At 33.8% G+C, this 144,179-nt stretch overlaps 7 protein-coding genes across 16 annotated transcripts; 2 read left to right on the forward strand and 5 right to left on the reverse strand.

The window, feature by feature from the left end:
• Nucleotides 1-7,841: 7,841 nt before the first annotated feature.
• Nucleotides 7,842-15,940, reverse strand: LOC143910780 (soluble guanylate cyclase 89Da-like). The gene is given in 14 exon segments (XM_077429376.1): nucleotides 7,842-7,955; nucleotides 8,079-8,165; nucleotides 8,242-8,351; nucleotides 8,422-8,575; nucleotides 8,645-8,797; nucleotides 8,950-9,118; nucleotides 9,202-9,309; nucleotides 9,378-9,673; nucleotides 9,744-9,986; nucleotides 10,063-10,190; nucleotides 10,284-10,477; nucleotides 10,545-10,666; nucleotides 10,747-10,824; nucleotides 15,899-15,940. Coding segments are annotated over 14 exon segments (1,998 nt in total).
• Nucleotides 15,941-22,877: 6,937 nt separating this feature from the next.
• On the forward strand, nucleotides 22,878-63,348 carry LOC143911364 (E3 ubiquitin-protein ligase RNF19B-like). Of its 7 annotated transcripts, none has more exons than XM_077430233.1 (13): nucleotides 32,966-33,055; nucleotides 46,271-46,340; nucleotides 52,899-53,462; nucleotides 53,546-53,661; nucleotides 53,865-54,045; nucleotides 54,125-54,239; nucleotides 54,332-54,540; nucleotides 54,616-54,757; nucleotides 54,837-55,071; nucleotides 61,029-61,215; nucleotides 61,288-61,450; nucleotides 61,532-61,664; nucleotides 61,739-63,348. In XM_077430233.1, exons 3-13 carry the CDS (start codon nucleotides 53,273-53,275, stop codon nucleotides 62,696-62,698), a joined length of 2,631 nt encoding a protein of 876 aa, XP_077286359.1. In that variant the 5' UTR covers nucleotides 32,966-33,055; nucleotides 46,271-46,340; nucleotides 52,899-53,272; the 3' UTR covers nucleotides 62,699-63,348. The 7 variants fall into 7 exon arrangements, with proteins under 7 accessions (XP_077286353.1, XP_077286354.1, XP_077286359.1 ...); XM_077430232.1 differs by having other exon boundaries at nucleotides 32,967-33,024; nucleotides 46,191-46,340; XM_077430231.1 differs by having other exon boundaries at nucleotides 32,967-33,024; nucleotides 46,246-46,340.
• Nucleotides 57,283-58,992, reverse strand: LOC143910698 (uncharacterized). The gene is made up of 6 exons (XM_077429287.1): nucleotides 58,599-58,992; nucleotides 58,440-58,530; nucleotides 58,250-58,365; nucleotides 57,989-58,175; nucleotides 57,720-57,915; nucleotides 57,283-57,642 (listed from the first exon to the last, which is right to left on the reverse strand). The coding sequence occupies exons 1-6, from the start codon at nucleotides 58,959-58,961 to the stop codon at nucleotides 57,312-57,314; spliced, it is 1,284 nt and encodes a 427-aa protein (XP_077285413.1). The 5' UTR covers nucleotides 58,962-58,992; the 3' UTR covers nucleotides 57,283-57,311.
• Nucleotides 63,349-70,210: 6,862 nt separating the features above from the next.
• Nucleotides 70,211-76,823, forward strand: Tsp26A (Tetraspanin 26A). 4 transcript variants are annotated; one of them, XM_077430305.1, is made up of 9 exons: nucleotides 70,229-70,421; nucleotides 71,334-71,454; nucleotides 71,558-71,631; nucleotides 71,829-71,903; nucleotides 71,976-72,074; nucleotides 72,790-72,963; nucleotides 73,325-73,435; nucleotides 74,090-74,206; nucleotides 75,726-75,918. In XM_077430305.1, exons 1-9 carry the CDS (start codon nucleotides 70,326-70,328, stop codon nucleotides 75,792-75,794), a joined length of 936 nt encoding a protein of 311 aa, XP_077286431.1. In that variant the 5' UTR covers nucleotides 70,229-70,325; the 3' UTR covers nucleotides 75,795-75,918. The 4 variants fall into 4 exon arrangements, with proteins under 4 accessions (XP_077286432.1, XP_077286431.1, XP_077286433.1 ...); XM_077430306.1 differs by lacking the exon at nucleotides 73,325-73,435 and having other exon boundaries at nucleotides 70,211-70,421; nucleotides 75,726-76,823; XM_077430307.1 differs by lacking the exon at nucleotides 74,090-74,206.
• A 1,538-nt stretch (nucleotides 76,824-78,361) lies between these two features.
• Nucleotides 78,362-83,740, reverse strand: LOC143911421 (transmembrane protein 135-like). The gene is made up of 9 exons (XM_077430309.1): nucleotides 83,344-83,740; nucleotides 80,458-80,588; nucleotides 80,256-80,382; nucleotides 80,025-80,176; nucleotides 79,839-79,953; nucleotides 79,611-79,763; nucleotides 79,397-79,537; nucleotides 79,157-79,323; nucleotides 78,362-79,082 (listed from the first exon to the last, which is right to left on the reverse strand). The coding sequence occupies exons 1-9, from the start codon at nucleotides 83,500-83,502 to the stop codon at nucleotides 79,022-79,024; spliced, it is 1,206 nt and encodes a 401-aa protein (XP_077286435.1). The 5' UTR covers nucleotides 83,503-83,740; the 3' UTR covers nucleotides 78,362-79,021.
• A 2,770-nt stretch (nucleotides 83,741-86,510) lies between these two features.
• On the reverse strand, nucleotides 86,511-92,090 carry LOC143910188 (heat shock 70 kDa protein cognate 2-like). Its single transcript, XM_077428558.1, has 7 exons — nucleotides 91,823-92,090; nucleotides 88,760-88,999; nucleotides 87,943-88,685; nucleotides 87,691-87,859; nucleotides 87,508-87,609; nucleotides 87,195-87,422; nucleotides 86,511-87,101 (listed from the first exon to the last, which is right to left on the reverse strand). Exons 1-7 carry the CDS (start codon nucleotides 91,994-91,996, stop codon nucleotides 86,832-86,834), a joined length of 1,926 nt encoding a protein of 641 aa, XP_077284684.1. The 5' UTR covers nucleotides 91,997-92,090; the 3' UTR covers nucleotides 86,511-86,831.
• A 4,026-nt stretch (nucleotides 92,091-96,116) lies between these two features.
• LOC143911387 (putative 2-oxoadipate dehydrogenase complex component E1 homolog) lies at nucleotides 96,117-102,368 on the reverse strand. The gene is made up of 19 exons (XM_077430261.1): nucleotides 102,116-102,368; nucleotides 100,633-100,756; nucleotides 100,388-100,556; nucleotides 100,071-100,290; nucleotides 99,831-99,992; nucleotides 99,568-99,755; nucleotides 99,371-99,484; nucleotides 99,189-99,296; nucleotides 98,961-99,118; nucleotides 98,755-98,890; nucleotides 98,542-98,673; nucleotides 98,288-98,390; nucleotides 98,031-98,188; nucleotides 97,800-97,956; nucleotides 97,527-97,729; nucleotides 97,334-97,454; nucleotides 97,072-97,260; nucleotides 96,895-96,980; nucleotides 96,117-96,305 (listed from the first exon to the last, which is right to left on the reverse strand). The coding sequence occupies exons 1-19, from the start codon at nucleotides 102,231-102,233 to the stop codon at nucleotides 96,198-96,200; spliced, it is 2,754 nt and encodes a 917-aa protein (XP_077286387.1). The 5' UTR covers nucleotides 102,234-102,368; the 3' UTR covers nucleotides 96,117-96,197.
• Between the last annotated feature and the right edge of the window lie 41,811 nt (nucleotides 102,369-144,179).

Below are 144,179 nucleotides of genomic sequence, written 5' to 3' on the forward strand. Positions count from 1 at the left end.
TTACGGAGTAGCGTTCCGCAAAAACGCTTGGTGGCAGCGGAAATATTAATAACAACAAAATACACATCACCCACGAATACAACAGCGCGCAGAATACGGGAGGAAAAGCATGTTCCTGTTGTATCCTGCTCGCGCAAATTAAGTGAGTATATACGTATATAAGATCTTTCGATTTTCGATCTTTGCCTTCCGATATTTGTGTTTTCTGTAATTTAACATTCTGTCTCGTCACGTAGACCCATCGAAACCATACGTTACATCTATGGTCAGACATTGTAAACATCCATGGGCGCCCGCAGGGGGGGGGGCAAGGGGGGACACTTGCCCCCCCTGGATTGATTGAAAATAGTCAAATAATGTTACTTTTATTTGAAATCACTTCGTGTGACTTAAAGTAACGTTAACTCCTGTTTGTAAAAACCGGAAAACGGATGCTGTTGCTTGTTCATCTGCAGTAGCAACGCTATCACTAGAACCAGACCTTGACAAGCTTGAAAGTGGAGATACTAGGTTAACCTATGACATTCGACTCTATGTAAAATTTACTACGAATATTCCAATCGATCTTAAGCTTAAGTATCGTTTGCTAACTGATCCATACAAGCCTCACCCGTCATATGATTTTGAAGGCGACATGTCAGGAAGTAGAAAACGTCGTTTCAGGGAATCTTGGCTAACCCAGTATACTCCATGGTTATCATATTCATCTAGGTTAAAAGGTGCTTTTTGCATTTTATGTGTTTTATTTCCGCAACCAGTTCAAAGAGTAATTCAAGGTGCCTTCATTACTACTCCTTGTACAAAGTACAAAGATTTTAATGAATGTGCCAGAAACCATACCAGTTCAGCATGGCATCGTGGGTCTCAACAAGATGCTGAACACTTCGCGTCAACCATTAGAGATCCAAATAAGGATATTATTTGGATATCCTTATTTGGAATATAACATAAGAATCTTAACAATCTTATTTTGCGGAACAAATTATTGGGCAATTCGTGGGAAAGATAGCACCAAAGGAAATGTCGAACAACTTAATGCGTATCGAATTGAGGGAGGAGACAGTATTTAAAAAAAAACATTTTGATACAGCTGCTGGAAATGCACGTTACACATCACACCGAACGAATGGTAGCGATAACAGACGACTTAAGTTCTTGTTTTAAAGAATAAATTTTATTTTAAATTTATGTTGTAATATTTATTCCCCCCTTAGAAAATTTTCTGCGGGCGCCCATGCAAACATCGTATAAAATAGGTCAATAAACATCGTATACAATACGCAATAACATTTTTCATGTAGCAATACGAATTTTTATACAATAAACATCCACAGAGTATCTACAGAGAGAAACCTGGGATATAACACAATAGCTCAAGATGTCGCGAGAGAAATGGGGAGAGAAAGCCAATTTTGCGGAAACCGTTTCAATGAAAATCATAAAAATTGGCAAACTCTGATAAAAAACAATCGAACTGGTTATAAACTAAGGTCTGGCCAGCAGCAACCAGTGTGACTCGAACTCAAAACCACACTGACCATATCCAGACATGCTAACCACTAGTCCATGCTGCTGGTTATTTTATTTTACATAGATATATACTAAATAGACCCTAATGCGCCTTCCTAGACAATAATTACAAAAATTGTAGCATTTTTATTACATAAACCGCTGTATTTCGAGAGAAATTAAAAATTAATAAATTAATCTATAGAAACATCTATGGATTTAGACTTGTACATACATTTTTACATATTGTGCATAAATCGAATTCAGATATTTATGATATAGCGGGTAGGATGATTTTTGCGAATTTAATGGAGGGACCGTTTCAACAATGAAATCAGATAAATTGGCAAACTCTGATAAGAAACGATCGACTTGGAGTCACAAATATCCAAGTTTGACCAGCAGTATTAAAGATTAGCCCGGGATCGAACCCAGCCGTACTTCTGGCTGGCTTATATGCTATATATAAATATAATATAATGTAAGCTAATTTATAGGCACGCACGCGCACGTATTATTAATCGTAAAAAGTTGAGTGCGCGCATTACACGCTCACCGATCCAACCAGTTCGAAATGATGAATGAATGTGTGTGTGGTTTTGTGGATATGTGTATGTATCACGGATATATATATATATATATATATATATATATATATATATATATATATATATATATACATATATATATATATATATATATATATATATATATATATATATATATATATATATATATATATATATATATATATATATATATATATATATATATATATATATATATATATATATATATTAAACATAAGTATGTACGTACCTTATGTAACTTTGGCGTCGAGAGGGTGTTTATTTTCTCGACTTTCGCACGAACGAACGTTTTCAAGGGCGAAAGTGAGAAATGGTGGAAGGCGAAACCTAGCGATAACAATATAGCACCCACAGTTTCTGGTCACGTATTTACCATCTCAAGAGATCGGTGTTTATTGTTTAAGCACCGCGAAATTGGACATTGTCATTCATTAAATAGTTCAAACAGGCTTTGCTAGATAGACCTTGCATTATTTGAATTGACATTTCAACAGAACTCATTTTATTATCTAAACGATACGATAGAACTTTTCATTATATTATATATATATATATATATATATATATATATATATATATATATATATATATATATATATATATATATATATATATATATATATATATATATATATATATATATCTAATCTATAATTTGGAAAGAGACTTTGTATGTAAATATCCTTGGTCGTCGTCGTCGTCGTCTTCGTCGTCTTCGTCGTCTTCGTCCGTAGATCGGTGACGTCATCGAACACGTGATTCGATTTTTTTTTTTTTTCGATCCATGGGCGCCGATTTTTTTTTTCGTTTCAATGGATTCACCCCCGCGGGGGCGCAAGGCGAGTAGCTTCATGGGGCCCCGCCAGGGGCGCCACAAGGGGCGCAGCCCCGTGGGGCTCAAAAGGGGGCGCCACAAGGGGCGCAGCCCCGTGGGGCCCCGAAGGGGGCCCGGGGGGCCCAGCCTCATGGGGCGCAGCCCCATGGGGCTCAAAAGGGGGTGCCACAAGGGGCGCAGCCCCGTGAAGCCCCGAAGGGGGCGCGGGGGGCCCAGCCTCATGGGGCTCAAAAGGGGGCGCCACAAGGGGCGCAGCCCCGTGGGGCCCAGCCTCATGGGGCGCAGCCCCATGAGGTTCAAAAGGGGGCGCCACAAGGGGCGCAGCCCCGTGGGGCCCCGAAGGGGGCCCGGGGGGCCCAGCCTCATGGGGCGCAGCCCCATGGGGCTCAAAAGGGGGCGCCACAAGGGGCGCAGCCCCGTGGGGCCCCGAAGGGGGCCCGGGGGGCCCAGCCTCATGGGGCGCAGCCCCATGGGGCTCAAAAGGGGGTGCCACAAGGGGCGCAGCCCCGTGAAGCCCCGAAGGGGGCGCGGGGGGCCCAGCCTCATGGGGCGCAGCCCCATGGGGCTCAAAAGAGGGCGCCACAAGGGGCGCAGCCCCGTGGGGCCCCGAAGGGGGCCCGGGGGGCCCAGCCTCATGGGGCGCAGCCCCATGAGGCTCAAAAGGGGGCGCCACAAGGGGCGCAGCCCCGTGGGGTCCCGAAGGGGGCCCGGGGGGCCCAGCCTCATGGGGCGCAGCCCCATGGGGCTCAAAAGGGGGCGCCACAAGGGGCGCAGCCCCGTGGGGCCCCGAAGGGGGCCCGGGGGGCCCAGCCTCATGGGGCGCAGCCCCATGGGGCTCAAAAGGGGGTGCCACAAGGGGCGCAGCCCCGTGAAGCCCCGAAGGGGGCGCGGGGGGCCCAGCCTCATGGGGCGCAGCCCCATGGGGCTCAAAAGGGGGCGCCACAAGGGGCGCAGCCCCGTGGGGCCCCAGCCTCATGGGGCGCAGCCCCATGAGGCTCAAAAGGGGGCGCCACAAGGGGCGCAGCCCCGTGGGGCCCCGAAGGGGGCCCGGGGGGCCCAGCCTCATGGGGCGCAGCCCCATGGGGCTCAAAAGGGGGCGCCACAAGGGGCGCAGCCCCGTGGGGCCCCGAAGGGGGCCCGGGGGGCCCAGCCTCATGGGGCGCAGCCCCATGGGGCTCAAAAGGGGGCGCCACAAGGGGCGCAGCCCCGTGGGGCCCAGCCTCATGGGGCGCAGCCCCATGGGGCTCAAAAGGGGGCGCCACAAGGGGCGCAGCCCCGTGGGGCCCCGAAGGGGGCCCGGGGGGCCCAGCCTCATGGGGCGCAAGCCCTAATAGGCATTAACTAAGGGGGGCGAAGCCCTAGACGGCAATTAATCATGGGGGCGCGGAGGGGCGAAGCCCTAAAAGGCAACTGATCATGGGGGCGAAGCCTTAGACGGCATTTAATCATGGGGGCGCGGAGGGGCGAAGCCCTAAAAGGCATTAACTAAGGGGGGCGAAGCCCTAAACGGCAATTAATCTTGGGGGCGCGGGGGGCGAAGCCCTAAAAGGCAACTGATCATGGGGGCGAAGCCTTAGACGGCATTTAATCATGGGGGCGCGGAGGGGCGAAGCCCTAAAAGGCATTAACTAAGGGGGGCGAAGCCCTAAACGGCAATTAATCTTGGGGGCGCGGGGGGCGAAGCCCTAAAAGGCAACTGATCATGGGAGCGAAGCCTTAGACGGCATTTAATCATGGGGGCGCGGAGGGGCGAAGCCCTAAAAGGCATTAACTAAGGGGGGCGAAGCCCTAAACGGCAATTAATCTTGGGGGCGCGGGGGGCGAAGCCCTAAAAGGCATTAACTAAGGGGGGCGAAGCCCTAGACGGCATTTAATCATGGGGGTGCGGAGGGGCGAAGCCCTAAAAGGCATTAACTAAGGGGGGCGAAGCCCTAAACGGCAATTAATCTTGGGGGCGCGGGGGGCGAAGCCCTAAAAGGCAACTGATCATGGGGGCGAAGCCTTAGACGGCATTTAATCATGGGGGCGCGGAGGGGCGAAGCCCTAAAAGGCATTAACTAAGGGGGGCGAAGCCCTAAACGGCAATTAATCTTGGGGGCGCGGGGGGCGAAGCCCTAAAAGGCATTAACTAAGGGGGGCGAAGCCCTAGACGGCATTTAATCATGGGGGTGCGGAGGGGCGAAGCCCTAAAAGGCATTAACTAAGGGGGGCGAAGCCCTAAACGGCAATTGCTCATGGGGCGTGGAGGGGCGAAGCCCTAGAAGGCAAAGGCTCAGGGGGGCGCCGAGGGCGAAGCCCTAGAAGGCAAAAAAAAATTTTGATTTTTTTTTTTGATTTTTTAAAAAATTTTTTTTTAATTTTTTTTTTATTTTTTTTTTATTTTTTTTTTTAATTTTTTTTTTTGATTTTTTTTTTATTTTTTTTTTTAATTTTTAAATTTTTTTTTAATTTTTTTTTTTTTTTAATTAAATTAGCTTAGTCATGTTTAAGCGGTTTATATTATAAACACTGAGCGAAGCCGGGTAATACAGCTAGTCTAATCTATAATTTGGAAAGAGACTTTGTATGTATCCTTGGTCGTCGTCTTCTTCGTCGTCTTCTTCGTCGTCCGTAGATCGGTGACGTCATCGAACACGTGATTCGTTTTTTTTTTTTTCGATCCATGGGCGCCGATTTGTTTTTTTCGATTCAATGGATTCACCCCCGCGGGGGCGCAAGGCGAGTAGTTTCATGGGGCCCCGCCAGGGGCGCCACAAGGGGCGCAGCCCCGTGGGGCCCCGAAGGGGGCCCGGGGGGCCCAGCCTCATGGAGCGCAGCCCCATGGGGCTCAAAAGGGGGCGCCACGAGGGGCGCAGCCCCGTGGGGCCCCGGGGGGGCCCAGCCTCATGGGGCGCAGCCCTATGGGGCTCAAAAGGGGGCGCCACAAGGGGCGCAGCCCCGTGGGGCCCCGAAAGGGGCCCGGGGGGCCCAGCCTCATGGGGCGCAGCCCCATGGGGCTCAAAAGGGGGCGCCACGAGGGGCGCAGCCCCGTGGGGCCCCGGGGGGGCCCAGCCTCATGGGGCGCAGCCCCATGGGGCTCAAAAGGGGGCGCCACAAGGGGCGCAGCCCCGTGGGGCCCCGTGGGGCCCCGAAAGGGGCCCGGGGGGCCCAGCCTCATGGGGCGCAGCCCCATGGGGCTCAAAAGGGGGCGCCACAAGGGACGCAGCCCCGTGGGGCCCCGAAGGGGGCCCGGGGGGCCCAGCCTCATGGGGCGCAGCCCCATGGGGCTCAAAAGGGGGCGCCACGAGGGGCGCAGCCCCGTGGGGCCCCGGGGGGGCCCAGCCTCATGGGGCGCAGCCCCATGGGGCTCAAAAGGGGGCGCCACATGGGGCGCAGCCCCGTGGGGCCCCGAAGGGGGCCCGGGGGGCCCAGCCTCATGGGGCGCAGCCCCATGGGGCTCAAAAGGGGGTGCCACAAGGGGCGCAGCCCCGTGGGGCCCCGAATGGGGGCCCGGGGGGCCCAGCCTCATGGGGCGCAGCCCCATGGGGCTCAAAAGGGGGCGCCACAAGGGGCGCAGCCCCGTGGGGCCCCGAAGGGGGCCCGGGGGGCCCAGCCTCATGGGGCGCAAGCCCTAATAGGCATTAACTAAGGGGGGCGAAGCCCTAGACGGCAATTAATCATGGGGGCGCGGAGGGGCGAAGCCCTAAAAGGCAACTGATCATGGGGGCGAAGCCTTAGACGGCATTTAATCGTGGGGGCGCGGAGGGGCGAAGCCCTAAAAGGCATTAACTAAGGGGGGCGAAGCCCTAAACGGCAATTAATCTTGGGGGCGCGGGGGGCGAAGCCCTAAAAGGCATTAACTAGGGGGGGCGAAGCCCTAGACGGCATTTAATCATGGGGGTGCGGAGGGGCGAAGCCCTAAAAGGCATTAACTAAGGGGGGCGAAGCCCGAAACGGCAATTAATCTTGGGGGCGCGGGGGGCGAAGCCCTAAAAGGCATTAACTAAGGGGGGCGAAGCCCTAGACGGCTTTGAATCATGGGGGCGCGGAGGGGCGAAGCCCTAAAAGGCAACTGATCATGGGGGCGAAGCCCTAAACGGCAATTGCTCATGGGGCGTGGAGGGGCGAAGCCCTAGAAGGCAAAGGCTCAGGGGGGCGCCGAGGGCGAAGCCCTAGAAGGCAAAAAAAAAATTTGATTTTTTTTTTTTTGATTTTTTTTAATTTTTTTTTTGATTTTTTTTTTGATTTTTTTTTTTGATTTTTTTTTATTTTTTTTTTATTTTTTTTTAAATTTTTTTTTTAAATTTTTTTTTTTAATTTTTAAATTTTTTTTTTTTTTTTAATTAAATTAGCTTAGTCATGTTTAAGCGGTTTATATTATAAACACTGAGCGAAGCCGGGTAATACAGCTAGTATATATATATATATAATAATACGCAGGTAGGATCCAAGCTAATAAAATGCATTGAATAATATATGTATTGATTTATTTTAGAATAAAACAATATCTTTATACTACGGACACTAAGAAAACTTTCCATATTATACAATTTTATTTGTAGATTTTATTTTATTTTACATTTTTATTTTTCATGTAAACAAATTTTTCAATTGTATCTTTATTGGTCTTTATGAAATTTTTTGTTTCATCGACGATTATAACCACATATAATTCAAGTTACGAAAAACGTTAGGCGCAAATTCAAAGTCATAAATACATTTATTCAACAATCTTATTTTAATTGATATATATTTTTTATAATTAATTTCATTCTTGCCTGAAATTAATATGTACATATTTTGCTCAAATCAAAATAAATCCTTGCACTACTGCATAAATTCGGTTGTTTTTGTAAAAACCCCATTTTTTTCTCAGTTATATTTCCTCACATTATTCTAAACACAAATTAATATATTTAATACTTTTTTTAATTGATTAAAGAGACTTTCTGTATAGCTTTTATAATCGAGTCACCGTCGTTTTCAGGTTTGCCCTCATCATCGTTCGCCTCCAACCAAAATGTTTCCATTTCACCTTTTCCCTGGAAATAGTTTTTTATCACGTAATTTTTAAAACACACAACACAACACAAACTTATCGAAAAATTGTCAAAGGTACATATTATATATTGATATAATATTATATCAATTACATACAAATTTACCTTCACTGTTACCATTCCTCTGGGCTTAACTTTGTAACGAAACGATAATAGTTCCGCAGTAGTTTTAGAGATATGAATACGTCCTACCTGAAAACAGTAAATTTTTAACAAATAAAAATTTATAACACCATGATATTCAAAACACGACACAAACCACACCCACCATTCCGCTAGACTGCATCCGACTAGCTGTATTTATAGTGTCGCCGAAAAAACAATATCTCGGTACTTTCAAACCCACTACGCCCGCGACAGCTGGTCCACTATGAACGCCTGTAAAATTATACATTATTTCACATAGACTTCATTTATATGATATTTCCAAAAATCGGCAAGTTTTTACCTATTTTTACCCTAACATTCTGCGCGTGAGGAAGATGCAAAGCGTGTGCTCCATTCAACATGGCCAAAGCAGCATCTGCTATTTGTTCAGCATGATCCTCGCTTGTTTCTGGAGCACCGCTTACTACCATGTAAACCTGACCTACAGTCTCCACCTTCAGCAAAAATATGTACCTAAGATATATTATCTTGGCCAAATATTTATATTAATTAAAATACTATACCTTGTAAACTTTGTAATAATCCAACAATTGATCAAAACAAGAAAATACTGAATTCATAACTGTAACGGTTTCCATTACTTTCTCCCGAGTTTGAACACCTGATGATTTAAGTTCTTCCAAAGCGCAAAACATCACCGTCACAGAATCAAATGTCTGCAAAAAAACAGTTGATTCATTAAATAGCTTTTCGAACAGATTCATACCAAAAATACACATCCAAATAGTTTCTATATTGTAAAATTAAATTTGAATGCAACCTCTTTTACTGTACATTATAATAATAAACATGTATAAAAACACAAAACCTGACACGTAGTAAGTGGATTTTGACCACGCCTCAATCTATCTGCTACCGTGCGTGGAATCATGGAATACAATAACTCATCTCCACGACTTTTCCAGCGATCTAAAAGTTGCAGCGATCTTTCTAGCTCTCCAGAGCGCTGTTCTGCCCTTTCGCACATCAATTCCAATCTGTTTAAAAAAAATAAAGAAAAAAAATTATTCAAAAACCAATACGTACATATTTGTTGAAAATTTTTGATTTCTGCGTATACCTGGAGCAATGCTGCCAACCGGACAGAACCAATTCACGCGACAAACCATGCAGATTTAAATCGTTTAAAAATAGTCCCGTCGAAAGTAATTCATCAAGGCTGTTTATTCTATAAATTTTAATATTTTAATATTCTGATTTTTTTCTCATTAGTAAAAAAGGGTATTAAAAACTTACAGTGGACTGCAAAGAAACACCAATGCTGTTAAATCTTTCAAAAAAAACATTTGACCTTTCAACAGAATACTTCGCGCTCCTTGACTGCCTCGTCTATCCAACAGCTCGGTACCTAGCGTAAATACATATTTATACATATATGGTTTTAATCAAACTTAAACAAACACTTTATTATGAACCTTACAAGGCCGAGCCGGATTTTCATCTAAACTTTCAGATTTTGTGGTTTTAGTTTTAGACGGTACAGCACACCTCACCAATTCTAGCTCAAAAAGCACAGATTGCAAATAGCGAAGCTAAAACGAAGAAATGTTTAAAAAACAAACTAAAACATGTTTACAAATATTTGTACAGTATTTTTCTTACGGAATTGAAATCGAAGGGGGCTCCTTTTGGACGACGAACACGAAACAAATCAGTCACTGGCTGACCAAGAAACGCTTCCTTAGGACCGCCCCAAGCACCAATCACTTTTTCACCTGCAGATATCACTTTCATACTTTTATCTAACAATACACCAAATGGAAATAGCTGAAGTAAGACAGAAGCCGAAACTGATGGCAGTCCAGCATCTTTACTCTTAGCCGACTTCTCTTGTACTACACGCATCTACAATACACAAGTACACACAATTTTTTAACTTTTTATCAATATCCTTTAATATTTTAATAAATTGAAATCTCACATATTCTTTATTGTTAAAATTTAATCTATATGTATGTTTGAATTCGTCCGAAGGGAGCTTAATCTTTTGTATTTCCTTTATATCTAAGTCGATACTGTACAATTGTTGCGCTATTTCAATCAATTGCCCTAGAAATAATTATGACGCTATTCAGTTTCATTTCATTAAATAATAATACAAAGTATAATAAAATATTTATTTATACAATAAATATAAAATACCTTTGAAATAGTTGGAGAATCCTTGTCTGGTGCTGCGATATACAAGTTCGGCTCCATCGTCGTCTACAGCTCTCAAATACATAGAAGGACTCTTCATGCGAGGATATGTAAACCTCATTCGAAGATGTATATTATCCACAGATTGTAGAAAATCGCAAAAATAGCGACCGGTCGCCTTAATCATTTCATCGTATCTAAAGAAAAACTTTTATGCTAACATTTTCAAAAATATGAATATAGAAAAACCGCTATTGAAAATACCCTATATTGCTGAAGTAGCGAACAAAGCATTTTCCGAAAAAGTGCATGAAATCATCTGCTGTTTTACCAGAAATGCGAGCCAATGCCGCTGCCAAAGCCGGCATCAAAGTATCAGGATATTGCTATTAATGATCAGTCATACATATTATATATTTAATATCATCGAAAATATAAAGAATGTATTTATTTTATATTTAAGTACTTGATGTGTGTTGAAGACTGTGTGCCGACATCCCACTTCGTCTAAAGCTGACATCCACATATCTTCCCCGTATTCCAACTGAAATTAATTCTTAAGCTAGTATTAAGGACGTCGTTTATTAAATGCGACGCAATGAAGAAATTTTTCAGTATAAAATAATGTATAATGTATAAAAACAAGGCTTTGATAAGTGACATTTCAATTTAACGTGATAGTGATTGAAGACGACAGTAATAAGCATCTTCAACGGACTCCAATTACGCCATTACGGTGATCCATCGTCTTCCTCTGGCGTCGATGGTAACACTTAAATAGAACGAGCTTTCATAAAAATGTTTTTGTTGCTATTTTCATACTAGTGTTGTCCCCGTTGATATTTCAACGGGTGGTTTCGAAAACAAATTGATACATAATTTAAAATAAAGTTACAATACATTTAGTAATAATTAATCGGAATCGGAACTAAAACAGAAATCGGGAATTGGAACTGAAACAGGAATCGGTATCTGGAACTGAAAATGGAGTCCGTATCCGAAACAAAAAGAAATCCAGAATCCGGCGGACCCCGGTGCCCCGGAGGCTGCCGCAGTTGCACATAATTTTTGCAATTAAAAGATACCTATGTAGAATATTGTTTTGGAAAAATTGTAGCTATTTTATTTGTTAGTTTTATATGTTTTAGAAAAAAATCTTTTTTTTTATAAAAATTATAAAATTTTTGTACTTGAAACACATTTTTTTTATAATGATGGGGGAAAATTTTTTTGTGGAGCGTCCCGTTTTGAGACTTGTGAAATATGGTCACCCTAATTATATGACATGTGTGAACGTGTCTTATTAATAGAGGTAGGATAGTCACAGTGCTATCCATTGTTCGACAAACCTTTAACAATGAATTTACAACCTTTGAACAATACACGGCCCCCTCTGGCTCCGGTGACTACTTATTAATTATTATTTCTAAAAATATGACAAAAGGAATATACTTATATATTATACGTACATAAATACATCTATTATGAATATGGAAATGGGAAATAGTCGAGGCTAGTTTTTAATAAACAAGATCGATGTCACTTCATAATGTTTTATACAATACTAGCAGAACCCGGCATGCGTTTCAATGCCACAATAACGTATGCAATTCCCGTTCCCGTTCCCGTTTTTCGATGTGTTTCGATAAGTGAATGTTTCAGTTTCAAAACTTAATGATCAAATTAAATTACAGTAATGATGATTTATCGGAAAAACGCAGGCGGCGAACATATTTGAAATTATTCAATTGTTTGTTTATTTTACCCTAACAACGAAGGTGGTGACGCGAAAACATTTGAAATTATTGCGTTTGCAATGCCACTCATTCCCGTTTTTCCCGTTTCCGTTCCCGTTTTTGGAAGATTTTTTTTACAGAAACCATCGCGGACAGACACAATAATTCGTGTAAGTTTTATCTCAATCGATTGAATGGTATATGAACGCATACGTGACAGACAAACATTGATTTTTATATATACAAAAATGACTACATATACTATATGTACATATTTATATACTTTTATGAATGAAGAAATGAATTTAAATATTATATTTTTGGTTTTGGTGATGACATAAAATTTTATTTTGACTTTATTTTTTAAACACTACGGATATTTTTCTTCGGACTTGTTTGAATATTATTGTAATATCTTTTTGCAGCGCCAAAAAGACTGCGAGCGACAATTATTAAAGTCTGAATGACTTGAGGGGATATGAAGAAAATTGGGTTTTCAACGAGAGAGAGGAAATCCAAAGGGGATGGGTAAAAAGGAAGCGAGCGACCTTCGCAAATATATAAATTTCCATTAAGAAAATCCTTCTCTAGGTAGCAAGGATTCACTGAGACTCATTTACAAAGCACAGTTGAATCTACATGCATACGTATGTACATATACCGAATTAAAAAGAAGAAAGTCCCAAGTAAACTAACAAAACTTCACTTATTTCAGAAAAAAATCCAATATAATATTTCGAGCAAAAGGAAAAATAAAATTGTGTAAGCACATGGTGTGCCTGTTACACCATATATAAATGTATATACATATATATATATATATATATATATATATATATATATATATATATATATATATATATATACATATGTATATATATATATATATATATATATATATATATATATATATATATATATATATATATATATATATATATATATATATATATTAAACATAAGTATGTACGTACCTTATGTAACTTTGGCGTCGAGAGGGTGTTTATTTTCTCGACTTTCGCACGAACGAACGTTTTCAAGGGCGAAAGTGAGAAATGGTGGAAGGCGAAACCTAGCGATAACAATATAGCACCCACAGTTTCTGGTCACGTATTTACCATCTCAAGAGATCGGTGTTTATTGTTTAAGCACCGCGAAATTGGACATTGTCATCCATTAAATAGTTCAAACAGGCTTTGCTAGATAGACCTTGCATTATTTGAATTGACATTTCAACAGAACTCATTTTATTATCTAAACGATACGATAGAACTTTTCATTACGTTTCTACTGACTGTTGACATTTAATATACGGCGTACATGTTTAATTGAAAATTTGGTCATAAAAATCGTCAATGTCTATCGTGAAACAGTTGTGTGCGCTTAATTGGAAAACAAATTATCTAACGTGAACATCTAAAATGGCACCCTTGGGATATGAACTGTACATGTATAGGAAATAGCACGCGGAAATTGAAGACAAAGTTAGTTAAATGCTAAAATTAGTTTGAGGAAACTTTGTTACGATTTGGTCCATCTATATACAAATATATGTATGTATGTACGAGACATAGAACAGCGTGTCCTCAAAGTCTGAAATATAATATGATTTTTTTTAAATATACACAAAAAAATTACGCCTAATTTTTAATTCAATTTTTCTAGGTTCATTATTAAAATAACCAACATAACAATATTCTATTTTTCCAATATTTCCAATATTTTTATACTTTAGTTTAGTTATGTAATGTGCTATTTAATCATATTATAGCTTTCATTATTTTCCTTTTCATTTGTTTATTTTGTATTTACCTTTTTCATTTGTTTTATATTTGTAAATTTCAATTTCTTCTTATATTCTATTTTATAACCTTTTCCAAATATTTTAATACTATAGTTTAATTATGCAATGTTCTATATATTTTGTCATGCCTTTATTCTTTACTTTTTAATTTGTTTTCCTTATATTTATCTTTTTCATTTTTGTAAAAATCTATTATTGGACTCGGATGTTACATATATTATTTATTTACTATTTGTTTTTTTATACATATCTATGTACATCCTGTCTGTTGATTTTTCAATTAATAAAATAAAAAAATAAAATAAAATAAAAATAATCGGAAACAACCAATTTTTTCATGAAAATTTTATTTTTTTAATATAATTAGTTTAATATGTTAGTACAATATGTACATATGTATGTAGGTGTTTTAATATTGATATGAAAGAAACATACCGTTAATATTATATTATATTAAACATACTTTAAAATTTTCACTTATCGATGAAATATGGACTGTAGAAAAGTATTTAATCTTCCATTATTTTCATGTCAGTGAAATAGTTGAGGGAATAAACATGAGGAATGTTATTAAAATACGAAAACGAGACAAGCATGTTGACATTGAAAGAGTATATTGCGATGTCGTAATATTACGCTCTGGGGATTTCAGTCTTTTCACTTTAGGGTCGTAAATTCCCAAGCAACATAGGCACCTACACAGTTTCACTGCTTGTTTACATGTTTGCCTTAGATAATGATGGTAAGGGAGAAAATCGATAGGATACCAATGGAAATAAAATCAATTCGTACTGATGTACCTAATTCAATATATACGCGTTTATAGTATTTTTTTTAGAATTTTAAACCTTATAGTTTGAAGATGATTTATCTTACGAAACTGATACTGTTTTCTTTTACAACTTTGTGATGGGAATTAAACTTCAGTTTAAGAAATATTACTTCCCCGGTATAAAAACAAAGTTCGTGTGAAAGGTTTCGAAGAACGTGCTCATTTTTGTTAGATGAGAAAGTACTATTTTACGCGAAAGTGATCAAGTAAACTTTAAATTGTTTTTACATGAAATATACCCCAGAATTTGACCCGTAACATTAATCAAAACTTCTACTAACCGAAAATTCTGATTTAAATTATTTAATAAATAAATAAAGAATTCTAAGCGTTTACATACATATTTCTATCGATACTATCAAGATTTTAAAAATGTTCCATTAAATAAAGCAATACTTTCACGCGATATACACATACATATTTAAATATGCACAATATAGAATTTTACATATATGAATAATTTGTTCTGAATATCAAAGAGAATTTATTTTATTGAAATTCTTACAAAAGCTTTGTATTGAATGACAAAGAGGTTAAAAAAAACAGAATAAATTGAAAATTAAAAAAAATATCTTCCTTTGAATTTGTGCGGAGTAGATATAGACATACATATATACATATATATGTATGTATGTATATGCGTATATACGAGTTGGAAGGATAACAAAGTCTGGTCCCTAATAAAATATTTAATAAGATTAAATGAATTCTACTTTTGTATGTATGTACAATATATGTATGTTTATGTATTTTTATTTTCTTTAAAGCTCTTTATATACCCAAAGAAACTAATTAAATACATATAAGAAAGTACTATATCTATATTATAATATTTGAAATTGAACACAAAATAATATTGATATCATTAAATGAGCAATCATTGTATTTGAAATTGGCGTAAGTCCACTTTTCCTCTTTTCGAGACATAATGTTTTGCGTTTTACAATATTTAAAAATACTGGTGATTCTGGACAATTCGAATTAAAATAAGTGATAACAATTTATGAATTAAGTCATACAGAAATAGTGTTTTTGGAACTGAAAATTAGACTTTCGCCACTTTCAAGTATAACGGCTCAAATATTGAAGCGTCCAAACAAATATAATATTTGCAATTTAGCACGAAAGTAGACGAATAATGTTCGTGGCGATATTTACGAATATTAAATCTATTTATAAAAGGAACAAACACGTCATAAATAGACACTAGCTATATGAACAAAGGACAATTAAAAAATATCATTACCTGCACGAAGTGCTGAACGCTCTCTAGTAGCATTCCATACATGGTAATCTTTTATGATGATCAACTCCTTATTATACCTAAAAAGATATATTATATATACACACATATACATAAGTATATTTGCAAATGTTTAATTGATATTAAAAAGAATATATTCTGAACGAATGAGACACTTAATCATTTTTTTTGCTTTTAAAAAAATAATCTTAATACATTTATGCGATGGTACAGATGTCAACATACTATTTCACGTAGATATTGTTTTTTTTAATTTAATATAAAAGATTAATCTTTGAAATACCGATGATATATAAAATTTATAAAAAAGATTATAAAAAACATCTTACAAATTATTTAGTTCTGGGATGGGTCTTTAACATGCGGCCTACTGTCGAGGAGTACACAAGGCGAATGAACAAGTGTTGCCTTTAGGTGGTGGTGGACCTTGGACATGCTCCGAACGTTGATGGGTGGGTAAGTGGGTGGGGCAGGGTGGTAGAGATACGCTATTGCTGAACAAACTCCACTACCGAGTAAGCTATGATATTTCAGCTAAGCTATTTTTGAGAAAATTACCATGTAAAGTGCTTGGGAATATCGTACAAATCATTGAATATTATTTCAAATGCGTAATTGATAATACATACATATGTTATTTAAGAACTACACATAAAATACTAGCCTGTACATAAACTGCAATATATGTTTTATTAATATGTCATATACATACATATGTATACCCATCTAATATACAACATTATTTTAATATACCATGTTTTTGTTGTAATTTTAAATACGTACATACGTGTAATATTCACATACATATGTACATATGTATATGACCGGTCTCCATGACGAGCCGGAATGTTAAATTACCGAAAACGCAAATATCGGAAGGCTAAGATCGAACATCGAAAGATCTTAAGTCGAAAGATCAAAAAAAAAGGGTGCATGGTAAACGGTACATACTCAATTAATTTGCGCGAGCAGGATACAACAGGAACAAGAGGAACAGGCTTTTTCTCCCGTATTAATGTGCGCGCGCAGAATTTTCTTGGAACTCCAACTTTTTTTATTAATTTTCATTCTTTATTAATATTTCAATTTATGATGATTCTGTCATGTCTATGACCCGAAAGAATCTATATGATATAATAAAAGGATGCACCCAAAGTCTTTTTATTCAAAAATTAAAAGATTTAGAAGAAAAAAACTAGTAATTGTTACAAAGTGCCCTCCTGCGAAATTTGAGGAATTTCGAAATATTATCAACAATTTTAAGATGGCTTACAGTCGTCAACAGTTCGAATTTAAAAGTACAGAAAGCCATTTTCTGGTAAAAACGTAAAAAATATTTTTGGGCAGGTTTTCAGGCCAAATACCACTTTTTACGGCGGACACAAAAAATAATTTACTACTGTCAATTATTATTGTCCCACAAAGCAAGAGAGCAAAAAAAAAGATTGACAATAGTAATTGACAATAGTGAACCATTTTTTTGGGCAAAAACAACTTGTCCGACGATCTCTGTTCATGATTAGAGGTAGGACCGGAAGCGTGCTTTTACCAGGAAACAGGGCGTTTTGGGTCTATTTTCCAGGAAACAGGGCAAACTACAAAGCTAGAGAATATAAAAAAAGGTTCATCATAAAAATGAACTAAGCACGGCGAACGATGAACATTGAACTGCGCAAAGTTGGTCCACTCTTTACTCATGATTAACGAAATAAATTATCGATTTTGGAGTTATATTAGATATGTTTGTACATCATTCTGCCCACACAGGAAGTATTGAGTTTTGATAAACGGAGAGAAACACTCGTAGAGCGTATTATGGTCATTAAAACTTATTATTATCCATTAGATTAACTACTCGAAATATTGCTCGTATATATGTACATATGTATGTACACACATATAATATGTAGCTTAAATCATTTGTATTAAAAATGGTTTTATTTCACTTTTGTTCAAAATAGCTCGTAAAATATGGTCGACGCATTAAACTCGTGCAAGTCAAATTAATCCTCTTCGTTCCTCCACAATGTGCAGAATCAAATATTTAAAGTGACAGTTTCCGCGAGTATTCCAATTATTCTATGTCTAGGATATTGAGTTCGGAGTTAATTGTTTCGAACGTGGTGACGAAACTGTGATGGCCGCTCTCACAGGGTGGTAAATGAAGTTGTGGTGGTACAGATACTGGGGTGTAAATAACACACCCTTGATGAATTTTCTCGGTCGTGAATAACACCGCAGTCTTCAAATTACTAGCAATTAGCTACATTCACCCTAATTGTTTTAGAAAATAGTTTCAGAAATTAGTGATTCTTTGTAAATTTTCATATTGTTGCATTACTTTTTTTAAAAAAAATAACTAATGTGGTATAGATATTAAATTCTATAAATAATTAAAATTCGTGTACATATGTAAATATCATAATGTCTACAGTTCAGTTTAAATATTTATCTATAAAAATTTGGGATTATTTTAAATAAGCTATACTCTTCGTTGCATTTAATATTTTTCGCGTTATCAATGTACTTAAAAGCATTTATTTGGTTTAAAAATAGAAAAAAATTAAATTATAAGAGTTTTCATAAATATAATTAATGTTCGGTACTGAAATAAGGCGTAGTGATAATTCCGATACATTTTAAAATTCGTAATATTGCTGACTTTGCTTAAAAATAATAAACAAACAAAATTATACAATCTTGAAGCACAAAATGATGATTCAAGGTTTTGAAAGTTAATTACTGAAATTTTATTTTTAAGAAAATATGCTTGGATAAAATTTATTATGCGAATAAAATTTTTGCTAGTATATTGTCAAATACCAAAATTTTCGAAAACAAAAATCTCCACTTATTCAATTACACTGTTCGACACGAAAAATGTTTCAGAGACGAGATATGACTTTTCTTATAGATCTATGCCCAGTGAACACGAATCTGGTAATAAAAAGTGTCGATTGGCTCGAGATTCGGAGATATACACCCAGCGCAAAGCGAAGCTTATCAGTTGCATCACATGCAAATAACGATATATTAAAAGACTAGTAAAGGAATTTAAAATAACAGTTTTCGTATTACTTTCTACAACTCCTCTTCATCAATATGCGGCAAAAAAAAGCGATTTCGTCAATACATAACATTATGAGGGGAATCATTGTAAATTTGGAGTAAAAATTAACATTTTTTTTATACCTGGAGTAGATTTCATAAATCAAAAAATCGATAAAAACGGATTTTTTTTCTTTTTCAAGGTTTTCAACATATCAAGGGGACTTCAAATAATAGTAGGGAATACAAATAAAAATGTTTTTTTATTTTAATATTTAATGACCCCCTTTGTTTTTAATAAATAGTTTTATTCGTGTAAGTAGTGATTCATATTATTTTTTTAATAATTCATCACCAATTTCATTGTAGCATACATCATAAATAATGTATTTTAATTATTTTATGGTTTTTGGTTTTTTATCTCTAATTTTTTGCCTATTTTGCTTCACATATTTTCGATTATATTTAGATCCGAGCTGTTTCCTGGCCATTCAATGGAGTTTATACCTAAACTATCTTTATCTTGATCGATATTTAAAAAAAACCAAATGGTGATATACCAATGCATTAAAAATAATTATAATTAATTGTGAAAACAATTTGAATACTCTCAAATTTTGAACGATGCGCCGGTGCTGAATCATCGTGAAAGACAAGATCCTTAACCATTTCCGGTAAGCCTTCTAATGTAAGAATAACGCTTTTATCGATGATTTTTTTATACTCCTGTGAGTTGACTATCCCATCTAGTTTAATGATTGATCCATCACCATACCGTGTGATGGCCCCCAATACCATACCATGGCGAATGTCAAACAGTCAGCGCTTAGCACGATTCTTTGTAGCGTTCGCCTGATTTTCGTCGTACTAGCGCCATTCCATCTGATCCAATCAGGTTGAATTTGGATTCATCTGAAAAAGTAATCGTCTCCCAATCTTGAACTGTCCAATTTTTCTTCTCTTTGGCCCACCAAAGACAAGTATCCTTCATTTTCTTCGTGAGGAGGGTTTTTTTTGCACGCACCGTTAAAATAGACCAAGTTCATTTAGTTTATATTGAACTGTTCTAAGGCTTACTGAGTTTTCCAACTTCAATGAACTCTATTGAACTTCAATGAACCTAATTTCTGACGCAGTTTTGAAACTGTTTTGAAGTAAAATTCTCTTTAAAATCCGTTCGTCTCGAGAAGTCAGTTTTTTTGCCATTTTTCCTCTTTCGACAGGTGTTATGTCCATTGTTTTTTTATACTTCTTAAAAAATATAGTTATTGTAGGTAGAATGTGTCCCCGTTCGTCGATAAATTTCCGCAAAAGAATAATTTTTCTCCCAGAAAGTGACAATTTTTGATTTCCCGGCGATCGACAAAAATTCATATTTTACGCTCAACGCTCACAACACTAAAAAAAGACACGCACTACTTGAAAGTCTGGGGGAAACTGACTTTAAAAGTTTTTGGCAACAATACGTTGAGATATGCTGAAAACAACTGTAAAAGTATAAAAACAAAATTGCCAGAAAGTGAGACCCAATAGGGTGAAAAATGGGCCATTCCGGTAAAATTTGTGACTGATAAGCTTCGCTTTGCGCTGGGTGTATGTGTTTTTTAAATTGCGCGATTTTTCTATATCTTGGTGTTGTTCGGTCGATTTCTCAAAATCTGTTAATTCCTGTTCAAAATGAATATTGGAATCTACAGTCGGGTATTTTATCTTTCATTTGTAGTACTTTTCAGCTTTCAAATCTCTCTAAATAAAATTCCATATTTCGACTATTCTTGTGGATTAATAACAAAAATTCGTTTATTTTATCGAGGTAAGATAGTTATCAATAGAATTTTTGTTATTAATCCACAAGAATAGTCGAAATATGATTTTTCTAAGTGGAATTTTATTTAATTCTCATATAAAGATAATTTAATATATTATCCCTATTAATTCAATTCAGATTCGTGTAAATACGAGTAAATACTAGTACGAGCTTTTTGCTCGCAATTTTAGCGATTTAAAGTTCAGCACACTTCCAGTTAACCCTTTTAAACGAAAACAAAAAATAGTGTGGTCAGAACACTATTCTAATAAACATGTTTCAATAGAAAATACTCAATATAATATAGTATTAACAATGGGGAAAAATTCCAAGTGAAAATACGTAATTTTGATTTGAACTGGACGACTACTTAGAGAGATTTGAAAGTTGAAAAGTACTACAAATGAAAGATAAAATACCCGACTATAGATTCCAATATTCATTTTGAACAGAAAATTAACAAATTTTGAGAAATCGACCGAACAACACCAAGATATAGAAAAATCGCGCGATTTAAAAAACACATATACATATGTATATCCGAATCTCGAGCCAATCAACACTTTTTATTACCAGATTCGTGTTCACTGGGCATTGATCTATAAGAAAAGTCATATCCCGTCTCTGAAACATTTTAAAAGTCGTCATTTGTCGAACAGTGTTATTTGTATCTATACATCTATACATATTACAATACTTTACAAAATTATTTACGAGTTAATAAGTATATAAATCAGACAGTTTATTGAACAAAAACACGTAGCGATAAATTTAAAATATCCTCGATATTTTCGAGATTCTAATAAACGATTTCTCGAAAAACGAGAATCTCAAATTTTCATAATAAAATATTCTCTAGAAATGAGAATCTTGAAATTTCACAATAAAATATTCTCAAGGAACGAGAATCAAAATTTCTCGAGAATTCTCGAGAAATATCGAGACTAGATTTCTCGATGATAACCTCTAGTCACAACACGGTGAATTTAGCGTAAACCAAGCGCAGGGACGAGGTTAGCTCAGTTGACGCATTCGACTCGAAATACTTGTCCTTAAACCCTTGTAGCCTTTTCACCTTTCATTCTAACATTTACTTGTTTTTCTTTAGCAGCTTTTGTCTGACTAACTACATTAACTACATAAGCTACATACAGTGGCGTAGCATGAATTCCTGGTGCCCCCCGCAAAATATTTTCGTTCGATAAACGCCGAAACATTTTTGCTGACTTGTATTCTGACGCGTAGCTACGAATGCACGTGTATGCATTCATATTGTAAGTACTCGACAATACGACGTAAGCAATATTGCGCCGTATCGTCATGGCCCGTAATGTATAAGTAAGCCGATTTTGCCTTGCACTCGGCCAAAGTGCTGTAAACGTGACGTGACCGTGACGTGTAGGTAGATATGAATAGAAATGTAATAAAATGACATATTTGAAACGGAGTCGTACAGTGCTGAAGCCGTGCAGTGCTGTTAAGTATGAACAGACCTTTAAAGGTATATATTATGTAGGCATATGAAGTAGGTAGAAGCTAGGATCCTTAATTTTATAAACTAGAATTTACTTTCTTTTTTTCCAGTTTGTTTAGTTATAATTACTTCAATATTAGATGAAATTAAATAAATTAATTATTTCCAAAGAAGATTGAGAAAAATCTTAATTTTTTCAATCTCGTTTTTTAACCATGGATGTGAATCCACGAGACATTGAGATTCATGCATTTTTTTGTAGTTTAGTAACTGCGAGTAGTCGGTATTTCTGAACAATGAGAGGTCAATAAGCAGTTATCCAAAACCGGGATATTAAGCTGTCCCGAAAAGTCCTTTCGGGACGCCGGGATCAGAGGCGTGAAACCGGGACAATCTCGGAAAATGGGAAGTCTGTCAGCCCTAACCACTGGTAACAAATAACAATATGTATATGAATTCACCATTAATTGGGATTAATGTATAATTTGAACCCGAACGACCAACGACTATCACAGACCCAACGAGAGTGTTTTATTTACGAATTGAATTTGTGATTGTATTAGCATCGATTTGTCCGCGGCGAACATGGTCGCAGTCGAGTTTAGTTTTGTGCAACGGTCGGTAACGCAGATCCCTGTTTTGGCAGCTGTTCGTGTTCGCTTCTCGGCTGTCGGCTGTCGGCTGTCGGTTCTCGGTTGTCGGTTGTCGGTTGTCACCGGGCGGTCGTCGGGCAGCTGGCCGATCAGTTCGATTGAGGTCTTCTGTTTTCGTCGAACGTCCCTTCAGCGGAAGGGTGAGAACACGAAAACACACCCCGAAACTAACAAAGCCTCTCTTTAAACCCTCCCCCCTAATCCAGTCAGCCTCCTTTTCTCCTCAGATCCGCCCAGCTACACCCACGCATTCTGCACATTCTACACATCTGCATCTGCATCGCACCACACCACCACACCACTCACATCTCTACATACTGAACATATTGCACCCACTGTCACAATTCCCTAGTCCATATTCATTTGTTTTTCAATCCGAATGTCTTTGGTCCAAAAATAGAAATATTCTCTGTGTTTATTTTTTCATTTGTTTTGTTCCTGATGTTTTGAATGATTTATTTTGTTCGTATATTCTTTTATGATTTCCATTTATTTATCATGTATGGTGTTTTGTTTAAATGGGGAAAAATATACTAATCAATGTTTTATTTAAATCATGATACTACTTGAACATCAAATTCAAATACTTCTATTAAAAATCATAGGAGTATTTATTAATAAACATATTCAGGTACTTGTTTAGTAGTATGGCTTGAGCTTCACGCTTACATTTTAGAATTTCATTTAAAAACAAAAGAAAAAAGAGTGACATTTCATTGTCACAAAATTCTTTTTTTTTTTTTGTTACTTTTAGAAATTCATTTTGCAGCAAGTCTTTTTTAGCTTTGTCTGTCAAATAGTAATTTTGAATACGTTCCTTATAATAAAAAAAATGTTTTCAAACTCTACAGTTTCAAGACAAAAACATGTTTATCTAATCAATTCCTCTAATTCCATATATGTATGTATATATCAATTCTGAAGTGGTTATTTTATCAGTGTTACTTATAAATGAAATAATAACAATTTCCGTTAATTGTACACTGTCAATTAATCACATACAAAAAAAAATCTCAAAAGAAAATAAATTCAATCTAATCTAATAAGAATTTACTGAAATCCAAAAAATTAGTCTAAAATCTAATTAAAATATCTGTTAAATCAAAAATTTAACTGAAAGAAACTATTAAATGTATCAGTGATAACTATGTCATATGAGAATGACGTTTAATCATAAATGTAATTGTTATTTACATACATATGTCAATGTGAGTTAGATATGATATCACTAACACAATTGTTCTATGGTGATTCCCAGAATGAATCATGTATACAAATTGAATATAATTTTTTTTATAAATCCTATTGTCAGTATCAAACGTACATAATAGTTTAAATTATTTTTGATTTTCATCCAGTCATTATTGTACATGGACTGTGTACAAGTTTAAATAAAAATGTTTTATTGTGCTCGTCTTGAGGAAGATAATTTGAAATTCCAAAATAAGTTCCTGTTAAAGTTATGTACCTCATTGGACACATAGCTCGCAGCAGTTCTACCACATTTGTTCTAGTCTGGTCATTTTATTTTGTCGGGGATCTTCCTCGTCCTCCACGTCCCCGAATATTACCCACAATGACCATTTGTATGTAATATTGGGAGACTTGTATGTTATTCGTATTTGTACTGGTCTCGCCTAGAGGTTGTGATTTCTCGACTTTTTTTGTTTCTCGAGATTCAACAATCTCATTTTCTCGGAATATTTGAATCTCGAAAATTCGAGATTTTCTTTTTTGTTTCGAATCTCGAGAATTCTCGAGAATCCCGAAAGTATATATTTTTTTTAATATAGTGAATTAATTTTTTTAGCATATACAATCGACAACATCAAAAGGACACAAACACTACATATGTATATTTTATCAGGGGTTTATAACTTTATTAAAGACATGATGAAAGAAAGATATAGAGAGATACAATAGAACATTGAATAGAAAAGAAAGTAAAATTATATAAAAAAAATATCATAAAAGAAGGCACGAAAAGAAAATAAAATATACAGTAATTTAAAATAGTAAAAATAACAATATGTAACAAAGAATTTTATAAAATTCCCAGTTTCGCCACCCGGCTTTGCTCGTATTTTTGTGACCGGACAAATAATAAAAATACTGAACATCTACGCATATTAAAATACTGAATATACATTGATTAATATATAAGGAGCAAATACACGAATAAATAAATAATAAATCAAAAATCTTTGTTTTATGTGTGTTACAGTGGGGTCATATTGTCAGTGAAAATATATTTTCACTAGCGTTTTAGTGATATCATAACCGAATACTTTCCCACTAGTGACTAGTACCTACATGCACATATATGTATGTAACTTTAAAATGGTGCGATTTCGTTGTGACATGTGTATATGTACTTATATGATGACCGGATAATAACTTACCAGACAAATAATAAAAATACTGACCATCTATACATATTACAATACTTCACAAAATTATTTACGAGTTAACAAGTATACAAATCAGTCAGTTTATTGAACAAAAACATGTAGTGATAAATTTAAAATATTCTCGATATTTTCGAGATTCTAATAAACGATTTCTCGAGATACGAGAATCTCGAATTTTCACAATAAAATATTCTCGAGAAACGAGAATCAAAATTTCTCGAGATTTCTCGATCACAACCTCTAGTTTCGCCTTACTTGCTTTAAGAATTAGAGTATGCACACAAGACGGATGGATGACAGTTGGTTACCAACTTTCAACTCTTTTTAGGAACATTGTTTCTTCTTGCTGTTTTTGTTTTTGACGTTTTCCAGTGGTTCATTCTGATTTATATCCAAGTATTATATTATATTTAGGTAAGTTTTACTTACCTAAATTAACCTTTTAATACCATTAATCAGAAACAGAAGCTTTCAGTATTATAAATCCCTATGCATTAGTTTTATCATATTGTTTTTCATCATAATCCTATGACAATACTGTATGATTTTTTTTTATTACGCATTTATCTTTAAAGTGAACAATTTTTTTAACATAATTACAGATGTTTCAAATGTTATATGATTGACTGTTTGATCAGTTTAACCTTTATTTATTTTTGTTATAAAATAATATTAGTTCAATACATAACAGAAATAAATCTTGTGTGACAATTGAGTCAAGACTACTGAACGAAAAAATGCCGTATTGTTTTACTGTTAGAGTAATAATTTATCTTGAGGTCTGTAAACATCTCTAGAAATCAGTATGCACTAATACTTAATATAATTACGGTACCGAGATAAGGTTTTTTTGCAAAATAAACATTAAATTTACAAAGTAAACAAGAAAAATTTACGAATAATTTGTATTTGTTCACTCATTCGCATACCGGATCTTCAACGAATGATTTTTTCAATATTTTTTACTTGGACACATTTGGAATTCAAACTTTGAACAGAATCTTAGAATATAATAGATATACATTTTATTCGTTGATAGTAAATACGTATATTTTATAAGCAAACCACAAAATTATTACGCATACTAGACTTTCAAGTAATTAGCTGAAGGTTCTCAGATTGATTGCCAATAAATGAATTTCATTTTCTCAGAGGTAATGTTGCTATTTGTCAATCAATCGCATATAAAAATTACAGATTCTATCTGACCTACTTTATGAAACGAGTCCATATGAAATTTCCTCTCGCCTTTTGCATTTTGAAAGTCACCAAAAACAGCTGCATTTGATTCTTTCCTTTTTTACAATTTTAATAATTGAAATATCATACATGGATACGCACATATGTGTGTATTCTCATTTTAAAACATGTATGGAAAACAGATTGAAAGTCACGTACATACGCCACTTTAAGAAGAAGAATTTTATTGTCATAACGACAAAATCGAATGGACTCATACAGATAAAATCTGATTAAAACATAATACTCATTCCTCTCGATTGTTTGGTTCGTTGTGCTCGTATACTGTTAACTAAATACTATCGTCTCTATAATAAAAGACCTTTTTTCATTGGACCTATCTATTTTTGCCTTAAGCTGACGCACTGCGGTGAGTCTATATTGGCAATCCTTCCCGTTTGTAATTGGCGGTATGTATGTAGTTGATCAACCTATCGGCCTGCTCGTTTATTCATTTGAATGCATACGATATACTTTTGAATGCGAAACCTTGACCTTTTCCTGGAAACTCGTCATTCAAATTTTTAATCCCATTTAGAAAGTCCACGCATAGATGTCTAGAATACTATGAATATATTATTAAAAGAGAAGCTTTATTATACAGATTATTTTCGTTGTGTTTGTTTAATCATCTGTGTTGCGTTGATTCCTAATGAGCTGTTTTGATTTGGTAGGTTTATTTCATTTTTAAGAGTTCCTAAGTGTAGGAAAAAAATGAATCATTTTCTCATAAACTTGTGATTACATTAGCGCGATATTAAATTTTAACTGAACTTATGCGCCACAGAATTAATATTTGCTAAGCTTACGGGCAAATATTTGCACAGTATTTTTAATCATGATCCTCGCCTTTGCAATTTAACTCAAACATAAGAATACGCTGTTTGATTTTAACTTTGAATAGGACACGAAAATTTTGTAAGAAAATGAAATATATATTATATTTGGTCGAATTTTATTACGACATTGTTCTGACAGGGGGATTTTGTTGCGAGCCCTCTTTGAAGTATACTTTTAAATACACACTATTATTTTTTTATCTGTAAATCACATGTATATTTTGTGTTGTTTTGAAATTAGAATTAATAATTAAATTTTTTCTTGTTATCTTTTATATAATACTAGTATTGTACGTATGTTGAATCGAAACGACTAGCGTTATCTCAGACAGACACACAGAATAGCGATATTATAATTATGATGTAGTCTATTTTATAAAGGAATTTTCACTAGTACTTACATACAAAGACATAAATATACATACATATATGAGAATTATAGAGTGACAGTCATTGTGGACTATTAATTATCGGGTTGAGTAATTAGAAATTTATTATTTAATATACATATGTATACATATGGGTGACCGTAAAAAAGTCGTCAGTGAAAAAGTCGAAAATGTTCGTTTACCATGCATACATATGAAAAACGGTTAGTATATATATCAGTGGCGTGCGGTAAAACTCTCTCTCCCCCCGTCGTACATCCTCACTTAATTTGCGCGAGTAGGATACAACAGGAGTAACAGGCTTTACCTCCCGTATCCTGCGCGCGCACATTAAACAAGGCTGTATGACAAAAAGAGAGATAATTTCACCGCATGCCACTCATATATATTATTTATACGTAGTACCGTTTACCATGCACCCTTATTTTTTGATCTTCCGACTTAAGATCTTTCGATTTTCGATCTTTGCCTTCCGATATTTGTTTTTTTCGACTTTTTCACTTTCGGTGCCGTGAGGTAGACCCGTTACAGCCCAATTGTACATCTTGTTCGTTCATGAAAATACTAGTTTGTTTATACAAGAACCAATCTGACCAGTTATACGGTACAAAAAAAAACAAAATTACAAAAAACTATGGAGTTTGTTCATGCACAAACTAGTAAATATTAGGCAAAATTACAAATTAGTAAATATAAGTTTAAGTATTCTCTATCATTTGTCCCATCTCTATGTGTAGGTATGTATGCTCAACCTACATAGGTTGCAATATTTTTTTACACGGTTTATATTAGGTTTACTTCGATAATTTTAATATTAGTGGAAACGAAAATTATAGCAATGTTGTGACGTGGTTTCTATAGGATTTATTTTTGAATACTTGATCAAACTAGTATGTTCATGAACTAACTGGGGTGCACACTTGGATTGTAACATATTTATAATATATGTATTTAACATATGTATAATATATTTGCTATTGATTTAACGTGGAAAAATCCTAAAACTTCTTACATACATACATTCTCTTGAATATGATGGTGTGATGTACAGATATTGTATGTCCATTTTTGAATTTGAATCGAATTTTAAGTTTTTAGATACTGGAATATTTCCGGTTTTTCCTATCAAAGTATACATAAATTACTTTGAAAGGGAAGTTTTTCTTCCTTTTTTGTGCCACATCTGCTTAGCGATTACTGGCCATTATCCTGTTTATAATATTGTTTTATTGATTGCAAGACGGAACGTCTCCACTGAAGTTCCTCCTGTACCACCACCTTAAAATGTTTAACCGCAAAATGTGTCTTCTTCCCAGATCTCTGCTTGCCTTGGATGATCGACTAATCTTACGTTTAGAAAGGCCTCGTCAGGTGCTGATGATACTATATACATATGTATATATATATATTGCGTTTATTCGGTTGTCATTGTCGATGCGTAACACGAGTATTTCTTGTTGCAAATTCCGCGTGCGTGTCCTCGGTTTTGAGCCAGGCAGCGCATCGCACTTTCAATTATGCAAAATAGTACGCACAACTCTATGCACCGCTGCTGGTTTCACACGTTCGAATTTTTAATTTTACGTCAGAAAGTTGTCGTTGTCATCGTCGCTAGACTTTCGATTTCTGATTTAATTTAACATTACATTTTCGTATCAAATGCAGAATTGATTATTTTTATCATCTCGAACCATTTTTTCCCTTCCTAATCAACCCATAAGCAGCACGTCGACTTTACATTAAAGACGAGATAGTTACTGAAGTTTTTAAATATTTTACTTACATACATACATCATCCGTTCCATGTCTACATATATACATACATATGTCTGCATGTACAAGGCTGTACGTATAGCGTTTGGCATTCGGTGCATCATATGGAACAAAGACAACGTGATATTAAGTATCTGCTGTGCCTTTCATTGTAATTAATTAAGCGATCCAAGTCAAGTTGATAACAGTTGTGACGAGAGGGATCGAGCTAGTTTGTTGGTTTTTCTAATATATATATAAATATATATATTTATATATTTATTTTTTTATTATTTACCGCAATTATAATAATTGCCACATTCCATCTAAGTTTTACTACTCAAAATAGAAATGTATAACATAGACATAGTCAACTTGATATTTGTTCTCTCTTGCATTTGATTCGAGATTCATTGTAAAATCAGATCGTTCGCTATCCGTAGGTTTATACATATATAATTATTTGGTAATATCGTCTCAAAATGTGCAATAGACATAGTCGTGTGTTGATAGCGCCATTTTCTCGCCAGTAAAAGTAAAATCGTGATCGGTAAGTGGACTAATTTTCCGGTTTTATATTACGTGTCTGCTTTTTGCCGAATAAATAAGTTTTTTTTTAAATATTGTATATATTATATATATATGACAATTTGTTTCATCGCTAATTGGTACGTTTACTTTTTGCCGTTATTACGTACATACATGTACGTATGTGCCGTTACGAAATTTCAGTGTGGAATTAGCGCATTAATAAAGTACCCTTCTTTCTTTTGTGGACTGTAATTAGGTTTCAAATATAATGTTATAAATTATGTATTATGCTCTTCGAGGTCGGCTTTTTCACATTACACATAATGAAAATACATTATGGCTGCTTTATCCACAATAAGCCACGTAAATGGTTATTTCACAGTCTGTCATCATTTACTGTTGTTGATCCATTTTTCGTTCCAAACACTTCTTACGGACGTCTCATCCACCCCCAACCCATGAACCATGTATATATAACCATAATCTATGGCATTGCCCAACATTGGTTCATGGGTTGGGAGTGGATGAGACGTCCGTAAGAAGTGTTTGGAACGAAAAATGGATCAACAACAGTAAATGATGACAGACTGTGAAATAACCGGTTACACGACAAATGGTGCAAGTCCAAAAGGTTCAACGACAAAATGTACCCGAAAATTAGTGCACGCGGGTACATTTTGTCAGTACACTAATTTTTGGGTACATTTTGTCGTTGAACCTTTTGGACTTGAACCAATTGTCGCGTCCCCATAGATTATACTTAGAAACTATAGCCATATGTACAACGTCATAGAACGAACTCCATGAAGATAAAAACGTCACGTTGTACGTTTTTCTGACGTTTATGTGGCCTAAGCCGTTAGGTTATCACCTTCGTACGATCTAATAATATTATGAATTCGGTATGACATTGTTTTCTTTTATGTTTAGTATATACCAAATATTTTAACCAAAAAAAATAGGGAAAAATTTATAAAATTAACGAGGAAAATATAATATACTAATAGTAACATATAACCAGTTCCGCGATGAAACTGCTGCGTAATTTACGCAATGTGTCATCAATTTGAGCATTTTTGGAGCAGTAACGGTTGCACTTTATCTCGTACCAAAACTACATTCTTTCACTGACCCAGACTAGGCCAATTACTACTATCGCATCAATCTTGCCATTAAAAAAGCGGCACATTTGCAACGTATGCACACCTAGCGTTAGCAAACACACTCGATCCGTAATGAAGATCGAGATTTATTTTCATCTAGAAGGAACAAAGATGTCTTAAAACTTAAAAAGACTTAAAAACTTCTTATGGCCAACCGTGTATGCTCTAATCGCAAATCGCAATACTCCACAAATGTTTTTATAACAAACCAATCATATAATTAAAAGTCTTACCTGAAATTGCGAGGGAGAGAAAGGATGCCGATTTGCGAGTTGCAACATGTAGCTATATTCTCAAAATCTAATAGGATTAAATAACCATTAAATCAGTGGGCGCATGCCCACATTTTGAATGTATTGGGGGGGGGGGGCAATTATCACATCATTAATTTCGTTTACTCCTTATAATGTTTATAACTCATTTATCATGCTCTCTGTTGTGCGAACATTATTTGATCAACGAATTTATGAAAAAAGGTCCTCTTGAAACCCATTTCAAGCAGAAACATCGCACTTGTGTGAACTATACTCTGAATTTAATAGATAAATTTGAAAAAGATCAACAACAAAAGCGAAATTCTCTTTACGTTATGATATTTTTCTTATAGCTAAATCTGGAAAAATCATACTATAGGGGAGGATTTACTTAAACCAGTTACATATTCCAGCAACATATCTCAGTGGTTAGTGAATAATAATTTCAACTGACGGGTCATGGATCCGATGCTGCTGGCCAGACCTTGGATATATGTGACTCCAGGTCTTGTTGAAAGGGTTCCAAACAAATTGGCAACCTATCCTTATTTGTCGCCATGCAACCTATCCTCATTTGAATTCGTCGTATATATACTTTGTTGATATTAAAAATATGCTTAGAATGTCATTTTTGCAAATTCGTAGTATAGAGAATTTGTTGATTGTAACAGATTGTCCATAGTGTCATTATAAATCGCTCACGGACCTTTTACTGAACGACCTTACGCGCACGGCATTTCACTCGCGCGACAAATCGCTCACGGACATTACACTCACAGATAAATCACTCACGGAAACTGCACTCACAGATAAACCCCGTTGGAAGCATTGAAGTGAAGCGTGGCACAAAAAAGGTTGGCAAACACGGATTTAAATCTCGCCAGCAGCAATATACGTACTCATAATCATCGAGAAAATCGAATAAATGTTTCGATTGTATCGATTTTTAACTGAAACCTTTATATATAATGTATAAATTTATGATCGATAATGAATACACAAACAAAGTAATTCTAAACTTTCGTAAAAAAAACGAAACTGTTAGAAATACGTATATTATGGGTAAATTGCGACAATCGTTGTCACAAAAATCGCGAATGCGAAATATCTGGCACTCGAGGTCTCGTTAATACAATATTTCGCAATTTTACAATTACAATTATTACAATTACTACAATTATTACAGTTAGTACAATTTTCGATTGATCGAGTTTTTGGGTACTAGATGTTCTGTGATCGAGATTTTAGTGACGCACGCGAGATATCTTTTTGGGGAATAATCACCGAACCGTATATTACTATATGTGTGTAAAATTACAACAGTCATTTTTGACAGGTTTTGTGTGCCAACATTAGGTAACTAGACATATCAAAGAATACTTTGGCAAATAATGTTGATGGAAATATAATACTGCATGGTAAAAAGCAACAATACGAGCGGCATATCTATCTACTGGAGTGGGTGGCGAAACGAAAACAAATAGCTGTTCAGTGTTGTGGGACGCTTCGTGCAGGAAAGTCCATCGTTTCGTTCGTCTTGTTAAACTTGTTCGTATTTCTACACATTATTATAACTACGGTACTTATATATATATATATTACTCTTGTCGTGGATTTAATTTATTCGCTAAAAAGTTATTACAAATATTCATCATCCGAGTGATTCGTTTGAATTTATTCACATTTTACGTCCGCTTTTGAGTGCTGAGTGTTTCCTAGCATTGTTATGTACTTGAGTTTTTATAATATGTATCGAAGCATTATAAACAGTGCTCATGCGATGTAAAGTGAGGCAGCTAACCGACAAGTATGGATTATGCTATATTAAATAGTCAAGTTAATACGCTAATTGATTATGTATTTTTAGACTGGAAAACATTCGTTGATATATTAAGTACATACATTTTTCAGCTGTTTTATAATACTCTTAGGCTTTCTGCCCTTTTGTGAGATTAGTATACGGACAAATCGGTGCTTGAGATATGTCTGAAAGTTAAAATTTCCATTTTCCTCTGTTTGAATTATGCAAGATTCGATTGCAAGGCGGCAAGTCGTGTCGGGTACGTAATGATGGAAATTTAATTCAAGAGGTAATCTCGCTTATTCGCTTATTTATTCACGATCCGTTCATTCGTTCTCTTGTCGAAGAATAAGATTTCCAACCACGTGAGTGAAATGACACGGTCTTTCGCATACGAATGTGATGGTTTTTTTTTTTGCCACGTTTTAATTTGCGTTTATCTATCCGATCGTTATAGAGTACCGTTTAGATATCATTTCCCTGATATGTGTGTAATTTATTTATTTATTTATACGGTCAAAAAAAATGTCCATTTCACACAAAGAAAGGAAAAAAATACAATACAATACAAATAAAGTTAGAAATAAAGTTTTTGAAAAATATAAAGAGATACAAAAAAAAATAAACTACAACATTTAAAAAAATGTTTGTATAAATCGCGTTTTACCTTATATCTACTGACATTAAATAAATCATACATATACAGCTCATTACCCAGTCTGCAATCTTGACATGGCTGAGTTCGATAAATAATTGGTGGTAAACCTGGGCATATCAAGAATATGGTTACATCTAATTGATCTGCCCGGTACATGTAATCTGATTAAGCTCATCAATTCAGAGCAGTCGATGATGCCATTAAGAATAAAAACATAAAATATCATTAATTATTCTTCTATCACACAATTTTGATAAATACATTTCTTTATAAATGATATTGCTGCTAACATGATTGTTATATGTATATTTAAAAATAATTATTGAAAATCTGACAAATTTTATAAACTTTTTTTGGACAGACTATTAAATTAGTATACATATTTTAGTGAATAAGGAAACTAAATCGTAGAATTTTATTCTAATTGATTTCTTTCTATAGTAGTATATAACATTTTTACTGTATTTATATTTTTAAAGTGGGTAGATTTTCTTATAAACCCAATGGTTTGATGGCATTTTTGTAATATAATTTATATGAAAATTGGATATTAATTTTTCATCAAAAATAACTCCCAGATCTTTGATTTGCGATGATGTCGGCAAGGTTTCATTACTTATATTATATTATAATTATAAATAATTTTACAATTTGACAATAATGTTATATGTATGTACTTATTCTCTTTATTTTACTTTACAAATATAAAGAATTATTTATAAATTATATTTAAAAAAAACTTGATGCATTTCTAAGTTTATACAATTAACTGTTTTATACAAGTATTGGCTTTTTAAATATAAAAAAAATCGAGATTGGAAGAGATGATGGTGTTCTATTATTGGATACTTTATATACATACATACATAGGTATACAGGTATTCCTCGACTTACGACGGAGATACGTTCCTGAACCTCGGTCGTAAGTCGAATCCGTCATAAGTCGAGGAATATATTTATATTTTTTTTTCGGTGATTTTACTTACTTTTATTAATACAGTAATGCAAATGAATTCATATTTAAATTTAAAAAAAAAATAAACATCTACATCATCCGTACTTATTAATTATAAATTATACATCCTCATCACTTATCACATAAGTACAATCCATTTCTTCATATTCAGTTTGAGATACAGCCGTATGAGTATTTTTGAAAAATGTGTCTTATTTTGTTTGAACAGTATCCGGCTTTTTTTCTCTATATATTTCTTGGTAGCATGCGAGATTTTCTTAAATCCTGCGGTTCACATTTGAAAATATTTCACTGTCTGGGTCCATCATTTCAAACTTTTGTATTCCTTGATTTAATTAAATTAAAAGCAGCAGCCATTTCTTTCAATACAAATTTTTTCAGCGGTTCCGCAGATGTGATTGATTTATTTTCATCAATATCCTCTTCTGCAACCATTTGAGTTTCAAGATCTAATAATTCTGCATTGTTTAGATCTTCTGAATCATCTTCAAGAAGTTGGTTGATGTCTTCGTTATCTACGTCAAATTGTAGACGTTCACTAAATTGTACGATTAGGTTAGTAATATCCTCGACATTTTTTTCTTTTTCGTATATGGAAAGAGAATGGGTTCAAATCGAGTGGTGAGTTTTTTCCATATTCCGTACATACATGCTGAAGTAACTTCTTAAGCCGTTAAAGGGTCCATCCCTTATCTATATTTCTTATAGCAAGGATATTATAATTTTTCCAAAATTCTTGAAAAGTTTTTCCTTCTTCTATTGCTTCAATGCCTTGCGCAAATGTAATTTTTAAATAATGAGCTTTAAAAGACGCAATGGAATTCGCTTTTCAATCTTGTCATCGATCCAAATCACTAGTAATTTTTCCATTTGTTGAATGGGTCCTAGTCTTTTTTTATTTATTATTTTAGATTTAATTGACAAGGACCCTTTAAAGGCTTTACGATTTTTTTCTTTGTCTTTTAAAATAGTGGAGACCTTTGAATGTGACAATTTCAAATTATTCACCATGTCCATCACTTTTTTACCACTATCATATTGTTTTATCACTTAAAGTTTCATTTCTAAGTCTATCCACCTTTCTATTTTTTTTAACAAGAGTTACTTTATCAGTCATTATCCCGTTTCTTTATCACACATTATAAATGTTCTTATAAATAAAAATTTGAGCACTAATCAACACGAAATTGAAAAAATAAACGTCCTAAAACAATAACGAACAGTTATGTAACAAACGGTAACGACCGTATGAGTTTGCGTATATTGTTTGATATATATATATATATATATATATATATATATATATATATATATATATATATATATATATATATATATATATATATATATATATATATATATATATATATATATATATAAGCAGGCGCGGCTCGTGCATAGGAACTGCGGCGCTGCAGCACCCCCAGAAAAAATACAAAAAAAATCACATTTGTATACATTTACAACTTGAGTATGTCAAATGGGTCTACGTGACGAGCCAGAATGTTAAATTACAGAAAACACAAATATCGGAAGACAAAGATCGAAAATCGAAAGATCTTAAGTCGAAAGATAAAAAAAGGGTGCATGGTAAACGGTACATACTCACGTATATACTCACTTAATTTGCGCAAGCAGGATACAACAGGAACAAGAGGAACAGGCTTTTTCTCCCGTATTCTGCGCGCGCACATTAAGATCTTTCGATTTTCGATCTTTGCCTTCCGATATTTGCGTTTTCTGTAATTTAATATTCTGGCTCGTCACGGAGACCGATGTCAAATATATCTAAATACAAGTTGTAAATGCGATTTTTTTGTATTTTTTCTGGGGGTGCTGCAGCGCCGCAGTTCCTATGCACGAGCCGCGCCTGCTTCTACCCATACGTGAATTTAAAAAAAATGAACGGTCAATAAAATTCATCTCATGTACATATTTTATAATATTGAATATTTTAAAGAAATCTAGAATTAATTTAATATAAAAAATTCGTCCTTGGCTTTTGTTATGAGCTCTTTAATGAAGTTTTGAAAAACGACACATGTCAACGACTTGACTAAAAAAAGTTATTATCGCTGTCCTTAACCAATTCGTTGAAAATAAAACCAATAACAATTTATTGAAATCATTCAAACATTGCATCTTCGTATCCGATATTAATATCATGTATGTATGTATATTCAGAGGACATTCATATTGAGTACTTTCAAATATACAATTTTTTTTTTAAATTCAAAATATATTTTTCATCACAACCTGGTTTAAGATATTACCATATATTAAAAAATGTATTTACCGTGGTGCCATTATGACCAAATTTGTTCATATGTAATTTATATAAATTTATAACATTATTATTATAAATTTAAAATTATATTCAAATAATGGTGACAAATGAGGATCTGTTGCCAATTTTTTTGGAACCGTTTCAATAATTAAAACATAAATTAGCAAATTCTAATGAAAACGATCGACCTCGAGTCACATATATCCAAAGTTTGGCCAGCAACACCGGGCCAGGGATCGAACCTATCGATTGATAGCATTTTACGTTTATGCGCTTTTATTTGTTAAATACAAATAATAAAAAGTACAATATTGCAGTGTTAAAATTAAAGTAAGTAGGTAAAAAAATGTCAAATGTTCAGTGTGCTTTTTATTATATGAGAAAAGTTAGTTTATCTGAACTCTTTGCATAGTTCAAACTCTCATATGTGAGAATTAAAAATAAAAGTTTCATTTCTGAACGTGTAAATTTGACGATTTCGCAAAGGCTTCGTGTCCCGTTTGCTTTTCTTATCATCGCCTTATGTTTCGAAATTGACATTGGCCGATTTGCACGTCGATGCAAATGTGCATAATTACATATCAAATATGCACATGCGTCACTTGTGCGTGTAAATGCTCGGTATCTCTTAGGTTGGATTTGTGAAGGCTTATTAGTTATTATATTTGTCTTTTTTCTTTTGTTAATCTCGAATCGTAAAACGGAGTTGTCCCAAATGCTTTCGGATTAATTCAGTTTAAAAATAAAATGGAAATGACGTATTCGTATGGTGTGTAGCGACGTTATTTTTTTACGGAAACGGAATAATCGCACAAATTAATGCTTAAGTATAAATATATGATACAAAACAACCTCGTTTATGATTCCAAGCTTCTAATTTGATATTGCAGATAGCAATTTTCTCATTTGTAAATACACAGTTGTTTATTTAATATGATCGTTCTTCAAACGTTCGTTTTAATTGAAACGTTTTACTTAATATGTATGTACATTCATATGTTTGTGGAAAGTAAGAATTAATCAAAAATAATGACGTTTTTATTTTATTATTACGGAATGTTACGTCGGAAAATTAGTGCGAAAATACTAAACAAAAGAAAATTCAGTTATTTTTAGTGTCGCAGAATGCCGAGCAAATATTCATGTTGAATTACACAATCGATATAGTGGCTGGTTACTGGCAAATCATGGGACAAACGGATTCTGTGGAAATATCATTTCACCGGTTCCCATGGATACGAGATTTCTTCGAAACACGTTTAATATTTGCGCAATTCCACGAACTTGTGTCGCAAAACGAAATGGCGACATTTCTCATTTGTATTTCTCATCTGAAAATAATATTTACCCATATAAAATGAATATTATACACAAGAGCAAAATTATCTCATTTTTATTTGTGTATTTTTTAATATGAACCGACGAAAATTAATTAGACTTTTCGTCTGATCCTCTTTAGAAACTGAATCCATCAGAAAATTAATCCAGTACCATTATATTAATCATATTTTATTTTATTTTATTATATAATGCGCCTTCTTGGCCAATTACAAACAATGCAGCATTTTTATTACATAAGTCGCTGAATTACGAGACACTAAAAAACACGAAATTAACGAGACATCTATGAATTTTAACTTTTTTACATAATTTTTTTTGTACATTAATCTTCAGTGGTGACATAGTAGGTAGGAAGGTTTTTAGCCAATTTAACCAAGGAACCATTTCAACAATGAAATCAGAAAAATTACAACTGAAAATACATTATAAGTTGGTACCAATTTAGATAGAAAGGTTAGGTTTTCGTGAAAATGTCACTCGACTAGTAAATTGAGTTGGAAAGTCACATTTTTTTGTTTTGAACATATTCTTAGAGCTATAGTAATACGGTACTCATTTCCTTTATTCGTAATACCTATCAAGTATTAACGCATACTTGAAATCTAAAGCATTCGTAAAAACATCAGAGCTTTCAAAACTCAATTCAATTGCAACCTGCTCGCACGCACGCAATAGGATTATACGAAACTCGATCATAGGACTCAAGTCCAGACATTATGTATGTAAGTACGTGTGTTGCAAATAAATCATCCTCTCCTTTATCACCCACCCCTCTACCGATTATAATTTTGAAATTTATAGACATACTGATAGATTTTTAAGTGTCATATTGAAAACTTGTTTTTGTGACCTTATCACGTCGGAGAAGTTCCTTGAATTGTATCTTAGCGTCTAATCGAAATGTTGACCCCCAAGTGTGTATAACGAATAAACACGAATGTGTTTCTTTGTTTGTTGTCGTCGAAAATTAGCTACGAGATTATAACTAAAGAAGCCCACTCAACTGATGTGCGATACTTTCGCATGATTTGTCATGACAGTTGTTCCCGAATTGTGTTTTAATAGTTCGAGTGTATGTACATAAAATCGATATTACGAACCTGTGAATGTCGAGGTGTTCAGCCGTGGTGTGTCTGCCACTCGGGGAGAAAGTTACTATACCGGTTGGCGAGTCTTCGAAATCGATTACCCATAACGTTTTCATAGAGCACCAGTCGTTGACAGAGTTTTTATTACAATTTAATTGCATGTGATGATTAATCTTGTAGTTTTGTGCATAGTTGTAATATTGCATATTTCATTTGAAGAGTGCAGAAGAAGAGCTGAAAAGCTTTGTCATACTCGAAACCCATTGGTCAGAACATCTTAGTTGACCTATAGGAATCTCGTATTTTTCATCCTACTGCAAACAGTTGTGAAATGAACTACTATATATTAACGGGTGTCACGACAAATCGCTCACGAGCCTTTCACTCAACGACTTTACGCGTACGGCATTTCACTCACGCGACAAATCACTCAAGGACATTGCGCTCACGGATAAGTCGCTCGCGGGACAAATCACTCACGCGACATAACGCTTGCGTACAAAAACATATTCGTACGTACAAAAACATATTCGTACGTACAAAAACATATTCGTACGTACAAAAACGTTATTTTTTTATACAAGAATTATGCCAAAACTTAATTAAACGTATCGTGACGAACTAACACACTATCCTATCACAGATAAATAAATAAAATATATACCAACTAGTATATTCTCAATTTATTCACAAAGTACAGAGTTTTATAAGATTTTTTTTTAATTATTCGTATGCAGTATTTTGACCCAGTGTCGCATATGGATATGCATACACGTGCGACCTCCCAAACATATGCATTCTGCACCCGAATTCGGTTTGGAGAACACCCATTGTTTTCAAGCCAGGGACACGATATCCCATACCATTCAGTGTGTTTTCTCATGCAACATCATCAAAACATTTGGCATGTTTAGTTTGTACCGTCGCGATCTTCTCAAAACTCACTCCTTGTAGTGTCTTCGGTGATATTTTATTGTATCGACATACAATAAAAACATCTTAAAAATGTAGGTTTGAACGTGATCGATAACGGTAATTCCCATATTTGAAGAAATGTGGGAGAAACTTGTCGAAATAATAAGGTCGCACGAATTAGCAATGACGTCCTTCCCAGCTGGAAACCACAAGCACGTGCATTCCGTACGATTCAGTGCGTTTGCGCCTTTAGTGTTAATTTATAAAACTAAACGTTTAGTATAACTTAAAGCTTAGTAAACAATCTGCTTTCGAACTCAAACATTTACTCATTATAGTTGGCTTACCAATTTTACGTATGTGTGTTTACCGACATTGAAATGTTTGTTTTGCTTGCGTTTATAGGACTCATAACATCTTATCTAATGTCATGTTTGAGATGCAAGGTTGCATTTGCAATTTGCAAATGCCCTTTTTTCCCTGAGATTAATTGCACACACGCTCATCAATTATTGCAAGTTTTTCTTATTTTTCGTTCTCATTATTATTAACGAGCATTGCTAGAAATTTCTCATCCATCTCAAACTAATGTAAATCGTGTATGTACTACACGCTTACGATTGATTTGTTGGATAAAAAAATACGAAATTATACAGATTAAGCGTTTGATTGGCCGTTCGAGGTTTTCCCCTCGTCCCGGACGACCATTTGCATTTTCCTGTCTGCATCTGACGAATGACGCATTTTCCATTGTTAGCGAATAAAATTCGCTCGATTGACGTCATTGGATGTCATTTTTTTTTATTGTCTACCGTGCGATTTTTCCCGACTTTTCCATTCATCTTCGTTTGTTTGTTTCTTGCGGTCGAGTGAAATCTCTCATGTATGTATGTATGTATGTATTATATTATACACATGTGACGATACATACATAATTCAAAATGCCTATTGTGTTTTTTATGCTAGTTAGATAAAAATCGCTTCTGAATTGGCACGTGCTCGAGGGATTTTCAAAAGGCGTTTGCTTGGGTCACTTCAGATTTTTCTCTCGTAAAAGATGAGCTTTTCATCCTTTTATAACGTAATGAAACAGATCGGTTTTCGTGATGGATGCTCTATTCATACGGGAGTTTTCATCGGTATTTTATATAACGGTTTCATTTTTTTCGCATTGAATTCCGCTTTCAATGCATGTAACGCAAACCTTTCAGTCATATTAATATTTTGTATTGCTGTAAATATTTCACAAATAAGTTTTTATTTCCACTAACGCAAAACCATTTTTTGATCGGGTAGGATTTGATTAAACTCGAACCTCAAAGATCACAGACATACATACATATGTTGAGGGAACCTAATCAATAGGTGAATAAATTAATAATTGAGCTTTAATGTCTTATTTTTCTATTTTTTTTAACGGTGTCATTACGGGGTTGCCCGCAAGGCGACAACTATGGTCAACTTTTTACGTATTTACTGTGTATAAATTTAAAATTTTATTATAAATTTTAAATCAAATTCAAATAATGAAAACAATTGAAGGTAGGAACAGTTTCAACAATGAAATCCAGAGAGATGTAATAAGAATAGAGGGGCCCTTACGAATAAATAATTATTGTCAATTTTACGCGGTACGTCTCTATAAATACGCTACATCGCACGGCATACAATCGGATCAATTTAAATTGTATCCCATGTTGTTTATTGTGTGTTTTTGAATGTATTGTGCAATTTTTACCGATGCTTGCCCATCTTGCGAGTAATATAAACAAACAGAGAAGTCTTTATCGAACATACGTCGAGCACCAAGCGTCAAATACGACTGATGCTAAAATTATTTAGATCTGTCCGTGGACAGAATGTCACTTGACAACAAAAGAACACCTAAAGCCACTTCTATTAATATTACATTTCTCTGATGAAATCAGATAAATTGGTAAATTCTGAAATGATCGACCTCGAGTCACATATATCCAAGGTCTGGCCAGCAACACTGGATCAGGGATCGTATCCGTGACCTCTCAGTTGTTAGCATTATACGCTAACCACTGAGCTAGTTGGAGGTTATACAAATGAAATGAAATTTATAACAATATTCCTAATAATAAACAAACAAAATAAATTGTGTACGTATGTATGTTGATTGACGTCACAAGAACAGTTCATTTGGTAATTATATTATACAATACACACAATTAAATTAAACATCATCCAATATAATTAAACGAGCTAGTCTCGTGTATATTAATAGCATATTACATATTTCTCAAATTTTAATTCTTCAATCCCCTAATTCTGAAATTCTTACTTAAAATCACAAAATTAAAATCTTACTTAAACTCAGTCTTTCTGATATTATTATAAATACATAAATGAGTCAAATATTTACATATTGATAAATAAAAAATAATAGTTACAAAATTTATAAATGTTTATTTTTATCCCGTTTGAAACGCCAAAACATTCGATAGCTTTTCCAGGTACTGCCTGTTTAGACATCTTCGTTAATACCTTTGTATATATAAAACATTTATGTTGGTAATATATTGAGTTTATGTTTGAGATACATACATATGTATGTATACACACACACACACACACATACATACATTATATATGCTTCATTTCAACAATATTTGCATAGAAATATAATGTAGATTTTAATATTTACTTTACCTTATTTTCTTAAATATGCTATATTTAAACCTGACGTTGCAACGACACATTTTTCGAATACAATTTTCTCTCTTTCCACGAGGAAACACGTTTAGTGATACAACTTTGATTGTAATTAGTTCCGAAATGTAAATTATTTCCACGTTTTCTTTCCGCAATAATATGGTACGTTATAAGTCATGTCCCAAACATGTGCACGTCTGCGTTGTACATATTGTGCAATAATACCTGGCACTTTCGGGTCACGTAAGCTTTTTTATTATTATTTTCTTTCAACAGCACCTGGTCAATCAGCTAGAGCGCAGCCATACGATATTGTGCAAACGTAACCGGAGTAAACGTGACCCACAAAAAAAATAACATAAAAATTAAAACCAGCGAGATTATTGCTAAATCTGCAACGAAGATAATGACCCCACTCCGCTAGAGAAAGCTTACTTCTATTTAGTCCATACGAACTTGAAAAAAATCATTTCCTTTGTATTCCAAGCGCGGGCCGACACCTGTCAACAATAACTGTTAAAATAAAGTTTAAAAATAATACATATGTATATATCCATTGAAAACAGTTGATCCCTGTGATCGGGTCATGTCGATCTAATTGACATTTGGCACCAAATGGATCACCATATAAACGCTATTTTGTATTGTATTTCTTCTGGGAATTGATTTCTTTAAGATAATAAAGCATATTGAATTTTTGATTTGGGTTAGTTGATCACAGTTATAACCTACAGTTACATTAGACCCAACGGTTAGATGATGCATGCTTCCGAGCTGTGTTGTTCTAATTGACATTTAAAATGTTGGCATTTTTTTTATTATTCGTTAAACCAGAGGTTTTCAAACTATTTAGGACAAGGTACAAATATGAATATTTTATATCATCATCATCATCATCATTTTCACTGCTGGATGAAGGCTCTCCAACACGCTCCCACTCGTTTCTGTTTTGTGCAACTCTCACCCAACAAATTTTCCTAATTTTGTCTACTCAAACTCTTTGCCAAAGTGCGGTTGTGGACAAGGCATTGAGAAAAAGAAAAATAATCTTTCACCCTTTTACATTCTCTCGGGTACCATTCTAGCACTTATTTTGTCCACCTGTTACTCATTTTTCTAGCCAAGTAACCCGCCCATTGCCATTTCAATCTCTTCAATATATTCACTACCTTTGTCATACTTCTTATTCACGTATCCCGCTTCCTATATCCCTATGCCGAGCATATGGCGTTTCATACTTAGCATAGATCAGTGGTTAGCATGTAATGCTTTAAATCAAATGATCGCGGTTTAAATTTCTGCCCGGTGCTGCTGGCCAAACTTTGGATTTGTGACTCCAGGTCGATCGCTTTCAATCAGTTTGCCAATTTTTCTGATTTCATTGAAACGGTTCCAACAAATTGGCAACCTTGACCTATTTCTCGCAAATTTCTCGCATCTTGAATTTGAGCACTTCAGTATATTTATTTATTTATATATGTATATATATATATATATATATATATATATATATATATATATATATATATATATATATATATCTATATATATATATATATATATATATATATATATATATATATATATATATATATATATATATATATATATATATATATATATGTATATAAATTATAGATTTATAAAAATGCTCAATTTTTTTTCTGCTCAGTAAAATTTCTCTAAATTGTTTATCGATGTTTATAATTGACCAAGAATGCGCATTGGATTTCACCTGTTAGGTCTTCCTGGTATGTTTATATGTATAAAATAAAAATATACTACATTTTATATTTATCATTTATGATAGCTTGGGGACTCCTGCATGGAACAATAAATCAAAATTTACTCATCGTACTTATTTTTCTAAAAATAATCATATCACGCTTATATGTAGTTATATGTTAATTTACGGATATGAGTAATTCGTAATGATTTTATTTCAGTACATTACACTTACACTTGTTCCATCACTGTGTGTTTCTTATGTGGCTTTGGTGTGGTGATATGCGACTCTTCTGAAAATAAAATTTATTGATTGGATCATGCACATTTGCGTACACGTCCTTGTTTTCTTTTCATTGGAAAGCAGTGACATGCTTTCGATAGTGTACGTTACATATGTATGTATAATACTAAAATCGAAAGTGTCATGGTTAAAAAGGCTATAAAGTTTATCAATCTTTCAATGACATTATCGTACTTGTCAATGCATTTTCATGCCGAGCATAATAAATCAAAAAAAATCTCGTATACATGTAATAAGTATTTTGTGCCATTGAATTTGAAGTGTGACTACATATATGTATTTAAATGAACCTTTGACTCTTTGGAGTGATGCTCATATATATTATATGTATGTGCATATTTCGAACATTCATAAATATTATTCGCATTAGAATGAAAATGGCCGTTGCATAATTGTTATTTGATCTAGTCAGCATTGTGTCATCAACGTTTTAGTCATCTTACTAGGTACATTAATTATGCATTAGTCTGGTACAACTACGTACATATGTATGTACATGCGTATGTGTATTTAATTTTTTGTTTTAAATCGAGCTATTTATTTTATTTATATTTCATACGATGCGTCATAATTAAAATGCAAATTATAATTATGCAGTCTTTCGCATTCATTCCTTTTATCGGCCGTATGAAATTAAGTCACGAAATTACCTTGAGCTCTTTTTAACGGTACTTAAAAGGGTGTGTGATGTATTTGTGCTTCTACTGAATTTAGGTTGTGTAATATTTTGGATACATTTAATGCTATGGGTGTTCTAGTAGACAATAATAACGTTTGCATTTTTTACTTTCATATTAGTTTCACAAGGTTTATATTAGGTTTATATTAGTCACTTTGCGATTGTTGTGGACAAACCTCCTAATTATATGACAACTCAGTCATATATTCAACAGATTGTTTTCATATTTGTATATAAAACAAAGTATATAATAAATCATAGAACATGGCAGATAAAATTTTAAATAAATTACACATTTTACTTCTTATCATGAAAGTTTTTATGAATGTGTTTTACAAAAGATGACATGTGAACTTTGAATATTGGCTTTGGACTTGTAACTCAAGAATTCTTCTTCAGGTGTATGGAGAGGTATGTAAATATGCATATTTTGATTAATAAATGAGTGAGAAGCATGCTCACATTGAAGTTCAAGTGGTATTCTAGAAAATCCAAAAGAAAACGAGGAAGTTTGAATTGAAAAAAAATATATTGGATATAGTAAATGTTAGTGGACAAATAATACATATTTAGGTCATATGTACGAGTTAAGGATATATGTTTGTATAATATATGTACATATATCGAGCCAAAACTCTACACTTCATATGTATAGTAAGGTTTGTGAGTTATGGTAAGAACACGCCCAAAAGTGCGGCACGGAACGCGTACGTGGACCCCAACGGTGAGAAGTGTATCTTCATACGTTATCAAATCCGGGTATATGTATGTACAACGAACGTCACACGTAAATATGCGATTCGTACAATCTTATTATCATTTTTTTTAATAATTTTAATACTTGAGAAAGGCAGCATAGCTGATGGACCCAATTTTATATCTTCCCGTGATGCCATTTTCCGAGTTGTCTCTGAGCGACATCTATGGTATTAAACTTTAAATATCTAAAGTTATAGATTAAATTTTGAAATCATCTTAAAATAGTGGTGAAATAGTGGATAGGATGTTTTTTGTCAATTTGGTGAACTGCAAATATTGAAACCAGATAAATAGGCAAATTCTGATTGGAAACAATCGGCTTGGAATCACAAATATCCAAGTATGACCAGCAGTACTACATAAATATTCAGAATAAACACTTTTCAATCGAGGTCAACCCACGGGATCGAACCCGGCAACCTCTCGGTGGGTAGCAGTAACGCTATGCCCATTGATGTATAATACACATAGATGGGCCCTGACGTGTGATTTCGGTCGGAGATCTTGTCTTCACTAGCCGAGGAGGGCGGGGAAGTTGGGAAAAAAATGTTTTTTATCCCTACGACGCAGCGGTACCTACCTACCTACAAAGAGAAACTGTGCATACGGCATGTATTTTGCATGCGCCAAAAGGGAGACCAGTATAAGACGTGAGGGCGGATCTAGTGTATTATACATCAATGGCTATGCCGCTATACCAAACTACATATGCCGCGGAATATTTCGACAAGTTTCTCCTACTTTTCTTCAAATATGGGAATCACTGTCAAAATGTATGAGAAACATATGCACTCTGCACGTGCAACTACACCCGAGTTCGGTTTGGGGCACACCCACTGTCACGGCGGGGAGCCAAGAACATGACGTTCCGCACCAATCAGTGTGTTTTCGTCCTTAAGTCATGACCGCACTAGGCGACCATTCGTAGTGCGTTCTATCTCAAACAATATTTGGCGCCGCTGCAGTATACATAGTGCCGCCTAGTGCGGTCCAAGCTTCATCATCATCATTTACAGCCATTCGCCATCCACTGCTGGATGAAGGCCTCTCCAACACGCTTCCACTCGTCTCTGTTTTGCGCAACACTCATCCATCTCATTCCGCACATTTTCCTAATTTCGTTCACCCATCTTCCTTGCGGTCTTCCTTTTACTCTTTTGCCTTCTCTCGGGTACCATTCAAGCACTTCTTTTATCCACCTTTCGTCCATCCTCCTAGCTACGTGACCCGCCCATTGCCATTTCAATCTCTTCACTCTATCCACTATGTCCACTACCCTTGTCATATTTCTCACCCACGTGTTCCGCTTTCTGTCTTTCCTCGTTATGCCAAGCATACAGCGTTCCATACTTCTTTGAGTGCATTGGATTTTATTTAGCATCTTGGCGTTCAGTGTCCAAGTTTCACATCCATACGTCATCACTGGCAAAACGCATTGAACAAAGATCCTTTTCTTCAGGCAGAGTGGCATTTTTGATTTAAAAACAGCATTCATCCGTCCAAAGCTTAAACATTTATAATATAAAATGTCTAAGTTTAAACATTTATACTATAAAACGTGTCACGAGAAGCTTAAATTATACGTATTTTTTTTTATTTAAGCTTGTATTTTATATGTAAATTTTATTTGTTCATTGAAATATTGAAAGACATTCGCATCAATTCCTTTTTCAATTTTATTTCTCGTTTGATACATTTTATGTATATATGAATGTTTTGTTTACGGTGATCGATATTTTAAAATAAGTACCTTTTATATATATTTTTTATATATATGTAGTACCTACCTAGTATTGTTCTCATTGTTACGTTTTACTAGAATTGTTATCCAATTAATTGACATGTCCTTCGATTGTGTCGAGCGTAACTAGAACGCGAAGCGAAAGTACCCAAAGTCTCGTTGATTTTCAAACGGTCCATTCGTTTTTCGACCGGTCGATCGATTGCCTTTTGATTATTGCACTTCCCGCTTCCTGCAGATCTCTCGTTTGAACAGAAAACAATCATTTTTTTGCAGAAATCTCCGATTTCTTTCTTCAAAACCGGCCGTCCGTGTCAAACCGAATTGTCAATGCATAGACGTTTTTGTCACACTAGACACTGATACACAAGACACGTCTGTTCGCCGATTGTAGTTTGCTTTCTCTCGTCAATCAGATCTGACCGTTGGTTTCTCATGACTCGCTGTTTCATAATCGACATCACACGTCAAAACACGCCACAGACTCACCCGGAGCGGATATCCGCTCGCGTTACTCAAAATCGGACATTATACCAGATATGTATCATATTACGGCCGAATTTCCGAATTGCGAAATCGACCATTTTTAATGCACACACTTTTTTTATTTATTTCGCGGGCTTTCATTATCGCGAGAGCGTGAAATTATTCGCCGATTCTTTGAAAGTTATCGCGGTCACACTCGTAATAAAATTGCGCGTACTTTTTTGGGTCGTTGTTTTTTTTTTAATAATTTATTGACTGTTCATTGTTCTGCTTTGCAGTTGGATTAGCATGGTATTATATTTTGCACCCGTGCTGAGCTTTTGCTTTGTGCTGAATGGGTTTGGTCGACGTGCGAACGAAATTGTTTGTTGGGATAAAATCCGTGAACGGTCGAAGGCAATGCGACATGAAATGTTTAGATTTTTTATTATTAACATTTGCGTGTAAATTACCAAATGAAGCGTGTTTTGTATTAAATTTCTATTTTTTTAATACTTTAAATCTTCACAATTATTTTTTTATAAAAATAATGGTCTTTGTTGGACACTTTTTTTTAATTTAATTAATTTAATTGCCATGATTCCATTACAGGTTGCCCCCGAGTGACACCTATGGCATTAAACTTAAGGCCTCTCTAACACACTTCCCTGTGGTCTTTCTTTTACCCTTTTGCATTCTCTCGGGTACCATTTTAGCACGTATTTTGTGTACCTTTCGTCTATTCTTCTAGGCACATGGACCCCCATTGCCATTTAAATCTATTTACTCTATCCACTATGACCACTACCCTTGTCATACTTCTCACTCACGAGTTACGCTTCCTGTCTTTCCTCGGTATGCCGAGCATACCCGCGTTCCATACTTCTTTGAGTACATTGGACTTTGTTTAGCATCTTGACGTTCAATGTCCACATTTTATATCCATACGTCATCACTGGCAAAACGCATTGATCGAAGATCTTTTTCTTCAGGCAGAGTGGCATTTTTGATTTAAAAACAATATTCATTCGTCCAAATGCACTCCATCCTAATCTCATACGTCTCTTTATTTCTTCTTCTTTACTACAGGACATGTCTATTATTTGACCTAAATATAAATAATTATTTACTACTTCTACTATTTGATCATGTAATGAAATGCTATATAATTTATAAATTTGAGATCATATTCAAATAGTGGTGACATAGTGGGTAGGATGGTTTTGCCGATTTGATGAGGAACTGTTTCCTCAATAAAAATCAGATAATTCGACAAACTCTGATATGAAACGATCGACTAGTCTGACCAGTAGCATTGTAAAAATACTTCCGAATAATGTCTTCAAGCGAGGTCAACCCAGAGCTTGAACCCGGTAACCTCTCGGTGGTTAGTATTAACGCAACCACCGAGGTATTCTGCTGGCTATGTATAATTACATTTTAAATTAATCACTGAATTTATTTATTTAAAGTCATCGCTTGATATAATATTAACGGGAAATTTTCGTTTTTTTACTTGTACGTGTGTGGGCTCAACTGTCTGTACAATATATGTATGTATATGCATATTTATAATTCAGTTATGTCTAGTAGTCGATTCCGTGAGATGTTCCGTTACGACGAAAATAAATTCCGATTGTTATTACTCGCCATGATTTATGTTTAAATCGCTTACTTTGATTGACCGTTAAATTATTTGCGAATTTAATATTAAAAAATTTAATTATTTCGAAACTGTTATGGGAACTACTTTAATCGTGCACGATTTATGAAAGTTCCCATCGTTCGTCTAATACTCTGTAACTCAGAATTTATATAATCATAAGTGGATTTATTACGCTGTACATATGTATGTACATACATATGTACATATTCTCATAGTTCGGTTTATCGACCTGGCCAATTTTTTTTTCATTTCGTGAATTTTTGCTTCAGTTCTGTAGTATAATTTGCCACTTACATACATACATATATGTATATGTTCCTCACTATAAATATATCTTAGTCTCGATCGCTAATGCAATCGACAGTGGCAAAAAAAAAAACAACAAATCATTAATGTCTGTTTATGCAAGTGTGCCAGGGTCATCTTTCAGAGTACATACTATTAAATTTTCGACCATCGTTGTGTGATTTTATACTTTCTTGTTTTCATGTGGAAAATATCGTTACGTGATTTTCATAACGTGTCGTCGATTTGGTGCAAGGTTACAAATGCATTAATGCTAGGCACGTGTGGAAAATGCATCCGTTGCATTTTCATGTTTTCAATGCCGCAGTAGTTTTTAAATTTTCACATTTTTTTTCTTTTACATACATACATATAGTAATTCCTAATCTCGTTTGACACCTTTTCTGAATCATCTTTTTGAGGTCATCTTGTCGTGACGTTTTCGACCCGTGCGTACTCCCAACAATGATGTCGGAACAATAACATATGGACGCATTTAAAACAATGGCTTAAAATAAAAAGAACCGTGTAAATGCTAATTTTTTTAATAATAATAAACAATGCATAATATTGATTTAACTGGTCTGGGTGCCAAAATGTAGAACAATTACACGATTAGAACGGCTCAGTTCACACTCTGACCTCGTCGATCTGTTTCGACATACCGGTTCCTCATTTCGTTCGACAAATAACATTCTTCAACGTGTGCTTCTATTTATTTGGACTTGTTTTTTTTTTAAATAAATTGTTTAATTACCATGAACAGGGAAAAACAATGGGGTGTTTAGTCCTTCCTGGTTGACATTTTGCCTCGTCTCTGATAAAATTTACATATTTACTGTGGGTTAAATTATAAGGGTACCTCTGTTTCAATTCTTGTATCTCCAATTATACACGGTAAGCGAGCGAGGTAAATAAATTTAAATCGAAATGGTTTTTTTTCTTTATTTATAATGAATGTTGGTTTTCGTATAAAAATAATAAAAGTAACTATTTTTTTTATATATAACCAGTGTTATATCCGTTGATTTCAACGAGTGGTTTCTGAAAAAAATTGACACACGATTATTAAAATAAAGTAATATGTTATATATAAATATAGTGTAAGGTAATTTATAGACGCGGGCGCGCACGTATTAATAAAGTTGAGTGCGCGCATTACACGCTCGCCGATCCAACCCGTTCACCTGTTCGAAATGATGAATTAATGTGTGTGTGTCTTCGAGGATGTGTGCATGTGTACGATTCCGCGCAGTGCATCTGACGCTGATGTCACCCGTTTCAAATCAGGTGCTCAATATCAGGAGCACATGTCAGACGCTCCACACCCCCACTTCCCCGCGTCTCTTCGACACGGTCGGTCGTCTCGCCACATCCATAACGTATACTCCTGGTATTCTAAAATTTGTGTTTTTGAAATATCCATTTTTGTCGATGCACCGCACATACCCAAAAACATACATCGCGTTCGTTTTTTTATATATACATACATATCAGTGGCGTGCGCTGAAATTCTCTCTCTTTTTGTCTTACAGCCTTACTTAATGTGCACGAACGGGATACAAGAGGAACGGCCTGTTCCTCTTGTATCCTGCTTGTGCACATTAAGTAAGGCTGTACGACAAAAAGAGAGAGAATTTCAGCGCACGCCACTGATATAATACCTATATATATGTATTACATATATACAGGTATTATATCATCTACAATATTATTCTCAGTTTGACGTTAATTCAATGTATTTAAATTTATTGACATATGTTTTTGGGTATGTTGAGTATCTTTTGTAGTTTCATTGAGTCAAATTTTATTTGTTTATCTTAATGTTGTTCCTTGAAGAGATATAAATTCCCTCAAAAATTCCATTGTAATTTTTCTTCCTGTGTATTTACTATAAAATTTTATTTCTCTTTTAAAATTTATGAACAAAAGAAAATATTTATATATTTTCATTTAAAAAAAATCTTCTCATACTAATTTTACAATAATATTGTCATTAAATATATTAATATCTTATCAAAATTATAAAATTGTTTTTGTTTTTAATTTTCAGACTTCAACATCGCTTGATACATGGATGTGGGTGAATGTTACTAAACAGTAGTTTGCGTTGGTGACAACATTTTAGCGATTTGGCATATTTTATGACCAGTTGTGTGTTCAATAGTGTAAATTTTTCCTCAATTATGTGCTTAAATTCAAATGCCACCTTTTTAATAATATAACATTTCATCACACATAATAAAGAAAGAATGACATTGAGAATTTTAAAAATACCAGTTACTAAACAAAATCCGAACAATCATTCTGTGCAAGCAATGATGAAGTGAATTGAAATTACGCGTTTGTTTTTTTTTTGTTTTTTGTTATTGCCAAATAATCGCATTGAACGTTCAATATGATAAATAAAACTGTGCTAGTTGTGTTATGCGTGTGAGCGATTCGACTAATTCTGAAGAAGAAATTTGTCTCAATATGGGTACAACAAATAGCCGGCGTACTGAGGCCGGCCGAGGAGGATGCAGTAATACCGGAGGCGTAGGAAGATTGTCCCTTCGTCGCATCTTATTACATTCTCCACTCTTGGGTCATCGATTACGTTCTGCTGCTCACCGAGGTATGTTTTAAAATTAAAATTTACTAAAAAATTGATTACCTACAAGTTTGTGTGATTTGTTACATTTATTTATTTTATTGCAGTTGTAGAAGGCAGACATGGTTCTGGACGTATTGTTCCTCCACCTATTCCTCCACGGCTGATACGACCATCGACACCGGCCCATTTACCTGGCCATGATAATATTTCAGAAGAAGAGGTACGAACCTATTGTGATTATGTCATTACAAAATTATTTATCATTATAAACTTTGACAACTTCATGTTATATTGTTTATCAATTTTAACTGAATGATGGTAGTTAGTCGAAGCCAAGTTATCCAATCAATTTGATTCCCAAATTAAACTTTGAAGTTGCACTTTGAATTTACCTCGTGAGTCTAATAAGTGATTGAATTTCAGGAAGACGTAATGGAGTGCCCTCTCTGCTTAGGAGTTTTTGACGCTGACTGTTTTCCCGTCCTTTGTACATGCTCTCATAGATCATGTTGCCATTGCTTACGAAGATACCTCTCAATTGAGATCCAAGAGTCGAGAGTTTGTATAGCTTGTCCAGAATGTTCGGAGCCTATGCATCCTAGTGGTTTGTTACATATTTTTACTATTTTCATTGCATATGATTAATTTTGATTTTTATTTTATTTTATCATTCTTATTTTTAGATATTAAGCGAATTTTGGACAACGAATTTATTTATGAAAAATATGAGGATTTCATGGTTCGGAGAGTGTTAGCAGCTGATCCTGATACGAGATGGTGTCCTGCACCTGATTGCAAGTAAGTTCAATTTTACTTTAAATATACATAAGTATGTATTACATATATATATATTACTTTGTTATATGCAATATGCGATTTCCTGTTCACAGTTTTGCTGTAGTTGCTCAAGGTTGTGCTTCATGTCCGGAGCTATTTTGTCAGGCACCTGGTTGTGGGAGGGCTTTTTGTTACCACTGCAAGGCAGCTTGGCATCCTAATCAAACTTGCGATGCTGCCCGTCGTCAACGATCACCACCTGCACCTTCAGCTGCTCCAGCACCGCAAGCTCATCATTCTCCGACAGAAAGTGATCATTCAGGTTTGTCCAATATTATATTTTAAAAATACTAATCGACTTAAAAATGTTTGTATTAATTTTTGTAAATATTTACAGGATTAGTAAAACCTTGCCCGCGTTGCTCAGTATTAATTGTGAAGATTGAAGACGGTTCTTGTAATCATATGGTATGTTGTGTTTGCGGATCGGAATTTTGCTGGTTGTGCATGAAAGAAATTTCAGATCTCCACTATCTTAGGTATCTATTTCATTTTAATTTTATACATGTTTGTAGTTTGAAATTAATTGTTCATATTCTAATTTATGTTTGATTGTAGTCCATCGGGCTGCACATTTTGGGGCAAGGCTCCATGGTCTCGGAAGAAAAAACTTCTTTGGCAGTTGGGAACTTTGGCAGGGGCACCTTTAGGTATCGCACTGTTGGCAGGGGTTGCCGCTCCAGCTCTGTTACTAGGATTACCCGTGTGGGCTGGTCGCAGAGCTCGTGCTCGATGCCGCAAAATGCCACCAGCCAAACGTCGTGCTCTCGTGGTTGCCGCTGTTGCTGCTGCTGTAAGTATTTTCTTTTTATTTCCAATGTTATATAGATTTCAGGATTAAAATGCTTGGTCTTAGTGACGAATTAGGGCTACCTGTAATGTCGCTATGACCTCATTTTAAAAATTGAATTAGACATCTGATGTGGCAAGCTCAAATTTTACATATGTACACGTATTTTATTGGTGCACCCGGTTCACTAATTTGCGTTTGACCGAAACTTAGAATTTATAAATTCCTCGTCTACTTGATATTAGGAATAAAAGCCATACAAACAAAAATGTTTAGCACAGTGAATAACTTATTTTATGGGGTAAACAATTACTGTTAAAATTGATTTTCAAAGGTTTTTTTAAACATTTTTAAGGTGTGTTAAAAGCTTAAAAATCTATAAATCATCACAATATTTCTCAATACATTAAAGATATTACATACATACATGCAAAAAGACATTTTTGTATAGATTCAAACTCCTTTTCAAGCAGATGAGAAATTTAGAATATACGTTTGTTAGACGAGAACCAGTCGAACGGAGTAGACCCGTATTTTATAAACGTAATTAAGAAATAACCGAAGAGGTTTATTAATAAATTAAAATTTTAATTAAATTAAATGATTTATACGATTTGCACTTTTTACACTTACCTGTGCTAATTCTTCCAACAGTTTTCGGGTAATTTTTTTATTATAGAAAAAAATTGAAACCAAGATTATAAGCTATTATGTATTTTGTAAATAGTTTCTATACATAAGTTTTGTCTATTTTTTACAAAATGTTCCATAATTGGAAAAGAAATGATAGGAAATACATATACACAATATATAGGGATATTATCGATGGTTGTATTTAAAATTACAAGAATTATAAATCCCGTATCATATTTGAATGAAATTTTGAAATTGCAATTCTTATTTACTCAACCATCGATATGTTTATTAATGGAATGTGCTCACAAAGTCATAAGGATTCTTCTATAATATATACATATGTATGTAAATAACTACTACAAAGTCTACGGTGAAATTAATATATTTTTGTAATTAGTGTCATTTTCCCAGCAGATAACATACATGTTTAAAGAATTAATTCAAATTTAATTTATTTGCTCGAAAAAATAACGCGTTAAGTGAATGAATGTTGAATAGTATTTATTTTATTTAAAAAGTATCACGAATAACATATCTATTATGTACTAGTGTAAAGTTGACGGCATGTTTTCCATATAATATTTGTTTCGATAAACATAATCAAAACCTAGTAAAGCTAAACATACTTCTATATAAAATGCAAATTGACCAAACATATATAGTAATTTGATGATATGATATATTTTATCTTTTGTGACGGTTTGAAATCGAGAAATTAATGTCCATGTGTCGGACGTACATATAGGACGTTTTTCTGAAATTATTCAATATGATTTTAAAAAATATGACAATCTTATCGGATTCGATTATTGAAATTAATTTAACATTGATAGAAATTTGGAATCGAAACGGGTGATTGTTGCATGCATTTGAGACTAGCAAGTATTTTTCATAGTTAAATATTTAAAGCTCAACTTTCATAATTAAAGTATACATTATTTTGTATTTGATTATCTTCTTATGCTTAATAAACAACTCAATTGATCTAAAATTTAAAATAATGAATATATAATGTATGTATTAATAAATTCTAAACGTACTAAATTCATTTTACACTATTAATATAATACGTGGATTTTCTTTAAATTTGCAAGCACCATTGATGATTAAATTTTTTCACTCGTGATTATTTAATTGTACGTCGTCAGTGCCGGGGTGATGCGTGCGTGCTTTTACATAGAACTACATATAATAGTTATCCAGTTTATGCAACCGTTGCACATGCACATGATGATGATGACGATGCTCCGGATCACCGCGATCGTACACCCTCGCTTCTTTAATCATTACGAAATTCAAATAATAGGTAATGTAGAACAATCTCGAGTCTAACAATGCGTCTATATGTTTTCTATATGCGTTCAATGTTTAGTATGACCGTTATTACTAACTAATTATCATTTGAATTATTATTGAGCTTTTTTTGTATTGCAGTCTTCGCGCCTTTTCGTTCTCGTGTATACTTCGTTTGTTAGTTTTTCAAAGTACACAACTAAAATTATATAAGGCTCTTAATAATTAAAAGTTTATTAGCTCTTAATAATTAAACGTTTAAAATTTTGTGATTTTTTTTTTTTTGGTTAATAATTGCTATATAGTATTTGTGTTCAGTCGAGTTGTTCGTCTATAAACTCTTGGTCTAATAAGCCCTGATCTCTTGCATCTTCGAGAGCGTCGTGCAGACGACGCTCCGCTTTACAGTCTCCCAAAGCCACGTCGACACTTCCCAAGCATAACAGCAAAGCCAACAATTGGGAGCGGCGCATTTCCCTCATGACTCGAGCTCGTTCCCAGCCCAGAGACGCAGCATCTTCACCCAACTTCGTACACCAATCCAGCACAGCCTCAAAATAACCCTGCACTAGAGTTTCCGTGTGTCTCCTACGCAACTCTCCGTTTACGGACGACACTAGCAACAAAGCCACATCGTTCGTCGGCCTGAAATGAATAAGCAATCATGTAAAATCATGAACTAACTTTTGAGATTAGCTGTGCAGTGCAGTTGGGAAATTCACCTGCTCAGCGTGACCATTTGCCAATCTAGAATGCAGCATTCGGTCTTGTCGTCACCCTCTCGGAACATCAGATTATTACACCAGAAATCAGTGTGCGTGATGACCGCCATTGGAGGAGCTGGCCTCAGTAGTTTTTCAATCAGTTTCCTCGTGCGGGGCCTCAATGCTTCTAATGAAGTGTGCACTCCGCTCAATCCTATCGAGTAAATGGTTCCATAATTCGTTCATAATAATTTTGTTGCAAATTGATGAGATGGTTTAAATTGTACCTGGTCTGTCGCGCAAGAAGCGCGCTAATTGAGGAAGTCCGCGTTCCAACAGTTGCTGATAACTGTCGGAAGCGCGATCGCTTTGAAACAGGAAAGGATATCGCTCTGATAATGGTGGTGATTCTCTGGAAGCTAACACTAGAGATAGTGCGTGCACTTTGGCTATTGAATTCAACGCTGCTTCCGCCTTTGAATTAAAAACCGATGCTCAATTTTTTTTATAACTAATTATTTCGTATTTTTAATTGATTATAATAATACCTGTTGGAACGTCAATCCTTCCGAAAAGTCAGCCGTTTTAAATCCTAAAGGTCTAATATCTTCTAGAATCAATGCACTTTCAGGTGGTTCAGGACTAGCCCCAATCTCACTTTTACCTGTATAAAATTTAAATTACAATCCATCGCCGATGTTGCAATTGTTAATTTGCACTGAGATTTTTAATGTTTACCTTGTTTATAGTGAGCATGATAACACTTCGGCACAGGCAGTGCAATTGAAAGATCGGCGGTACCTCGAACGCCCTCTAAATCGGGAACGACCTGTAAAATCCACCCGTTTTTAACTACGTTCGTTCAATTCCGAATTTGATCATTGAAGTAGTGTATACCTGTGTGTAGAATTTGATCTCCCTCAAATCGAACTGCGCTTCGGTGACGAAAAAGCGGCTGAAAGGATCTCTCGGCAGCAGTTTGACTACTAGATTAGCAGTCCTCGATATTCCGGCTAGTAGATAGTGAACTTTTACGGCTAACACGTCACTGAGGGCAGCCTGTCCTTCTCCACACCCTGGACGCACTTCCACGTGGCGCAATTCCACGTGTCTGTTGCCGCATCCTGCTCCGTCGTCGTGCACCCTGGACAGGGCTCCCAAAACCCACTCTTCACTCACGGGACAGTCTTCTCCTTCACCATCGCCATCACCCTCTCCAGTATCCGAACAGGATGACTCGGAACCCTCACTCTCCGACATGTTCCTCCTTCTTCTGATCTAAAACGAATCTATTATTAAAACGATGCCGCTCTCCCCCTCCTCGTCTTTTAAATTGACGAGCTAGACAGTTTAATTACTAAACACGCTAACGTGCGATGTACTCACATATGCACATACATATATGGAATACACGCGAGTTATTAATTTTTCATTAAGGTGATTGATAATAGGGAAAATGCCACCCCTTCCTTGTTGCTATGCGATCGCATAGGGTGAAACACGAAAGGAGGGAGTGGTGGCAACAGCTGATGAACTCTTCCCCGGATTTGTGCAATTTATTTATTTATTTATTATTTAGTTAATGATTGAAGTCGAAAAGAGGACTTCCGCTCGATTGAACTTGTGCAATGTGCCAAAAAAGGCCAACCCCAGCGAAATAGGTCAGTTCTGACCCCCTTTCTTTTCGTACGTTCGTTTCGCCACCGCCCCTCCCCTTTGACAATAAATAGAGCTGTCGATCGAAGTTTTATACTTTTTAATGCACCTTTTTATCAATGTTTCGATTTTTTGTTTTAATTTAAGGGATGTTTTTGTGAAGTGTAACAATGAGGATACACACGTACGATCCGAGGGGTGTGAGGTGTCGGTGGTGCGCACGTCCCTCCGTTCAGGGTCGTCACCAGGAACTGTTCCCAGATAGTGCGCGTCCGGGCGGCTGCCACGTGGGGCGGCGCCGCCCCTACCCCCGCTCCTCGATTTGCAGATTTGCGGAATCCTTAAAGCCACAGAAATAATATGATTCACGTTCGTATTGAATGTTTTTATTAAAAATGAATGTTGTTTATTAAAAAAAGACGAGTGACTTACTCCATATGTTCAACTGGAAAATGAGAAGGGAGAACGACGAGTGGATTCCGACAAGGAGATAATTGTGAAGCCCGCCAGATTAACTGCTATCGTTACTTGGATTTTCGATAGCGCTATTATAAATCGTTATTGTATTTTTATTTACTGCAATTACATAAAAATTGATCTAAATTGAATACATTTTTAAGATATATGTATGTATGCATAAATAGAAAGGTTATTTCAATTAAAAATTCCTTACGTTTATCATAATTTTCTTTGGAATTATACCTTAAAAAATGCTTTAGTATGCATGTGTGTATAATATGCATGCAATCATGTTCAATTCATCATGATCGGTCACTCGCTTCATTTTAATGAGCTTCTTGATTAAAACATTTCATCATCGTATTCTAAAGATATTGTTATTGACCTGACATCATATTACATCTATGTAGTTGCACACATTTGTGCACTCGGTAAAATATCGCAATTTTGATCAACGGCCGCCATTTGATCGGCCGACATAAACAAAATAATTATTATATACGATAGCCACTGCCTGAAGAGACACGCGCAAAGCCCACAATATGCCGTGTCTCTTTCCACGATATACGATTCCAAGGGGAGAAAGAGATACAGAGCAGGGTTAACGGACAGCACTTCACACCTACGCATTAGACGATTTTATATACGATATGCTTAAGTATTGTTTTTTACAAATATACATAGTTATTAATTTGCATATTCGTGGTACTATTATAATCATTTTCATTCAATATTAATACAGTTTTGTTAATATTTTCGTTAAAAATATTATTTAATCGTTTTAGTATTGATGTGGAAGGAGTTTAGTTTTAATAAACATTTTTTTTAAATAAATAAAAAAAATTCAAACGATGAGTCTGTCCCGTTAATTCGTGGACTGCGGTGTTAGGGGTGGTTCTTAGGGGTAGTAGGTGGACACGGATGCGGGAACTGGGCGGAGTATCGATCTTTGTGGATGCTGCGTGCGCCACTGGAGTTGAGGAAGCAAGTAGAGTGGGTGGTCGTTCCTCATCCCCTCTTTGTACTTATTCTCCTCCCTCCACCCGTTGCACCCGCTGATGCTTCCACCCTCTTAACTTCCCGCATTGCGAACACCCCCCACCTATTGCAAAAATGCACTCGTTGCAATTATGTATGCCCTCCACAATGCATGCAATTTTGATTTGAAGTCATGATTTTTTCATTTATTTTTGTAATTTTATTCTATTTCAGATGCTTGCAGCTCCTGCAATAGCTACTATTGCAGTGGGTATCGGTGTACCAATATTACTTTTTTACGTTTATGGGGTAGTGCCAGTGTCGCTATGTCGATCTGGAGGCTGTGGGTTGTCTACATCTCCCCGAGGAGGAGTTCGTATAGATATTGACGAGGATGATGATATTCCGACTCGCGTTAGCGGTAAGTTCTTTGGTAAAGAAAATTGTTCGTCGATTGAAATATGGATGAATTAATATATTTATTACAATTCAGATGGGGGAAGTATTGCTGGAGGGGGCGGAGGTACTAGTGGAACTGCAGATTTAAGAGGGAAGTTGGGCGCAGGCGGATCTCCAAGTAGTGGTGGAGCTAGATCAACAACTCCAGCTCACACTGGAAGTATTGCTAGTCAGGATCGCTTTCATGGAGCACACAGGTTCTTAACTTACTTCAATCTTAATAAATTATATTAACTTTTTTTAATTTTGTTATTAATTTATTATATACTATATACCAGATTGGAGGTAACAGCAGATGTGGTATCTGCTCTACGTCTTAGTCTTTCTTCAGAAGCTGCGAGTCTTTCAGAACCCCTTCCACCCGATGATGCTTCTACGCGTGCATTGGCTGGTTCTATTCGAGATTATAAAGTAAAGCATTTTATATATTTTTTTGAATATTTGTATTATTGCTAAAATTATAATTTTATTTATTTATTTTTTAGCAAAATCAATCAGAAACTGTGTCATATTCAGCCGCTGATGATTGTGCTTCAGAGCGTGTTCGGTTCGACGATAATGTGTCAATTATCGGTCCCTCGAGTAATGCTGACTTCTTACCAGATACACTAACAGACAAGCATAGCATTTGTAGTTCTCGATCATTTCGCAGTCTCGGAAAAAGTTCTATTACCGAAGAATTATCAGAAAGTCTTGACAAATCAAGCATCGGTAGTGGTCCACGAAATGTTATATTCGAAGAAAACCTTGATGATATTAATAATATTCAAGAATCACCGAATTCACATAAAAGCAACAGTCAATCTTCTCTTCCAGGAGCGCGAAGAACAATACCTAAACTTACTTTAAAAACGAGTCATAAACATTTCACCTCATTTGAAGAAGATGTAACGAGTCAAACTCCTCCTGATGTTGTCAAATTCTTGGAAAGAAACGATAAAGTAATAAATCTTATTAACAAACAAAATAAAACAAGTTTTGATCGAGTTGTATGTACTAGTTATATTGATACTGCTAGTGTACAAAATGTAAGTGATGTTGAAACACCTGAGACTCCTGTTAATGAAAATGATGTATCTAAACCCATCGTTATTATGAGGGATAATGGATGTAAATATTCCGAAAGAGATCTTGAATGTGGTTCAGACATACCCAAAAGACCTCTATCTAAAGTTGCTATGTTGAGAAACATATTTTTCCATGGAAGTTCTATGATTGATGACATCGAAATGCCTATAGATCTTGCCAAACCTAGTACGAGTGAAAATTGTAATAATTTTTTAACAATCAAAAACGACAACTTTGGCGTAGAATTAACTACAAATGATTTGTCGAGTATTCACGTACAGGAGGATAAACTTTTGTGTGAAAAGGAAATCAACTTGTTGGATGAGAAAGATGAGTCTAAATGTAGATTCGTTGAAAACGAAACAACGAATAACTAAATATACTTAAATTGAAACAGACTGATAGCATATGTTGCGTAATATATAATGTACTGAAAAGAAGAGAACGTTTTTATATAATTTATACAAAACCTCCCTTGGTGGCGTGATTGCATTTATATTTGGACATTTTGGCATAACTATGGTCGTGTAACTGAAAATGTAGCATTTATTTTTAAAATAAAGAGATAGTTGTGTGAAGGGAACAATTTTCCCCGTAAAATCGATCCGGCATTTTATATTCATAATCAAACATCTTTTTGATCATGTTATCATATTTCTTTCTTTTTAATAATGTTTAGTTCTTTAAAGTATATACAATAGGATTTAATAAATTCACAATTTTAATGAGTGTTTAATGTATGTGATGTTCATATTTGAATTTATTGCATGATTGTCATGAGTGTTTATTTACAATTATACCTATATTGAATTAAATAAGGTTGTGTATTAGAAATGTTAGTGGAGTTATTATTAAAAAAAAAAACAGACATTGTCATTTTTCGGTATGCTTATGAAAATTAATTTTTGTAAAAATTTTATTTATTACCGAATTGAAGTATGTGTTGTATTATATAAAAATAAAAAAAAAAGATTGATTTGCCAGTTGTATTCATGTCTAGGTGTTAAAATATATACATACACATATAATTCTGTCTATTATTTAATATTTTTTGAACCATTTTTTTATTCAGTCGTACGAAATTTAATATAGAAAAGAGGCAAAATTTAGCAAGTAGTAAAAAAGTAGCTTCATATGCTAATAATGTTTACTCTTTAAAGTTGAGTGAAAGTTGTTGGCGAATTGAGCTAAAATAATATATTATCGCAAATTAATATATTGCCACCAGCTGGTAGTAAACGAATAGTAATAAATTTATCCTTATGTACATATGTATGTATGTATGTAGATTTGTTAAAAAATCTCAAAATTTTTATTATAAAATATTTTGTTTTTTTTAGATACTTAAAAGAAACATGATGAAATTATTTAAATTATTTTAATAAAACCAAAACTAATGTGAATTGGACAAGTCTGGTTCTGATCCACATATTATATACGGTTTATTTCGCACATTGTGATAGCGCACACGAAAATCGTTTATACTACGTATAATAATCGAATACAGAATATCTGACACTCGAGTTCTCGTTAGTATGATAGTTCGCGTGGATACCTCTCCATGGATGGATTTCAGGTGCCAGATGTTCCATGATCGAGATTTTAGTGTCTTGTGCGAGATCACTTTGCGCGGAATTATCACCGAACCGTACATATTATGATAAACGGATTATTACGCAAATTGCGATCGCGCGCATGACAATCGTTGTCACAAAAATCGCGAATACGGAATATCTGGCACTTAAATTGCCCGTTAGTACAATATTTTACATGGGATTGATGGAGTTTTTGGGTGCCAGCAGTGCCGGTTTTAGGAGGGGGCTGGGTCGGGCGGCGCCCGAGGGCGCCAAATAAGTTAGGGCGCCGCTCGATGCGTCAAAGACGCTTTAAAATTTAAAATTAGAGCGCCAAAAGCCATACAAAATTTTAGATTAGAGTGGCAAAGGCGAATTTTTTTTCTAAGGATATTTAGAAAAAATTGCCCGAGGGCGCCATTGGGTGTAAGGCCGGCACTGGGTGCCAGATGTTCCATGATCGAGATTTTTGTGACTTGTGCGAGATCAGTTTGTGCGGAATAATCACCGAACCGTACGTACATATTACATATGTGCTGTAAATATTGATTATTACGTTTTTTTTTTAACTTGGAACTTATTTCATATATTTTTATTGTCTTTGCCTTCTTACGCGTTTTCCATTTACGAGATTTATCACGGAACGTATCTACTGTATAAATCAGTGGATGGGGATGTACATATATGTTTTTATTTTCGCCATTTCCCGTAGAAACCCCGTTCACATTTTTTAAATTAAAACCACATTCGTTTTAAATTGAAATGAAAGTTTATCAGGTGGAACGCAATATCTATCTTCTAATCTATAATCTTCTAATCTATAATTTGGAAAGAGACTTTGTATGTATCCTTGGTCGTCGTCGTCCGTAGATCGGTGACGTCATCGAACACGTGATTCGATTTTTTTTTTTTTTTTCGATCCATGGGCGCCGATTTGTTTTTTTCGATTCAATGGATTCACCCCCGCGGGGGCGCAAGGCGAGTAGCTTCATGGGGCCCCGCCAGGGGCGCCACAAGGGGCGCAGCCCCGTGGGGCCCCGAAGGGGTCGCAGGGGGGCGCAGCTTTATGGGGCACAGCCTTATCGGCCGCAGCCTTATGGGGCGCAACCTTATGGGGTGCAGTCTTATGGGGCGCAGCCTTATGGGGCGCTGTCTTATGGGGCGCAGCCTTAGGGGCGCAGCCTTATGGGGCGCCGCCTTATGGAGCTTAGCCGCATGGGGCCCCGAAGGGGGCGCAGCCTCATGGGGCGCAGCCCCATGGGGCCCCAAAGGGGGCGCAGCCTCGTGGGGCGCAGGGGGGCGCAGCCTCATGGGGCGCCGCCTTATGGAGCTTAGCCGCATGGGGCCCCGAAGGGGGCGCAGCCCCATGGGGCCCCGAAGGGGGCGCAGCCCAATGGGGCCCCGAAGGGGGCGCAGCCTCATTGGGCCCCAAAGGGGGCGCAGCCTCATGGGGCGAAGCCCCATGGGGCGCAGCCTTATGAGGCGAAGCCCTAAACGGCAACTGATCATGGGGGCGAAGCCCTAAAAGGCATTAACTAAGGGGGGCGAAGCCCTAGACGGCAATTTATCATGGGGACGCGGAGGGGCGAAGCCCTAAAAGGCAACTGATCATGGGGGCGAAGCCTTAGACGGCATTTAATCATGGGGTTGCGGAGGGGCGAAGCCCTAAAAGGCATAAACTAAGGGGGGCGAAGCCCTAGACGGCAATTAATCATGGGGGCGCGGAGGGGCGAAGCCCTAAAAGGCAACTGATCATGGGGGGGAAGCCTTAGACGGCATTTAATCATGGAATTGCGGAGGGGCGAAGCCCTAAAAGGCATTAACTAAGGGGGGCGAAGCCCTAAACGGCTATTAATCTTGGGGGCGCGGGGAGCGAAGCCCTAAAAGGCATTAACTAAGGGGGGCGAAGCCCTAGACGGCATTTAATCATGGGGGCGCGGAGGGGCGAAGCCCTAAAAGGCAACTGATCATGGGGGCGAAGCCTTAGACGGCATTTAATCATGGGGTTGCGGAGGGGCGAAGCCCTAAAAGGCATAAACTAAGGGGGGCGAAGCCTTAGACGGCAATTAATCATGGGGGCGCGGAGGGGCGAAGCCCTAAAAGGCAACTGATCATGGGGCGAAGCCTTAGACGGCATTTAATCATGGGGTTGTGGAGGGGCGAAGCCCTAAAAGGCATAAACTAAGGGGGCGAAGCCCTAGACGGCAATTAATCATGGGGGCGCGGAGGGGCGAAGCCCTAAAAGGCAACTGATCATGGGGGCGAAGCCTTAGACGGCATTTAATCATGGGGGCGCGGAGGGGCGAAGCCCTAAAAGGCATTAACTAAGGGGGGCGAAGCCCTAGACGGCATTTAATCATGGGGGCGCGGAGGGGCGAAGCCCTAAAAGGCAACTGATCATGGGGGCGAAGCCCTAGAAGGCAAAGGCTCAGGGGGGCGCCGAGGGCGAAGCCCTAGAAGGCAAAAAAAAATTTGATTTTTTTTTATTTTTTTTTATTTATTTTTTTTTAATTAAATGTTTACTATTAGCTTAGTCATGTTTAAGCGGTTTATATTATAAACACTGAGCGAAGCCGGGTAATACAGCTAGTTATTAATAAATGTGAATAAATTGTAAAACAATCGCAAAGTGTTATTAAGAGGGCTGGACACCAGCGTCTTGTCCATACAAACGTATTAGACTTCTCCCTTCCTCAATTATGGCACTAGAGAAATTATTTTTTAATATGCTATGGATATCTACCATTGGGTTGCATCTATCGTTTTATTTTTTTGATTAATTATTTTTTTTTATAGGAGCTAGGAGCCGCCCAACATCAATAAAATCGCCGAAAAGAGTCGAGCGTGCTTATTTAACGGTCGATTTAAAAAAAAATACGCGCATAGTTGCACAGAAATTATCTTTCTCATACCGATGATAACATTTTTTTAAAAATTGATCCAGTTTCGGAGGAGAAAATAGGAGAATACGAAACCTCGATTTTGTAAATTTAAAATACGTTTAAAGGTCTGTTCATACTTAACAGCACTGCACGGCTTCAGTACTGCACGACTCCGTTTCAAATATGTCATTTTATTACATTTCTATTCATATCTACCTACACGTCGCGGTCACGTCACGTTTACAGCAATTTGGTCGAGTGCAAGGCAAAATCGGCTTACTTATACATTAGAGGCCATGACGATACGGCGCAATATTGCTTACGTCGTATTGTCGAGTACTTGCAATATGAATGCATACACGTGCATTCGTAGCTACGCGTCAGAATACAAGTCAGAAAAAATGTTTCGACGTTTATCGAACGAAAAATTATGTATAATCGCGCTGTTGGAAGAAGAAGCTCAAGAAGGCAATAAAAAAGCACGGAGGCGTTTTGATATGCATCCCATGTTAAAAAATAGAAAAACCAAAGGAGAGTTTTGGACACTGTATAAGGAGCTTGTGGATGATGGACAAATTTTTTTTAAATATTTCCGTAAAAAAAATAAATTGTTTTTAAATATTTGCGCCAGTGGCGGCTCGTGATAATTTTAAGTGGTGGGGCTGCACTGAAAAGATGTCTAAAAAATGTCACCATAATTATTCTATCATGTCATAACAGGACAAAATAAGCACCATTTTTGGCGTACGACCACTTACTTACATGTGGATTTAAGTATTATTGAAAAAAAAACTAGCAAAATTCACCACCCATTAAAGGGGTGCGTCCAAACGCGATGAAGATTTCGAAAAATACGCTGGTACTCCAGTAAGATTGCTAAAAAAAATTCGTGCTTGCTGGTTTCGCGACGCGGATAAAAAAACCCCAAAACCTTTCAAAAACTTAACCCCCTAATTCGTAACGAAAAACATTAACCTGTTGACAATGCATCGATACATCGGTTGTTTCATCTGCCATAACAGCTAGATAAGTTGCTTTTTTTTTATTTCAGCACTTATTTGTTCCCTACACACGTTCAAAATACAATCTAAAAGTTCATTTTGAATAGTTTTTGATGTCCCTTTAAAAACCGAAGAAGTTTGAAAACGTTTTTTTAAAGAATCGTCGAAATTTTGTGAATATTCTAGAAGCCCCCGAAAAACTCCTAGATTTTTTGAATTATCTGTTTCATTGGCATTTCAAATTTACCGCAAAATTTAACGCAATCAATAATTTTAAATAAAACATCCCGATTTTTTTTGACGTTTTCGTTATGCTTATCTATTTCCCGCCAACAAGCTTCGCTTAAATGGGTTTTTATGTTAGCCGATCCCAAAATCGTGAGATTACACACATTTTTTAAGTGTTCGACAAGTGTTTTTTTTAATTTTATCGTTTAAATGTTTTAAGTCAATAACTCCTGTTTTCGTCCAAGATGCCAAGCCTGGCGACTCGCCTCCAAACAAAAGACACGGATAACAAAATAACGCGTTTTTTTCTGTACATCCCGTTAACCAATTGTATTTTTTTATAAATGTCTGGATTAAATTTTCGCGAGTAACTAAAAGATCTACTAGTTGCAGGCTGTGAAATAATTAAATTGGGCGTGAGGCAGCCTAATGCTTTTATAGCGACTTTTTCGGTAAGTTCTAGTCGCGAAAAGTGCAAATTTTGTAAATATTTTACTGAATTATTTTTTTCTTCCATTTTTAAAAGAAAAAAAATCTTAATATATTTAAATAAAAATTACGAGAAAAAGTTAAACAGATTTGAAAAAAGTTTGCTGTTATCAAAATGAAAACGACTCACCGAAGTTTTGATGAGGGATCGTACACAACCAATTAAGAGTAACGAAAACGAATAAAGCTGTGATCGTGCGATTCAACTAATCAAATGTAAGATCAAGCGCGCGAAATTTTACACAAACTGACAGATGAATGTCGTTTAACAGGCGAAGGCTGCCGACTATCCAGCCCCAAACGGCAGAGTGAGTGAAAGAGAAAGAGCTATCTGCAGTTGCAAATAGCTCTTTCTCTTTCTCGTTCCGAAACTCCGGGCTGCGTGGCGGTCAGGGCGGCGCTGTAAAACTTTACAGCCAGTACAGCAACATTTTAATTCATTCAGCCAGCAGCATAGCTCGGACGTTAAGCTTCTGCTTACCGTCAAGAAGGTGCCGGGTTCTATCCCTGAATGAAAATGAATTTTTCAGAGTATGCTGTTGGTCAGACCTGGATTTGTGACTCCAGGTTGATCGTTTCCTATCAGAGTTTGCCAATTTTCTCTGATTTCATTGTTGAAACGGTTCCCGGAAAAAAAATTGGCTAAAAATCCTTCCTACCTACTATGTCACCACTATTTTAAATTTGATGGATGTACAATTCATAGATGTCTCGTTAATTTGCGAGTTTTTTCAGTGTCTCGCAATTCAACGACTTATAATAAAAAAAATGCTGCATTTGTATTTGTAATTGGCCAGGAAGGCGCATTGGGATTTTCCTGTAAGGCCTTCCTGGTATATATGTAAAATAAAAATAAAATAAAATAAAATAAAATCTGTCACCATACAAGTTAGTGGGGTCTTCGAAACGGTCAACATTACTTACAATATCACCCTTTTGGATATGGGTAATATTGTAAGTAATATTTACTCTGTCGAAGGCCCCAATAGTTCGTCCATCCAACTAATAAAAAAAAATATCATTAACAAATAAAATATTAAATGTATAATTAAACATATATTTTAGAATTTTATAGGAGGGGCTGCAGCACGGCAGCCCATTAGGACGAGCTGCCACTGATTTGCGCCAAAATCATGTCGAAAGATTGAACAGCTGTCAACTGTCACTATCGATAATTGGTCCAAAACAGCAACGCGGCAGACGCATGGCATGTAATTCACGTGTATGAGTGGCACGTAATCCACGATGGCCAAAAAGACGGATACGATACGTTGACGGATGTTGCTGTAAGGTACGAAAAGGAAATGTCGGGTACTGCTGTAAGCCTGCCGTGGCGTAAACGTGACGGTTGATATGAACATACCCATACAAAATGTACCAAAGAATACTTTTCGTACGGCCGGATAGCTGCTGAAGTCGGTACGTGCCGACTAGGTATGAACAGACCTTTATCTGGTCGAAGCGCAACTGTCCCATTCAATCTATATATATATATATATATATATATATATATATATATATATATATATATATATATATATATTGATATATATATTGTCGCATTCACTCAATATACATATATATCGAAGAAAGGAACGGCAACAAAATTAAGGTTTCGGGTGTACAGCCCTCTTAAGATATATTATGTAAAGAAGATAGAACGCATGATTCGTGTTTGGACCAAATGTTTAGCGTTAATCGAAAGGTGGTGTGGCAGCCGTGCCGGTGTCAGTGTGTGACAGACGTCTGGGGGCGAGGCGGTGAGACGGCAAGACGGCGAGACGGTGGGGAGAGTTTTGGGGGGCGAGCGGGGGGTTGCGGGGGCGCGCCATGTCGGGAGTGCGCGGCGTGCGCTATCGGCGCGACTCCTCCGAAGTCAGTTGCTGCCTCAAATACCTCATCTTCGGATTCAACGTTCTCTTTTGGGTGAGAAGACGGCTACGCGCACACACCCACACACCCACACACCCACTCTTACCACTGACACACCTATTCACAAACGTTCAATTACAATATATTACCCGTTTCATATTGTTTATATTCAACGAGGCCAATACTCATTCTTATTGTATCTGTTTTACCCACTAGCATACAGTCCATACAATAAACAAAGTCATTAGTTGACACCAAATGACATCCGACTCTATTTACACGTGAGTAAAATTAACACAAAGAATCCGTGACGATTCAAACATTTAACAAAGAAAAACCTTTTCATTTCATTTTCCCCATTGAGATTGGGGTTTATTTTTCTTCAAATTTTGATTCAATTTTCAGAAATATTAACACAAGAATAAAATTGCGGTTTGCAAATTAGGAATCTAATGCGCCTTTATAATTCGGACTTCCAATATTAGAATTTGTGAAAATAGAAATATTATGGTTTGAACAAATTCAACATAAAAATATCGGGTAATCGTTTCTAATATTAATGAAAAAAGTTGTAAGAAGAGTTTATAAACAACAATCAGCGCTTTCACCAAATTGAAATTAAAAGGTTTCGATTTTTATTTTATTTTTTTACATCGGGTATAATAAACAACTGTATTGTATTTAAATTTTGTTTGATATTATAGTTTTAAATTTAACCCTATAGAAAAATTTAAAAGGACATTAAGTGCTAGAGAAATTGCGTCACATATTAACAATAAATAATCTGCAAGACATGTGTGATTCGAAATATGCTTCTATAACAGAATGTATTGTCGATGATTAAATAAAGAATTTTTGTGTTCACTTACGGTGTAAATATTTACATTGAAGCTACGAAGAGTATCCATATGGAACATGTGGACAATTTGTTGTTATAATGCTGACATTAAATCATTTATGTTGCAGTTGCTCGGTCTTGGAATTTTAGCTGTTGGAGTATGGGCATGGACAGAAAAAGATACCTTCAATAATCTTTCCAAATTAACCAATATAGCGTTGGATCCAGCATTTATTTTAATATGTGTCGGTGAGTCCTTATATAAGTTTCGTTTTCTTAATATCACCATACTTCAATTGTATACAAACATAATTTTGCAAATTATATCTTAATAAATTTGTTTTGTTTTCAGGAACAATGACTTTTATTATTGGTTTCACGGGATGCGTCGGGGCCTTACGGGAAAACACCTGCTTATTAGCCTGTGTTAGTAATATGTATATATTTTAGAATTTTGCTAACATACTGATTGCATTGTGCAGTAGTAATACATTTGTGCAAATTTGTTAGTATTATGTACACATATTAAAAATTTGCTAACATACTGTTTGCATTGTGCAATTGCAATACATATGTGCAAATTTGTTTGAAATTGTAATGTTTTATAAAATGTATTGTTTCAGTATGCAGTATTTTTGGCCTTACTGTTGTTGTCTGAAATGACAGTTGGTATATTAGGATTTGTTTTTAAAGACTGGGTATGTATGTTTGTAATCAATTTGAATTTGTTTTGGCAATATGCTTTTACTCAACAAATATGAGTATTGCAGATAAAACAGCAAGCAACTGGTGGTTTCCAAGCATTTATCACACATTATAGAGAAGATCCTGACCAGCAAAATCTCATTGACTGGATACAGGAAGACTGGGTAAACATTATGGGTCTACTCCGTTCACCAACTTGAAATATCTCGGCACTTGTTTTTTCGACTTTTTCGGAGTATCTCGTCGTCGACATATACAAAAAAATCGTACATATAAAAAATATTTTACACAGTCAAATACTTATTTACAAGGTAAACATTAACTCTTAAAAAAATATAGTAAGAATTGATTGGTGGCGGTTTAGCACGCATTTTACCTTAAAGGTAACTGGTTCAGCGTGCAGTCTACCTACCTATGTTTATAGGAATGGTCAGATAAACAAGTTCATATTTTATTATTATATATTTTATTAAAACAATTAATCGTCATTACAACAGCAATTATTGATTAACGGTAAACTGTAGCACTGTCATGAAGAATCTTGACAAAAGGGTCGGGAACAGTCTTGGGTACCACTTCAATGACAGTTGATGTTGGCTGCAGTTGTAATGCAGCAGAAAACTGCAGGTTGACTCCTCCACTGCAATCAGTCTATAAGCGTATATGTCTCTTATATTAAAAATATTACATATGTACATGTAAACAAAAAAAAAGCATTTTTGTATATATTATAATATACAAACTTCTGTTCAAGCAGACGAAAAGTCGAGGAGACAAGTGTCGAGAAATTTCACGTCAGTGGAACAGAGCATATATTTATATTTATTGAATTTTTAAATTAAGATAGTATGTTTATGAATTATTGTACTTTTTTATTAGTTGCAATGCTGTGGCATTGAAGGTCCTCGTGATTGGGATCGAAATGCTTACTTTAACTGCTCATCGCTGTCTGTGGGCAGCCGAGAAGCTTGTGGAGTACCGTTTAGCTGTTGTCGTCGCCGTGAAGCAGTACGAAATAAGCAGTGTGGATACGATGTTCGAAAACCTGGATACGTAAGTTACTATTTTATCACCTATATTAAAATATATGTATATCTCTAACTTTCTCTTCACCTTTTTTATATTCAATTCTTGCTATATAAAATTCAATTCTCCAAAAAATATTTAATTTAAGTGAGCCGTTGTTTCATATAATGCACAAATATCTGTAATGTATGCGTGTCCACTTAATCAAAATTTGCTCACATACTGACCGATTCGAGTGAGTGCATTGAGACGGTGACTGAAGGATGTTGATATTTCGTTTTTGTTGAATCTATCTCTATATAGGTTTTTGCATCCTTCAATGGTCAAATTGTCAAATGGATATTTGGTGTGTAAACGGGATGTTGAGTGAGGTTGTGGGTATGTGTAGCCAGCTGACAGGAACATCTACGAGCGGGGCTGCTTAAGAGCCGGTGAGGAGTGGTTGGAGACTAACCTTCTGCCCGTGGCGGGAGGATGCGTAGCTCTCATGGTGCTCAAGGTGCTCGGGCTATAATGCACTCAGACACCGGGAGCGTGATTTGAGAGTGTTGTTTCCACAAACGAATGCAATTTTGCTTATATGATGTATCGATTGGCTGGCTCAATGCTCACGTTCAAATTTTCCGCTCCTCGTGTCTGAACTGATTTTCTTTCTGCATGTAATCGAAATAAAATGTCATTTAAAAATTAATATATCTTTTGATACATCCATTGGTAATGCAGGCTTTTATTTTGATTCATTTCATATATTTTTCGGTTACACACTCAAAGTATATATTATCAATATTTTGAATTGTACAAATCAGAAATATTTAAATTTAGAATATTGAAATGTAGGAAAGTCAACAGGTAGAGTCAAAAAATGGTTGTTTTTCACACCTCTTTTTTCTAAATTCGAATATTTTGCATTTGTATAATTCGAAATATTGATATTTTTAATACATACATACATATATAAAATGCACTTTATGTTCTGTCTCATTCTGTATATATTAATAATATGATATTTTCGTTTTAAATTGACTTAAATTAATTTGTTATTTTACTGTATTTGTATGCATGTTCAATTCTGTCTATGTATTATATGTATATCGATATTGCATGTGTTTAATTTTGTTTATTTTATTTTATTTTTTATTTTTTTACTTTGTAGAACTTTGATGTAGCCAAGATTATTTATGAAAAAGGTTGTATTGAAGCGGCAGAAGAATGGTTTGACCGTAATCTTCTAGTTGTAGCATCTTCTGCTGTTGGCACGGCTTTTGCTCAGGTAATAAAATAATCAAGTTTGAAATACAGGCAATAAGCTTTTAAAATGCTTGTTTGCAATATAGTTTAGAAATGATTATACATATGTATATAAGTATAGTCAAAATTATTATGCGTACATATGTAGCATTTTATGTTTGTATTATATTTAAAATCAATTATATTCACTCATTACTTCATTTCAAACAGTGCGTATGCATTTATACATTACATGGCATTGACCCGAATATAGAGTGACTATTTTTCAATTTACATCTTGGATAAACTTTTACTCGATTATGTATATGTACATAAGGCCATCATCATGTTATTCTATTCATCTCTGGTTTTCAACAAAACAAGTTTTGATCAAATTTAAATACACACATATATTAATACACTTATTTGACATATTCACGTTCAGATTCGAAAACAGCAAAAGCATCTTTGGTATCGGTTTCATCTTCAATAATATTATTATCGTCCTCTTTTTCACCATTTTTTCCCCTCAAAACGTCATCTTCAGTACTGACCTTTTTTTTAAATATACATATGTATGTGCATTTTTATATCCATTAATTATATTTTCATTAGAAATTTGATTCCAATGCGATGCGTTTTTTATTGTTTGAGACTCGAATATAGCTTTCGGCTTGCTTTTTTGAATAAAAACCTACTAGCTTAATATGTATAGTATGCTAATATGCTACAGTGAAATTATAATTACACTGACTTTTCAGTGAATTCATGTCGGATTACGTATTTCACCATGGAAATAACTTACTCACAGACCATGATTAATGAATGCTTGACAATTAAAAAAATACTGTAACATGGGAACACGGGAAAGAGTATCCACTGTCCAAGTGCATTCGTGGGTGAACAATAGAAACCCCAGATTAGGCTAACGGGACTCAGTAAGTGCCCGATTAAGGGATATGCTGCGGGTATATCTATGTGCCTAGATAATGGACACGCCAACAGATCGGGGATGCTATGCTGGGCAACTTGTCCTGTATATGGAGGTACAAAGGTTAGATCAAGTATTCTGGAGTGAACGGTGATCTTGTGTGGACCTCCCAAATCGTTGAATAAATGCTGTGAAGCGACTTTGCCCTTTCATTTGGATCCTGAACCCATCCCTATTGTTGTCTTGTTTAATATCTGGGTCACTATTAAATAAACCATGCAAAAGAAATTACTTTTTGATAACAAAACAACAAATAGATGATATATCCCTGAAAACATTTCAAAGGATGATGCATCGCTTCTAGCTAAGCCAATTCTCTGAATAGCTGGCAACATTAAATATTTATGAATTTTACTTCTCTAACATTGATTTTATAATTCTATTGATAGATCCATACTACTTGGGTTAGAGAAATTATAATTTTACCAGCGAAATTTTAATTTCACTGTAACATACATAATTATTCATTTTTTTGTCATATTGTTTGCACTTATTATGTTTGTGTATTGTAAATGTTTTTTTTTTTCAATATCTATTTTAATTTTATTCTAACTGTTTATGATTATTTCAGATATTAGGAATTTGTTTCGCCCAGAATTTACGAGCGGATATATTTGCTCAAAAAGCGAAGTGGCACTGACAATTACCAGCTCCCTCTGCAGTGTGAGTCACATCTCATTTATACTACTGCGGCGCTTCAACTTGCATATCATGAGTTCAAAGAAAAATATCAATAATATTAAACATATCTGTATAACTCATAGTGTTATGCGTAGTCCTTGGATTAATTGTAATCACTCGATGCTAATGACTATACTATTATATCGATGTCACTTTCTAAAAAATGAACTAGCCTTTTTTCAAAACTCTAAAAACAATTATTTTGTTGTAACCTATGTATGTCCTGTTTTCCATTTTAAATATGTGCCAAAATAATATATTGCACAACGTGATCTGGCTAACGCACAACCAATACTTCTGATATTCTTCAATATTAAGATATACGTATATATTTACAAACCTATATAAGATTATATACCAAGGGCTCTTAACCTTTTTTTTTATCTATGGACCCCTTCGCCATTCAGATGTAAACGACGGACCCCTCTCAATATAAAACGGCTTCTGATAAAGTTGACATAATTTCTTTCTGGGTTTTTGGAAGAGTCTTTGTTGCTAGTGCATGTTCACTGAACCCTAAATTCATTCCCTAGGTTAAGAACCCATGCTATATATATGTATGTACATATATTATTTAATATAATTTTGAGTTTTGCAAAAGGGCTGTTACAGTATGGAACATTTTGAAAAATATGTAACATTATGAAGAAAAAAATCTGCCGCAGTCATAAAAATTGTGGCTTTCATAGAGGGAGCTCTATATTGTATGTATATTATGTAAAAACTTCCTGTAATTTAATTTTATATTCTGTCAACAAATGCTATTGAACCGTAATGTCTTCATACATTTTACGTACATATATTTTAGGAACACATAGCTAGTTCTATGTAAGTTATGTAATTTAAAAAAAATGGTATTAAAAGAGTTGTATATTTTATTTATATATACTTTTAATATTATAACATACTCGGAAGGTTTTGATTATTATTATTTATATGTGCAAGTTTTGTATTTGTTGTTTGGGACTTTGGAACTAGAATGATCTTGAAATAAAAAAACATTCGTTTTTATTCATGTAGGGAACAATACTCGATATAATGTATTTAAAATGTATTTATTTTATGTGACCAAAATTTTGCATTTCTAGGGAAGCTCTAATATATATATATATATATATATATATATATATATATATATATATATATATATATATATATATATATATTTTTTTTTTAAAGCTTTATTGCTCGAAATACAGTATTAGCAATGTGAAAATAATAGCAGTATTATAATTATGCATGTAAAGCAATAGACTACAGTGTTTGCAATTGCTTTTCTTCATGAATTTATTGATATTCATTTTTATACTTTATTTGAATTACCTAATTTTTACAAATAAGATAAATTATTTTAGTTTAAAATATTAATCCACAAGATGTTTCAGTGTTTTTTTCCATCTTGAATCTTATAGTGAAATTTTTAATCATCTAATACTTTTATTATATCTATATGTATTTAAAAAAAAATGCAAAAATATTCATAAATTCATTGTTAATTAAATTATTTTGATTTTACATTATTGTGAAACTGTGGGACTAAGCAATTAAATAATCGTGACTTTTAATTTTACCTATAGACATGTTTAGTTGCTAGTTTAGTATGCGGTCTACCTTTGAATCGCAGTCGACTATTTTTTATTATTTGTATTGTAGCAACGAAATATTTATTACAATTTTTGTTTTTGCCTGCCACCCCATAATGTTGTTGAAACATTTCTATCAAAATATCATCAGCAGATACATATCTCTTAACCAAATCTTAAATGAATAGGGCCAACCTTAACTTAACCTAACCTATCATTACCCTTAAATAAATAGGTGTTGGCTGCTAAAATATGTTTTTTTTTTTTGTGAAAATATTGATGAAATAAAACTTAAAAAAAAGGTATCTTAGCAGCCAACACCTATTTATTTAAGGTTAAGGATAGGTTAGGTTAAATTAAGGTTGGCCCTATTCATTTAAGATTAGGTTGTTAGGGTCGGTATTATTCAGTCTCAGTGTCACACGCGAGAATTGAGACAGTGGAACCGCATATTAAAGTAAAAACGTGAAGGTAGATCGCATACTAAAGTAGATATGGTGAAGGTAGACAGCATACTAAAGTAGCACCCATGTTTAATAGATTATATGTATATTCTCATTGGTATGTGATTTCTATTTATATTAGTGTGTATTAATTTAATGCTTTTACATCCAGAATCTCAACTTTTCTCATTCCTCATTTTATAAAACATTATGAATTGATTCTCTCGGCCGTGGATTTATCGAAACTGATTTTTCATTAAATAGTAATTGGCGAGGAAAATTAAATAATGCGTGCCAAAATATATAGTGTACAATTCAGAAGTTTTTTCAATAGTATTACATAGTTTAAGGCTGAGTTGAATTTAAATTGTGATATTTATAATTTTAATGATTTTCGATGCATTCTTCAACTGTTTTTAAATTTAAATCTTTAAAAAAACATTGAACCTGACAATTTATGTACATATGACTAATCATGGGAGGTTTTTTAAATACAATCTCAAATTTATTCCACTTTTATTATTCAAATTAATTTGGTTTTTGTTTACATTCTCATATTTTTAAGTATGTATTCTAATTTTATTGGATTTTTTCCATTTATGTATTTTTTTTTTTTAATTTTATATTAGTAAACTGACTATATTATTATTATTGTGTAAGTAATTATGTCTATATCAATATTATGATTTATTAGTATTAATTTTCAGAATATTTTGTCTCATTTATAGCAAAAAATTTTCTGTCAACATTCACACAATCATGGATAAGAATTTTTGCAATGAAAGTGACAATTTATCATTTTATTTGTATTGAAATATAATTTCATCTACATAAATTAAACAGTATTAAAAATTATTAAAGGATTGTTTTATTTTATAATATACATATGTACATCTTGCAGGAATCTCAACTTCCAAACTCAAAATTTTCATTTTCATTTCAAGTTCATATATAAAATTAAAAAAAAACTTCAATATTTTTTTTTATTTTAAAATAATTAAAAATACAATAACATCAAATATTTTTTCATATAAATAACATCACATCATTTTATCATAACCGACCCATTCAAAATAAAAAAGTAAAAAACAACCCTATACATGTTTATACATATATATATGTATAATTTATAACCTTTCTAAAGCTAAGCAAAATAGCGATTATTTGTTGAAATCAGCAATCGCCAACATTTTCAAAAAAGTTTCATAAACAAGAGTTACCCTGAAATGAATAGAAAAATTAAAATTCTGCCAAACATAATTATACAATTAAAATGTATGCATCATTGAACTCACTTTCCACTAGTTACAGTATGTACAAGATTTAGAATGTAACGAGGACACTGTTCCGGATGCATCACACGTGCGTGGAAAAGCAATCCTTGACATAATGCATATAGCAATTCAGGCAATGGTAAATTTTCAGGTAATATTTTGTGTTCATACAATCGGCTACATAATATCTAAAACAATATGGCATTCAATATTTGGTACATTTTTATTTTATGTGAATAATTTTATATTAAAATCACATACATGCAAAATTGAAGTAATTGATGCCAGCGATACTGACAAATTTGGATTGAACCAAAAAGCTGTACCAGCTAGGAAACCAGCTGGTATCGCATGTCGAGCTGAATCCCTCTTGAATTGTCGACACAAAATGCAGACTACTAACTGAATACAAACATTATTACATAAAAATTATGATTGTCGATAAAATGTAATTAAGAGATTGAATTATACATACTCGGTATATTCCCATATATCCCCCTAAAAATAATCCAAGTGTAAAATGTTTGGCGGTGATTGATTTGATTGCTTTTACCGGTGTTCCGAGTTTAGGAACGACAGTTCTCAGCATTGTCATGGCACAGCCCAGTCCAAACATTTGAATATATCCCTAAAAAGCAGATTAATCCCAAAGTTTACCTCGTATGTATCTTAAATCGTACGATTGAATATACTAAAACTATACCTTTATAATATAATCACTACAAGAGCCAGTATGTGGACAGTATAATGACGATTTATCACATTTGTCACTTGTGCTTTCTATCGGTTGCCTATTGACTTTCGGCGGTGTAAAAAACCTACAAATAATAATTGCAATTTAGAATATTTTTAAAAATCAAATATTTTGATATCTACATGTAATACTGACCACAGAAGAGACATTTTCTTATTCTTGTCCTTTTGTTGACGCATTAAATAGAATAAATATGCACTACCAAACATGAATATGATAGTTTCACGTAATGGTGTTCTTTTGACGATGCCTTGATGTTCTAACATCCTCACCCAATATTCCAAAACCTATTTATAGGAATGTACACACATGTATGTACATATTTAATTACACAAATATTTTTTTTTATCTTATTTGAAAACTTACCAAGTTGAAGAAAGTGCTAACAACGAGGTATCGTCGATGAGGTGGTTCAAAATATATGCCAACTCCGCTCAAAGTCATGGGAAATAATACTGTTGTATGATAGTAAAATCTTTGGAATAGAAATCGTCTAAAAATGGTAAAATGTGTGTATAAATAAACGTCCTTTATTACTAAAAAAATCTTTCTTACGTGTATGACTTACTTAAAAAAACAATTAAAAGGAACGAAGGATGTTCCAACTAGACAACCAAAAGCAGCCGATTTAAGATATGAATCAAATTGTTGTAATAAAAACTTTTTATTCATTTTTTTCCCCCTTATTAATAATTGAATCTGAAAAAATAATAAGTAAATAAATAAAAACTATTTCGTAGATTACAAAAAAATGTAATAATATCAAATCGTAAAACAGAAGAGATTATATTTTGACATGAGATATGATTGATTTTAGAAATCAGACAAATGATAATATTCATGTTTATGTAATAAACAACCATTCTCGTTCATATGTGAGACATATAAATAATAATAAAATATTTTTAGAACATATGTACATACATATATTGCACTTTAGTATTTAATTGTTCAATTATTATTAAAACATTGGGTACAATCATATTTTTTCAATTTGAAATTAAATCTTATAAATATTGTTTTAAATGTAATTACCATTATACTTATCCTTCGCAGAACAATGTTTATTGAAAATAAAAAAAAACAATTGTATACAGTTTTGAACATTGTACTTTGTATAGTGTGTTTATAAACCATAAAAAAAATTGCTAAGCAATAAGTACTTATAAAGTACTTATACTTCAAGTGGGTGTATATAGTTACAACATTACTCATTATATTTAGAAAAACGGCGTGTAAAAATACTTTTACGTATGTAAATATGTACATACATAGGTATTCACACACGAATAAAATATTATGATACGACAGTATTAAAATTTTAATGTTTTTATTAACATTTTTGCAACCTATTTTAATTTGATGATCGGCAATTATAATCTCACAATATGTATTATACAATTATTGAGCTACGCCCATTTGATTAATTATTCCTACTTTAAAAATATGAATTATATAGGTAATATATGTACTATCCAAGGTTGCCAGACTTCCCTATTTGCGCGGGACTGTCCCGAGTCCAACAGAAAAATCCTGAGCACTACATTGCCTCTCAAAGTCACGACTTAATAAAATTTGTATATGCACAAAAATGTACGTATAAAGAGGCTCACTGAATTTTTTTCCAGAAATGGTTCGACTTCAAAAGTAACAAATTTCAATCATAAGTCTTGTCCTTAAAACCAAACATTAAAATCGAATTTTCGTCAATTGAAGAATTAACAAAACAATTACTTGCGATATTGACGTTCTATACGAAGATGTCTGTTTTTTAAACATTTTTACTTTATCTATGTATGGTATGTACGTAGTAACAATAGATGAAGTTTTGTGATCATGCGAAAATTCGAACTCGAGATTTTGACTGATTCGAACTCAGAATCGATCACTGATCACGTTTTCATGTTCTAGAAAAAACGTGTGTGTGTTTGTGTGTCTGTGTATTTTGGGGATTTTTTGAACACCTTTTTTTACTTAATGTGACTAAAGTAAACTAGACAAAAACTGTATGAGAAATGGATAATATTTTTTAAAGATCATTCCGCTGGCATTAATTTGTATAAAATTGTGTCCGACATACTCTCAATTTCACATTTCAATGAAATTTGCAAAATAGTGTTTAGCATTTTAGCAAAATTATGAACTTTTTCCTAAATTTCTTCTTTTATTCTTTAACTTAAAATAGTAAATGTCCCGATCTGTGATTTTGACAATCTGGCAACCCTGGTACTGTCAGAAGAAAACAAAATATAATACATATGTACATATATTCATCTATTTTTAGTTTATGATGATGATGACGTATGATGATTAGATGATTGATGTAGATATTTTTATCAAACTCTTATGAGACGTTCTTTCAAAACATGGTATACAGAATACTATATTTTCATATTTTTTTCATACTAAAATATAATATTTTGTTATATTGTAATCGTACAATAATCGGTAGAAATATTTTTTGATTAATCGATTAAAATGTCATACTTTTTTAATGAAGCATATGTTAAGTAGTAAGAATCAATGACGAATAAATGTATGTTTCTTTTCCTTACAGATACCATTGAAATCAAACTTGGTCATAAGTCTGGAGATTAACTATGCTAAATTGGAGACTTACATAGATATGTAAATTCCTGGTGAAATCTGAAAGGGTGACAGTCATAACTAACGTGATCATACATCCCGTTTTGAACGGGACCGTCCCGTTTTTAGATAACCTATTCCGTTGTCCCCAAGCACAGCTTCGGGACATCGAAATGTCCCATTTTCAAAAAGAGAGCAACCCACGGTAACAATTTTTATGCCTGCCCAGCACTAATGCACTCATAGAAAGAGTATTTTCTCTTATAAATAAGTTGTGGACAAGCGAAACACAGTTGCAAGACGCAATTTTTAAAGCAATGCTAATTAACAAAGTAAATCTTAAGAAATCCTGCCAAGAATTTCATTATTATTTGAAATTAACACCAAAAATTTGTTCCTCAGAAAAATATAAGACCGCATAAATTATTCATTTTCACGTCTTCATTCCTGTTCTTTTCATTGGTAAATAAAAACTATGCGTTTTCTTGAATACACATATGTATATACATAACTAAAAATTGGTAGATGTCCCGTTTTGAGGAAGAAAATAAATGGTCACGTTAGACTCGTAACTATAATTCTGTAGAAAATTTAAATATGAATTTTGATATTGTTTGGCTTAAATAAATTTCAATTAAATAATCTGTTTCTATTTATAAATTCATAAAAGATTGATTCGAGGCAGATTACATTAGCATTAATTTGGCAAAACGAATGAATTAATTTGTAATTCAAAATGGATTCAACTCTATACAAAGTCCGAGGTTCGAAGGCTATGATTTTAATTGACTGTACATATATATTACAAAATAAGTGTGTTAAGTGGCGCAACTAGAACAAAGAATGCAACATTTAATGAAATGTTTACCACATAGAGAACAGCGTAGAATTTACAGCTGCCCTTGAACGAACTCCAGAACATAGTGGTGGCTCCGCTGACGCATCCTGGAGTCCAGGGATGGATGAGATCGCAGCAGTCGGCATCACCGACTGCCCGATCCCACATCATCTTGCTGGCCTGGACCATGGCTGCTGTACAAAAGTACTAAATCACAGATATATAATATATGCAGATTACACGGAGGTCCAATTGGCGAATTTTCTCTTGTCGCGGTGTAGCATCGCACGGTAGTGATCGATAACTAACTAACTATATACAGTACAGTAGGCGATTCACCCAACTGTCAGTGTCACTGCCACTAGCACTGGCAGACGTCAACTTTAAACGAGAGGTGCTGTCGCTGTCTCGCTCTTCTCACTCCGGAAGAGAGAGACAGCGGCCGTGACGTCAATGGCGCGGCGCTACTTTACGATACGATATCTATTGATGTTGTGTAATATGATCGTTATTATTATTTTGGTTTCTGTAAATGGGATCTGTTTCGAGTTAGATAAGCTGTCTAATATTAAAAATATAGAAAAAATAAAATATTAGCTTTCCATATCAGAAAATAATGCATTATAGCAACTTTTATAAGTTTAGGTGAAAGTTCCTTCACTTAGTTAAGTAAAGTTTACTACTTACATCCTTTAAAATAGACATTATTTTAACATTTATATTACGGATATCATGTTGGAGTTTTATTTATTTATGGAACTCTACACCAGGGAACGCTACCTCACGGGACCAAAGTGAAAAGCCCGAAAACGCAAATATCGGAAAGCAAAGATCGAAAATCGAAAGATCTTAAGAGGGCTGTACACCTGAAATCTTAATTTTGTTGCCGTTCCTTTTTTCGATATATATATTGAGTGAATGCGACAATATATATCAAGGTTCGGTGATTACAAGAGGTAGGATAGCCAAGGTGCCGCTCATTGTTCCATTGTTGTAAATCCTTTGTAAAAAAGGTTCGGCAAACCTTTAAAAATGCATTTACATCATTTGAACAATACGCGGCACCCTCTGGGTCCGGACTTAAGTGATTACTAGTCATATGTGAACCAGTCACAGGACAACCGGTCGCTCTAGATCGGTCACACGTGATCACTCGTCACACTAAAACTGGTCACGAGAAAACTGTTCACACCCGAAAATTGGTCACGAAAAAACTGGTCACACCCAAAAATTAAAAGTTGGTCGAATTTTTGGGTGTGACCAGTTTAATACGGGAGGAAAAGCCTGTCCCTCTTGTTCCTTTTGTATCCTGCTCGCGCAAATTAAGTGAGGATGTACGACGGGGGGAGAGAGACTTTTACCGCACGCCACTGATATGTATAGTAACCGTTTTTCATATGTATGCATGGTAAACGAACATTTTCGACTTTTTAACATTCGGTGCGGTGACGGTCACCCGCGCCTACCATATGTACAAATGTGTGCAAAGCACACAGGCGGCCAAAATATAAAGGCGGCTGAAAGAAATGAGAGTCGAAAAAATTATATTCCTTAAAAAGACATCGTACTTTTTAAAATTTACTTTTAGATTGATGTTGCAAATTACAACTTGTAACACACCCGAACTATAATTCGGGGAAATAACGGGATAGCAGGTATAGCTTCGTTCCGCATAGAGCTAGGTCTTTTACATATGTTTTATTATCTTTGCGACTGCCACAAGTATTTCTTCAAAGATGTTGAGTATTGGTTGGTCATCGAAAGAACAATGTTCTAGATGTGGAATTGGGGGTAAAAATATTATATTTTCATGAATGAACTTGAAAACTTCCAGTCTCTCTTATCGTCTGGTCCTGTTTAGAACTAAACGTTTTGGTTCTCTGGTTAATTTTTATTGTGATTAAAATTTTCAACACTATATTTCTCACCCAAGATTTTTGCACTACTCGCATGCACTTTTTAATTTTTTTTTATTATAAACATAGGCGGCCGAACTCCTAGGCGCGGCTCTGCTCTACACGATTTCAGTATGCATTAAATTCGTAATATTGTTTCTGTCAAAATAATATATTTGTCATCAATATGCACAGAAGATATATTTTTGACCATTGTGGCGCATTAGAAATTAAACCTGTAATGCTACAATGGTCCAAACTTTAAATAAATAAATCAATGTTAAAATTGTGTGTATTGTTAAACACGATAAAACAATAAAGATCATTTGGAAAAAAAAATCGAATAATGACATGAAAGGAAGGACTATGAAAGGTAATAGAATTTTTTTTTAATCAAGAAGACAATTTTTTCATCTTGTTCATTTACATATATTAATAAAAGCTACTAAGCTTCCATGTGTTTTTTATTCATAATGATTATTATAAAGAAATAGAACAATATTAATTGACAATGCTTGATATTTGATTGAACTGTTAACTTAACATTATTTGAACTCTTAATCGTAATAGTGATAAGCAAAATGGTTCCATTTACATGAAATGGTTGATATTATGCATATCAAGAATATTATAATCAAAAATTGTTCGTTTTTTAAAAAGGATTTCTAGTATTTATTAATAATTAAATCTTTAATCAGTTTAGTTGCATTGTGTGAAAAATATGAAAATATATTTTGATTATTTAAATTTTGCAAATATGTATTGTAATACGTACATACATATTTAAAGAATATCTGAAATTTGACGACAATATGTAATCATTGTCTTATTCAGAATGTCAATTGTCAACATTCAATATAACAATTACGGTTCGGTGATTATTCCGCACAAAGCCATCTCGCACACGTCACTAAAATCTCGATCACGGAACATTTGGAACTGAAAAATTCCATCCATCGAGATTTATTCACGCGAACTAGCATACTAACGAGAACTCGAGTGCCAGATAATCTGTATTCGTGGCAAAGATTGTCGCAATGTGCGAAATAATTCATTTACCAACAATTACATGCATTCAGTTGTTCTTTATATTATTATGTATTTTATTGATTTTATGCAATGAGTGATCATACAATAATTAAATTATTGTAATTATAACAAAACTATTTTTAATTTCTGTATTTTCTAATAATTATTATCTAACTGCGTGTTTTTATAAATTGAAAATTTACCATTCGATAAACGCGATATAAAATTATTCTATTCAAATAAATAGAAATCGGAAATAAATGATAGAACGTTTAAAAAATGTATAGTAAATTTATTGACAAAAAGCGTAATACAAAAGTGATAAAATATACAATTTCACATACCTCAGCCAGTCAAACAAAAAAAACCACACAATAACCCTTTCTTTGTTGTGTAGAGATTGATGTTAAAATAACATACTACATATAAGCACAATATTCATTTTACATCTCTATAAAACTTAATAAGCTTGTTCAAATGAAAATTCTATAGATGTTAGATTTCTAAAGAATTAATTTCAATGAATAAAATTTATCATTACAATGTTGCAAAAACAAAATGAAAATAAATTAAATTATTTAATTGAGCTTATTTTTAATCTACTTCTTCTACTGTTGGTCCACCTCGACCTCCTTGGTTACCACCGGCACCACCGGCACCACCGGCACCACCGGCACCACCGCTACCGTGTAACTTCATCATGATTGGTTGACATTCATTTTGCACTTCCTTCATTTTATGTTCATACTCTTCTTTTTCAGCCAACGTGTTCGAATCTAACCATGTTAACGCTTTCTTGCAAGCTTCAATAACTTGGGTTTTTTCTTGTTCAGTCAATTTTCCACTGGCTGCACCTTCTGCAGCCTAAAAATAATAGCATATTTTTTTATAAATACCATTTAAAATTTTTATGTTGTATTATCATCACAAGAAGTTATTATAGGTATGTATATTTACCTGTTTAGCACTAAATAAGTATCCTTCCAATTGATTTCTTGCTGCAATCTTTTCCTTTTGTTTATCATCTTCGTTTTTATATTTTTCTGCATCAGCTAACATACGATCGATTTCATCCTTGCTAAGACGCCCTTTATCATTAGAAATTGTGATACGTTCTTGTTTTCCAGTACAATTTTCCTTAGCTGATACATTAAGAATACCGTTGGCATCTAAATCAAAGGTGACCTAAAAATTAAAAAAAAAACGTTAAAATTACATTTATACTAATGCTAGTCACTTTTGAAATATTAAACATTTAAGTATAACTTACTTCAATTTTGGGCACTCCACGTGGTGCAGGAGGAATTCCTGTAAGATTGAATGTTCCAAGAAGATTGTTATCCTTTGTCATAGCTCTTTCACCTTCAAACACCTATAATATATATATATTTTTAAATTAAATAAAGCTATATTCCTTGCACTTTTTATCATGATTAAAAATATGAAATCAAACCTGAATAGTAACTGCAGGTTGATTGTCAGAATAAGTGGTGAATGTCTGTTGTTGTTTTGTAGGAATTCTGCTATTTCTTTCAACCAATTTTGTCATCACACCACCCGCTGTTTCAATACCCAGAGATAATGGTGCCACATCAACCAAAAGAACATCTTGGATTTGAGAACTACAATAAAATATAATTGTATTATGTATAACGTACATATGTACATGGTATAGTTTATAATGACAGTTGATTTTAATAGTAACCTGGTATCTCCAGTTAAGATAGCTGCTTGTACAGCCGCTCCATATGCGACAGCTTCATCCGGATTGATAGACAAATTTAGAGACTTGCCTCCAAAGAAGTCCTGCAACATCTTCTGTACTTTGGGAATGCGAGTAGAACCACCGACGAGAACCACCTCGTTGATAGCCTTTTTGTCCAATTTGGCATCGTTCAACGCTCTTTCGACGGGAATTAGAGTTGACCTGAACATATCCATGCACATTTCCTCAAATCGAGCCCTGCTGATCTTCGAGTAGAAGTCAATACCTTCGTGCAGAGCATCGATTTCAAGACTAGCTTCAGTGCTAGAAGACAAAGTTCTCTTCGCCCTCTCGCAAGCGGTTCTCAAACGCCGCAAAGCCCTAGCGTTTCCTTTAATATCTTTTTTGTGCTTACGCAAAAATTCTTCAGTGAAGTGTGTCAATAGTCGATTGTCAAAATCTTCACCACCGAGATGAGTATCACCAGCAGTAGATTTTACTTCAAAGAGAGAACCCTCATCGATGGAGAGAATAGAAACATCAAAAGTGCCACCACCCAGATCAAAAATAAGAACATTCTGATCTCCTTTCAGGTTTTTATCTAAGCCGTAAGCGAGAGCGGCGGCAGTTGGTTCGTTGATGATCCTCAAAACGTTGAGACCAGCGATTGCTCCAGCGTCTTTGGTAGCTTGACGCTGAGAATCGTTAAAGTAAGCCGGCACAGTGACGACGGCATCGGTAACCTACAATTGGATCATTGTTGATTTAATTTCAAAATATTATAAATATGAACTAAATAGAGAAAAAAAAAGCGCACCTTGCCGCCGAGGTAGGTTTCAGCGACCTCCCTCATTTTGGTCAAAATCATTGAGCTGATCTCTTCTGGAGCGAACTTCTTAATTTCACCTTTGTATTCAACCTGAATTTTCGGTTTGCCTCCATCACTGATTACTGTGAACGGCCAATGTTTCATATCATCTTGAATCTTGGGATCGTCAAATCGTCGTCCGATCAAACGCTTAGCGTCGAATACTGTATTTTTAGGATTCATGGCGACCTGAAAACAATAAATTCATTGTATTAACGTTATGTTTACACTATGCATATGTATGTATGTAGATTGCGGTTAGTCGGAATGCCTATAATATGATGAACGATTCCAAAATTACATGCCCAGCATTTTCAAGGAATCTAAATGTAATAAAACAGCCTGAAAATACGAATTCGTCAAAACGGGAAGAGTCACTGTGCTATTTCAACTAAAAATAGCATTACTCTTTGAAGCTTATGTACATGTGTATAGGTATACCTACGCTACACATTTTGCTCACGTATAAACTAAATAAATCCTCAAATATGTTGTTTTATTTTCAATACGCATTAGTATATGTGACTCAATATTACGAAAAATCATAACCGTGATTCTTAGAGCTTTTTGGGTCATCGAAACACCAAAATATCAGTCGGCAGGTAAATGTGTCTAAATAAGGACATGGCGGAGGTGGTACTGGATACCTTATTTGGTGCGCTCTATGTATATTCACCTTCGCAACATGTGGTCGTGGTCCATGGATAAACACCTAGCTGTATCAATCAGCGATTGACAGGAGAAATGTATGAATCTGAACAATATATAGAATGTCTTGTGCCTTGTATGGATAGTGAAAAAGTAAATCTGCAATCGATTGACACGACCACTGATGTGGACATCGGACAATGGATAATAATTGTTGATGGAACATTAAATTCGGTACGAATTTTTAAGAGTTTTAGAAAGTATCTATCTCCTCACCGTAGACACGAGAACACATTGTGTTGAAATACGTTCTGAAATAAATCTAAAGATTCATCAGTGGCGTAGCGTAAATTTCTGGTGTCCCCCCCCATATATTCATATTATTTACTTACAGCAAAATAACTTTCCAAATCAATAATTTATACCTTTTTTACGTATCGGTATATATACTGATATATCGAAGTGCATTAATAGTTTAATATGGACGACCAAAAAGGAGTGCACAATCTGATTAAAGTACATAACTGATGGAGAACTTTCCTTAAAAACTTCCCACCTGTTAATGGCGATAGCGAAAAATTTATAAATTTCATTGGTTTTAATCATATAATTTTGTTTTATTGTTTACACATTGAAAAAATATATACAAGAATAAGAAAGAATTCTCAACAAATAGGTTGGAAAGTGGCACTGACGTTCAAAAGATGGAAAAAGACGACAGTCTTCTAGCCCTATTGGCATAGATCAATTACACAATGAGGATGAATTCAAAATATGTATAATAATGTATGCAAATACATATAAGTACAAATAGGTTGAAAAATAAGAGAAGTTTTTAAAAAAGTTATTTCAAAAAAATTACGGAACAAATTAAAAAATCAGTGAAAAAGGCGCGCTTCGTAGCGCCCCTCAGGTCTCGGCGCCCCCCCCCCGCATTGCGGGGTCTGCGGGCGCGGTAGCTACGCCACTGAGATTCATATTTATCCATTACTAATACATATCTATTTCTGAAAATCGGTGTATTTTCATTAGTGTGGCCCAAATAAACAAATGTTCGAGCGACAGTTCTTGACACATGGGATATATCGACGAAGATTGCAAAAAAATTAATATAATTAAAAAAGAGGACAGTCCGAGTCGTGTCATGAGAAAAAACGAGCCGCATGTTATCCAGCTAAATTTGAGATCTATTCAAAATATACCAAGCGTGTCCGGAGGAATCAGGTCAGCAGCGAGATTATGTTACCGGCTTTTGTGACATATAAAATGTTAAAAGCATAGACAGAATAGGAAGCGCCACATTTTTAGGCCTTGGTATCGACCAGAATCTAAATAAACGCTAGTACACATCCATTATATAATATACACATAATAGAAATTTCGCAATGCTGAATATTATGATGAAAGTCACGCAAGACTTGCTGATTTTTCGGTGCGGAAATTTACATTCCCTAGCAAATTTCTAGAGTTTTCTTTTTGCCAATCAATGTGTCACGCGAAGGTCGGAAAAGCGTAGGCGAACATAGGTTCATACATGAGTAATCGATATAAAATCTTTCAATGAGAACTTTTAAAATAAGTTCGTCGATCGTTGTACAATATTCGGTTGCATCCGGTTAATGATTTCAAGGTTGGTATATATCGTCATCGATAGATGCATAGTATTTTTAGTATGGGTGTAACACTTAAGTAAACGATCAACGTTATATTTATACCAATATCCAATGAACTTGTATGTATGTATGCTGTGGGTGTTAATTAAGAGTTTAAAAATAGATAGTTCGTCTTTATTTGAGACGTGCTATATTATGAATTAGTTCAAGAACAGGTGCACAGACTTCAACAGAGTAGACGAATGATGTAAATTACTAATTGTGCAATGTGTATATTACATATATTATGAGTACTTTAATCCGTATTTAATAGAGATTATATGATTAAATCAAGCATGTATTATATATCATATAAGGAAAAGCAAATTTGAATGTATGTTAAGTCAATATGTATTTGTATTCATGCTTTAAAATTTTCAAAAAAATTAAAAAAAATACATATTTTTTACGTATGTATGCATGATATAATAAATATTCGTATGAGATATCTATAATATATTTGGATTAAAAAGCTAATTTTTCGTTTCTTTCCGTAAACGAATAAGCTCCGAAATTTATTTGATTGAAAATTTTAAAGTTTTTCTGTTTCATTTCACTCGCTATATTTACTAATTCAAATTCTTTTAAATTTAGTTAAGTGATAAATGCAATATCTGGATAAAATCAGAAGTAGTGAATCTTAGTTCTTATCAATGAAAATTAAATGATCTTAAACAGCCCAAAGCTTTAAAATAAAATGTGCATTAATTACCTGATTCTTGGCAGCATCGCCGATGATTCTTTCAGTGTCGTTAAATGCAACATAGCTGGGTGTAGTTCTGTTTCCTTGATCGTTGGCGATAATCTCAACTTTTCCATGCTGCCACACTCCAACGCAGGAGTAAGTGGTTCCCAAGTCGATTCCAATAGCTGCCACTTTACCCATGACTTTTTCTTCTTCACTTATCGATTAACTGAAACCTCTGAGAAGTGATATAACTCGACTAAAAGTCACGATCGCGTCTAAACTGAGACTGAATGCCGTAGGCAGAGTCGCTCCTATATATGGGCGCTGCGTTTCGTGTGGAGCTTACCACTCGCCGCAAGTATTTTCTAGGATTTTCTGGCGCGAAAATTCGACGCTACAAGCTGCACTGGGAACGTGTCGTGCCGTTCCCGATTAGTCTGACGTTAGTGGAAATGTACGGATATTTCCAGTATAAATAGATGGTTTAGGTGTGTCAGTCTGAACTTACTGTCCGATCGGGCTTATTTTAGCCCTGGCAACGGATAATCTTCGTGTATCCAGTGGCGGCGTGTAAAAACTCGATGGAAAATTCCAGAATATATTAAATGGACGATTTCATACCTATGTAATATTTTTTCTTTGTTGAAATTTGGCAAAAATAAACAATTGAATTTGAATTTATTGAAAATGTAATAAATATGAGGTTTATTACGATTATTATTTATTACGATTATTCTGCCATACATATTAATATTGTATGGAGTACTGTAATATTTTAATCAGTAATATTTATGTATTTATTATTTTTTATTTTGCTAATTATTAAGGGGGTATTCTAGTCTAGAAATTTGAAAATATCGATTTTTACCTACTTTTTTAACTACTTTTTGCAACGAGTTTGACATGATCTCTCAAGTTCTAATGGACCAATTAACTTAAAATTTGGTGTGGTTCTTTTTTATATATCCCTCTATGGTCCGTACCAGAATTATGTAAAAATATTGTTTTTTAATATTTTTAAAAAATTCAAAACTTTGAAAAAAAAGGCCAACAGTTGCCATTTCGCGAAAATTTTTTTTTTATTTCTTTCCGAGGTACGGACCATACCGACACTCTTATTAATTAAGAATCTTTTTTTTTCGGATTACTAGAAGGGTTGGAATCGTGTCAAGATGGAGGCACCCTTTTTTTTACCTCCCCCACTTTACCAGCCTGTAATTTTTTCAATTTTTAATGTTTTTTTTTTCATTTTTGTTATGTATTATTGAAATATTAATAAACATATAATAAAAAAATGCATATCAAAAATGTTGTTAGTTTTTGTTTTATTGAATTTTAAAAAACGCCCAAAATTTGTCCCTCTAGACTAGAATACCCCCTTAACTTTGTAGCACATAAATTCGATATATGTACATACTTACATTTATTGATATTTGTATTTCACAACTAGTAATTTTGGATCGAAAAACATCAAGTAAATCTGATGGTTGAAAAATTATTATTTTGAATAAAAACAATAATTTTATTTTACTACCACCATCTATGTTTAAAACGGTGACACGACAACTCGTTCACAGATTTTCCGTAAAAGGATGATGCGCTCCAGGCATTTCATATACGGCCATCTCTTTCTCACCCCGTCTGTTCACCATGATCTCGTTTACTCTGCCATTACGTATGCAGCCATCTCTTTCACAGACCGTCTGTTCACTGATAACAGACGGTCCGTGAAAGAGATGGCTGCATACGTAATGGCAGAGTAAACGAGATCATGGTGAACAGACGGGGTGAGAAAGAGATGGCCGTATACGAAATGCCTGGAGCGCATCGGTTTACGGAAAATCTGTGAACGAGTTGTCAGATAACCGTTTAAAACTAGTAAACAAACGATGGATAAACGTAAACGATTATCTCGCCGGGCAGATATCAAACGCGTCTTACACGATATTTTTGCACCATCGTAATGGCGGAGGATCCATTTACTTATATTGATGACCAAAATGAGCAATATGGCAAAGTATGAAAACGATCGGATAAGAGGCAAACTTTTTCCTGAATTGTAATCGTAAGTGAAACGTAAAGGAGGTATGTATGTAAAAAATAAGAATAGCCACATTCTAAAAATTCATTTCACTTAACTCGTTTAACTAACAAATTTAGATTGAAATAACACAATGAAAAAATAGTCAATCTATTCTTATTTTATTTAAAAATGCAAAAAAAATCTCTAGACGTGTATTTTTCAATTAAAATTACGGTAATTTTTAAATGAATTTACATTTTTCTATGTTCATATGTACCTATGTACATATAATGGGAAAAACTCGTTTTTTCTATCCTGAGAAAATGTTTAAAAAATGTTTCATCAATTGAAAAATAGAAATACAAACATATTTGTTTATTGTTGAAATATTACGATGTTACTAATAGAAATATTAAAAAATATTTTTTGTTTATTATTACACAAAAAATTATATGTATTTAGTCTTCAACTGAAATAGTCATCTCTGTAACAATGTTACGTCTTCTCCTTTGATCTGAAAGATTTTTTAAGTGTAATTATATTATCAAACTGAAATTTCAACAGGTGATCCACATAGTCTTCCAATTCTATAAATTGTTCAGATATTTCTACTACTTCATTTTCTTGCCAACATAAAAAACAAATTAAAGTTCTTCCAAAATATATAAAAAATGATCCAACGTAAAATGTATATACTTATGAGCTTAAAACGTTTGTCAAAAGCATGCCATCATTCACAGCTGAACAATGGATATTGTTAAAATGGTTGATTGAACATTGTATGTATGTATATATGTACATATGTAGACACATTCGATTGCACTATTATTGATCTCTCAACTCGGGTACATTTGAAAAATTTCTCCTGACGTGTGAGGATTTTCATTTTTTTTCAATGTGAATGACTATGTATTATACATATTTCACACAGTTATATGTAAGTACATGTATCTATAATATAAGTTTTTAATAAGTTTTTTATTTCATACCAGGAAGGCATTACAGGTAAACCCCAATGCGCCTTCCTGGCCAAATTACAAACAATACAGCATTTTTTTATTATATAAGTCGCTAAATTACGAGACGCTGACTTAAACTCGACAATTAACGAGACATCTATGAATTGTACATACATTTTTATTGTAATATTTACATTAATCATACTCAAATAGTAGTGACATAGTGGGTAGGAAGGATTTTTAGCCAATTTTTAATCGGGAATCGTTTCAACAATGAAATCAGAGAAAATTGGCAAACTCTGATAGGAAACGATCAACCAGGAGTCACAAATCCTGGTCTGACCAGCAGCATTACAGATATACTCAGAAAAATTCTTTTCAATCGAGGTCAGCTCAAGGGATCGAACTCGGCGCCTCTCAGTGTTAAGCAGAAGCTTAACGACCGAGCCACGCTGCTGGTATGAGTATGATTCTGATTAATTTTGAATTACATAATTTAACCTTCATAGCTCTTGTGAGCGTTATGGAAACGACAATTTGTAAACAATGAATCATACATACATACCTACATATGCTTATTTTAGAATTTACACCTACGCGTGTTTGATACAGGGAAGATTTTTGTCAAAGGTCTCAAACAGATAAAAAATACAAATTTACAATGCTCTTATTAACTTTAATAAAAGAAAAAAATTACACATCATAAATGTATATATACATACATAACTAAATGTGTAAAAGGTCACGAAAGCTATTTCTTTTTTCCTTTCTTTTTCTTCTTCTGGGCATCTGGCCATGGAAATCCTCTTATTTTAAGCAAATCCTGGACATTATGACAAATATAGTAGGCATTATCCATGGCAGCTTCAGTGAATATGTCAGCATTGCACCGATTTTTAGATTTTCCACTACGCTTTCCTTTGGATGGGGAGGACTTTTTCCCTTTCTTTTTCTCACCTCCTCCACCGCCATTAGAAATCGAATTTTTCTTCTTCTTTCCCTTTCCACCCATAATTTATTCTGAAACATCCAGTAATCCAAATATACGTATCACGTTAATGCGAAATTTTAAAATAAACTGGACACTCACCTATACTAAAAATATTCAGCAGTATGTAAAATCACATATTGGATGGATCAAATCAACTGGATGGTTCTATAGGTACTGGACAAGTTCATAACAAAATTAACAGTTAAGTTATCTCTCGCTTCCATGGTGATGTTAGTTCAATACCCAGTCTCTACACTTGAATATTGATTTCTAATTTGGGCCTGTTACTAACTTCTTAAAATATTGACAAGTTTGGAGATTTGTAAAATAAAGAAAACACTTTTTATAGAAAAAAATATATATGCTATAAAATATATTTATTTAAATTTCGTATACATCAAATATTTTAAATTTTTAACATTAAATTCATTTAATTTTAAATGGCTCTTCTACAACAGCTACAGCTTCTTCTCGGTGTCTGCTTCCAACTCCAACAGCGGGACAAGCTGCCGTATCTCTCCCACAATATGTTAACTATGGAATAATAGCATTTTACAAATGATATTATGGAAAATTGTCTAAATTTTTGACCGTAGATGAAATTATATTACAAGAGAGTCCCGAGCATACAGTGACTTACATTCTGGACTTAGACCTGGCCTTGTTTAAAATTTAAATGCACATAACAATATGGAAAAGTATGAAAACGATCGGATAAGAGATAAGAGATATAAAAAATGACCACTTAAACGAAAACCATGTGAAACGTATAAGAGGTTAATAATTAATAAAAACTAGAATGCATGTTCGAACTATCTTAGATTGTGTGTACAAGAAAACAATTATAAGAAAGTTAACCGCAAGAATAAAATATCGCAGTATGTAATTAATTCTTAAGTATTATTATAGTGTGACTAGAACATGTACTACATGTACATATACTATACTGGTAATATGAGAAATTGGGAAAACTTAAACCTCAATGGTTGAAATTAAGTTAAAAACGTAAAAAACGATATCTTAAATTTGAAATAGCCGTATTAGCGAAATGTTGAAATGTAGGTAGAGGCACCATAAAGCGAGACCCTCTTGTATATAAAAAATAATAGTAATATGTATAAACCTTGCGTCCAGCTAAATTCTCAAATCGTGGTTTGACAAACGTCCAAGCACCCATGTTTCTATGCTCTTCTTGACTCCAAATGAATGCTGTAACAACAAATATTAAAACATTTAAGAAAACTATCTATACATGTATGTATATGTTAATGGATTTTAATAAGATTATTATTTTTCTTACTTCTTGCATTTTTATATTTCGCTAATTCTTGTTGAATATTCACCAGTGGAAACGGACAGAGAGATTCTAGTCTTATAATTGCAACATCTTGTATCTTTTTATCACTTCTTTCTTTAACAAGTGCATAGTAGTGTTTTCCACTTACAAAAATTACTTTACTTACTTTGGAAGCATTAACACTATCATCACCTAAAAATTAATGAAAAAACTGGTAATTGATAAAAACAAAAAAATATACCATCATCTACTATTATATATTTACCTATGACAGGAAGAAAATGCGTGCCGGGAGCCATATCTTTAAGAGTAGACGTGGCTTCCGAAAGTCTTAAAAGAGTTTTTGGGGAAATTATGATCAAAGGCTTTCTGTAATTTCTCACAAGCTGAAAAACACGAATTTAAGTAACTCAATTGATAAAATTCATACACAAATAAACATTAAAAATTGGACATACTTGTCTTCGTAAAAGATGAAAATATTGCGCTGGAGTTGTGGGATTGACAATTTGCATGTTGATGTCATCTCCATCGGGAGCGTTTTCTTTGCTGTCAGTCAGTTGGAGGAATCGCTCCATGCGGCTAGAGGAATGTTCTGCACCAGCGCCATCATAACCATGAGGTAGCAGAACTACTAGACCGTTGCTCTTCATCCATTTTGCTATATTTTATATCGTTATAAACATTATATAATTTTGATAATAAATTAAAATAAATATAAATATATTCACTTTCTCCAGATGCTATGTAAGTGTCAAATATTATTTGAGCGCCATTAAAAAAGTCTCCAAATTGAGATTCCCAAATGTAAAGATTATTGGGTTGATCAATAGCCATTCCATATTCATATCCTAATACAGCTTCTTCAGATAAAATACTGTTTGCAACCTTAAAGAAACGTTTTTTGGGTCAATAAGTTACATTTTACTGAAATCAAAGTAAAGTTCGTTATTAGATTTTACCTCGAAAAGCCCTTCTTGATCCTCTTTTATTCCATTCAATGGTATAAATATGTCATTAGTTTCTTGATCAACTAACATAGCATGACGGTTTGAAAATGTACCCCTACCGACATCTTCACCACTGATTCTCACATGGTGCCCTTGCAGCAACAATGATCCTAAAAACCTTTAATAAAGTCAATAAGTTGTTTATGTAATGCGTACACAAAATTTCGAAAACATAAATTTATAATGAATATAATATACTAAAGTCGCACCTATTGCTAATGCTTCGGCAGTTGCCCAATCTAAATTGGCACCATTAGAGACTTTTGATAAACGAGCATTGACATGATTTTTCAATAAATGCGGATGAATAACCTGAAATTTTAAAAATTGCAGATGATTACTAAAAAAGTATATATTTTCTCAAAATTCCAACAACCAAATTTTTTATCATACAAAAAAAAATTAATGTTCTACTTATAGTTTATAAATGTTTTTTTAATTTATTTAAAATCGTTAAACTTACAAAATCAGATGGATATTGTACTGATTTTTCACCAATCAATTTTAATTGTTCTACATCATAGCCTGTATCCCAAATTTCAATTGCACTGGGAGCTTGAACAATCTTCGACCACTGTTTTTGAAAATATGTTAGCTAAAATAATACACGTATCGTTTAAATATCACAAAAATTTCATTAAATGTAATATACATAATCAACGAAATGATTTTTTACATCAGGTTCATATTTGTCCAAACTTTTTAATTCATCTGTCAACCAATTCATGTGTTCGCTAATAATAGTTTTAACATCGGCTCCGGTTAATACTCCTTCGGCTACGAGTTTTTCTGCATAAAGATCAGGCACGGATCTAACATATATTTTTTTATATTAATATAGTAAAAATATTAAAAATTGAATAAAATGTATTTAACACCTACTTTCTATTTTGTATAATTTTATATAATAAAGGATTCGTAAAAGTAGGATCGTCCATCTCGTTATGACCCCATCGTCTAAAGCAATTGAAATCAATAAAAATATCTTTTCTAAATTGTCTTTGATATTCAAATGCAATCCTTGTAGCTTTCAAAACAAGCTGAAATATTTTTTTCATATAAAAATAAAATATTTAATCAGAAAATATTGAAAAAAAAAAAAAAATCCACCTCAGGGTAGTCTCCGTTGACATGTATAACAGGCGAGTTAATACTTTTGGCTAAATCTGAAGCATATCTGCAAGATCTTCCTCTTTCTCCTGGAGTAGTAAATCCAATCTAAGTACATAATCCAAATCAATCGCAATAATCGAATTTATAATTTCAATCTGTATTATAACTTGAAATATTACTTGATTGTTAATGATCATATGAATTGTTCCACCAATGTCAAAATTTGGCGTTTGGGCCAACATTAAACACTCTTGGTTGATCCCTTGACCAATAAAAGCAGCATCTCCATGCAACTAAAAATCAAATATGTACATACATATATTAATATTTATATTAAGGAAATAGGACAGATAAAGATATATATATACTTATACACCTGAATATTTAATACTTTATCTCCTAGTTTCGAGTTTACATCATCAGAGTAATCACCTTCTTTGATGAATTGTTGTTTAGCACGAGCTTTACCCATTGAAATTGGATTTACCACTTCTAGATGTGACGGATTGTTCAGCATTGCCAAGTGAAATTGTTTTCCATTTTGGTTTACATCGATGGAAACACCTAAAAAATATTATTACAATGTGTATACATATTTGTAATTGTTGAGTTTTTACATTCTTAAAAAAAAATTCTTACTGTAATGATTGGGTATATCACACATGGCTTTTGTAGATGCTGGAAATTCTGGAATACCTCTATATTTCATAAAAATTTTATTAGGTGGACATTGAAGTAATCCAGTCAACAAGTTAAGTTTTCCACGGTGTGGCATTCCTAATACTACTGTTTCTATTGTATCTACAATTGAAAATAAAAACTTTATAAAAATAATCAATATTTAACTGAATTTATGACGAATTTTATTTGCTTTATAACCTTTGCTTGTTAGTTTAAAAAGTTCAGTGAAAAAAGCCATCATAGATTCAGCTCCTTCGCCACCGTATCTTTTCACTTGAGCAAATTTTACTGCCAAAAAATTATCCCAAGCTTGTGATTTCAACATTTCTTTTGCAATATCTATTTTTTCTTCATTAGAAAGTTCTTCATTGTTGATCCCTTCAATGCGATGGGCAAACCATTCCCTTTCATGCTCACTCTAAAATAAACAGCATTCGTTACCATTCATTTTTTACTAACCTCTTCTTATTTTAATTTTTTTTTTTCATTGCACAAAAGTTATAGAAATCACTAACTTCAAGATAACTGAATTCAGAAGAAAGTGGACCAGAATATAATTTGTCTAAAATTGTGAGAGCGTCGTCAATAGTTCCACCAATTGTTGGAACATTTAAAATGCCTCTAAAATCAAATACGTCTGTATTTGATAGTCCAAATCTATCTGGATTCAATTCTGGCAATCTCCTATAAAATTAATCATTTAAATATAGATTAAACATAATATGAATTTATGAAAAGTTATATATGAATTAATTCATACGCATAATTTCTTCTCAAGTCAACTGGATTTATAGTAGCAGATTTGTGAGCTAATTCACGGTAGGCAGTGACGAATCTAAAAAAATTACTTTGCTTCTTTCTAGCGTCTAATATATTCTCGGGCACTAAAAAATATCGACAAAAGCAATTTTATCATATATTCAACAAAATATTTTCTGATATCATATCTGCAACATATTTGTAGTAGCATACTTATTATTATGTAATTACACTTTATATAAATTAAATTAGGTGAAGAATGTTTTTATCAGTAGGTACAATAAGTGAATTTGACAAAACAGTAATAGTATCATTCAAAACTTGACAGTACAATATTAGTTGTAGGTTAACATAGAAAAATGAAATTTGGGGAGAATTTTGATAAAATAAAAAAAAGTCGTTGATATCTTCAGTCATGAGACAATTGGAATAAATAAGAAAATATTATTGTAAAATTACAATACCCATACACAGTATTTACATATTTTATTAAAATTATGTTCACAATACATCTTATATCTATTTTAATAGCTACTGATCTACTGATCATTTTTTACAATTTAATTTAATTTGGTTAGTAATCATAGTATTATATTATTCTAATGTTAATCTACAGCATAATAGGAAAAAGAGCTCAAAAACCTATTTACAAGTATTTACATATATGCATTTATGTATGTATATGTTCATTTAATTGAAATTCACCAAGATGTTAACATGTCATTTATAAAATCTTGTCATAATAAAAAAGCTATATTTCGAAAATTACACACTATATTTTCAAATGCATAAATTTGTATTCAAATAAAATAAAATGTGTAGGATTTAATATTTTTTGATTTTTAAATGCTTTTTATTATTACGAAATTATGTTCACAATACATCTTATATCTATTTTAATAGCTACTGATCTACTGATCATTTTCTATTTTACAATTTAATTTAATTTGGTTAGTAATCATAATATTATATTATTCTAATGTTAATCTACCGCATAATAGGAAAAAGAGCTCAAAAACCTATTTACAATCCTTATAGGATTTAATATGAAAAAATACTTTTCTATTACGTTTTTATATCTATTAAAATATATTCTTTAAAAATTGTATTCAAAAAGACCACCAAAATAGATGATTATTTTAAGTAGAAATTGTAAATACGATCCCAAGTACATAATCCAAATCAATAACGAAATTTATTATTTCAATCTCTAATACAAATTGTATTCAAGATGTCAAGTGGAATTCAATCAAATTTCATTTTCATTTTCCTCAAAATTATCAATCTCTTTCAATGTTTACGCACATGAATGCGTTGGCATATGTACGTCAAATCTGTCCGGGATGTAACTCCTCGACAAACCGACGATTTCGTTCATGGGTCAATAACCTTTTTATAAATGGAAAGAAATAATTCATTCAACCAAATGCACAGTACGTGCATACGCACATACGGTGCATCGTGTCATATGCAAGTACACATACCTGAATATTCCTCTGGGGGTTTCGGTCTGTGACCATATACGCCGTTGTCACTATGATAAAAACAACGTCCAGCTGCTCTGAGATTCCTCACATTGCACAGATGCAAGTTTCGCTGCATCGTTCAATATTTGTGTGATGTTTTGTACGTATTTCTTCGTAGAGAAAAACGAGCGCGACGCGAGCAGCACGCCTCGCAGGAAAGCAACACTGGGCCAACACACTCATTTGAGGCCGCATTTAATAAATATTCACCATTGCTTCTCAAACTTCACCTTTTTTATTCTTCTCATTTTGTCATACGATCAGTGATCACACGTTTAAACTTTACATAGTAACGAATAAATATACCCTTGTACGCGGCACTTTTTTCGCGAATTTGGCAATCGAGTTTTCGACCTTAAGAGGGTTGTACACCCGAAACCTTAATTTTGTTGCCGTTCCTTTCTTCGATATATATATCGAGTGATTGCTACAATATATATATATATCAATATATATATTGAGTGAATGCGACAGTTGCGCTTCGACCAGATAAAACGTATTTTAAATTGACAAAATCGAGGTTTCGTATTCTCCTATTTTCTCCTTCGAAACTGGACCAATTTTTAAAAAAATTTCATCATCGGTATGAGGAAGATATTTTCTGTGCAACTATGTGCGTATTTTTTTTAAATGCTGGACTCTTTTCGTGGGTGTAAAAAAGAGGCGATTTTATTGATGTTTGGCGGCTCCTACCTCCTACAAAAAATAACTAATCAAAAAAATAAAACGATAGATGCAACCCAATAATGGATATCTATAGCATTTAAAAAAATAATTTTTAAATGCTATGGATAATTAATAATTTTTTCTAGTGCCATAATTGAGGAAGGGAGAAGTTTAATACGTTTGTATGGACAAGGCGCTGGTGTCCAGCCCTCTTAAATACAGATTTTAATATTTAATCAAGTAACCAGATATGTTAATTAACACATAAAGTATTATTTGAAACAATAAAATACATAATATATCTCGCAATTTTGGCTTAATTGTCAAATAATCATTTTTCATACAATTGAAACGCATCGTCTCAATTGTATGAAGACGTGACGTCACATAAACGAGGTTTCAGTATGGTTCCACAAAAAACTAATTTTGACTGGTATATATTCATTTTAAGCAAATTGAATAGATGGCATTCAATTCTCAATAATATATTCAACCAATTTTGAACCTTAAGGCTCAAGGCATATAAGGCTCAAAATCCCGTGCAAAGTTCAGAAATTCTATGGAAAACAGCCGCGCTAGAGACTTGTCGCGCAAAGCGTATGCTGAAATTATTATTTAAAGTTATTTATATGTGTAATAAAATTTTTCTACACAAAGTATGGATAAATGTATAAATGTTTGATTATATATTTTATTTTTTTGTATATTAAATCAGCACGCTTTTAGCAACATGATGATCATGTATTAGGTAAGTTTTATATTTATGTACATAAGATAAAAAGTGATTTTGGAATATTGTTTGCTAACTGATACGTATCACATTAAACGGTAAGTGGCGTATAAACCTGAAAAATGAATACATTGCATATTGTTACTATGCCCACTCAGTTCCGCTGAAATATAATTGATATTAGGATAGGTTAGTTTGATGATTTTTTGCACACGATTTACCACTTCATATGTACTCGTTTAATTTACCACACCGAATGGTATGAACTTCATTTTGATGTAGCAAATGTTGAAGAATCAATTGACATTCTTCAGTGGGCGTTTTGTTCAAACGGCATGCATCAAGTGATTACAATATTATAATGCTCTTTTAAGCAACCTGTGTGTTAAGTGAATACTTTTTTATATAAACACAAAACACATTTTTTGTATGTAATGCAAGTTTAATTATCGAATGAATAAAATTACATCTACAGTCATTATATTTAGTTACCAATACATTATTGTTAAAGTTAATTGTGTATTAATAATTTATTGATACGCCCATCTATGCTCATCTGGAAAGACAACAGTCCTATAGCATTCCGTTAATTGTAGATATTGCCAACAAACTGACGAAGATATTCTGTGACAGAATCACTAATAAACTATTGAAGAGTCTCAGTGATAAGTTATCACCGAGACAATAAGATTTAACAATAGAATAGAAGATAACAATAAGATTTCTCTAACTTGCAGGTATAAACACCGTTTACCAAAACAGTTTGCTTTAGGTGTTGAAAGTACAATATATAATGAATCATTATTAATGATAACTGGATGAGTAGCTATTGAAATATACTTGGGATGTATTGTGAATTGTGAACATTATGGACAAAAAACATTTAAAAATCGTAATCAAATAAATTTATATATGTATTAGAAAGTTGTAATTAAGTGAAAAGAGAATTTTTAGAATAACTATCAGTACAATAACCGGAATCTGTTTGGTGAACTACGAGTATTCACCTCATCTGTTGAATTCTTTCGAAAAAGAATAAATGCTATTTAAAATTTTGATTTTTAAATGCTTTTTATTATTACGAAATTATGTTCACAATACATCTTATATCTATTTTAATAGCTACTGATCTACTGATCATTTTCTATTTTACAATTTAATTTAATTTGGTTATTAATCACAGTATTATATTATTCTAATGTTAATCTAAAGCATAATAGGAAAAAGAGCTCAAAAACCTATATATTTAAAATTTGTTATCGATGCAATATATGTACAAGTATGATTGTTTTATCAGCACAACTGATTTTCTCTCGGTTTGTATGCTGTATATCAAAAAATACTTAAATTATGTATATAATACATTTATATTTATCATATAAGTAATAAGCAATAAAATACCCCCAAACTATGTATCGATGTGATATTACTAGATTTTTATATGATATTTAGCCAACATTAAAAGTAAAAAATACCGTACATATTGTGATCTCTATGTAAAACGAACATGACGTATGTGAAGCGAAATAAAAATAGATGTTCAAAGCGAAAAAAAACTTGTGTATGTATGTATGTATGATGTGATAGTAGAGTGCTGATATATGACTAAAACGTATGTATGTATGTATCTATCTATGTACATGCATCTAAATTAAATGAAGAGGCTTTAAACATATGTACATAATTTTTCATCAAAAATATTGATTTGCATGTAAATTGTATTTGTTGAAAAATAGAAGGACGTGTTGCTACAGTCTTAATTTTTTACAAACCTCCTTTACGTTTCACATTAAGACGACTTTTTTATATCTCTTATCTCTTATTTTAAAAATATGCATAAGTGTTTGATCGAATGAAACTCACAGTACCTGTATTTTGTTGTTCAACAACTTTTTTAACGGGTTCTGTTTTTGTCGTTCATGACGTTACAGCAATGAAAAATTCAAACTTTAATAAAATTGAAGGTTAAATTAATCAATAGAAGTGACCGATGTTGTCTTACTTATTTTTGTCCACGCGTATGAACTTTTCAAAACCATCAATAATAAATGCATTGTTATGGATAATTATCAAATATTTAACTGTTTGTTTTATAAATATATTCACGGTTCAATTCAACATTTCACAGTTGACTTATTACGTAAAAATTATGTATAATGTAAACAAAAATTTATTCGATGAAAAATGTTACAATACGTGGAAAATTTATGTATTATATTAGTGACATCTATTATTATAATTTAATAACTAATTTTATTATATAAAAATATTTTTATATCTAAACATAGGTGGCATAAAACACAGCATTTCATCAAATATTTAAAATAATTAAAAAAATACATATGTACATACTTTTATATTAAAGTTTATTAAAAAATCATTGGTAGATGTTATGTTAAAAAAAACTACCAACATGCTTTTTTTGATACACCATTTTTGTAAATTTTGTTTTTAAAAAGTTTTGCACATATATATTTATTTTAATTTAAACAACATTGAATATGCTTATAGGAAAATTGCTGTTTCAACGCAGTATTTAAAAAATCTTAAATAAATTTTTATAGTTTTATGGAATCAAATAACTTTTTTCGGCCATTATTAGGTATGCCATTTAACTTCAATGGATTAAGGTTGATCTAAGCGGCACATTAAATGAAGTATGTTTCGTCGTTAATATCAGAGTGACACAAATGGGCGCCTAGGTGAATTAGTGGTGGTACAAATACACCATTGCGGGAAGAGGGAAGAGAGGACGGGGGAGGAGACGGGTGAGAGGTCTCGCATAAATTACCAGGTTGCAGGAGACACTCTGTAGGACTACGCCCCTGTGGTAAAATACGTCCTGGAGGCTCTCAAAAATTCGAATTCCTGGCCAGTAGTGGCCACAGAGTTAAGCGATTCGACAATTAACACACTTGGAAAAGCGATTCGAATCTATTACATATGTACCTACGTACAGTAAGTAAGTATGCTTTATGTTTATAGATCACTAGTGTTTTTACCCGGCTTCGCTCGGTATTTGTAATATAAATCGCTTAAACATAGCCAATCTAATAGTAAACATTTTATTAAATTTATTGGAATAGTTTTATTTTATTTAAATTTATTTGAATATTCATTTGTTCGATGACGTCACGGATTTATGAACCAACAATAGTTACATACATACATACATAGTTACATACAAAGTCTCTTTGGAAATTATATATTAGATTTATATGCGTGACTATTTGTATATATGTACTGTATTATACTTTTGTATCTTATGCATATCGAATTTATTGTAGTTATATGTATTTAGCCAGCAGCATAGCTCGGTCGTTAAGCTTCTGCTTAACACCGAGAGGCGCCGGGTTCGATCCCATGAGCTGACCTCGATTGAAAATAATTTTTCTGAGTATATCTGTAGTGCTGCTGGTCAGACCTGGATATTTGTGACTTCAGGTCGATCGTTTCCCATCAGAGTTTGCCAATTTTCTCTGATTTCATTGTTGAAACGGTTCACGATTATTCCTACCTACTATGTCACCACTATTCGAGAATGATTGATGTACAATAAAATGTATGTATGTACAATTCATAGATGTCTCGTTAATTTGCGAGTTTTCAGTGTCTCGTAATTCAGCGACTTGTATATATGTAATAAAAATGCTGTATTGTTTGTAATTGGCCAGGAAGGCGCATTGGGGTTTACCTGTAAGGCCTTTCTGGTATAAAATGTAATAAAATAAAAAAATTCAGGAATTTGTTTCAGTGCTTAAAAATTTTTAGTTCAAAAGATATTAGAGACTGGATTTAATATCTGGATTCTTTCTGAGGTAAAAATACATGAAATAATAGAATTAAAAGGTTATTAACGAAAATTTCTTTGAGTTTTCCCTTATTTATAATTGTACATACATACATATGTATGTACATATGTACGTATACATATGTATATGTATCCTAGTTTTAGTGGCGGAGTCAACGGGTTTCAATTATCTGGTTTTCTTCTCATGAAGCACTTCATAAATATTCTGAGAGGAGAATCCACAATTACGATTTAATTTAATTAAGTTATTGGTACCTGAATGCAATAGGGTATTTCTTATCAGTATAAATCATTGATATTTTTAATGTTTTATCAGTATATATAGGTAAAACAATTAACGTTGACATATTTGTTGTCCATTTGTGTTGAAATTTGTAATTTATGATGTACCATTATAATAGTTTTCTTCGACTTTCTTGCTAGATTTTTTTACACAAATTATTTAAATACGTGTGTATTCAGGGACGTCCCGTAAGTAAGGTGGCACATTTTGAGGGGCGAAAAAATGCCACGTTACGAGGAACATTCGAAGGACCAAATTAGCGGACTCGGACTGAGTACACTCGTATCGTGTCAGCCTGGGGTAAGGGTCTAGGTCACTCTATGCGTTTATCTGGCAATATTGATACATTATGGTTATCTATAATGCAGTGGCGTAGCGTGAATTCCAGGCGCCCCCCCCCCCATATACTCATATTATTTCCTTACAAAAAAATAACTTTCCAAATTAATAATTCTTACCTTTTTTACATAGAAATTTTTTTTTCTGGACTCATTGGCAAACACGACTATTTTGTTAAAATTTAATACTAATCATTGCTAATACTTTAAGACGATGTTGTGACTTGGTTGACCTTAAGTAATTTTTAATAAGTTTCAACTTGTGAACGAGCGTTCCATAGTGGCTACAGTTACCGGAAGCGTGAGGAACAAGATGATTTAAATGACGAATTTAAATTATAAAAATTACAAATGAAGAGCTTTGCCAAATTATGAACACGTTGATCTTCTTTATTTTTACAAGGTTTATTTTCTTTTAAGCACGAACGGAAATCAAGTATCTGATCAGGCAATGATTTGTCAAAATCATTGACATATTAGTTGGCTAGAGACATAGCTTCATGATATACATATGTACATATATGTAAATCGTCATCTGATAATTGTTTTGCAGGAAAGCGAACTTTGAAACAATGTTTAAATAACGTGATACGAACCTTCATTTGTACTTAGGTTACGTTTAGTGCCGCATTAAAAATTGTTCAAAATTTATTTTAATTAATTCTGGAATCGTATTTTATGACTAAGTTCATCGAAATTCTTTTAGATTCAATTTCGGCTTCACCCCTAATATTGTTGAAATTGTTACGAATCCTTCAAATTTATTTCTAAAATTACTGATCTCGCAATATGCATCAGTTCTCAGTCTAATCATAGACTGAGCACTGATATCATCAGCGTTTTTTGATTGAAGGAACTTTGAAACAAATTTGAGAAACCGAAGAATTTTTCAAGAAGCACGAGTAGGAGAATAAATTCGAAACTTTCCATTTTCTTTTTTAGAAACTTTTCTTTTGATTGTTCATCATTTCTTTTACTTTTTAAAATTATTTCTGTAAGAAATTTTAAAACATCTATACATATATGTACCTACATATATATCGAAGTTCATTAATAGAGTCTAATCTGGACGACCAACAAGCAGTACATAATCTGTTTAAAGTTACTGATGATGAATTTACCTTAAAAACTTCCCACCTGTTAATGTTGACAGCTAAAAATTTATAAATTTATAATTTTTTACGTTTTTACACCTCATATAATTTTATTTTATTGTTTTAACAAAAATATATACAAGAATAAGCGAGAATTGTCAGCTATATGTAAATACAATAAAACGAGATGCAAAGAGGTTAAAAAATAACAAAGGTTTTTAAAAAAATTATTGCAAAGAAATTACAGAACAAATTAAAAAAATCTGCAAAAAAGGCACGCCGCTTTGCGGCGCCCCCCCGCATTGCGGGGTCTGCGGGCGCGGTAGTTATGCCACTGAGATAATGTCATTATGTTCTAATTTAAAATAAATATGTAAAAAAATACACGTACATACATATTTCGTGGAATCTATTTCGTAAAAATTCAAGCGTCCTACTCACGTGTTTCCTAATTCACGCAACGCGAATCCCAAAATGAGGACAAACATGGCGCGTTTTATGCTAACTACTAGTAAATTATTAATCGTTTAAATGTCAAAGGAAAACTTTGAATAATTTCATTTAAACGGAAATTTTTCGTTGTTGGAGTCTCGCCAAGAGGCTTTCAAGCTAAATTGCTTGTGTTGCGCGTTTTGCAAACGAGTCTATTTATGGTTATTTTGTGACTCGGATAAACACACAACTTGTTGCGAACTCAATAAAATAAACCGGCCATTCATTATGGAAAATTTCATTGACGAATCAGCAGCGCTTTCTTTAGAATGGTTTGATTTTTGATTTTTAAATGCTTTTTATTATTACGAAATTATGTTCACAATACATCTTATATCTATTTTAATAGCTACTGATCTACTGATCATTTTCTATTTTACAATTTTAATTTAATTTGGTTAGTAATCACAGTATTATATTATTCTAATGTTAATCTAAAGCATAATAGGAAAAAGAGCTCAAAAACCTATTTACAATCCTTATAAATGTTCATAATACATCTAATACATAATATTAATTAAAGACTCTCTAAAGTCGATGACCTAAAGCAGATTGTGTTTAGGTAATCTGTGTTTATACCTGAAGGGTATAGACATTTTGTTGTAATCACCGAGACTCTTCACAAGTGTGTTAGTATGGTTATTAGTGATTCTGTCATAGAATCTACTGGTTAGTTTGTTAGTAATGTCTGTAACAAACGGAATATTATATATGGCATGCAGTTTTTTCAGGTTAGTATATATGGGTGTATTATAAATTATTTTAAGGGATTTATTTTGTATTACTTGGAGCTTGGAAAGGTTAGTATTCGAGGCGTTATTCCATACAGGTGAAGCATAGGTTAATAATGGTAATATGAGCGCGCGATATAATTTTATTTTATTTAGCGTTGATAAAGAACTATGGCGATTAAATATTGGATATATTGAGGATATACCCCGCATCGCCTTGCATTTCGCTGCCTCAATGTGAGGTGCCCATCTCATTCTTTTATCAAACGTTACTCCTAAATATTTTATTACTGACTGCCATTTCAGACTTTCTCCAGAGGGGATTTTCAGATCTGAACTTGGCTTATGTTCTCTAACACTAAAGAATATGGCGTCTGTTTTGGTTTGATTAATTTGAATTTTCCACTTAGTGAAGTGTTCAGTCATTGTTTTAATTGCAAATTCAAGATTTTTAAGAATAGTGTCTGGTTTTTTGCTACTTGTGAAGCAAGCTGTATCATCTGCATATAGGGCTATGTGACAGTTTTTTGGAATAGGTATGTCATTTATATATATGGAGAACAAGAGTGGGCCAAGCAAGCTCCCCTGCGGAACGCCAGCTGCGATTAACTCTCTTTAGAATGGTGAAATATTACCCTACGATGAGTATGATGCCAACTCTAGAATATGAAATGTGCATGACAATGCATCGAAAACTGTATACTGAAGTTTCATTGAATGTCACATATTAATGAATGTGTGATAACTGATGACTGAACACGTTTTAAACATATAAAACACTTGTTTATCATTTTTTCACATTGGTCATTTTTTTAAAGCTCCTCAAAAACGACGAATGTAATTTACTAAAAAAAAATTTATTATAAAAAATCTGCATGGTCTAAACTGAAAGGACTCGACATAGTAATAGTAAAGAAGATATATAAGTCGACGTAGTAATAGTAAATTAGAAGAAATAAAGAGACGTATAAAATTAGATTGGAGTGCATTTGGACGAATGAATGTTGTTTACAAATCAAAAATTCCACTTTGCCTGAAGAAAAAGATTTTTGATCAATGTGTTTTGCCAGAGATGACGTATGGATGTGAAACTTGGGCATTGAACGCCAAGTTGCTACACAAAGTCCAGTGCACTCAAAGAAGTATGGAACGTTGCTTGGCATAAAGAGGAAAGACAGCAATGGGCGGGCCACGTGGCTAGAAGAATGGAACGAAAGGTGGACAAAATAAGTGCTAGAATGATACCCGAGAGAATGCAACATGATAAAAAGGAAGACCGCTGGGAAGATAAGTAGATGAATATGTGTGTGAGGTGAGGTGGATGAAGGTTGCGCAAAACACAGACGAGTGGAAACGTGTTGGAGAGGCTTTCATCCAGCAGTGGATGGTGAATGGCTGTAGATGATGATGAGATTTAAATGGCCAGTATTTAAATTAAATAGTCCGTAATTCAAAAATATACTCACATGAACTGTTTGATGATGAGAAGATAATCGGAAAACATGAAATCAAATCACTGCACGATTCGAACATTTCAGTAAAAGAAATATATGAAATATTTGCGAGAAATATAAATGTTGGCAGCATATTTTGTAATGAAATGCAATAAATTTGAGATGATAATAACTCAAATTTGTGAGAAATTGAGTTGGAAGATACCGATTTATTGGATCCGTCGCAACAATTAAGCTAGAAAAAAATTCTATCAGGCGACAGTCGATCTGTGTTTTACACCAAGATCTCGCCAGCAGCTTATTTAGCCGGGACTAAAACCCACAATCTGTATACTGGTATGCAATAATAGCTCTACCAGTACAGTACGCTGTGACTTTTTGACAGTATTAAAAAAGACGTTTACGAAAATATCAAAATTATTCTTGGTCAAGTAGAACAGTGATGTTTGGACCATACCGAGAATTCAGAGAATTCAGCATATGTGCTGTCTCACGAGGTAAAACATTAGTTTTACTGATCGTTTATTGTTTTTTACTGACCGTTTGTTGTATATTACTGAGCGTTTATTTCTTTTACAGGTCTTTTTATTGTTTTTGACTGATTTGACATTTATTATTTTTTAATGACAGTTTATTATTTTTAATGAACGATTATTTTTTTATTGACCACTTTTATGACTATTTTTATTTATATATGATATATATGGCCGTACTTAAAAACTGATCGAAAAAATTTTATCTATTAATAATGTATTTTTAAATTAATAGTTTAGTAGTCACACCATCACCTTTTTGATTGGTTTGAATGTATACACATTATTTATTTATTTCAAAAACAATTCTGGGGTTCTTATATAATTTAAACGATGAAATTTTTTATTTATATTAAGGTGTAAATGTAAAAAGTTTCAATTAAAAATAAACCCTTACGTAATTAAGCAAAAATTTACAAAAGGATAAAACGTGGCAAAGTTCGAAGTTGTCACCGCACAATCCACAAGGGTTATGCGACCCTCAAATTTATCGACTGAAATTAAGAGAACAATTTTTAACCCGTTTTAAATTAGGAGCAGCATTCTGCTAATAATGAGAATAACACTTATTACCATCGATGATGCGATTTAGTAATAATAATCCGAAGATTATACGCATATTCAAATTCAAATAAAATCTTCGGTACAAAGCGTGGATAGATACTATTGTTCATATAAACTAAATGTGTATTCATATTATGTATAGTATACGTATTGTGGAACGAGGCGAGAGGAACGCTTATGTATTGCCAAAGCCTCGGTCTTCCTACCCAGCCGGGGACTTCCGGTGTACCGGAAATGAGACCGGAATTATAAAGAAAGATTAATCGCGGAACACTTTGTCGGATATTTTTTTTTAATAGCCACCGTCACACTGCGTTACAGAATTTAAGCGCAAATGTTTTACGTATCTTTGGGCAACCGCCTGCGAATTAAATTTAAAAACAAACTCTAAATGCGCGTATTTATTAATTGAAAAATATAGGAAAAAAGCGTCCGGTATGACAATAATACGGTAAAGTTTTGCACGCTTAAGAAGTTTCCTACAAATTGTAATCCTCTGTTTGCTGTGACGAGTTGCCGAATATGACACACTTTATTATGGAACGAAAACAAAAATAACGAGAATTAAAACGTCAATTGCTTTTAGAAAAGTTCAAAACTTCTATAGCGAAATAACAGAGTAAAGAAGCTTTGCCAATTTCCTACGAATTGGCTTAAGTTGTCTCCTTACATAACTGTTCGAAAGAAATCTTGTTAACTAAAATTTAAAGTATTATTATTAAGTACAAATACGTTTCAATGCGAATTTCAATATAACGATCTTATTTTTTATATTGAATTTAAATTTCAATCAATTGTTCTAATATTAAGACTCTTTAAGGACTCTCAAACTTTGATTTATTTGTTTCCAAGATGTGTTTTATATACCTACATATATGTACATAGTCATAATATTATAATTCAAAATGAAAGGGTTCATAGGTGTTAAATAGCCAAGGGATCGTTTCGTGTGGCATGGTTGCCATATATGTATGTAAAGACCATTGTCTGGTGTCTGTACGAGTATGTGAAGTTTCGTATTTATACGAACACACAAAGCCCAACAAAGCGTAAACGTGAAGATAAATTCCATTTTGGTCAGCGAATGTGTGACCGCAGACGTCCGTCCGTTTCCCAAGATCTTAAGAAGAACGCGGAAGACGGAAAAATCGCTCACACGAAACGCGAAAGGATATGACAAGAAAAGGAAACAATCATCGTGAAGCCGTCTCGGAACTAGACGGCTTCCGTGGGAGCACACGAGGAAAATGCTCGTAAGGAAAAATCGGCCGATATGTGAGAAATCCCATTACGTATCGTTTGTTTCAATACTATTTTTAATATGATGTAATATGAACGTGCATTCAATCATGTGTAATATTATATCATACAGTTGTATTCGGTCTCCGTGACGAGCCAGAATGTTAAATTACAGAAAACGCAAATATCGGAAGGCAAAGATCTTAAGTCGAAAGATAAAAAAAGGGTGCATAGTAAACGGTACATACTCACGTACATACTCACTTAATTTGCGCGAGCAGGATACAACAGGAACAAGAGGAACAGGCTTTTCCTCCCGTATTAATGTGCGCGTGCAGAATACGGGAGGAAAAGCATGTTCCTCTTGTTCCTGTTATATCCTGCTCGCGCAAATTAAGTGAGTATGTACCGTTTACCATGCACCATTTTTTTTTTGATCTTTCGACTTAAGATCTTTCGATTTTCGATATTTGCCTTCCGATATTTGTGTTTTCTGTAATTTAACATTCTGGCTCGTCACGTAGACCCAGTTGTATTGTATGTATGTATATACAATTTTTTTTACATAAAGTAGCGTTATTCTGTGTGCGATAACGCTCGCCGTAATATAATATTCGTTTCGATTCAACCTACATATGTACGTCACAGTTAAAACACTGACAACAAAACGTAACGAATATAATAACAGATCAACAAAAAACTTCTATATATACTGTTTGCTACCAATGTTTCCTCTAGGCCCTAGAGTCTAGGGCAATAAGTCCCAGACCATTTAGCGTCAGCTGTTGAAAAATTATTTAATTACTTAATTAATATTTAATAATAATTTTTTATATGTAGGTAGGTATGTAGTTTTTACCATTTTTTTTCATATTACACAATTAAATATAAATATTGAATTGAATATTTTTGAAAAAAATATGACCGCGTGCGGATCGAACACAGACGGACATATTTCTTTTAATTTTTTTTTAAATAAATAGTTTAATCTACCAAGACCCAGCAATGATATTTCATCGGGCACAACACTAGTATAAAATATGTACATATGTGTCTAGATAATAACAAATTATATCTGTTATACCTGTAACGGAAAATATCAATGTAATAAGAATCGTCTGTGGGTTGAGTCAAATTTATGTCACGAATTTGAAGCTTTTTACGGCACTTTTTCCCACACTGGTATTCTACATATATACATACATACATATGTACATATATTCATACAGGTATAAAGTAAATTATTAGCACCGCTACGTCACGGCACCGGTCAACTTTTGCTCGCATTATTCATACGAATGTAAGTATACGAGCAATTTTCATGATTTAAGGGACACAATATTGAAAGAAATTCCATTTCAATTTTATATATTGTAGGCTCTATAACGATATGAAAATTGAAAACCAACCACACACACAAAAGAACTCCAATATCGACGGATTTATTAAGTAGCACATTCACATTATACTGAAAAAATAAAACTGTACCGTGACCTACATACATACGTATTATGTACATATGTATATACTACTTTTCTTCAAGAATATTTGCAAAAGTATTTATGTAATACATCACACATGTTTAATAAAGCAGATGACAACCTTTTCATTCTAGCGATACAATAAGTTAAGTTAATAAGATAAGTTTAAATTGGGTCGAAGGAAGTTTCCGATTTGATTTTGTATTGATCTTGATGAGATGTGTACAAACAATTTTAAAGAAAAGCATTTATTTCTTATCAAAAAACTTATCAAAATCATTCTTGATCAAATAAACTGTGTATATTGTATACCCAGTCAAAAATCTTTTATCTTATATGTATGTATACATGTACCTTCATACATATATGTATTTTTTTTTAATTTATACCAGGAAGGCCTAACAGGTAAACCCAATGCGTCTTGGCCAGAAATGAGCTAAAAATATATATTTGTTTTCTTTACAAAGATTTTGTTCAACTTTTGACGATACACACATAGCAACTGCCTTAAGCACACAGCGGTTGATTTTGATTTTTAAATGCTTTTTATTATTACTAAATTATGTTCACAATACATCTTATATCTATTTTAATAGCTATTGATCTACTGATCATTTTCTATTTTAATTTAATTTTGTTAGTAATAATAGTATTATATTATTCTAATGTTAATATCTACAGCGTAATAGGAAAAAGAGCTCAAAAACCTATTTACAATTCTTATAAATGCTCATAATACATCTAATACATAATATTAATTATAGACACTCTAAAGTCGATGACTTAAAGCAGATTGTGTTTAGGTAATCTGTGTTTATACCTGAAGGGTATAGACATTTTATTTTAATCACCGAGACTTCACAAGTGTGTTAGTATGGTTATTAGTGATTCTGTCATAGAATCTACTGGTTAGTTTGTTAGTAATGTCTGTAACAAACGGAGTATTATTTATGGCACGCAGTTTTTTCAAGTTAGTATATATGGGTGTGTTATAAATTATTTTTAGGGATTTATTTTGTATTATTTGGAGTTTGGAAAGGTTAGTATTTGAGGCGTTATTCCATACAGGCGAAGCATAGGTTAATAATGGTAATATGAGCGCGCGATATAATTTTATTTTATTTTGAGTTGATAAAGAACTATGGCGATTAAATATTGAGTATATTGAGGATAAACCCAGCATCGCCTTGTATTTCGCTGCCTCAATGTGAGGAGCCCAACTACCCATCTCATTCTTTTATCGAACGTTACTCCTAAATATTTTTTTACTGACTGCCATTTCAGACTTTCTACACAGCGGTTGAGAGCGACTGCTCTAATGTACCAAAGCGTCAACGGAATGTCAATATTATTCAAATTTATAATAGGCAAGAGTACATTTATTTATTAATACATAAACTTGCCTAGCGGAACAGATATAGATGGGTCACGGCATCGGTTAAAATTAATGTGTTTTCGCCTAAAAGTAAAATGAAAACATAAATCACACCTTTATCAATCGGGACGAAGGGGAGGAGGGCCTGAAGAGCCGATATGACGTCGGTGCAAAGGCTGGGCCGAGCTGCGAGCAAGTGGCCAACTAAATAAATACAAATAAATAAAGCACACATAATAAATTGAAAACGTCAATCTGTCCTGCTGTAATTTTTCAACAAAATAAGCTCCATCCCAGCTCCCTCTCCCCCCCCTCCCTCCTCCGGTCTCTCTCAATCCGCCCACCTAACACCGCTCCCGACGCTCTCTCTATTCTGAAACAATTTTCCGGTGATTAAATCGTTGCGAGTTTTCCTGCCCGATACGGTTACGATACTGGGTCGCCGCCAGGGGCTAACAACCATGGAACCACGATTAACCCGTATCGATTCTAACTATCCTTCCACGTGTATAGGTATACATAAAAGCATGATGAGTAAACGTTCACCATGATTGCATTCAAAAGAAACCACAATGGAATGTTTATTTTTTAATTAAAATACTATCCACATGAAATATCAATTTCGAACATAATAAGTCCTATATGTGTATACACAATGCATTTTCTGTTGTAAAAATTTAATACCTTTCTGCATTCAAGCAGTCAAAAGGCATGTAAATGAGGGTATTCTGTATAAGAAATATTTATTATGCAAACATTTTTCTATTATGTCTATAAAAACTCGCATTCAAATATGAGAACAATTATAAAATTATTATTTTGAATAAAAATACCAATAATTTTATTTTACTACCACCATCTATGTTTAAAACTAAAACCTGGATAAACGTCAGGCACTTTTCAGAAATTTAAATTTCAAACGCGTCTAAAACGATATTTTTTATCCATCGTAATGGCGGAGGATACATTTACTTATGATGACCAAAATGAGCAATATGGCAAAGTATGAAAACGATCGGATAAGAGGCAAACTTTTTTCTGAATTGTAATCGTAAGTGAAGTATATTTTTTTACATGCCTCTTTTAAGAGGTATGTAAAAAAATATATTTTGCCAAATGGGCATTTTTTAAAAATTAATCTAGTAATGTTTTCTCACTCTGTTGATCAATTCGGGTTGAAAAACAGAAAAAAATGGTTTTTTGTCGTGATTTCGAAATAAAAAACGGGGCTTTCAGTGCAAATCGAGGAGCTTTTACATAAATTAAAAAAAAATGTCGTAACGATAAGCATTTCAGTTACATATACTTGTGTACTAAGTTTCAATGTGATTAGATTAACAGTATTCGAATTATCTCCAAAATACATGGACACATACTATTTTTTTCTAAACCATAAAATGCAATCAGTGATCGATTCCAAGTTCAAATCAGCCAAAATCTCGAGGTTGAATTTTTGCATGATCACAAATCTTCATCTGTGTATTGTTACTACATATGTATGTACAATAAAAGCTTATAATTGTAATAAAAAACTAGTAGTCACTAGACAAATAGCAATCAAAATATTATATATGTACATATATTTTTAAACATGAATAATGCGTGTTGTCTGAAATAATAGTTGTTTTGTTCAATCAATCAAGCACACTCGTCTTGGCCTATTGCTCCAAGGCGACGAGTGTGGTATACATATTAAGAATTATTTATTATATGTACACTCGTATATGTATTAATTTTTATTTTATTTTATTTTTACATAAATATATACCAGAAAGGCTTGATAGAAAGACCCCAATGCGCCTTCCTTGACAATTAATTATAAACAATGCAGCATTTTATTATGACATAAATCACTGTATTTCCAGAAGCTGAAGAACACGAAATAACAATTAATTAATTAATTAATTACAGAATTAATCCGTTGAGACATCTATGGATTTTAGATTTGTACATAATTTTTACAAATTGTACATACAATAAAACCAGAAGATTTGTGACAGCAGGAAAGATGATTTTTTGCCAATTTTGAGGAACCGTTTCAACAATGATCAGATAAAATTGGCACACTCTGATAAGAAACGATCGATTTAGAGTCACAAATACCCCCTAATCTAACCAGCGGCATAGCGGACCGAACTTACTGATCACTTGGTGCTAAAAATACACGCTACCATTAAGCTACACTGCTGGCTAAATTTATATTAAATACGATATCTACGTATATATGGTCAAACATTATACAGAAGTATTAAACAAGGCAAATACCATACCTACATTAATTAACCACCTAGGAGAGATCTATGGAAAAATTTGCAGTATTTATACAAAATGCGAAATTCGAGATGCTAAAAAACTCGAAATTTTGCAAGGAAATGGGTAAAGGTTGCAAATTTTTTGAAACCGTTTCAATGAAAATCAGATAAATTGACAAACTCTGATACCAAACGACCGTGCTGGATTCATATATCTAAAATATGGCCAGCAGCAACCGGTGGGATTGAACCCTTGACCACTTTGTTCGAAAGAATTATATGCTAACAACTAGTCTATGATGCTGGTAATGTATGTAGAGTATATTATTTGAATATTCTTAGTTAAACATATATAAAAAAAATTGCTATATTTTCTTTTGATAAATACAATGAAAGACAGAAAGACAAAACACTACTCAATACAGATTGTTTTATAAGAATTTCAAGTATTAAAATTGGTTTTAGATGTTGGTCTAATGGGAAACGAACAAACTCGGGTTTCTCCTGACACTACAAAGAACCTTCGAATGTAGATTGAATATATAATAATTGAAAATGAATAGAGAAGTATAGTGGTCAACCTCTGTCATAGTGCAAAAGTTTGTCAACCCCTTGTGGACTGTCGAATGGATGAGTTCTCGTGGGGGGAAGGAAGGGTACTCTTACCATGGGACGTCTTATGTAATTTTCTTCCATTATTAATGCCCCAAGGAGCCTTAATTAAAACATTGTTCGCCGGCAACTGCTGTGGAAAATGATATCGCCATCAGTGCCTCAATATTTTGTTTGACACATGCTCCCTGTTACTGTACAGTAGACGAAGCGGGTGCTCGAACACCGAGAGGGTTAACTGCCTAATCGACAGTTTGATTAGGGCAAATGCACTATACCCGTCGAATTATTTAATATTGAATTAATTAACTCTCATTCCCTTTATTTGTTGGTAATAGTTGAATAGCACACATATATAATATACACATACATATATTCGAATGTTTAAACGAGTGTTTTATTTTTTATTCGTATGTTCACTTTTGCTTCTTCACGTTGGGCATTATCCTGCTTGTCCTTGTGTCCGGAGGATTTTATGGATGAACTGAACAATTACGGATAAATCCCTTCAGGATTAAACCTCATACTTACGCAGGATCGGGGTCAGAGCTTTCCACCGAAAAAAGTGTAATTTAGTGCGTAACACGAAAAAGAACTACGGACATATAAAATTTGTATATGAGTTTGAGTTCATAGTTATTGGCAAAATACATATGTGCCTATAATGATAATATAATAAACAAATATTTAAAGCTGTTTTCTAATATTTATTACATATATCACGGCCGTAGCCAAGATTTTTTTTGGTTGAGGAGGGGTGAAACACAGCCCCCCCCCCTTCCAAGCGTTTTTTTAATCGAAAATTTACATAAACTATTGCATTCATAGAATTCGTGGAAAGTCATGGTTAGTATATGTATATAAATATTAAGTACATATTCTTTAGCACATTTAGAAGAAATATTTATCTAGAGAATTTACATATACGACTAAATATGTACATATGTACATAAATATGAGCCGTTTTAATTGAAAGTCCACTTTTCTTCCTTGGAGAAGTATCTCGTAAAACATTAAATATATCGTTTTGGGTTTTACAATATTTTAAAGTATTGGTGGCCTATATGTAATACGGTTAGTCTGCTTTTCTGCTATAGTAATTTTGGAACTAGTCTGCTATAGTGATTTTGGAACTAAAAACTGGACTTTGAAATTTTGATATTTTCTCGAAATAAATTTAATTTTGCGGCGTTTAAGTACGGTTTTCTTTGTTTATTCAATAAAATATGCGCGTTAAATTCAAAGTGCAAAGAAGTCGTTCATGGTCGTGTGATATACAATACATATCTTGCTATAATGCTGATAATTACATATAATATACTAGCGGTTTTACCCGTCTTCGCTCGGTATTTGTAATATAAACCGCTTAAACATGACTAATCTGATACTAAACATTTTTTTAAATTTATTTGAATAGTTTTATTTTATTTGAATATTCATTTGTTTTTTTTATTAAATTGAACTTCATGAATTCTATGAACCAGCAAAAGTTACATACAAATTCTCTTTTGAAATTATATATTAGATATATATTTTTAATTTAGGGGGTGAGGGGGGGGAGGCTGACAACCTCACAGCCCCCCTGGCATTTTTGATTTTTATATAGGCATTTTTGATTTTTAATTCAAATTTCCATTTTATTTTTAAGACTTTATTATTATATTTATAAAAATTATTTTGTCGATGTAAAATAATTTTTTTGTTGATTTCAACTCTGCTATTCGTTACAATGTCAAAAAGTTACGTTTCGAAAACCTTCTCAATACTCGATGCTAATGGAAGTCTACGAAAATTCTGGACTTTATAATGTAAAAAGTGCGGCTTTACGCGTTGCGAAGAAATCGGGTAAGAGAATTGAATAATAAAAAAAGGGAAAATATCTGCAAAGCAGCTTTGATGGAAATGAATTCATAATACAGGTTCCGATAGATGTACCTTTGAAAACAGTCAACTTCAAACTGTCGCGGCCCCAGGAAAATATCAAAGCCGTTCAAAATTCACAAGCGAATCTTGTCCTGATGGAATCTCAGGCGATCGGCATTCATAAAATGTAATAAACAAGTGAAAGTAGAATAAATGAATCAATGTCGAAAGCATTGAGTTGCACGCTCCGGGATTGAGGAACATCGTGCAAAAAGACGCACCGGAAACTGGAAAATTGTTGAGAGCCGTCGTAGCGGACGTGGAAATCTAAAGTGGAGCTTCAAATTTACATTTTTTTGAATAATTCAACGGGAATTAGTAATCTCGTTTTTTTCCTGTATTTTCTGCACCGAAGCAAGTCCCTCGTGGTCTTTTCCTAATAAACTCGCGATGACTTTGAAAATAAACGATCCGGTAAAAATATACGCAACACAAAGTTCCCTGTACTCGATTTCAAATTATCGAAAGGAAAACTGCACAAGATCAAATAACCCCGACGGGAAAATAATACACACATAATTTTTTGTAACGATCAACCGATACCATAACCGATAGACGTACATATAATAAATAAATGCCAAGTACTGTGAATATATATGTACATATACATATATATGCGAAGTCAATCTATGAAATGAGATTTGCTCGCCATTGTTGACGAACAATTTTACTGATTACGCGTCGTTTGTTGTCTGTTTTCGTGAAATTTCGCGTGGAAACTTTTGAGAAATAAAGGCGTATTTGTCGTCGCCATTGAGGCATTGTATTGAGAATTAAAAGTATGAAAAGGCGATGCTTCATCCAGCGCCTGGGGAGGAGGGCGATATTGTGTGACTTTTATTTATTGGAATGGGAGTTGAACCAGGTGTAAAATATTAGTTACCGAAAACAACTCGACTGCCGTAACAATGGAATCAAATCACGATACTCCATTCGCTCGGAAATGGTACGAATAATTATGAAAATAAATTATAATATATTATATGTACGCATTACATACTATTAAATTTACTGTAGTAAATCTAAGTAGATGTTCTTACTTAATACATATGTGTGCATAAAGATCTACGTCCGTATATCTACAGTACGATTTACGGCCTATACTTCTTTAAATTGGCGTAATTAAGGTCCCTTTGGAGCTAAAGTACTTTTACAAAAACTTAAAAGACTTAATATCATATAAAACTTCATACTACATAGTATATGAACAACTTTTTAATGAAATATCATACAATTATTATTAAGTACTTAATCATTTTTTATATTATTATTTCTTAACATTATTAACATAAGTTTTTTTTTAATTTTATATTAAAGATAAGTTGTTGTATTTAAAAGTGGAGTAAGTCCAATTTTCTCCATTTGGAGAAATATCTCGCAAAACATTAAATATGTGTAATGATTTGTTTTTTATAACATTTAAAAATAATGGTGGACTGTACTAATTTTATTTTGATTTTCCGATATTCTGGACATATCGCATTGAAAGTGGTGAAATTTCTGAATTAAGTCAAACTGAAATAGTGTTTTCGGAACTGAAAATTTGTCTTATGCCACATATTATTTATTTTACGTACATATTTTTACATATGTATGTACATATATACCAGGAAAAACTAACAGGTAAACCCCAATTAGCCTTCCTGGTCAATTACAAACAATTCAGCATTTTATAACATAATTCGCTGAATTACAAGACACTAAAATTAACGAGATATCTATGAATTCGGTCGAATATCGGTCAACTCACGGGATCGAACCCGGCGACCTCTCAGTGCTAAGTAAAATCCCAACCACCGAGCCATGCTGCTGGTTTTATATGTATTTATCTAAGTTATCTGTCAATACTCTCATATACATATACTACAAAGCGCAGCGATACGGCGCAATATTGCTTCCGTCTCAACATTGTCAATATGGCGTTTTAGAAAATATTCATATTCGTATGACAACACTCGTTAGTATACGGGTGCACTCGCCACTAGGACGTCACGTAATGCATGAATATTTCTACAACGGCCAAAACAAACCATATTTTTCTTGATACCTTTTTGGTAACATGTACTGGCTGTATAATATGAATAGATTGTGTCGGTTGCTGCTGTTATACGTCACATACACATTAAGGAACATCTGAATGTACTAAATAATATTTTGTGTACTGTGGTTTGCAGTTGCCGGCTTGAACTGTACTGGTATAAACGAACCTTAAATATTAGAAACCGCACAAATAACGTAGGTAAATATGTCGGTATATAAAATTTTAATTTATACTATTTGTGTTATTTATTTTATATTACAAATGAAATATAATTCAATCAAATTTATTAAAAGATAAGAAATAATTACATATTTACATTACGATATAATTTTTTGAGAACTTTTAATTTAATTCAACTAATTGATTTTTGATTTAATTTACAGATGTCATTACACCATTGTTATAAAAATTTCAAATTGACCTAACAAATGGAACCATAATAATTCCTTTGAATATAAATCAGTCGATATGAGAATGTAAACACTTTTTGACTTTTGAAGTTAAGGTGACCAAACGTTTATAATTGTGCGGGACTGTTCCGGATTTGAGTCGCTCGTCCCGCATTGAACATTGTCCCGGAAGATTCATTCGGACATGTATCCTTTTCAAGATATTTGCAGAAGCACAATGCTGTAGATTCCTCTTACTTATATGTAGATAACAATGGTGAATAGTATGATTTGTTTTCTTCCATCATGCGTTATTTATCTCACACGGATGCACTTTGCGCAGATCTGTATTTTATTTTATTTTATTTATTGAAAAATCAACAGACAAGAAGATATCGAAATGCATAAAAACAAAGAGTAAATATATAATAAATATATATAACATCCGAGTCCAATTACCGATTTTTACAAAGATAAAGAAATGAAAAAGATAAATACAAGATAAACAAATGAAAAGGAAAATAATAAAAGTTATAACATGACTAAATAGCACATTGCATAACTAAAGTAAAGTGTTAAAATATTGGGAAAAGGTTATAAAATAGAATAGAAGAAGAAATGGATCAATCGGTCAAGATTCTCTTGATGTTAGTCCTGAATTGATGTAGGGAAATACCGAACAGATCAACCTCATTCAGCTCCCCGTTAAACATACGATAAACACACTGCAGATAAGAATATTTTTGGGAATAAGTATTGAAAGGATTAAGTGAAAAGATTGCAACGTGTCTAGAATACCTAACTGGGATCCTGAAATCAACCTTACTCAGTAAATCAGAACAATCAAGGAAACCATTTATGAGCTTAAAGAAGAATGTACATACATATAGCATCAGTAAGTATTTGCATCAGCAAGCCAATATTGCGTCAGTATGAAATGTGAAGTGGAGACAAGGCTCGGAGATAGTTGGAACCTAATTTAAATTAACATTCTTAAGATTGTTTAATTTTTATTATACATTTATAGTGTTTGTACAACAGAGGTCTGGATCGGGCGGGCGAGAAGGAGGATCATTTATATTGCACATTTTTTATATTATTTATTTGTTTTGCATTAACGAGTAGAACGCAGTGTACTTCAGCATCGTCCTTGCATTATTCAGATTGAAATTCTCGAGTTTCAGCGAGTCGTTCATTCGATTCAGCGAGTGAGTTGCCTTTTCGTTTTTCATTAATAACTGCGAAATATTAATCAAGTGATATTACTCGAAAATTAATTATAGGTGGCTCCAATGCCGCGGAGTGGCCATTGTTCGTGGCAAAACGAAACGAAACGACAAAAATAATACTTGCCCATTGTTGCTGTCTAACTTTGACGATTTTTATTGCTACGAAAGAATATAGTACGTAATCCTTAATACACGCATTGTAATAATTTAACTACAGTTACTATCTACTGGTATATTTACATATATATATATATATATATATATATATATATATATATATATATATATATATATATATATATATATTTAATCTAGATTCAAGAATACAAATATGTATATGTTTTGGCATTATTGGTATGTAATTTTTGTATGTATTATCTTAGTGTATAGATAATTAAAATAAAAAAAAACTAGAAAAATAGTAAAAATTTTCAATTTTATATTATGAATTATAACGTTAATTAACATAACTTTATCTCTTAAAAAAATTTTATTTTATTATTACATATGTATAAATTAATATTAGATACATTATTACATATTATTTTTAAAATATCCCTTTAAATAAGAGATATAAAAAAGACGTCTCAATGTGAAACGTAAAGGAGGTTTGTAAAAACACATGCCATCTAAAGTAGAGACAGACATCCCGGTTCTTAATTTTGTTCAGAAATTTTCGACCGTGGAAAAATTTCTCTCGTTTTGTGTTGACGTTGGTGTAATTGACAACAAGGCTTCAAATAAGCACTGTAAACTATCTATTCTATTGCCCATCGATTCAAATATACTAAATTCTTTCTCCATTAATTACCATTGCTATTATTTTTACAAAAACAAAATTAAAAATAAACCTTTTTGGTTTATCAAAAGTGAAAAATATTCTTAAATCTTATTGCATTCTGCCGATTCCCACGTCTTTTTCCTTCTTATCGGAGAGGTTTCTGTAATCACAAATCAAAGAAACCACCACCGGTCGGATAAAAATAAATAGTAATAGAAAAAAAGTCAGGTAAAAAATTAAGGTGTATTCAATGCATTCAGAGGATAATTGAATATTTCTAAAGATTGACGCGTTTGCAATGTCCAGGTCAAAGTAAGATAAGAAAATAACATAACATACAAAGGCATGTTAGAAAGTTAGGATTCATTTCCAGACCCCTTCTAAGAAGTATGCACATTAGGTATAAACCCGCCCTTTCTAATGTAGCTTTAAAAATGGCAGTGGTTGTAAATTTTTTGAAAATATTAAAAAAAATATATTTTTGTATAATAAAAAATGTTTTATAAAATTTATCGAGAAATGAGAATTCTCCATTCGGCATTTTTGTCGAGAAATTACCCACATATACATACATATCAGTCTATTTAGAATACAATTTTGATATATGTAAATATACTCGTTATCGTACTTCATACTTATGTGCATATATGTATTTTATTATTATTTATTTATTAGATTAAATGGGGAAGGCGGCAAATCCGATGGGCCCACGGGGATTGGCCTAGTATAGATAATGATATAAAAAATAATACTAATAACATTAATAAGACAAAAGACAAAAAAAGTAAATATAAAGGATATGACATAAGAGAGAATACCAAAAGATACAAATAATAAAGATAAAAGATAAAAAATACCTGGAACTGTTAACATCTACATATATATAAAATTGAATGTCTGTTTGTGTGTCTGTCTGTCTCGTATAGGCCCCTAAACCACTCAACCGATTACGATGGAACTTTCAGAATTTGTTGTATGCATGTCCGGGAAGCTTACTGTGTGAAAAAACCACTTAATAATAATATTAGTAATTACGATTTTGCCGACGCGAAAGTTTGAAGCGCCATTGTGTAGTCAAAGAAATATGTTGTCATCGTGTAAACAAAGAAAGTTGGTTTTTGACGACACGGCGTTGAAGAGACGTTAGTAGAGCTCCAACCATCACTTGAAACGGGAATTGCATGCCTTATTCTGGCAATGCAACGCATGCCGGGTTCAGCTAGTATTAAATTAAAGAAAGAAAAAATATAGAAACGATATTGGCGAAGAAGAATTACAGAAATCCTTTTATCTTAAGAAATATATATATCTTGTTTTTAAAAATATTACTTTGTATGTATGTGTTGAGAAATCTTGAAACAAAATGCTTGAGAATTTTCGGGCATTTCAATTTATCGAGTTTTGCATATTTTAATGAGAGATTATGAATCGAGACACATTAAAGTGAGAGGAAAGTACGCACTAATTAGGCCAAAATGTGCACGAAAGTGCACGCATGTGCGTGCATGTGCACGAATGTGCACGCGTGTGCGTGGGTGTGCACGAATGTGCATGCATGTGCACGAATGTGCACGCGTGTACGTGCATGTGCACGAATGTGCACGCGTGTGCGTGCATGTGCACGAATGTGCACGCGTGTGCGTGGGTGTGCATGGATGTGCACGCATGTGCGTGCATGTGCACGAATGTGCACGCATGTGCGTGCATGTGCACGAATGTGCATGCATGTGCACGAATGTGCACGAGTGTGCACGCGTTTGCGTGGGTGTGCACGAATGTGCATGCATGTGCACGAGAGTGCACGCGTGTGCGTGTATGTGCGTGCATGTGCACGAATGTGCACGCGTGTACGTGCATGTGCACGCGTGTACGTGCATGTGCACGAATGTGCACGCGTGTGCGTGCATGTGCACGAATGTGCACGCGTGTGCGTGGGTGTGCACGAATGTGCATGCATGTGCACGAATGTGCACGCGTGTACGTGCATGTGCACGAATGTGCACGCGTGTGCGTGCATGTGCACGAATGTGCACGCGTGTGCGTGGGTGTGCATGGATGTGCACGCATGTGCGTGCATGTGCACGAATGTGCACGCATGTGCGTGCATGTGCACGAATGTGCATGCATGTGCACGAATGTGCACGAGTGTGCACGCGTTTACGTGGGTGTGCACGAATGTGCATGCATGTGCACGAGAGTGCACGCGTGTGCGTGTATGTGCGTGCATGTGCACGAATGTGCACGCGTGTACGTGCATGTGCACGCGTGTACGTGCATGTGCACGAATGTGCACGCGTGTGCGTGCATGTGCACGAATGTGCACGCGTGTGCGTGCATGTGCATGGATGTGCATGCATGTGCACGAATGTGCATGCATGTGCACGAGTGTGCACGCGTGTGCACACTCGTGCACATGATGATGATGATGATGATGATGATGATGATGATGATGATGATGATGATGATGATGATGATGATGATGATGATGATGATGATGATGATGATGATGATGATGATGATGATGATGATGATGATGATGATGATGATGATGATGATGATGATGATGATGATGATGATGATGATGATGATGATGATGATGATGATGATGATGATGATGATGATGATGATGATGATGATGATGATGATGATGATGATGATGATGATGATGATGATGATGATGATGATGATGATGATGATGATGATGATGATGATGATGATGATGATGATGATGATGATGATGATGATGATGATGATGATGATGATGATGATGATGATGATGATGATGATGATGATGATGATGATGATGATGATGATGATGATGATGATGATGATGATGATGATGATGATGATGATGATGATGATGATGATGATGATGATGATGATGATGATGATGATGATGATGATGATGATGATGATGATGATGATGATGATGATGATGATGATGACGATGATGGATGGATGGATGGATGGATGGATGGATGGATGGATGGATGTATGTATGTATGTATGTATGTATGTATGTATGTATGTATGTATGTATATGTATAAACATATGTATGTAGTCATATTATACATACTAATATGTAATATAATATAATACATCCTTATTCAATTCTTTACACTGTAACAACTCCTGTGAAATGCGCCAAATTTAAATTTGAGCAAATTCTATCTGTGACGGTGGGAAAAGTTGAAAAAATTGTTAAAATTTTTAATATTAATTTATATCATGTAAAAATTATTTACTATGTATGAACACGCAGTCAGTTCCGTTGTATTTTTGTGTAAAATAAATAATAAAAGCCCAAAAAACTAATAATAGTGACTTATTGTTAAAATTTAAGGTACATTTTTTGCCCATTCTCAAAGACTTCAAAGAGTGTTTGTCGGTAATAGTCCCCTGTCCAAACAATTTTTATATTTTAGTTTAAGCCAATGAGTGAGAGGTGACTACGAGATTGTTAAAATACGAAGTGTACCAAAGCCAGAGTATGCAGGGCTGTTTTGGTCCTCAAGACAAATGCATCTCTGGACTCCGGAGAAACGTATGCAGTTATATACAGCGTTTCACACCGGGTGATTTCTTAGTCGCTCACATTTTCATATGTACAATTGGTCTGGTCGGTGTAGCCCAGAGCTATGTTGTGGGACATGTGTAATGAAATTAAATATTTATAATATAATACTGATTCTTCACAAGGTATAAAACTCCGACTGTTAAAATATTGATCAAAATGTTTAAAAATAGCATTAATTTATTTATAAGTTATATGAGATCATCGAAACATATGTATGTAGTCATATTATACATAATAATATGTAAATTAAACTAAATTAAACATCCTTATTCAGCTGTCAGTTTGACACTTGGTTATAATATAACACGCTGTCCAGTTCACGCTTTATATATATATATATATATATATATATATATATATATATATATATATATATATATATATATATATATATATATATAAATATTATCAATTAGGATTTACTTTATATAGCCGTTTGTGGAGATATCCGAATAAAAATCGTTTGCAATGTCTGTCCGTTTGGTAAATTAAACGTGCAGGGTAATGGGGGGTGGGATGGGAGGGATCGAGCCAGTGACATTTTTCCATTGAAAGACGTAGCAGCAGTGCGATTGCCCTTTTGACTGTCCATCCCTAAAATAAATGAACTCTTCCCACTTGTTTTACACTTCCTTCGTTTCTCCCTTATCCCCCCGTTCTGGTCCATTCGCGTCTTGTTTGTCGTCTGGGGTCTTGGGTACTCCATCGCCGATCTTTTCTACCCTCTCTATTCCACAACCAGTTCTTGTTTCACCGTATATTACAATCTACCTTGTTCTATTTCCAATTTTATTTAAATTTACGCGTTGCTTAAACCTGCTTCAATTACTCTGATCAAGTGGTATTATAATACGTAGATTTAAGTACTCGAATATCAGCTTTGTGTCGAGCGTTTTGATGAAAGTACATTGTATATCAGGTTGCGTTCTAGATTTTATGCAAACGAAATAACATGCTAATTGGTCCGTATTTTACGGGTATATTTAAATTTTAAAAGGGCGATTATAAATTATTCGCTATTAATTTTTGGTGAAATTATAATGAATTATGATTTTTTTATACATATACATATTCTAATATCTGACAAGGATAAATTTTAATCTTAATACTTTTTTCTCTCCATTAATTTTTTTTATAAATATTTAACAAATTTTGCTGTGGTCTCGGTGCGAGCCGGGTGATTTTTTAAAGGGCAAAAATTGAAAGAAAATACCGAGAAATTATCAAGTTCACTGCGAACAAAGAGTAAAGTGTTGCGGAGGAGTGGGATTATGCAAATGATTCGTTTCCCGGAAACAAACTCGGGAAGTACCTCTAGGTAGAGGGCGAAAGAAGATTTACCGCGAAACTGTGCCTGTGTTAGAGATTTTCCAGTGAAAGTTGCAAAAGAAAACTCCAAAGATGTGTTTCTCCACGAGACGGAGCGATAGACGCCCGGAAAAACCTAGTCCACTATCGGAAAAGTCTAATAATTGCATTTAAGATTGAAATGAATGAGATTTTTTCAACATTGAGAATCTATAAGTATATAGTTATGTAACTCAAGACTAAAAAAAATTTAAAACTAAACTAACATACATAAGTCAGGTTTTATTGTACCAAAAGATTAAAAAGATGACTCAATACAGTAAAAATAAATTAAATTATCAAATAGCAAAAATAGTGATACGAAAAATTAAAATATCGATATTTAAAGATTAATTCACTTTGAATGATGTTAAATTAAGTATAGTATGATATTCCGTCTACATACTTATGTACATATACATATGTATACTTTATTGATTTTTCAGTCGTATAATTTATATTGCATTTCAATTCAACCTTAGTTCTGGCTGGTGCGTTTCAATTAAATATTTTTACGCTTAAAAGCTCGTTGGTGGAACTTTAAGAATTATACGATCCAATAAAAGTCGCAGGAGTAATGGATATTGAATTTCACCACAGTTCTCCAACGTGGAGACCAACTGTGGTGGTCGATAACGTATTACCACAAAACTATCTGCTTCCACTTCCAATAGCCACCGCTTGTCACTAAACTGAAAGAAACTTTAGAATGCATATTATATTATGGCCTGTATTAAAATTAACAGTTACTCATTCCTATTTTCGATCAGTTAATTAAATAAGTTGTAAGTAATACATCAAAACAGTCAGTTAAGTAAATAAATCGTGTGTTTGTTTGTGGTCAGTTAATTAAATGGTCTGTGATTAATTTAGATGACCACTTATTTTTTAAAAAAGCTTAGTTTTTTGAATTACTGACTTTTTTTTATAAAATAGTCAGTAACTCAAAAGAAGGACACTCTCATGAATAGTTCGATGATGTGTCATTCAGATAATTGATAACCAGACTTTTAAGCGAAACGATGACTTTAAATTCTCGTTAATCAGTCACAACTTATAATCAACCTGAATATAATTTAATAGGTGAATATTAAGCGTCTGTTTTTTTAAATAGTAAAAAAATCGAAATTATTATTGAAAAAGAAATATGAAATTTAAATATGAAAAAAATCTACTTTATCTAAATATTTGTTGGAGGCACAGAACATTGTTTAAAATTAATGAATTTTTATATTTAACGTTCTCCTAATACGACGACAGTTTTCCCATGAGTTCATTGTTGAAAATTCAACATTCGTGTTTTTCAGTCCAGCCTAATGAACATACATACGTACATATACCTATATGTATATACATAATAGTATTGTACTGCACCAAATCAGCCTCACATCACTTATTTATAATACTTTTATTCACATGCATACATACATATTTTCATGTAAATAAAATGAAAAATAATAATAGAGATGAAAATTAAAACGGAAAAGTATGAAAAAAGGGGGAGAAGGGGTGAAAAAGATTTTTTTGTTTTAATTTTTAACGCGGTATATTATTATATATTATAAAATGACATATTTAAATATGGTGCGTTGTTCGTGTAGTGTTGTAATTGATGTGTGTGTTCCTTAACGCGTCGTAAGGCGTCGTCCCAGGGCGGCTGCCGTGAGTGACGCGGGTCTTCACGCCTGTCCGCGCGAACTGCCGCGATCCTGCGCCCTTACCCATCCCTAATTTTATTTTCCGTATCGAAAATCCACCGGAAATTTCAAAGACAGCATTAGACCCAGCCTTCCTCGTCCCCTGCGGACGCTCTAAATCAGAGAACCCTCGGATTCCGGGGACGTCGATTCGCATCGCGCGCCGCCTAAATACTCGAGAATCGCCCGAAATACCCGAAAATAGGAAAATATTCCGCCCCCGGATATTCCCGATCGTCGCCAGATCGTTTATACGGTGATACGTGTTGTTAAAATTTAAATAAAAGCCAGTGCATTCGACGTCGGTATAATTCAAAGTCGAAACCAGTTCGTCGGAACGCGGCCGTGGCGTTAAAATATCGCCTACGCGCCAATTTTTCACTCGCACGTCCGACTTTCAGCTTCATTTTTAAAATTCTGAATTCGCGGAAAACTTTCCACTGTTTTCAATTTCAAAACTTATATTTGTTTTTTTTTTCTATTCTTTCCGCTTTCTGTTCGATACTTCTTTATTTTTTACTTTCGACGAGATAAAATATGTTTATTTATGTTTGATCGAAAACGCTCCGAGCCGCTTCTCAATGTTGCGTTATCTTTCGTTCTCATCCGTCACTAGCAAGTGCTGTTAGATTTCGGTTTTAATATTTCGAAAAAGTGAAATACTGTTGAAAATTACCTTTTGATTGATTTGAACAACCCAGAACTTTTCAAAATTACCTTTTGATTGAAAAGTACCATTAAAGATTATCGATTATTTTTTATACACATATCTAATGTATAATTTCGAAAGAGACTTTGTATGTACATATGTATGTTTGTATTTTTGGATCATCGATCCGTGACGCCATCGAATAAATTAATATTAAAATAAATTTAAATAAAATAAAACCATTCAAATTAATTTAATAAAATGTTTACTATTAGATTGGCCATGTTTAAGCGCTTATATTACAAATACCGAGCGAAGCCGGGTAAAAACACTAGTATTATATACTATAGAAATTAATTGCAATAGAAAACAATTTCAAAATGTAATATTTTAAATTTAAAAACAACACGTACATTTATATCATCCAACACCAATGCACCTCAACAGTAGAGGTTGTGATCGAGAAATCTCGTCTCGAGATTTCTCGAGAAATTTGATTCTCGTTTCTCGAGAATATTTTATTGTAAAATTTCGAGATTCTCATTTCTCGAGAATATTTTATTACGAAAATTCGAGATTCTCGTATCTCGAGAAATCGTTTATTAGAATTTCGAAAATATCGAGAATATTCTTAATTTATTACTACATGTATTTACTCAATAAACTGACTGATTTGTATACTTGTTAACTCGTAAATAATTTTATGAAGTATTGTAATATGTATAGATGGTCAGTATTTTTATTTGTCCGGTAAGTTATTATTCGGTCATCATATAAGTACATATACACATGTTACAACGAAATCGCACCATTTTTAAGTTACATATACATATGTATGTGCATGTAGGTACTATTTATTCACTAGTGCGGAAGTATTCGGTTATGATATCACTAAAACGCTAGTGAAAATATATTTTTACTGACAATATGACCCCACTTAACACACATAAAACAAAGATTTTTGATTTATTATTTATTTATTCGAGTATTTGTTCCTTAGATATTAATCAATTTATAGTCAGTATTTTAATATGCATAGATGGTCAGTATATTTATTATTTGTCCGGTCACAAAAACACGGACAAAGCCGGGTAGCAACACTGGGAATTTTATAAAATTATTTTTTACATATTGTTATTTTTACTATTTTAAATTACATTTGTATATTTTTATTTTCTTTTCATGCCTTCTTTTATAATATTTTTTTAATATAATTTTACTTTTTTTTTCTATTCAATGTTCTATTGTATCTCTCTATATCTTTCTTTCGTCATGTCTTTAATAAACCCCTGATATAACATACATATGTAGTGTTTGTGTCCTTTTGATTTTTGTATGTTGTCAAGTTTATATGCTAAAAAAATCAATTCCCTATATTAAAAAAAAAATTATACTTTAAATAAAATCTCGAGAAACAAATAAAGAAAATCTCGAATTCTCGAGATTCAAATATTTCGAGAAAATAAGATTCTCAAATCTCGAGATTCAAATATCCCGAGAAAAGGAGATTCTCGAATCTCGAGAATCAAAAAAAGTCGAGAAATCACAACCTCTACTCAACACTGCACGCAAAAGACTACTTTTATTCATAATGTAACGTGGGAACATGGGAGGGACTATCCACTGTCTAATTGCATTCGTGAGTGGACAAAAGAAACCCCAGATTAGGGTAACGGGACTCAGTAAGTGCCCGAATAAAGGATACGATTGGATCTCACAGAACGGGGCGAGTAAGAGTAGACCTACGTTCTTAGACAATAGACACGCCAACGGATCGGGGATGCTATGCTGGGCAACTTGTCCGTTATAAGGAGGTACACACGGTAGATCATATTATTCTTTAGTTAGTAGTTATCTCGCGTGGACCTCTTGAATCGTGAAGCGACTTTGGCCTTTCATTTGGATCCTGAACACACCCCTACTAAAACAATAATATACAGCACTGCCCATTTTCCGCATGTTCATAATTGTTTTGGACTAGTGCAAGGCAACATCGACTTACATTTACATTACAGAACGTGACGATACGGCACAATATTACTACCGTCGAGTTAATATCGTCACAATATGACATTTCCGTACGTATTCATATGCACATTGCAACACTTTAATTAGTATACGGGTATATTCGGGTGCAACTATGAGGTCACGTCATGCGTGAATATTTCTACAATAGAGAAAGAAAACATTTAGTGGGTAGTCAAATTTAAATTTCTTTCATAATTCAACGTATGTACTATATATAACCAACAATGAAAATGTACATATTAACATTATAATAATATAATACTATGATTACTTACAAAATTAATTCAAAATTGTAAAATAGAAAATGATCAGTAGATCAGTAGCTATTAAAATATATATAAGATGTATTGTGAACATAATTTAGTATTAATAAAAAGCATTTAAAAATCAAATCAACAATTAAAATATGTTGTTCATGTACGAATATATGCTAATAAGCTTGCACATAAAAAAGTGTTTATTCATAACACGTACTACAGACGTCACGAGTAAAAATTTTAAATGAAAATAGCCGAGAAGAATTCATATAAAATCAAACTTTTCTTCCAAGTCGGACGATTGTTCAGATCGGCAAGTCACTTTTGTTGTAATAATGTGGCATTTAATTATGTATTATTATTTTTCTCAGCATTTGTGCAACCCCCAAGATAACTTGAAAGATTTCTACCTTCCCCAGCGTCAACAATGAGCTCGTAAACAAAATACATATAATCATTATTTTATTTTAAATGAGTACCTAATGGGTAGAGATACGTATTTTGGGCATTTTGCTATTAATGCCTTATTGATGTTAAAATTCGGAATAGATGCTAAATTCGTAAAATATGCGAATAGATGCTAAAATAACAAACAAAAGTGAAATTTGCATAAAATTTATAAAATTAATAGACAATTTAGAAGGGTCTTTCTATCCCTTTGCCCATTTATTATGTGAAGAAATTGAGGGGATAAAACAGAGCTTGCAGTTTACCATAGACGGTGTTTTCCTGTCGAAACCAAGCAATTACTTTTGTCTACTACTGTAAACAAATGAAGACAGTTGGAGCTGTGTATCCAAAAGGCTGCTCAAAAAAGCGTCTTAGAACTAGACTCGCACTCAAGACTAAATGAGACAAATCTATTTCTCCAAACATTGAGTAAACTATTCAATCCATCTGTGGCACGTACAAAATCTAATATTAATGTTAAAGAAACAGTTTTGTTTTTTAGAAACCTGCCATTGTTTAATGTATTAACAGAGGCTCAATGTATGGAAGGATATCAGCACTTTTTTAGACAATTAATAGATAATATAAAAAGTGAATCCACTCCGGATATATTGCTATTATTGATGGCAACAAAAATTACATATGAAGAGTTTGGTTGTGCAGCTCTAAAATCTATTTGGTGTCCCGTCAATAGTGTGGATGCTGAAAGGTATTTTAGTAAATACAATATACATAATTGTTACCGATCGTCGCACGAATCTCAAAAAATAATCTGTAGAAATATGCTCCATGTTGAGTTTTAATAAATTTTAATTGGTATGATATTTTTTCTCTTTGTATTTTTATTTTCATGTTTTTTTCATTGTAATTTCAATTCCAAAACATTTTCGAATTTTTTTTATTATTTTTTAAATTGTTGTTTTGTCTTTAAATTGTATATAATATGAACTATATACATTTTATTAAAATTCATCGAAATTTTTTATTATTTAAAATTAAACTCTTCATAAAAATAGATGCTAAAATTGAACATTTTTAATGCCCTAAAACGCTAAAATCCGAAATGAAAATACTAAAATTGACAAAAATAGATGCCCAAAATACGTGTCTCTACTAATGGGTAGTTAAAAGTACTTACGAAGTCAAACGAAAATTAGATCTGCTCTATTGTTTTGCACAATGATGGTAATAATTGGCATTGAGGTAATTGCGGTGCAACAGCACATAGCGGTAGCTAGCGCTAATTGTTTATTATAAAAGAGGTTCCCGTTGCATTCAGATGCAATTGCTTCCGACGATGGCTGGTCGGCTTGCGTTTTCCTTTAGACTATCAAATTCCCAGGAAATGCCCAAGCTATTTGGCGGTATATATAATATGTACATATGCATATATGTATATGTAAGTGAATATAACCCGGAGTTGAAGGTACTAAAACCGCAATAAAGCTACCCGGCATTAAAAGTTACAGCAGCAGAATAAAATGGCGACAAATACCGACAAGCGTATGTAGCAGACATTCAGAACAACGCTCAATATCCAAGCCCAAACTGTATTTTTCAAAAGAAAAATCTTACATACATACATACCATTACGCTTTCGATTGTTACACTATTCATTGATTTTAATCGTATTATATGAGCCGTTATATTGAAAGTAGCATAACTCCACCTATCTACATTTCGAGAAATATCTCGCAAAACATTAAATATAATGTTTTGCATTCAATAATATTTAAAAACATTGGTGGCCTGTAATACGTTTATTCTGTCTTTTCTAGATTCTGGACATATCAAATTAAAATAAGTGATAACAATTTGTGAATTAAGTCAAACAAAAATAGTGTTTTTGGTACTGAAAATTGGACTTCCGCCATTTTCAAATATAAGTTCTCATAAGGTTATGATTAAAAAAAAACAATTTCAATCGCCATTGTACTATAAAATATGTCCATATTTTATTTCAGGAGTCTTCCATTTTATATGAGTAGAGTTAGGAAGACCGAGCCGACACACAAAAATTAACTGAAGTTTATGTTTGCCATTTACTGTTTTAGTATATTCATTTGATTTGATATTCATTTGCGGGCCAGACAAAAAGCGGTCGTAGTTTGAGGATTATTTATTTATTTCGTGAAGGTTAAAAGTACACACATATTTACATTTAACATATGTACCTACATATATGTACATATATACATATGTATATGAGCCGTTATAATTGAAAGTGGCATAAATCCACTTTTCTTCATTTCGAGCAATATCTCGCAAAACATTAAATATAATATTTTGCGTTTAACAATATTTGAAATTAATGGTGGCTTGTAATACTTTTATTCTGCTTTTCCAAAATTTTGGACATGTCGAATCAAAATAAGTGATTACAATTTGTAAATTTAAGTTTTAAAAACACTAATTATGTCAAATAGAATTAGTGTTTTTATAACTGAAAATTGGACTTCCACCACTTTCAAATATATGTTCGAATATTCGAATATTCGAGTATTCCAATTATTCGTCTAATTTTTCAGCCATTCGTTATCCGAATATTTCATCAACTATTCGAATATTATTCTTGTATATACATATGTATTTTGAAAAAAAAATATTTTTAAAAGATTTCATAAACAAGCTGTATTTCGCGATCTTACAATACATGTAAATTTATATTATATTTGTATACACAACTGTATGCATAGTATTTAACATCATGCGTGTGTAAGTATTTTCGTCGATTGAATGCCACGTATTTGGGATTGTTGAATATAAAATGCAAAACAAGCGCAGAAAACATCACAATATTAGTGGAACAGAAATTAATTGAATTCAATTTAGATGTAAATAATAATGTTATTGCATCAATCAATGATGTTGCATCGGCTGTGAAGAAATTTGGAAAGCATTTAATTATAATTAATCAACTTTGTCACAATAACGCCCTACGCTTAGCAATTACAGATTGTTTTTATAAAAAAATAGAAATAGACTCGAAAATGAAACATCAACGCATTATTATTTCTAAAAAATCATTTTCTGAAATTAAATTAAGATTTTTCCATAATTATTGTGTTATGTAAATTTATTTTTAATTGCAATTTGCTCAATTTTACAAACTATCTTATATTTTTTGTGTATATTAGATTTATGTTTTTTTTTTTTAATTTTAATATATTACATATGTATATAATTATAATGTAATTGATGCTTACTACATATGTCAATACCTTTTTTTTTTAATTTTCGAATATATTCGAATATTCGAATAGCTCTTGATTTACTATTCGATATTCGAATAGTTAAAGTCGACGAATATTTTAGATCCCTACTCATATGTTAACATACATTTAACATATGCACATACATATATGTTATGTTAAAGAGCCATAATTAATTTCGAATCTTTCGAAATCGTTGTTTTTTTCATTTTCCCGTGATTATTTTGAAAATAAAAGTCGTTGAGAACTTCGTTGGGTTTTGAATACCTTTAGTATGAATACCCAAAAAAGTTACTAATTTTATGAAATAATAAAGACGCCAAAATGACCTACCTATTTTGACGCAAAATACCATGTTTTATGACCTTGCATTTAGTAAAATTCCTAATATTTTTCGGTATTTTTTGGGTTCAAATTATAGGTATATATACACATACATACACACACACACACACACACACACATATATATACCTATACCGAATGCATTGGTGCACATGAGCGAAACTATCGTGACACGAGGCGTGATGGATGAGGTATACGACTTCGTACTGGATCAGTTGAAATGCGTTCCGATCGGCGTTTTCGTTGTGCAAACATTTTACTATTTGTACATACATACGTGCATAGGTACATACATACAATACATACACGTACATATAAGTTTGACAAACGCAACCCGCGTCAGACACGAGACTGAAACGAATAGTTTAATTATTGCAAAATCGCATTAGCGCGTGCACGCTTAATGGATAGCGCGCGCGGTGCAATTGATGCATTGCCCATTTTTCAATGAAACGTCCACGCAAATTAATTAATTTATTCAAAATAAATGGCATATGCAAGATATTTTTTAAAGCTCGTTAAATTTTTTTAAGGCATTTGTAAATAGGAGATTGAGATTTCGATGGCAAAAATAATGACGCGAACGAAGCGAAAACATTTGACATACAAATATGTGCATACTTACTTACATACGTCGCCGTACACGGTTGCAATCGGTCGATGTGCGTTATCGCCTTATCGCGTTCGATATAACATTTATAAATTTTATAAATATATAATAATTATTATAATAAAATTTAAAGTTGCAATAATATAATATAATAAGTGAATATACAACAACAAAATCAAACTGTTGCCGCGCTGTCACCGGCGCGGCGCAGTTTTGCACCCGTTCTGAAAAATGAACACAGATAATCCAGTGCCACTGGCGCAGCAGTACGATCCGTATGATCAACTTACACATATATGCCAACAATATGAAATCAGATGCAAACAATATGAGATAACTATAACCGATTTAAAGAAAAGAATTGAAACAATGGAAAAAAAATCCAGGCCTTCTACATCTATTCTAAATAGGAGCAAAAGTCTTGACAATATGAATAAAGACTACCACACGGATGAAGAAGAACTTGAAAATGAACTTAGCCAAAATGCAGAGAAAAGAAGTAAAAAAAGAAAAATAGATAAAGTATTATCTTCCCCGCAAAATAACCTGAAAGAAACACAAAAACAGCAAACCAATAAACCTAACAAACAACCACTTCCACCACCTATTTATGTGAGCAATGTTATTGACTTCAATAAGTTTAGAGCTCATCTATTATCAACAACAGAAACACCACCCATTCAATGCCAATTTAAATTAATTTCAAATAATAGTATCAAAATCATTACACAAACCGAAGAAGATTATCGCAAAATCAAAAAAACACTAAATGATTTAAAACAACGTGAATGTAAAGACAACGAAAACCCCCTTCACAATCTAGAGTACCACACCTATCAACTCAAGAATGAAAGGTGCTATAGAGTGGTTGTTAGAGGTTTACCGCCATCAACAGACGTTAATGAAATAAAAGATTCTTTCAAAGATAAAGGATATGAAGTGGCCAATGTGGCAAATATTATGAAGAAATTTACAACCGATGGTGAAAGACAAATAAAACATTTCCCACTATTTTTTGTAGACCTGGTGCCAAAAGAAAACTGCAAAGAAGTATATGGTATTAAAGAACTTCTACATTGCAGAGTAACAATTGAACCACCAATGAAAGTAAAAGACATCCCTCAGTGTACAAACTGTCAACAACTTGGGCATACAAAAAATTTTTGCAATCGACAACCTAAATGCGTCAAATGTGCCGCAGACCATCACACAACAAAATGCAACAAGCAGAAAAATGTTCCCCCAACTTGTGCCCTGTGTGGCCAGCAAGGACATCCAGCTAGCTACAGGGGGTGTGAGGTCTATAAAAAAAAGATAAAAGCATCACAACCCAAAAAGGTAACAGTAACACAACGCGTACAACAAAATCAAATTGAAGTTGTTGATAAACAAACAACTGTGGACAAAACATATAGTGAAGCAGCTAAGTCCCAAGCAGACAAAAGCAAACAAGATATCGGGCAGGAAAATAAATCAACTGAACCTACCATCGGTGGCATGATGCAGTTGCCATGTGACTTTCAAACTGAAATAAAACACCAACTCAACTGGCTCATAACCAGAGTGGAAAAAATTGAAAATCAGTGCAAATCACCAAGTAAACATAATAAAAATGACAGATAATTCCCTACGCATATTAACATGGAATGCAAACGGACTCAATCAGAGAGTCCATGAACTTGAAGTGTTTCTAAAGACAAACAACATCGATCTAGCACTAATATCAGAAACACACTTTTCACAAAGAAGTTACATAAAGATAAACGGATACTCGGCTTATTGGACAACACATCCTAGTGAACGAGCTCGCGGTGGTACTGCTATTTTAATCAAAAAAAATATCCAGCACTTCGAACAAAAAGATATCAGAGAACCATTCATGCAAGCTACTATCATCACAATTAAATATGGCAATGCTGACTTAAATATTGCTGCAGCATATTGTCCTCCAAAGCATACCATCACAAAATACCAATTTATAAACATCTTTAATTCCCTTGGGCCAAGATTTATTATTGGAGGAGACTACAACGTTAAACATACAGCTTGGGGATCACGACTTATAACTCCTGGTAAAGGAAACAACCTTCTATACGCGATTCAGAGCTCCTCGTGCGAGTATCATTCCTCACAAAAACCAACCTTCTGGCCGACCGACAGTAAAAAGGTACCAGATTTAATTGACTTTTTTATATCCAAAGGAATAGCCCCAAACCACATTGAGGTCGAAGGAATAGAGGACCTTACTTCTGATCACACACCAGTGCTAATGACACTGAGCACACTGGTAATTAAAAGAATAAGGAGACAGAACCTGACAAATAAACGCACTAACTGGGATATGTTCAGGAAAAAACTAGACCAATCAATAAATTTAATAGTGAAACTTAAAACTATAGAAGATCTCGAACTACACACTCAAAATTTTATTGACTCTGTACGAGAGGCTGCGAAAGAAGCTACACCTGTACCAAAAGAAAAACCAGACCAAATCATTAATTACCCCATGGAAATTAGACAATTGATTAAAGAAAGACGTAGAACAAGACGAATATGGCATAGAACCAGAAATATTGCAGACAAAAGAGAATTTAACCACATAAGTATCAAAGTTAACCGACTTATTAAAGAGCATAAACAAAATTGTTTTGAAAAATATTTGGAAGGTTTGGGCCCTGCAGCTGATAAAAATCACTCACTATGGAAAGCAACTAGGAAATTCAAACGACCAATTCTACAAATACCACCTCTGAAAAATGCGCAAGGAGAGTGGATAAGAAGCAACAAAGAAAAAGCTGAGCTGTTTGCACAACACTTAGAGACAGTATTCCAACCACACAATATTCAATCTGATGCTGATTATACACCAATGTATCAACCACAGCAACTAATCAAAACTGTCACCCCTATGGAAGTAGCTAAAGAAATAGATGACAATATAAATCCTAAAAAGGCACCTGGAATTGACGAAATCTCACCGGGACTATTCAAGGAACTTTCAAAAAAGGCTATTATCATGCTAACATACTTATACAATGCATGTTTCCGGCTCAAGCATGTGCCAGAGTGCTTCAAAACTGCTCAAATCATAATGTTGAAGAAACCTGAAAAGTCACCCGAACAAGTGACATCATACAGACCAATATCCTTGTTGCCTGCGATCTCTAAGCTATTCGAAAAACTATTATTAAAAAGACTCAAGCCCTTAACCGATGTTCCCGACTTCCAATTTGGATTTAGGTCGAAACATTCTACCATCGATCAAGTGCACTGTGTTATTTCAAAAATAGAGCAATCGCTAGAGGAAAAAAAGTATTGTCCAGCTGTATTTCTTGATGTCTCACAGGCCTTCGACAGGGTATGGCACGAAGGACTTATCCACAAAATCAGCAAGTCATTACCTGGAAATTATGTCAAATTACTGGAATCATACTTATCCGGACGCAAATTCAGAGTTGCTCATGAGGAGGCATTCTCTAACTTTTTCACAGCCTCTGCAGGAGTACCACAGGGAAGCGTAATAGGGCCTATACTGTACCTGATATACACTGCTGACATCCCGACAAGCGAAGAGACATTCATTGGAACATTTGCAGATGACACAGTCATTATGTCATCGAGCGAGTCACAGAAGGAAGCATTTGAACGCCTGCAGCGTGCACTGGACAAGATCAGCAAATGGACCAAGGACTGGAAAATGAAACTCAACGAGCTAAAATCAATGCAGGTCACATTTGCACTGCGACGAAATAGTGTCAGCACTCAGACTTTGATAAACGGAATCCAAGTTCCACAAGCTTTGTCAGCTAAATATTTAGGACTGCATCTTGAC

This window comes from Arctopsyche grandis, chromosome 4, assembly GCF_051622035.1.
Source record: "Arctopsyche grandis isolate Sample6627 chromosome 4, ASM5162203v2, whole genome shotgun sequence".
Lineage (NCBI taxonomy): Eukaryota > Metazoa > Arthropoda > Insecta > Trichoptera > Hydropsychidae > Arctopsyche > Arctopsyche grandis.

Bases quoted from the DNA above. Each gene is read 5' to 3' on its own strand.
- Tsp26A (XM_077430305.1), top strand. From the start codon at position 70,326: ATGTCGGGAGTGCGCGGCGTGCGCTATCGGCGCGACTCCTCCGAAGTC. The intron at 70,422-71,333 runs GTGAGAAGACGG...TTTATGTTGCAG, and splicing joins GATTCAACGTTCTCTTTTGG to TTGCTCGGTCTTGGAATTTT. The intron at 71,455-71,557 runs GTGAGTCCTTAT...TTTTGTTTTCAG, and splicing joins ATTTATTTTAATATGTGTCG to GAACAATGACTTTTATTATT.
- LOC143910188 (XM_077428558.1), bottom strand. From the start codon at position 91,996: ATGGGTAAAGTGGCAGCTATTGGAATCGACTTGGGAACCACTTACTCC. The intron at 87,860-87,942 runs GTTACTATTAAA...ATTTTATTGTAG, and splicing joins ATCTTAACTGGAGATACCAG to TTCTCAAATCCAAGATGTTC. The intron at 87,610-87,690 runs GTTTGATTTCAT...TATATATTATAG, and splicing joins AACCTGCAGTTACTATTCAG to GTGTTTGAAGGTGAAAGAGC.
- LOC143911387 (XM_077430261.1), bottom strand. From the start codon at position 102,233: ATGCAGCGAAACTTGCATCTGTGCAATGTGAGGAATCTCAGAGCAGCT. The intron at 99,119-99,188 runs GTGGATTTTTTT...AAAATATTTCAG, and splicing joins TCAACGGAGACTACCCTGAG to CTTGTTTTGAAAGCTACAAG. The intron at 98,189-98,287 runs GTGCGACTTTAG...AAAGGTTTTTAG, and splicing joins TGCCGAAGCATTAGCAATAG to GATCATTGTTGCTGCAAGGG.
- LOC143911364 (XM_077430227.1), top strand. From the start codon at position 53,273: ATGCGTGTGAGCGATTCGACTAATTCTGAAGAAGAAATTTGTCTCAAT. The intron at 54,046-54,124 runs GTTTGTTACATA...TCTTATTTTTAG, and splicing joins GGAGCCTATGCATCCTAGTG to ATATTAAGCGAATTTTGGAC. The intron at 55,072-61,028 runs GTAAGTATTTTC...ATTCTATTTCAG, and splicing joins TTGCCGCTGTTGCTGCTGCT to ATGCTTGCAGCTCCTGCAAT.
- LOC143910698 (XM_077429287.1), bottom strand. From the start codon at position 58,961: ATGTCGGAGAGTGAGGGTTCCGAGTCATCCTGTTCGGATACTGGAGAG. The intron at 58,531-58,598 runs GTATACACTACT...TGGATTTTACAG, and splicing joins AGATCAAATTCTACACACAG to GTCGTTCCCGATTTAGAGGG. The intron at 57,916-57,988 runs GTACAATTTAAA...TTTACTCGATAG, and splicing joins CTTCTTGCGCGACAGACCAG to GATTGAGCGGAGTGCACACT.
- LOC143911421 (XM_077430309.1), bottom strand. From the start codon at position 83,502: ATGGTCCAGGCCAGCAAGATGATGTGGGATCGGGCAGTCGGTGATGCC. The intron at 79,538-79,610 runs GTATGTATAATT...GTTTGTATTCAG, and splicing joins GATATATGGGAATATACCGA to TTAGTAGTCTGCATTTTGTG. The intron at 79,083-79,156 runs GTGAGTTCAATG...TATTCATTTCAG, and splicing joins CATACTGTAACTAGTGGAAA to GGTAACTCTTGTTTATGAAA.